At 42.5% G+C, this 121,896-nt stretch overlaps 2 protein-coding genes across 5 annotated transcripts; both read right to left on the reverse strand.

The window, feature by feature from the left end:
• Nucleotides 1–5,189: 5,189 nt before the first annotated feature.
• LOC144606354 (clathrin heavy chain 1) lies at nt 5,190–84,750 on the reverse strand. The gene is made up of 33 exons (XM_078422381.1): nt 84,615–84,750; nt 84,356–84,517; nt 58,538–58,745; nt 49,407–49,675; nt 48,497–48,658; nt 47,527–47,640; nt 43,075–43,248; nt 39,196–39,393; nt 37,774–37,974; nt 36,717–36,869; nt 35,794–35,916; nt 34,189–34,326; nt 32,838–33,002; nt 32,512–32,692; nt 31,229–31,392; nt 26,901–27,026; nt 26,550–26,692; nt 24,558–24,792; nt 23,321–23,443; nt 22,731–22,876; nt 22,419–22,602; nt 22,142–22,334; nt 21,540–21,697; nt 20,212–20,376; nt 18,733–18,840; nt 18,320–18,487; nt 18,093–18,242; nt 17,116–17,247; nt 16,229–16,339; nt 15,813–15,983; nt 14,762–14,983; nt 6,840–6,915; nt 5,190–6,139 (listed from the first exon to the last, which is right to left on the reverse strand). The coding sequence occupies exons 2-33, from the start codon at nt 84,395–84,397 to the stop codon at nt 6,018–6,020; spliced, it is 5,025 nt and encodes a 1,674-aa protein (XP_078278507.1). The 5' UTR covers nt 84,398–84,517; nt 84,615–84,750; the 3' UTR covers nt 5,190–6,017.
• Nucleotides 84,751–87,157: 2,407 nt separating this feature from the next.
• dhx40 (DEAH (Asp-Glu-Ala-His) box polypeptide 40) lies at nt 87,158–121,182 on the reverse strand. 4 transcript variants are annotated; one of them, XM_078422274.1, is made up of 18 exons: nt 120,914–121,182; nt 117,060–117,205; nt 115,810–115,929; nt 114,383–114,616; nt 113,601–113,667; nt 110,665–110,796; nt 110,294–110,393; nt 108,545–108,631; nt 107,533–107,715; nt 105,262–105,342; nt 104,589–104,746; nt 102,284–102,398; nt 100,245–100,353; nt 99,995–100,089; nt 98,576–98,645; nt 93,822–94,050; nt 92,865–92,991; nt 87,158–88,604 (listed from the first exon to the last, which is right to left on the reverse strand). In XM_078422274.1, exons 1-17 carry the CDS (start codon nt 121,089–121,091, stop codon nt 92,867–92,869), a joined length of 2,229 nt encoding a protein of 742 aa, XP_078278400.1. In that variant the 5' UTR covers nt 121,092–121,182; the 3' UTR covers nt 87,158–88,604; nt 92,865–92,866. The 4 variants fall into 4 exon arrangements, with proteins under 4 accessions (XP_078278400.1, XP_078278401.1, XP_078278399.1 ...); XM_078422275.1 differs by lacking the exon at nt 87,158–88,604 and adding an exon at nt 90,956–91,377; XM_078422273.1 differs by lacking the exon at nt 87,158–88,604 and having other exon boundaries at nt 91,438–92,991.
• Nucleotides 121,183–121,896: the final 714 nt, after the last annotated feature.

The following is a 121,896-nucleotide window of genomic DNA, read 5'->3' on the forward strand; positions in this document are numbered from 1 at the left end:
AGGTGCTGTTCCTCCAATTTCCAGTGGGCCTCACTATGGCACTGGAGGAGGCCCATGACAGAAAGGTCATACTGGGAGTGGGAGGGGGAGTTGAAGTGCTCAGCCACCGGGAGATCAGGTTGGTTAAGGCGGACCCCCGACATCAGTCTGAAGAAGGGTCTCGACCCAAAACGTCACCCATTCCTTCTCTCCTGAGATGCTGCCTGACCTGCAGAGTTACTCCAGCATTTTGTGAATAAATACCTTCGATTTGTACCAGCATCTGCAGTTATTTTCTTACACTACAATTCCACTTAGTAGTTTACAACCCAACCATACCAACATCAAATTTTTCAATTTTATGTAACACCATCATTCCCGCAACCTTCCTCTCCACTCGTGCGCGCACATTTCTCCCATTGTCTTGCCCCTTTCCATCCCTCAAGCTTCACATTTTACTTCTTTCCTTACCAAAACCATTTTGTCTCTTTCATCTCTAGCTTTTGTCATTTACTCCACCCATGTGCCCCTCATCCATTTCTTCCACAGATGCTGTCTTACGCACTGTTACTTAGAAATCAAATTTGCTGCAATACACATGTGATGCTTATGTTGCCCAACATATCAAGGATCCAACAAGAGCAAAGTCCATATTGAAACTGGTCGCGATAGTACAATTAGGCCATTTGGCCCATCAAGTCTACTCCGCCATTCAATCATGGCTGATCTATCTCGCCTAGTCCGATTCTCCTGCCTTCTCCCCATAACCTCTGACACCCGTACTAATCAAGAAGGGTTTTGCAATGCGAAAGCGTTGAAGGCCTCAATTAAAAGGTGCCTTTAGGAAGCACTCTTTTTTGTTGTAAAACAAATTACAAGAATTTTTAAGTGGAAAAGGCCAGCAAGGGCAAGTTACACACAGAATTTATAATGTAATAAATAAATGGCAGATGAATGAATCAGTACTTTGTGTCCATCTTAGTCATGCAGTGTGCAAACAGGCCCTTCGGCCCAACATACCCACGCTAACCAACATGCCCAATCTACGCTTGTCCTACCTGCCTGCATTTGCCCCGTATCCTTTGAAACCTATCCTATGTACCTGTCCAAATGGTGTTTTTTTAACATAATTCATAACTTCTAGGAGATAAGGCCATTCGGCCCATCAAGTCTACTCCGCCATTCAATCATGGCTGATCATTCTTTCCCTCTCAACCCCATTCTCCTATCTTCGCCCCATAACCCTCGACACCCTTACTAATCAAAAATCTGTCAATTTCAACCCCAAAAATATCCATAGGCGGCCTCCACAGCCGTCTATGGCATTGATTTCCACAGGTTCATCACTCTCTGACTAAAGAAATTCCTTTTCATCTCCTTTCGAAAGGTACGTCCTGAGGCTATGGCCTCTCGTACGAGTCATTCACTCTATCCAGGCCTTTCACTATTTGGTAAATTTCAATTAGGTCCCCCTCATCCTTCTAAACTCTAGTAAGTACAGGCCCAGTGCCTTCAAACACACATCCTTCCTTCGATATGGGGCCCAAAACTACTCACCTGCCTCAACTAACTCCTCCAGCAGCTCCTTCCATATACCTACTATCCTTTATATCGAGATGTTGCCCCTCGGGTGCCTATTAAATCTTTCCCCCATCACCTTAAACCTATGTTCTCTGGTTCTTGATTCCCCTACTCTGGGTAAAAGACTGCATTCACCCTATGTATTCCTCTCATGATCTGATACACCTCCAGGATCACCCCTCATCCCCCCTACGCTGCAAGGAGGAAAGTCCTAGCCTGCTTAACCACCCCCTATAGCTTAGGCCCTTGAGGCCTGGCAGCATCCTGGTAAATCTCTGCACCCTTTCCAGCTGAACATCTCTTCTGTAATGGCATAACAAAAAATGAACACAATACTCTAAATGTAGCCTCACCAGTGTCTTGTACAACTGTAACATGACCTCCTAACTTTACTCAATACTCAGACTGATGAAGACCGATGTGCTGAAAGACTTCTGTGCCACCCTATCTACTGTGACGCCACTTTCAAAGAACAATGTACCTGCACTCCGATATCCCTTTGCTCTTCAACACTTCTCAGAGCCCTACCATTCACTGTGTAGGTCCTGCCCTGGTTTGACTTCCAAAAACGCAACTTCTCCCAACTGCCCAACCAATCAATATTCTGCTGCAATACTTGACAACTATCTTCACTATCTACAATACCACCCACTTTAGTGATATCTGCAAATTGGCTAATCATGCCTCAACCAAATTATTGATACATGACAAACAGCAATGGGCCCAGCACCAAGCCACACAAAGGCCTCCAGTCTGAGAAACAAACTTCCACCATTACTCTCTGCCTCTTTCCAGAGCAACCAACCATACAGAATCTTGTCAAATGCCTTGCTGAATTCCATGCATACAGCTCTGCCCACAACCTTTTTTGGTCACATCAAAAAAACTCATTAACATTAATGAGATATGATCTCCCACGTACAAAACTGACTATCCCTAATCAGCTCTTGTCCATCTAAATGCATTCTTATCCATCAGAATACTCTAGTAATTTTCCAACTATAGATGTTGAACTCACTGGCCTATAGTTCCCATGCTTTTCCCTGCAAACTTTCTTAGAGGCACAACATTTGCCACCTTCCAACACCTCACTTGATCCCAGCTGCCTATACGTGCCCCATGCTTCCTTATTCTTGACCGGGGCCTCAATTTCTCTCATCATCCAAGCTTCCTTACACCCATCTGTCGTCCTTCACGCTAACAGGAACCTGCAATGTCCTGGACTCTTCTCAGCAGTCTTTTAAAAACATCCCTACAGCGGCATGGTGGCGCAGCAGTAGAGTTGCTGCCTTACAGCGGTTTCAGCGCCAGAGACCTGGGTTCGAACCAGACTACGGGGGCTGTCTGTATGGAGCTTGCACATTCTCCCCGTGACCGTGTGGGTTTCTCTGAGATCTTCCGTTTCCTTCCACACTCCAAAGACTCCAAAGGTTTGTAGGTTGATTGGCTTTGTATAAATGTAAATTGTCCCAAGTGTGTGTAGGATAGTGTTAATATGCGGGTATCAGTGGTCAGTGCAGAATCGGTGGGGCGAAGGGCTTGTTTCCACGCTGTATCTCTAACTAAAAGATAAATAAATCTCACTTTCCAGACTTTCCCTTTGTTTCAAACAATCTGCTCCAATCAACTTCCAAAGTTGGCCTTGCCCTAATTTAGAATTTTAACTTGTGGGCCTGCCCTGTCGCTAACCATAAATACCTTAAACCAAATAGAACAGTGGTCGCTGGTCCCAATTTGGTCATCCACAAGAATTTCATACACTTGCTCCTCCCAATTTCTTAAGACAAGATCAAGCGTTGCCCTCTCCAGTGTAAAGCCCTCTACATATTGCCTGAGGAAACACTGACGTATTTGACGTATCTGCCCCGTCTAAACCTTGTGCACTACAAGATTCCCAGTCAGTATTGGAAAAGTTAAAATCCCTTGCGACAGCAACCTTATTAGTTCTTCAGTTGCCTGCAATCTCCTGGCATATTTGCTATTCTAATTCCCATAGACTATTTGGGGTCCTGTAGAACTCTCCCAACAAGATGATTATCCCTTTCTTATTTTTCTGCTCCACCCATACAGCATCACTGGACAAATCATCAGTAATGCCATCTGTGACATCCTTAATCAATAAAGCAACACCCCCCCTCCTCCTCTACCTCTCCTGAAGCATCTGTCCCCTAGAACTTTAAGCTGTCAGTTTATTAATGTCCCTCTCTTAACCAGGTTTCTGTAATGGCTGTAACATCCCAGTTGCACATGCAATCTTCACTGAACTTACTGGGTTTTGAGAACCCAGGGTTTAGCGAGAGCAAGGAATAAAGAAAGAATGATAGTAAAAAATAATGAATCCCAGGGACCCGACAATCCACATTGCAGTTTCAGAGATGGCAGAGATGGATCTTCCAAGATCCGAAAGGTTCTGGAATTCTATCTGTGAATTGGAGAGTAAACAAATGTGACTATTCTAGAAACGGGGGGAGAAAATAGTGAACAATGACCTGTTAGCCCAATATCAATGGCAAGGAAAACACTAGAATTTCTTCAGTTGGCACTGCCCAGCCACTTCCATTACACTTTGTGGAGGTACGGAGATCCCTCTAGTTAAAACCTTCATTGGAAAGGGCAACAAAGCTATATGGTACTAGCTGCTCAAATGGAGAATATGTAGGACCTCCCAGGTATTTGCTGAGGAATTAGTCTTTTCCCGCTCCCCATTCCCATTAGCTGCTCACACTGGAGAAGTACATGTTTAGGAAGGAACTGTAGCTGTTGGTTTAAACTGAAGAGCTGGAGTAACTCAGCGGATCAGACAGCATCGCTGGAGGAAAGGAATAGGTGACGTTTCGGGTTGAGACCCATCTATTCCTTTTCTCCAGAGATGCTGAGTTACTCTGGCTTTATGTGTCTATCTTTGGAGAAGTACATGTTCTGCACTGGATGCAGACAGTTTTACATTCCAAAATTTGCAAACCCCTTCATGGGGTTAGATTGGTCAAATAGGCTGAGTATTAATAACTCTGATGTTTGATGATCAGTACAACCCTGGGCAATACAGGCTCTGCAACAGACCAGCACGAGGCATCTGCAAAGTGAGTTCATTTGAAAAACATAGCAAATGTCAGAAACCATGATCCAAGCACTTAGAACAGCCTCATTTAAAGAGCACCTATTAATACAATGTACAATTATAAAAAGAGCTTGGGAGACTAGCTTCATTTCCAGGCTCGGTCATTTTGCAGTGATCATTTGCTATGACCATCGTGCTATTTGCTGTGATTCTTAATTCATGGCTTATCACAGGTGCAGGAAACAAGTACAAGGAGGGGTACCCAAAGATCCTACTCCAGATTCTTCCCAACATAAAATGAGGGTTAATCTCCCACTGGTAATATTCAGAAAGTGTACATTTATATTGCTCACAAGGATTTGAACAGAAAGAACTTTCTAACTTGGGTTCTTAAAAAGTACTAGTTGCTAATACATTGTAATTAATAGTGACCAAATACATGGACACGTTTCTACCCTCCGCTTATGATGAATGCAGTTCCGCGTAGCTTCTGACAGGTTCTGTCTTCAACCCCCGAAGGAAGCATTTGTGTCCAGCTGCTGAAGAAATGAATAATGCACAGACAACAGTGGAGATTCAGAGTCCTGTTATTTTATTTTCAATCTGTTTTCAAATTGCACAAAAACAGGACTATTTAATTAATTCTTTATTCTGTACACTCAAAGACAGTGACCTAACACACCACAATATCCAGCAAACGCAAGACCTTAGCACAGGGTTGGAAAGACCGGTTTTGGGGAGTTTATGGTCCCACATCAGCACTGTATTAGCACAACGAGGCCATACATAACCATGGAAGGAGTGAATGATGTAGTAGAAATTTTAAAAACCTCCATGGGTTGAAACAGAGCCTGCATAGATTGGGATGAGCCCACGGTTTAAATCAATGAGTCAGGTGAACCTCTCGTAAGCCTTAGACGTAAAATTTCCAACTTTCAGGTCATGGTGTTGGTGCACTGTGATTAGTGTTTCTTTTTTGCTCATCAACATCTTACAGGTAAGCAGCCAAGTCCTGTACTCAGTTTAGGAATACAATGAGAATTACTTCCTTTAAATACAGCCCACAAGCTGCTCACACATTTGGGAGATACTACATTGAAGTATTGCCTCATTACATAGAGTGAAAATTAAATTCTTTACAACAGACTTTTGCAGGACAAGAGCTCACACCGAGAGCTTAAATGAAACAACCATTCCCATCCAAAGAGAAAAATCACAATCTAATTACTGTGGAATGTGAGAAACAAGTTAGAGCTGTGATCCAAACACTTAGAACTAGAAAAAAAAAGACTCAAGTCCTTCATGACATACAATATATAAAGAGCTTTACTTCCTCTTCCCCGCTGCGAGACGAAGGGAACCTGGCAGACATTGAGCAGATGGGTAGCTTGCGATTACCTTACATACCATACCCATAAGTGCTAGGCTGGGTATAAGGTTGGGCACCATAACTGTAGCCAAAGGCTGCCTGTGAAGGGACACTTACACTGGGTCCTGCTGTCAACATCAACTGTGACTGGCCTGCAGAAGGGAGTGGGGGAGGAGGAAAGAGAGATAAAGGAGTTACAGCACTTCTCTCAGTTCATGATTTCAAGCTAAACAATAAGAACCAGTTGGAATCATTTACTAACTTCAATATTTCCACACAAAATGTACAGATTAAAATCAAGTAGACAAGTGTTTCCACAAGTATATCAGTAAAAATTGAACCATTTTCATTTGAACAGCCTTTCCAATTTGGCAATGTAGAAAACATTTGGACTGTATGGTCAGGTCTGTCATTAGAGAAGCTACAGGAATGTTGCAAGAACATCAGAGGACAGATCAGCACCTTGAATGTCATCAACTGCAGTTTTGCACCAGTGAAGCTTATGGTTGTGTGGGCAATTTCATCACTTGCAAATTAATCACTGGGACTTTAATCAAGGTCAATAATATTTAATCAATCTGAACCAAATTCAGCAGTTGCATGCTGCTGGGGCCAGGAAGGAGAAAATACCAGACAGATCACCATTCTTTGTGATCTTGGCCTGAACTCATTCTGGGTTGACTAGCCAGCTAAATCTTTAAGAAGGGTTTGATCAGGAGTGTCAAATCTTACACTTAGTCAAACGTTTGCATTCAAGTTTAGTGTTATGTTCAATTTATTGAAAATATCAGTTTGAATCTAAAAGATAGGACAATCACTCTCAAATCATTCAGCTCACAATAATGTACAAACCGTAAACGATGGGTGTCGTCTCTGTGGCCTGCTCCTCCTCTTTCCTCAGAGATTCTGATACGTCCAACTTGTCCACCTAAAAAATCCAAACATTTGTATCATTCATCTCCCAGCAGTGACAATTCAACACAAGGAAAAGCCTCAAGAATGCTTATATTTTCAAAACGCATGACTGAGTGACCATTCAACAGATTGCATGCAAACCATTCAGTTTAATTGCCCAAATTATGAAAACCCATTTTTTTTAACTAGTATTATCTAGGACTAGTTAAATGAAGCCTTGAACACACATTGTTATTGAAGGACTGAAGGCAAACGGCAAAAGGTGCTCAGCTGATTTGTTTTGACATTTTCAACCAAGTTACTTTTGAACTGGGAACAGTCACACAGATACAAAGATTATTGTCTCTGTACACCAATCAACTACAGCTTTGAATTAAACAATGAGGATGTGCAAGCCTTGTTCAACTTTTCACACAATGCCCAAATAAATCACCAGATTAATTGTTCTTTTTACTTAACAAGTGAAGAGTTCAGTAGCAACTATTTCCAAATAACAGAGGATACAGTTAAATGGAGAGTATATATTCTTTCCAAAGCAACTTATAGAAAATACACTGAACCTATTTCAAACCCCGTTGGAAGAATTGCATATCTGGTCTTCTTAAAAAAAAACGTTGAGGCAGTGGAGAAAATTTACAAAGACCACACAGAAATGGTGAAGAATGAACAAACTGGCTAAAGTCAAAGGGTGACCTGGGAGGTCAGACTAAATTTTGTACAGAGGAGCTCAATGGGCCAATATAATTACCAAGAAATCCAACTGGGGATTTTAGAAGAAACATAGTAGCTAAAGAAAACTTAAACTAGAAGCTCGAAGAGCACAAGAGAAATGAAAGAGGGTTCAACAAGGAAAAGTGATAGTGATTTGATTGGAGTACAACTACTAGCCAAATGGCCTGTTTGTGCAATATTTCATGTAATTATCTCATCAGCAATAACCATTGAAGCAGAAGATCCTATTGAAGTCCAACACTCCAGTGGATGGGAGTGACTCAGCACTGTGGTATATACCAGTTCATTTGTATGGACTAGTTATCTTAACTACATTATCTTAGCTACATTGGTTATGAAGCAAAATCGATTTAGACTGGCTCCAATCACAAACTATATCGATGAATTGTTCAATTTTATTTAGAGTTTACATTATGCCTTCTCCAAATGTAGCAGCAGGCATCATGTCTGGACTAAAAACAAAAATGGATTGTGAAAGATCCAAGCAAAAAGCTCCCCATCTTCCTCACAGCAGCCAATCCATCTGCAGATTTTTAATATGGGCAGTTGTTGTACACCAGCTACACAATCGGAGAAGGCCCTTGGTCCAATGCAGGGAGGTCCAAGACAATGAGATCAGGCTCTGTTGCGCTCGCTAACCTGGATATAAGCACATAGAGACCACCCCAATATACTCCAATACCTGCCACCTGCTTTTGTATTGAGAATACCAAAGATTCACTGGCCCCTGGTTAAAGGTTTTTAACCTTGCAATACTCATCATGGGCTGGAATTGCAGCTATCTTTGTTATACATTTAGAAGAGAAAACTGAAGGCTGGATTCAGAGTACTGAAAGCAAATTAGGCAAGGCAATAATAATTAATGCTATACAGGCTATTAAAATACGTAAATTTGACTTTGGTGCTTACCAAGCCCAACAAAGCCGATCTGCAAAAGGAAACCGAAGGGTTTTATAGTGGTAGTTGTGTCACTGTTCACATTTCTGCCCATCAAGCCTGACACAGAACTTTACAGCCCAGTAAAACTGAGTCTATGCAGGATACATTTGGAGAATTTTTAAACTCCACGGACTTTCAGAACCACTGAAGACACATCTGGGGACAGATGTGACATTGCTACTTTTAAAGCACCAAAAGCAATTGTGAACTATAGGAAATCAGATGTTCATTGTGGGTAAAACCAGACCTAGATCATGAAGCATTTGATGAAAGTACAAGAAAGTTACAAGATCAGGGATAGTCATTTAACGGATGTGTATAGCAGGTTTTCAAATGGTGGCAAATCTTTAATTCTTTACCTTGGACTGCAGGGATGCTTTATTTTGGGGGGCATTTAAAGAAAAAATTGATAAATTAAAATCGGGGGACTGAGTGAGGTGAGGAACTGACAAGGACATGGGTTGACCGGCTATGATTACTGAACAATAGACAGCTCAAAAGGGTTAAGTAGACTACTGCACAAAATTCCCTTTTATTCAAGGATTCGTGCAGGGGAGACCTTGCCATTGGAGTGTTAAAGGAGATGGCAGTGAAGGTAATAGTATGGAGTGGTTGCTCAGGGAAGGCTGGCTGTAAAAATAAAGTGGCATGTAATAGGCTGACTATTGTAACTGAAAGGGGGGTGTGCAGGGTTTATCGTCAGAGTCCCATTCGCTTTTTAACAGCATCTTCATAAATGAGGGTCAGGAGTTAAGTACAAATTTACAGATGGTATAACATCCAATGGCAGCAAATTCCAAAGCAATCAAAAGGGTTACAGAATGGTTTGATGGTATTGGGAAGTGGGCACCAATTGAAAAATAAAGGTTTGATAGTGACAACAATTCTGCAAAGGGACCACAACTTAAAGGAAAATTAGACACTGGAACTCAATGCTGGCTCTAACAAAGTAAACCGTCAGGGTTGAACCAAAGTGGCAAGCTCATCTTGCTACTTATTTTCACTAGCAACTTGCTTGGTGCCCAGTTCTTCTGTCACCAGCAGCTGCAGGATTTTTGCACCAGACTGAGTTGAAATACAAGGAATAGGAATGTTTTCATTTAGTTTGAAGAGCTAATAGAGGCACAATGGGTCAAAAGCCCTTGAGCAATATTCGATGACCCTTCATTGTTACTGGCTGCTAAAAGACTGACCACCACATTTAGAAAACACTAATTAACACTAGCTAGTTAGTGGAAATGTAAAAATATTGAGATGTTTGTCACAATTGACACATGCTTGCAATGCTCAATGAGATTACTCCCCACTCAGAGAAGCAAAGACAGCAAAGGTTGTGAGAAGTTTCCAAATTCTGTACCACACCACAAGTATTTGATTCTTCAATGTCCGAACAAGCCACCCAGTTTATAATATAAGCCCAATAAGTTCTCACTGATGGGCTGCCTATGACTTTGTTGTGTTTCAAGAGCTCTGAACTCCAAATTCTTGTCGAGCTCTGTTGAATTCTTGTTCCTGTTGACAAGAGGCAGCTTGAGGGATGAACTTGACACTACACTGCAGCAAGGAGCCATTTACCCTCATCTGAAAAATGGTATAAACAGCTCGTCCAACTGCAATAATTAAATGGACAGTAAAAGTCTTGGACACCCGGTTGCTGACTACTGCATGCAAATTTTGCATCCATTGAATGGTCTCCCAACCCCATGCTTGTTAATAACAGGTGTTACTGTATTAGTCAGAGGTATGCAGAGAAATTAAAGTGGGCAGATCAAGAACAAGCTGTAATAAATCAAGTTAGTGGCACGGAGAAATGGGTCTGCTTTGCCAGTCTAAACAAATGGGATCTTCTATGAAAGCTGTTAGCTGAACTTGCCTACAGCAATCTACTTGCATTAATTTCTATCAAAAGCTGTTTAATGGCACACGTGGGCAGTTTGATACAAAATCAAGCAACTCCAGATTAATGAGGGACTCCAGTTCATGGAGGGGGTTCAGTGGTAAAGACAGAAGTGACTTTGCAGCTATATTCAAAATTTCACTGGCAAGGTTCTCAAGGTTAGATTAATGAGACGTACAGCACAGAAATAGGCCCTCCAGTCTAACGTCCATATCAAATACAATACCAATCTCTGGTCTTCCCATTTGCCTGCATTAGCATCATAGAGTACAAACCAAATGCCTTCTAAACATTGTAATTATATCTGCCTCCATTGCCACCTCAGGCATCTTGTTCCAGATGACCACCAAACTCTGGATAAACTTCGCTCCTCGGATCCCATTTAAATTTGTCTCCTCTCACTTGAATCTATGCCCTGTAGTTTTAGACTTTCCTGCCTGGAAAAAAGATTTGCCCAAACGCACCTCAATCTTTAAGCCTCCAAGGTCACCTCTCAGCCAATGTTCCAATGGAAACAAACCCAGCCTATTCAATCTATCCTTATAACTAAAATCTTTCATTCCAGCCAACATCATTGTTGGTCGGTCTCTTCTGTGCTCCATTGCTACCACATCTTCCTGCATTGTGACAACCAGAACTGTACACAGTTGTTCACATATAGCCTAACCACTGCCACCTGCTCAATTGGTAGCTTGATTGCTAAATTCGATCTAGAAATTTACACACACCATTATTAAAGTAGTTTTGCACAAAACACAAATTTGCTAAAACAGATGCCAAGAGGCCAGTGTGATTTTCGTAACAAACATCCCATCAGGATCAGACAAGGAAACACTAAGAAACAGTATTCAAGTTGTCTACTCCAAAACAAATATTGCTTTCTATGTAAAATGTGTTCAGTTTCTACATTGATAAACAAATTTGATACAGAAGCCAATCTAAAGAAATGTCAGCAGCTCTTCAGCCAAACATTTAACCAAGTGGCTCCTCCCTATTTGTTTGCAGTCAACTATTTTGTTAGTTTCAAAATGAAAGTGCTCAGATAATAGAAAACGGAGACTGATATGAAAGTATCTGAGTGCAGCTGTTCCTCCACATTCTCAAACATTTTCATTGACACATTGAATGTAATTGTGCAATGTTTTTCCAATCGGTCACTAAATTGCATTGGATTTTCCTAGTAGGAATAACCTACCGACCCAAAATTTGGAGCCCAAGAAAGAATGCACCATGCATAAGAAAATGTTTACTGCCACCCGAATACATCAAGTGACATGTGGTGGGGCTTATGGGATCATTCTCAATGTTTATAAACCTGTCTTGAACAAATTTAGTTATATGCCAAAATGCATCACCTTAGAAAGCTTAGGACACCTTCCATCCTTCCTGTAAAAAGGCATTAACTGGATACATTATGTCGAACAGAATACCTAGTAAATGCACAAGACTAGTTTTAAACTGATCTGCATAAAAAACTTAATTGAAAATTCTTTACATACCCCTTGTTAATAGCAGCTAGAAAACAAAATGCAAAGGCTTTTCCACAATCTTTTTATATTAAAAAAAAACATTTTTGTGTGCATGAAAAAGAGGCAATCGTACTGAGGCAAAACAAAAAGATGGACCAGAGATGGTTTGCCAAACAGGCTCTTCAAAAGCACACATGCAGCCAGACAGCAATGCTTTATGGCCAAAAAGGTGACCTTCTTGTGGACAAGAGCTGCACATGCTTGGGTTTTAGAGAAACACTGCAGTTCAGTTACCCATTTTTCACACACACAGTGGCTGGGGGGGGGGATAAGGAGAAGTGCTGATCAATGGCTGTACCTAGAATCACAGAGGATATTTGTCCCCAGGTCCATGTGAAAATTCACCTGTGGAACCACATGGCAGCGGCACAAAACTAGCATTTGGTGGGAATTTGATGCTACAATTTGAAAGTATCCTTGTAAATTGTATTTATTCGTGCCTTAAATATTTGGCCAAAGTCCATTTCAATCCATGAACTATTAGATAAACAGCACGTGGGACAGGTTCCATTATAAAATCTTCAGTGTCTTGTATCTGTTGCACAATTGACTAGTATTAGCTCAATCCTCTGAGACACGATTGTTTACATTTTAATATTCTCGCATTTAAACTTTGCTTTGGGATTTTACACCAGAATGTGAAAAAGAGTCCAGTTTCAAGACAGAGGTTTGGGAACCAGTCACCATATGGTCACCTACGATCTCCGACCAGTGACTATTAGGACACTGGGGGTCCTTCGCTGAACTACTTCAATAGCTCTGCTTGAAAAGGAGTTGCAGTGGATCTAGTGGAATTTTAAAAAGCAGTGTAAGATGGGAAGGAAACATTGCATGCAGAGTTCCTGTGTCTCCAGAACTAAGATGGAAAATGAGTCAACTTTCACCTTTTTCTTTATTTCATCAACCTGCAAGGAAATTCAGAGGGTAGCGGCTTAGAATCCAAACTCCATGTCCAGCACATAAAGCAGAAGGGGAAAAAACAAAATAGCAAAAAGGACAACTCACAATGAAAGGGAAAAAGGAAGGCAGGAAGAGAAAACAGTAAAGAGGAGCATTTAGTGTACCACAAAACATCAGAAGGACACCAACTATACAGATGGATACCAGCAGAATAAAACTGATCTGGCCAGAAGTGATTGAATAGAATATCAATACAATTGAAAATTAGAGCAAAATCTGCAATTAAATTGTCATGCCTTTACCATAGAGGATAATAGACCAGCCAGAAACTCTCTAAACTAACCATTTCCCAAACCATCAAACATCCAGTTCATACACTAAAGTAGCATGGGGTGTTAAGTACTAATTTGCTTAACTTGGAACAGAAATCTTATAGTTCAACATCCTATGTAGGGAAATGAGTGATTTAGTCCCAAGGCAGTTAATTATCTGCAAAAGGCCAATTGTATTGTGGTTCTGACCTACAAAATGCGGTGTAAAATACACCACATAGCTAAATGAACTGGTTTCCAAACCCACTTTTATCATGCCATTCATCTGCAAGCAAAATAAAACTAGCTTACAAGTATAGAAAAATATTAAGACATAGCAAGGATCAATTCTACACAGGAATGCAAGGTTGCTAGAGCAACTGCGGGAAGGATATACTGGATAAAATGCTGCGGTGGCCGACAACACTATTCTAGCAGCCCACCAGAAAATACTATTCATATTTACACTGCTCAAAGTTTAGTTGCAGTATAGTAAAATCAATGCGGAGTATCAACTCTATACCAAAGTTGAGGTGAGTTACATTTGGTAATAGCCAAACAATGCTGAGGCAGCCCACAATATCGTCCTCCCCATTGGATACACTAAAGGGTATAGGTTAGGTCCCCAGCTTGAAAGATTTGAATTTGTACCAACTGAACACAGCTGTATATTCAGAACTCGCAAGAAGTCTGGTCAAGTCAATATAAAAACAAAGTTCAAAACAAATTGAGCACACCTCAATGGCAAGCAGGAAGAACAATAGAACTTTGCAACAAACAATGGGTCCTGGTAGCTCATTCCATGAGCCAACATTACTGGGTCAGTTGTTGAATGTACCAAGTGGGTGTCCACAGTAACTATGGTCAAACAGCACTCACTGACAGCACCACTGCAACATTGGGACGAGTCTAATGATAACCAGCACAAATAGTTGAATAACAACTTTGCAGCAAAGGCAAATATAGAGGGGACAGAATTTAAATTATACAAACTTGCACTGCACTCAAAGAAACAAGTCATTGGAAGTTAGTGGGTTTTTCTAGCCAAAATAAATTAATATTATGCTAAAATTAAGCACTTCAAGTAAAGACTTCTGTAATTAACCCCTGCTTCAGGGAAAATCCTGCTTTTCCATTCGGCTCCAAGTAACTGGCAATATATATTTGGCGCATGGGCCAGTCATCTGATGGTGCCCCACATCTAGCCTGTCCAATGGAAACTGGCTGCCAGCCAAGCTTCCTAAACTTGCCTAAGTACAGGGGATGGGGAATGAAAACAGGACGAGATATTAGTGCTCAAATGTAGCACAAATCACAACGTTTTACAGGCTCAATTGACATTGCTTTTATTCAGTTGGCTGGCCGATGTCTCACAAACAAAATCTCAGCAATTTTACATCATGTCCCAGTCAATTAGGTGTGACTTACCAATTAAATCATGCCATCAGATAGTACCTATGGTGAAGCTATTTGATTAATTTAATAATGTAATGCCCAACAAAATCTGTGATCAGGCCATTCATCCTGAAGGTCAGTTTACTGATCACTTACCTTTGAGAGATACTCCCTCATCACCTGGATAAAGTAGGGCATGGAGAAATCCATGATGTTGTGCCTCCAGGACAGCTCGAGCACAACATCTGGCCTCAGCAGGTCATAACACGTAAAGAGACAGGAAGCAAAGCACTCGTTCTTTCCATCTTCCAGGAACCATTGCAGCAGCTCCTCGGCCAGTTCCGTATCCTTCGACTCCGATGCATACTGCATAGCATCCTGAAACAGAGCAAAGCCGTTCTTTGATTTGAAGAAATATGGCATATACATGACCATGCCAATGTACATGTACTGATTTCCAAAGTCATCCAACATCCAAATGGGCTTAAATACCTGCAAGTTCTGCAAATGTTTACATCCAGCAATTTGGACAATGAGTATGATCCCCATTCCTACAGAAAGCAAAGCCGATAGGCTAGTTTTCATGAATAGGATATTGCTCATGTACAGTCTTGTCAGAGCCAACTGGCTTCTAAGCACCTTTTAGACAATAGAATTGGCCTTCTCCAATACTGTTGAACATACTCCATCTTGGGTTTGCCAAATTATCCAGGCACCCATAAATTATATTCTACCATTCCATTCACTATATGCAGATCCAATTCTTGCTATCAATTGAAGAGTTTTATTGATAGATATGTAAATAGAACCCCAGTGATTCGCCAGCTGATGCATTATTGATCTCAAGTTCAAAATGATAGCTTTAGAACCAACAACTTAACAGCAAGCACAAGCAAAGCTAATTTACACTAACTTAATCCAACTTAATTCTCTCCGTATTATCACCCCAGATTCTATCACTCACCTACACACTAAACATAATTTTTAGTGGCCATTTAAACTGCTTGTCTGTGGGGTATGAGAGGAAAACCAGAGAACCCAGAGGAAACCCAGAGTCCAGGAAGAGCACACAAACTCCACAGTCAGCACCAGAGATCAAGATTGAACCCAGGTCTTCGGTGTAGAGGCAACAGCTCTACCAGCTGCATCACTATGCCACCCTTCAGAATTTACTATTTGTTCACAAATCCAACTAACAAGTTCTTACTTTGTATAGGCGGTCTTTCTTGCACAGCTCCACACTCTGCTTCCAGCGATTGTTGCCCTTGAAGAGATAAGCACCAATTCGACGGAATTCAATCAGCTCATGCTTCTCAAGCCGCTGAGCGAGGGCAATGTTATCAAAGTTGTCATATGCATCTATGGATGTGCGCAGAGCCTGAGCAAATAGAAATATTATCTGGTTATAGAAACGTTAAAAAACAGTTACCATTTCATACAAGTACTGTTGGACACTTCAAGAGTGGCTAGTTAACCCACTTGGTTTGAAAATCTGTGTCACCAATTCCATCCAACAACTTTCCAGATTATAAGAATAATCTACTTGCTTCATTCACTTAATATCTGGCTAAATAAAATTCCAAGTACTTGCTTCAAGACCTTCCATTCCCCAGTTTAACTCACCTGGTAGTCTTCCTCTTGGATGAAGAGATTGTTCAGCGATTCATTCACCGATTTGTTGTTGTTGCTTTGTACGGATCGTAGGTAGGGTTTCACTAGATTCAATTGTTTAACCTGAGGAGACAAATTTAAAAACGTTTGCACCCTCCTTTTGATTAAGTTTTACAAATTACCAGCCAATCCAGTGCAGGAGACCCTCAATTAAGCCGAATTTGACAAGGTGGGAACCACAGAGTAAATGGAATGAACTTCCAGAGGAAGCTGTACGTGGGTACAATTACAATATTAAAAAGCTATTTGAACAGGTACATGGATTAAAATGATTCAGAGGATATGGGATAAATGTAGACAAACAGGAGTAGCTTGGATAGACATGCCAACTTTAATCAGTATGGTCAAGCTGGGCTAAAGGGCCTGTTTCTTACTATATGACTGTGCATATCAAAATAAAGACCTTGTTTTTCTAAATAGAACCTCTGTGGAACGATGGTTTGGAATCATTGCAAGGAGATATTATCAGGGAACATCTATGCCAGTGTCACCTTGTCCAGCACAACACCAGGTGTTTTTCAAGGATAACAGCAGCTATCATTGTTAAATTAGCATCTGTGTCAGTACTGCAGCAGGAAACAACTAAGGTTAACTTAAAGCTAGAAAGCTCAAATAGCCAAGGCAGACCAGCAGGTCCATTCCAACTACCGACTCTGTCCATTAGCAGATATCAGCTGGACCGATAGCTAGTTTCGCTTTCAGTATTTTTCTTTTAAATTTTAGTGATCCTCGCTAGGAGTATCATTGAACAACCAACTTAAATGCAGTTTCCCCAGAAATCTCAGCTGGATTGAGACATGCTTAGAGTAGCACTAAATAAAAGAGCCTGCAGGAAGTACCTTAGTGAAGTAATTCACAGCGCGCGTGTGGTCCAGACGAGGTGACAACACCATGAGCAAGTCATTCAGTAAAAGAGGCTTAAATTCCAAGTAGAACTGTGTTGCTTTGTAATACAGCTCCACATTGGCCACCTGGAAAGACAAAGTCAAAATATAAAAATTAAAAGCAGGTTTCCAGCCAATATTCCCAACAACTACAAGATATTGGGAGGTTTATACATAAATGCACTGCAAGCTCTTTTGCTCTGTATCCCCATTACAAAGCAGTAATCAGTACTGAGTGTTGCGGGTAACAGACTTCTGCATTTTGAACGTTACCTACTCCACACCCAACCCCTGATGGATCTTAAAGTTTGATGAACTCAAAAATTGAAGAACTTTCTCAATCACAGGAAGGAAAGTAGTTTTAGTGTCACCCAGTGGATTGAAATGGTATTAAAAATGCTCCGTTCTTTACAGCACAAGACCATAGATTTTATAAAACATTGTATTCAGACAAAATTTAAGGAATTATAGTAAAGTCAGTATTTTCCTTATTTTACAAAGCTTAAAACCATTACATTGGACCATGAGGCAGCAGATATTCAGTCAGATCAAATTTCCTTGCATATTTCTTTACACCTAGGGCAGCACAGTGGCACAGCTGCTGCCTCAAGCCACTAGAGACCTGGGTTCAATCCCGACCCCAGGTGCTCTCAGTGCGACGTTTGCACGTTCTCCCTGTGACTGCATGGATCTCCTCCGGTTCCTTCCGACATCCCAAAGACATACAGGTTTGTCAGTCAATTGGTCTCTGTAAATTGCCCCAAGTGTGTAGGGAATGGGTGAGAAAGTAGGATAATATAACTAGAGAGAGAGCTATGGTCAGCATGGACTTGGGGGGCCTGTTTCCATGCTGTAGGTCTAAAAGTAGGAAAAAGAATATGCCACCTGCCCAGGATCAGAGAATGGGTAGAGAATTGTCCGTTGAAGACTACCTTTGTGATGATATCCTTGAACTGTCCCTCCTTCCATGCATCTGTTGGGTGATTCATCATTGTAATAATGGCGTTGTCATACTCTTCATACTTGTCGTACAGGAAGACTAGTTCAGCCCAAAGGTGAGCCTGCTCTGCAGCTCTCAGCACCTGTACAGGAACACATGGTTAGTAATTGTTTGGACACACAATGCTTTTTAAAAAAAATGGAGGCAATGTTAGGTTACCTTGGGAATGTTGACTCTGGACCAGAAGAGTTCCAAGTGTTCCCTCATCTTTTGCGGTTTGTATTTGGAGTACAGAATAGCTAGTTCAGTGAACATTCCCATGTGGGCACGCTCCAGACCCAGAGCTGCCTCCAACATTGTTATGAGTTCTTCAAAGTAACCACGATCCTGTAAATAGGTACGGAAGATCATACTTCATGCCAATCTGCCAATCCAAATTTTAGTCATCTCTAAATATACTTAATGTACGAAAAGCCAACTTTGTCAATTAAATGTCATCTTCTAATTTACAAACATGTCAAGTTAGGATAAAGTCTGAACTGGTCAAAAGCTAAGCAGACTTCAATTTTAAACAGTCATGACCAAAGCCTTGGGACCACCTCAGATGTATTTCTCAATGCGACGGGCAGTACCTGGTAGTAGTTGATAAGTTCTTCCAGTTCATCAGCATGCACAACAATATGGAGACCACACATCTGAGCCAAACGGAATTCCTTTCCCTCAACACATGCAAAGCACACCTGAAAACACAAGAGGGTAGAATTAGTGATGAAAAAACGTTCAGAATCAATTGTGGAATTAATTGATTTCCTATGATTTATGGACGTCGAGATCTTGCACTAATGTTATTAATGCCGCTGATGTCATTGAAGATGCATTGTTGTTGTCTTCATTACTTGAGGAGAAAACAGGAACCAGATATTACTAGGGAAAACTGTATTCGGTTGGAGCATTTAAAGGACTGGATCGAATCAAATCAATGTGAAGTAGGGAAAATCATGTTGCACAGATCTGCTAGTTTGATATGGGAAACTGCAGCTACTGAAATCTGGTGCTGAACTTAGTTAATGGGTTAAGCAGCATCTGTGAGTATGCACATGTGTGTTGGGGGGGGGGGGGGAGAGAGAGAGAGAGAAATAAATGAATTATCAATATTAGAGGTTGACAGCCTGCGTCAGGACCAAATGGAGGAAGATACTGACCATTTCCCCTCTCCACTTCGTCCTTATTCAGGATTTTGAACCACACCACTGAGGATTCCTTTTGTTCCACCCAACAATGATGCGTGACCTATTGAGTTTCTCAAGTTTTCTTTGCTGTTAGATAGAGGCTGCAACTAGCAGATTAGACTAGTTTCACACAGAGAATGGTGAATCTGTGGAATTCTCTGCCACAGAAGGTAGTTGAGGCCAGTTCATTGGCTATATTTAAGAGGGAGTTAGATGTGGCCCTTGTGGCTAAAGGGATCAGGGGGTATGGAGAGAAGGCAGGTGCGGGATACTGAGTTGGATGATCAGCCATGATCATATTGAATGGCGGTGCAGGCTCGAAGTGCCTACTCCTGCACCTATTTTCTATGTTTCTAGACGAGAAAAGTTGATGCGATCTATTTAAACTGACAACTTTATTATGTGCCATACAAGGGAGTGAAAATTGGAACATGAAATTGGGGCAATAGTGGCATAGATTCAAGCTGTGAACTGCAGCACGAATAAGTTGGTCACAAACATTTAACCCAAAAATGACCAATGATGTGCAGAAGGCCCAGGGGTAGTGTTCGGGGCAAGGAGGATCAAGTGCAATATGTCCAAGTACTTAAGGAATCTGGGTATTGGAATTCTGCAAGTTTCAATTTACCCTGCCACTGAAACTTTCCCAAAACATCCTCCAGGGACAAGTGAATTTCAATAAAAGAAAGCAAAGAATGACAAAGAACGCTTCCAACTGGACAGTAACTGGCAGAGCAGATTTTTGAAAGCATCAACTTCTGAGCATTGTTTTACTGCTAACTGCAAGATGGACAAAGATTACGACAAAACTATACGCCATTGACAGGTACAAATGTCTGAAGTCGAAGTACTTGGTAGAGTAACAGATTGCACAAAATATACCTCCTTCCAAGTACGAGTACTGTTTGCTTTGCGAGCACCATCCACTGCAGCTTGATATTCTCCAAGGTGAACCAGAGTTGACGCCAAACGACCAAAGTTGGAAACGTTATTGTACAGCAACTTGGCGGCTTCATACATTTGCTCATCGTAGCAGCGATCACCAACCTGCAAGCGAATGGTTTATAAATAAACAATCCAAGCAAGCCCCAGGCATTCAACCCCACATCGAGACTTCACCAGAATTTCACTTTGTACCAGGACCTCATGTTAGATCAGGGTTTTTGGAATATTGATGTTTTTTTGGGGTTAAAACCAGAGGCATGAAGTATTAAAGTAGGGAAAATAAAGAATCTCACTGTGACATGTCACGTATGATAATAAAGTATCATTCATTCAAGTTGTGATGCAGCTTTACAAGGTGCCGGCAAGACCACACCTGGAGTACAAGCAACCCCAACGTTGGCGTGTTCAAGGACCAGATTACTAAATTTGAGCTGTGGAATAACATTAATCTTATCCAAAAATATATGGCAGAACCAAAACAATTTGACTCGCACAGATGAACATGGTTTCACTATATCAACAAAGCAGTATCTTCATTTTCTAAGAATGCAATTCCCCTGTTACGCTGTTGTGTGTACAATTTTGGAGTTCATAAACTATCTTGGCACTGAATTCTCTAGAGATTCCTGGGATGAAGGAACTGATGCACAGAGGTTAAGCCGAAATTCAAGGATTCCTGGGGGGTTGACAGGGTGGAGGTAGAAGTAATTTCCTCCAGTAAGGAATCTGTTGAACTGGAGGGCGTCAATTCAGAATAGGGCTTCTCCCATTAAAACCAATAGGGATTTTTTCCTTGGGCCATGACTTTGGAATTCCCTAGCCCAGAGTTCAACAGAGGTGGAGTCACAGAATACATTCAAGGCAGATATTAACCACAATTTGAACTACAAGTCAGAGGTTGTGAAGAGAGAAGCTTCAAATTGGATCAGCCACAATCTTATTGAATGGCAAGATGATATTTGGCCTACGACAGCTTGTGTTCTCACCACAGCTTCTTCAGATTATGCAGTTCTGAATGTGGAAAACAAGTGCCTCACGTGATCAAAATTAGGAACTATTCCACACTGGTGGAATCCCCAGCCGTTAAATCTCCACAAATTACTTTAGTTGCTGGTTTAGTTCAGGGAAAAGCTGCCATTCTTGGTTAGAGTTTCATTCTACTCCCAAATCCTCTTAACCAAATATACAATATCTTGGTCCTGATTGGCACAACAGTATTGCCTTGTTGGAAGAGCAAGATTATCAGTTTGGAACAGAACACTTACTTGCTGGATATGAGCATTGTTAGGTCCATTAATAAACTCTTCCAGCTCTGCCAACCGGTTAGTCTTTGCTAATGCAAAAATAAGCTCAGTTTCCACATAAGACTCTCGAGCCTTCTTCCTCGCCATCTGCAGATATTTAACAAGGTCCTCCCAGTTCCCTGGTGAACAGAAATCAAGGAAATAAGCAGAGGCAAGCATGCTCACAATATTTTGCCCAAGCATGGAATGGTCAATCCATATGACTGACCATGGACCAATAGGTCGTGTTCTATCAATTCAATCCTCCAGCAATATATTCCCCTCGTATTCACATCAATTGCACTATACTAGTTGCAAACAGTGGCTAACCAAGTAATCTTACATCTATAGCATGTAGAAGAGAAAACAAGCACCCAGGGAAAATCCATACTGTTTCAGGATATGCAAGCATGACACAAACAGTATCAGAGGTCATAATGGAACCTAGCTTGCAGGAACTGAGAAACAGTTCCCCGAGGATGTGCCATTACCCTTAAAATAACATGGGTTTAAACCCAAACCTTAAAAGCTAGTTACAAAGGTTCAATGCAAAGCACTGTTAGATTAAGCATTTGAAAACTTACCACTTTTGTTGGCTGCTTCTACAACCTCCATGTACGACGATGGGTCATCTGCCTTGATGTAGGAGTCAATGGCCTCTTTAACCATTTCTTTCTGCAGCTGGGCTTTAGCAAGTTGGCTCCACACTGCAGGCTCATTGCACCGTTCAGCAAATTCATATGCGCGATCAAGATTGCCAATGTGTTCAATCAGCACCTATAGAATTACAAAAAGCTGTGACCTCCCTTGAAATGCCCAAGTTCCAACATACAGAAATATGCTCTAGTTTCACCACCCTACCTGCACTGCAGATGTGTTCACATCAAACTTCCTAAAGATAGCAAATGCCTCTTCAAAGAGCTCATTGCTGATGGCAATGTTTGCAATGTCAGGTGCATCATAGTTGTCCAGGCGGTTGATGTACTCCATCACACGGGTTCGGTCGGCTTTGATGGCAGTCAGGATCAACAGGTTCTGCAGATTCCTGGTTTCAAAATAGAAAGACCAACCTTAGAATTGGCCCTTGTGCCAAAATTGTCAAATAAAGATTTTAAGGCAACTATCGTTTCTCATTGAGTTCACAATGAGATATCACATCGATTTATTTTTTACCTGTGCTCACTAAAGACTGAATTGTCCAGGACAATTTTCTCCAACAGTTCAATTAATTCATTCGGAAGGTCCGCAGTCATGAAAGCTTTCACAGTTACAGAAACCTCCTCAGGATCCTGAGTTTCTGACAGAGCAGTCTGCACCACCTGAAAAGAGGTACCATAAGTTTTAAACCAGACAGTCACATTTTGAGAAAGTAAAAAGGCCAATTTGTGCCATATAGATGACAATGTCACCAATTATTCTATCGGATAACCTCAAACTGGGCAGCTAATACTGTGACTAGTGCTGCTATACAGCAGCAGCTCAGTTCTTAAAAAATCAAGTTCACACAAACCAATTTTTTACCCTCTGTCTGGAGTTCAAAATAGTGAAACAACTGCTAAACAAGTCACATTCATGTTTCCTGAATAAATTATGCTGTGATCTCTGAAGAGCTGGCTCCCATTATGACAAAGGGTACAGTTTCAGGATTCAAAGAAGTATGCCCCTCAAGACTAATATTTTTAAGGCTACTATGTAGAATAAACTGGCCATGTGTACCCCATATATTCCAAGAGTTCAGGTAGGAAGTTACCGCTGATCCTTACTTGGTCAATAAGTGGTCTCCTGTAAGGATTGGTTTCTTGCAGGACATTTGCCCAGAGCTCAGGATCTTTCCGGCGAACCAAGTAACGAGACAAACTTTTGAACAGCGAGTTCTCATTGCACACCTGTAATAGAGAGGGATTGGCTCAATGATACTTTAAAAGGCAAATATAAATTAAGAACTGAACTTTTGTCAAACTTGTACACTGAAGTCTCAAACATAAATCTGTTCAGAACAAAAAGTGTCAAGGCAAAAAAGTGCAAACCGTTTTCAAAGATGACTTCAGTGATTTAAACTGGTAGCTTAAATGGCTCTATTCAAGGCAAGTTGAAGCGTTAAGCCACTTCAAGCAGACAGTCAATGCATCCCAAGGATCCCACTGCCGGAGAAAACTGTTTAACACCAAGATACTAATTGTTAACTTGGTCAGTGTTATACTGCATTTATGTTCCTGGTTACTTAACCAGTTTGGCTGCCTCCACCTACAAATTATCTTAGATTTTTTTATACAGCCAATTCACTGAATAGTCCGACTATGAAGCAGTAATGTTTAGAGCAATCTGTCAAATTAAGCCACTCATTTTGTTTTTTTGTAGTTTGCAGATCATGGCACATCTTTGAATATGGTACAGTGGCACAGCGTTAGAGTTGCTGCCTTATAGCAACAGATTCTCACTACGAGTGATGTCTACGGAGTTTGTATGTTCTCCCTGTGACCGCATGGGCTTTCTCAGTTGCTCTGGTTTCCTTCCACATTCCAAAGACGTGCAGTTTTATAGATTAATAGGCTCCCATAAATTCCCCCTAGTGTGTAGGATATGAAACTAGGATAATATAGAATTAGTGAACAGGTGGCTGTTGGTCAGCGCAGACTTGGTGGGCCGAAAGACCCACTTCCATGCTGTATCTTTGAGAGCATGGAAACAGGCCCTTCAGACCACGTCAATCATCTGTTCATACTAGCTCTATATTATCCCACTTTCACATCCACTCCCGACACATTAGGGGCATCCTACAGACACCAATTAACCTACAAACCTGCACATCATTGGTTTGTGGAAGGAAACTGGAGCACCCAGATGAAACCCATGTGTCACAAGAACATGCAAACTCTACACGGACAGCACCAGAGGTCAGGATCAAACCTGGTTCTCTGGCATTGTGAGGCAGGAGCTCGATCAGCCGTGCCATTGTGCTGCCCTTTACACAAGTCTACAAATGAAGATCTCCACACTCACATTGATGAGCTCCATGTCACATTGGCCTCGCTCATAAGCCACACAAGCCAGATGAGGGTCCCGTTTCTCGCAGTATTTGCCCACAACTCGGCTATCGTAATATGGATTCTCCCGGAGGAAGCGCTCAGGATTGTTGTTGCTGTCAATGTAGATTTTTGCAAGTGCATTGTGGGTGGCAGGTTCCTCACAACCTTCATGAATTCGAGACTCCAGCCATGGCAGCAGCAACTTCAGCCTGAAAACAATGTGCAAGTTTACAATGGTGGTAACGCACTCTTCCCACTCGACTCCCACCCAAACAGCAACATAGCTCAAGATCAGGCATCTGTTTCAGTCGAAAATCCAAATTAATAAATCCTCACAAGTGAAAGGTTCCAACTCAATATGTTGTCTGACCATTCACTCCAAACATGCTGTATGACCCACAGAATTCCTCCAGCACTGTGTGTTTTGCGCAATTTATCTTAGTTTTGCAACGGTTTTGCAAACAATTAAGGGGAACAGAAAAAGATTTGAACTTTAACTGGACACCAAGCTCCAGCACAGAACTACACCCATCACATGGGTGTCTATTTTATTCGTAATCAAACTAGTTTGCTAAAGTTTTCAAGATTCAAGATAGCTTTATTTGTCATCCAATATTGGACAAAATTCAGTCACCCACAGTCCAACAATAAAAGCATTAAATAGGCATTAAAATTACACAACCCCAAAAACCCCCAAAACACAGTCCAACAATAAAAGCATTAAATAGGCATTAAAATTACACAACCCCAAAAACACACAAAAAAAAGAAACATCCATCAAAGAAACATCCATCACAGTGAGTCTCCTCCAGTCCTCTCCTCACTGTGATGGAAGGCCACAATGTCTTTCCCTTCTCCTGCCGTCTTCTCCCGCAGTCAGGTTGTTGTGGTTGCAGGCCGCGCCGGACGGTCCGCAGCGGCCGGAGCCTAAGGCGAGTCCCAGCCGCTCCCGCAGCCTCCGAAGACGGCCAGCTCCGCCGATGATAAGTCCGATCCGGGGCGGGCGAACACGCTGCTGCTGCCGCTGTTGCTGCACGTCGGGGCGGTCGTGGCTCCCGACATTGAAGCCCCCGCCCAGCAGAGAAATATCCCGCGGCATATCTTAGGCCGCGCCGGACAGTGAAATGTCCGCGACCCAAGCCCCGCGATCCGGGGCGGGCGAACCCGCTGCCGCTGCCGGAGCTCCCGATGTCGGCATCCACGCGGCCCGAGCCTAAGGCAAGTCGCAGCCGCTCCCGCAGCCTCCGTGGACGGCCGGCTCCGCTGATGGTAAGTCCGATCCGTGGGCTCTGCGAACCAGAGCCCTGGAGGCAGCCAGCTCCAGGAGTTGGGCCGATGGTAGGCCGCAGCAGGAACGGAGACACGGCCCAGAAAACAAAGGTCGGGTCTCCGTTCGGAAGGGACACCTATTTACAATTTTACAGTTCCCCCCCCTCCCCCCCACATACACACATAGTACACAAACACAAAAACACCACATCACAACTACAATTAAGACAAAAAAACAACAAAAACACAAAGACAAATGGACCGCAGGTAAGCCGCAGCTGCTATGGCAGCGCCGCCATTTGATTGTGTTTTATCCAGATATTAGAGGACAAGAGAGTTTATGCCTAGATCGAGCACCAAAACAGACATCAGATAATTGGCTGAAGGGAACTGGGGTGTCTGGAGAAGTGCTGGATTTTGACAAATCCTTCCATGGCTTGGTTGTAGTTGAAGTGCATTTTAGCATATCTGACACTAGTATGAATTATATTCCAACTACAAACTTATGAAATGTAATCGCCAATATTCATATAGTTAAACCATGTTGGCAAGATTAAAAATGAAAGTGCTGGAGGAGTTCAGCGAGCCAGGCAGCATTTCTGGAGGACATGGATAGACGACATTTTGAGCCGGGACGCTGCTTCAGATTGGCAAGATTAAATTGGCCACAGGTTATAGCATAGGATGAGCAGGATACCTGTTTCGCTTCTCTACTTCAGCAACCAGTTCATCAGTAGAGAACTGCCCACGTACAACCAGTATCAGATTCTTGATGACATCCTCAGAACAATCCACATCAAGTAGTCCTCCGACCACGACTGGCAAACGACTTGGGTTCACCTACACAAGCATAATCACGTTCTTGACACATTCCAGTCACAATAAAGTACATGCAAATACGACAAACCCTTTACACGTGGTCAGCAGAGTATGGAAAGTGCTGAGAAATTTACCTTCTCAACTTGAACCACCCCCCCACCCCCCGTAACCACAAGCCACTTGACAAAGGATTTACAGCAAAAGGCATCTTCTTGAAGAGCTCACTCACCTTCTGAACATAGATCTCAATGTACTTCTGCAGGTTGTTGCGGTACAGATACAACACCAGGTCATGCACAAAGTCAAAACGGTCACAAACTATAATCAGTGGCAGCTGGTCAGTCAATTTGGCCTCCTAGAAACAAGGCATTTAGTGAGTAGCTTCAGAGTTCAAGACCATGAACCAACTACTTTGTTCATGACATTTTAAAATACATTTTTAAAGATACGCAGAAATGCTGCCGCTTATCTCCAAGAGTGTTTAATCAAACATTGTGCAAAACATTCTAAAACTACAAAAGTGGCCATATCCTAGACACATCTATGAAAGGAACTTTAGTGCTAAAGAGATGAATGTGGAAAAAAGGGGGAAATAAGGTTTACAATACAAGCTCTGTATTTAACCCTATAGACATTCTATTTATTGGTAAACATTTCACCTCGAGATTTCTAGTCAAGGTCTTGATTAATTCAAACATATTCCAAAACATTAGCAACAAGCTTACTCAACGAGTCACACTAGCTGTGGGCAAGATAGACTGAAGGAATGAGCAGCTAGCTATGAACAGGGTTCCAAAAAAACAAGCCATTAGTCAAATTCATCTTAAATGCATCTTTGTCTAATCGTCCATCTAATCAATCTTTTAACACAAGGATGTGGTACATACTGCTTGGCTGAGAAAGGAACATGTTAAATTCAGCTTACAACAGTTAATGGCTCCCGTACCAAATCTGTAGTTTTAAATGCAAGGCTCATCCAAATTCCTCCATTTTCAAACTTAGCCCAAGAGCGTTTTAGTGACAAATCAAGTTTAGATGCATTAAGATAATAATCCCAAAGCTAATGCAGGGATCTTTAAGCTAGTAATTGCTGCAAGAATAGCACTCTGGGATCAGGAAGCAGACATTGTTACAAGATTGGATGGAGTTTTAATCTGGAATTCAGAAATTACTTCCCCTATACCTTTCAGCCATAATCTGCAGTATACCAGCTCCAAGTGCTTACCCCAATTCCCAAATGGTCTATTTCAGTCATCCATAATTGAATTTCCACCAATCCGATGGAAAAATAACTAGTCATGTCCTGAATTGTTCGTTGATATTTAAATTTCAATAGATCATATTCTGCATTGGAAGCCAGAGACAAAACTTTTAGTTCAGTAGCATCTATCGGGACACTTTATACAAGGGCAACATCATAACTGTCTAAATTTCAGATAAAGAACACGATTAACTACAACCCTATCGACAATCTGTTGGATGGTTGAGAAAGATTTCACATCCAACTGATCAGATCCTATTTCCCATGCTCCCTTTAAATGCAGGATTAACCACAAATGTCCCTACTTATCCAGTTTATGTAACCTAATTAGATAGTAATCATTCAAGTGACTTGTGTAAAGACACAAGACAATTATTAAATCAGCTGCTTCCACAACTATCATTCATTGGCCATTCCCAATTATCCTTCACGTGACTTCCTTGAAAATAGTTGAAAGTCAACCATCCTGTCAGGCTATAAACCAGAAAGCTAGAGATAGCAGGATATCATTTTGATGACATCTATTCTTCTGATGTTTGCTATTACTAGTCTTAGATGCTCAGATCAAGACACCAAAATCTCTAGATGAAAGAAAATCAATAATCCACCTATCTGAATTAGTGCAATAAACCTTAAGATTATCATGCCCCTTCAATTGCAGTTTCCCTTCTAATTCAGATAGATGGATTTCAGGTTTGTAATTCAACATGGTGCAGTGTTTGAAGGTGCACCCTGGACAACATCCAAGCTTGGATGAGGTTACAAATACAAAGACGCATTAAAACCACCAAGCCTGCTAACAGTCAAGACTATAGCTTTGCAATATTTTAAAGTCTTAATTTACACGTCCAAGTGCAAACTAAATATTTTGACAAAGCTATTGAGGTAAGTTGGATTGCCTTGTCAGTAGGTGTTCATGCAGAGCAGTTACATGTAAAGATACATTTTTGGGAAATAGGTTTGTGGATCTCAATATCCAACTGGTTAAGCCAATCTCCACATCCAAGAGCACTATTCTGCAAAAATACAGAGGATCGAGTCTGCTCAAACAGAGTGAAGGAGAAAGGGAGAGGCAACCTGCATTATAAAGTTTACCTGATACATGTCCTGCACATTCCAGAAACAAGAAACAGCACAAAAGACAATAGGTTCCATCAGGAGCTAGTCACCAAATTCATCATAAACGGCAGACCAAGTTTAACATTCTCAAATTTTAGCACTTGAACAAGCTTTTACAGTTTTGTCTGTCCTATTGCTACATGAAGCTTTAAGCACTTAATGATTCGTAGCTACGGTGAAAAGCTTTTGAGGACTTTTAGTCAACAAGGTTGACTGGGGGGTGGCAGGGAAAGGAATAGGATTTGTAAAATAAATGCTCAAAGTACACAATTAGACCAATACAGGTTTTTTTAAAGAAGTTAAATTGCAGTTACGAAGCTCCTTTCCATCCATTCTTAGCCACGGATACATCATCTCATTCTGAAAGTAGTTCAAATTTACAGTAAATCTTCAGAGATAACAAATTACTTGAATGAAGGCAGGACAGCAGATGTGCAAAGACTTTACCAAATCCTTTGATACGGTCCCTCGTGGCAGATTGGTTCAAAAAGGCTAGGGCTCCATGGAAACCAAGACATGGTCACAAACTGGCTTGGCAATAGGAGACTAGATACCTATGACTAGTGTCCCAGAGGAATTGGCACTGGGACCCTTACACAAATGACTTGGATGCGGAAAAGTGGAGCAAGATCTGCAAGTCGCAAGGTTAAGTTCCAACTTGTCAGACATTGTGTTCCTGTGCTGTATTTTTCCACGTATATAGAATGATGGTCAGACTTTAGGTGGAGTACTGCCTCAACTGTCTTCTCTGGCAGCTCGTTCCATATACTCGCCACCCTATGTGTGAGGGGGAAAAAATTGCCCGACAGGTTCCTATTAAACATTTACCCCCCCCCCCCCCTCCCCCTTACCTTAAACATGTCCTCTGGTTCTTGATTCCCCTGCTCTGGGTAAAAGACTATGCATTCACCTTCTCCATCTTCTCTGCCCTCTTTCCAGTCAAATGGCATACTTCCAATAACACGTTGCCATTTTCTATTTTACCCATTTCCAATAACACAACAAAGATGCAAAAATACTCCAAATGTGGCCGCACCAACATCATGGACAACTGTACATAACATCCCAACTTCTATACTCAATACCCTGACTGATGAAACCCAATGTACCAAAAACCTTCTTGACGACCCTATGCTGCCATTGAAGGAACTATGTACCTACTGCACTCGTGGATCACTCTGCTCTACAGCACTCCCAGAAACCCGCCATTCACTGCAGGTCCTGCCTTGGTTATACTTCCCAAAATGCAACACCTTGCACTTATCTGCATTAAACTCCTTCAACCATTCCTCAGCCAACTTGCCTAACTGATCAAGATTCTTCAATTTTAGACGACCATCTTTGCTATCGAAGATACCACCCACTTTAGTGGCATCTGCAATGACTCATTCACACGGAGCAACTTAAAGTCTTGGTTTAAGAAAGTAAATGTTATACGACACCTCAAAGTGACTTGCAACTGTTTATGTCAGGACACAAAGAATTGTAAATATTGAACTATTTTGGCAGCACAGTTCAATGACCAAGCCAATTCAAACATACATTTTTGGACGTGGGTATGGTTTACATTATCAAGTAGGACAAATATTATAAAACATTATTAAACAGTTCTATGGATCCTGCACAGGTCAGCACATTGTTGAATTACACATGGAGAACAAATTACACGAGTGCAGGTTAAATAAAGTTTGATTGTTTTCTCTATAGTTCAGGGGTGGGGGGGAAGACAAATAGTGTAGACGGTCAGAACCTTTATCCAGGGGTGGCAATATCAAATACTAAAGGGCACAGCTTTAAGGTGAGAGGGCCAAAGTTTAAAGGCGAGTTGTTTTGTAGTGTGGAGCGGGTGCCTGCCAGGGGTGGTGGTGGCCTCAGATACAATAACGGTGTTGAAGAGGCTTTTGGATAGCACATGGATATGAAGGGAATGGAAGGATCGGGTTCCTCTGAAGGAAGTTGAGTTTAATTTATCTTGATGTGTTCAGCACAAACAATGTGGGCCAAAAGGCCTGTTCTTGTGTTCCATGTGCACGAACATGAGGAGCTTCAAGAAAACAAGGTAATCTACAGGGATTTTTGTTCCCAACTGAAAGACAAAGGTTGCATGAAACATGTTTAAACTTTTAAACTGCACATTGTGGAGTTTATGGCAAAGCAAAACCATGAAAAGAGTTTACCTTGAGAAAGTTCTTCACACGCTCTGGATCATAGCAATTGCTCTCACGACAAATTCTCTCCACCTCTTTGATCTGACCAGTTTTGCAGGCAGCCTGAATATACTTGAAGTGAACTTCTGGATCTTGACTGAAGTTTACAATGGAGCCCAAAAAGTAGAACAGACCTTAAAAGAAAAGCTTTTACATGGTATTTTGTTCTTTATGGGAGCCAACACTTTTACCTATAACCCAAGCACAAAAGCCCCATTACTATTCCAAATTTCAGATTTCAAAAAAAAACTTACATGGAGATATTCATCAAAACAGAGACCACTTATTTCCAAGCAATCAAACCTTTACAAATCCAAAGAAACTATTCGCAACATTAGAACATGTGGATCTACCTACTACTTAGCTGTTACATCAGCTAAATAGAACTAAGAATGTAAATCAGCTATCTGCCTTAACTTGACTCTGGCAATTCAATGTGCTTATTAATGTCCCGAGAGGCAGATAGACTGACAGGCAAAGGTTGCATGAAGCATTAAAGAAGTTTAAGCTCACGTTTACAGAGGCAGGGAACAAGGCAGAGCTGTGCAAACAAATGTAGATTTTGATTTCTAATGAGAAAATAACGAGATGCCGCATTTCATGATTTAACAGCCAATTGCAACCAATATAGATCAAAGACAAGACTGATTGACGAACATGATAGGCAAATTATTTGAATTGTTAAGGCAAAAAAGGTACACTTACATCAAGTTAAGAAACGATAGAGCAGTTGCGGTTGCAATCAGGATCAAGTTGGAGAGCAACGTTGTGTATTCATTTAATCAAAGTGACAGGATACAGAGTGTACACCAAGTTATGGGGTCAGGTTATGCTAGTAGAAATCAAATTAGTACATGAACCCAGGAGCAAGCAAAGATTGGATGCACAGAAGCAAGCAGGAGCATTGCAAATTAACCAGAAATGCTTGGAGGCAACTGTTGCGATTAGGAAGCAGCAGGTGTTCTGCATTTGAGGATAGCAGTGAAGGAACTAATTGTTAAAGAAATAGCAGGAGACCCTTCCTCACATAGGAATGAAGGATTATGGTGACGCTTGATTGCTTAGGCTGTGATATTTATTCTTTAACTGCTAATTAGACTTGTGTCAAATGAGGAATTTACAAGAGACACCCTGATTGTGCATTGCAGTATTCAGTTAGATAAAATCTCACTTTTGACAGCTGGAACTTAATATTACTAATTCATGGCCCAAATCTCCACCCGTGTTAGTTCAAAAGAAATTTTAGCATCTACCTTCAAAGCTCTTGAAAGACTCAAATAGTTCGATCAGTTGCTGTGTGCCTAGTTGCTCATGGTATTTGGAGGCAACTTGCACACAGATCTGCAGATTTTGACGGATGTTAGCAGACAGCATGGCACGCAGGCATTCAACAGAATCCTCAACGGACAGAGAGCCGAAGTAATTGACAAGCCACTGTGGGAAGTTTATAGTAATGGCAAAGTTGTAATTTAACAGGTTTGCAACATGAAATTTAGCCATGTTGGCTTTTTAAAATACTTATATTAGCCCTCAGTTTCCAAACCCACATCCCAAAAACTAAATGGTAGAAATTACTGACCTCAGGATTGAGGAGGTGGGTGTGGACAACAGCACGCTTGATGTCATAGAGATCTGTATAATGTTCCAGAGCCCTTTGCAACAGTCCAGCCTTCTCACAAAGCTGAGCAATGTGCGCACGATCATAGTGAGTGAACATCTGATTTCCAAGAATAGCATCTGCTACCTGCAAAGCAAAGACAAGTAAATTATAAAGAGTGTACACAGGCTTGAGCATTTGGTCATGGGAAAATAAAGCTCTATGACAATGTGCCAGATTTTTACTTGTGCACTATCCCACTTCATTCTGGATGAAAGAAAGATCAGGCATTTAAATAGTCAGCAGTCGGATACGGAGACATCAACTGTACAGATGCCAACTCCTACAAGCAAAATCACAAGATTAGCAATACATCTGGGAATGAGTCAAAGCATCCATATGGTAGGTGCCAAATGAAAAAAAAGCTGGGCATAATGAACACTAGAGTCACTCCTTCATATTTAAACAGGCCATCTGAAGTGATACTGAAGCAATACCACATTCAATGCAACAACCTGGCAGATAATTGAAATGGTATTAACCCAAACAGCCACTAGAGGGTGAATGAGTCAGCCAAAGGTACTTTGCTTTGACTGTCCCTCCCATCTGAAGTGAACAGGTCAGAATTAAGTCATAGCAAAATTGCTGCATTTACATTTCCAGACGAACATGGGGAAATAGGAGAAATTATGCAAATTATTCTTGGGCATCAGTGGTTGATTTTATTAGAATGCAAGTGTTTTAAAAAAAGACTAGTTAATGCTTCTTGAAATTCATCACTGGATCTCCAACTCATTCTAATCGGCTAGTGTTTGGCCTCCTTTAATGGGATCAGAGCTCAAGGAACAGCACCTCACCTTCCACATTGTTATGCCGCAGCCCAAAGAGCTACTGGATTTAATTTCAGACCGTCATTCCACTTGTAGACATGTGGCTGCACCATAATTCAATTTCCCGTTGATGCTTACTACAGGTATAACAAGTGTCATCTGATGACTGGTCCCTACACTCACCTTGTACATTCCCTCTGATCCACCCTCACCACAACATTTGTGTTAATATTTCCTCAGTTTAGGCAGGTCCTCGACGCAAGAAAGTAACTGTAGCTCTTCTCCCCGTTGCTGCTCGACCGGCTAGGTGCTTCCTGACCACAGAGTTGTAGAGTCAGAAATACAAAAGGGGTACCCAATGAACCTGCACCAATTGAGCAAAGTAGAGTTCTAAATCCTACATCTCAGGCAGGGCTTGGTGGTGACTGGCAAACATCAGTCCTCAAGGTCTTTGCACACTATCCCAGGGGCGTGGAGCAAGCATTTCCAAGCTAAACATGTACCTGAGGAGCATGCATAAGGTTCATTTCCAGGAGGCGGGTCTGCAGGGGGCCTTCTGATGGACGGTTATTCTTGAGTGCATCAAGCAGGAACGATGTGCACTGTTGGATCAGGTTGTATTCCATGAACACGTCTACAATCTGCAACAAGACAGTTGGAAATAGTGCATTATTTTCTTTTTCCCCCAAAGCACTATAGAATAATGCACGCAGTTATTTAACCAACCTTGCAATAGAGGGTAAATCAACCAAAGGTGCATATTGGAAATGATTTTCAACAGACTAAAGAAAATCAAATCATTAAATGAAATGACAAGATCCTAATGGGGTACTTGCTGCCAGGAGATTGGGCAGATTATTTAATCTTTTCCAAATGAAGCGAATCATGCAAATTTAGAACCACGTCACCAGCCTGTGGAAGTGCTGGGCAAAGCTAAGTAATTCCCGAAAAGGGTTTGGAAGCCACCCATTATAAATTCCCAGCCCATTGATCATCCACAAAAAAATGCTTGAGTTACTAAATATTACATCTTTGCGCATAGTATATTCCAGACATTATCATGCTTTAACCAAGATTGAGAGTGGAATTCAAGTCACCATTATATTCAATTGCCACATACCATAAATACATCTCCAGCCCCAAGAACTATTGGAGTTAATAATTTCCAGAAACTAGGCAAGTTTTATTTCACCCTCGAGAACAGAACTCAAATCACTAAAATTAGTCCCGGCTAAAGTTAAACTTCACATTCCACTTTACATTCAAAAGGAATAGAACTGTGGCACTTGCCACAAGTTTACCAAAATCTTTAGTTCATATTGGGCCATGAATCAATGTCAGTACTCCATTATTCTTGAAACTGATGTTACATTAAATAAATTCCATTCCGAAAGAGCTCCATCACCTAAAGCCATTTGACAATTCAACTGCAATGGATTTTTTTTCAAAACAAATCAAGCAGGTGATAAAATCCCAGTTGCCCCAAGTTAGTGGATTGGAGTATGTTTGATAGATTGAAAGGCACAGCATAGAAATAGGCCCTTCGGCCCACCAAGTCACACTAATTCTATGTTATTCTACTTTCTCATTCTCTTCCTACACACAAGGGGCACTTTGCAGAAGCCAATTATCTAACAAATGCATGTCTTTGGGATATGGGAGGAAACCAGAGCTCCCAGAGGAAATCCACGGGGGCCATGGAGAATGTGCAAACGCCACACAGAAAGTACCAGAGGTCAAGATTGAACCCATGTCTCTGGCGCTGTGAAGCAGCAGCTCTACCAGCTGTGCCACCCAACAAGACCAATTTATCCAATTTGAATGAGTACCAGTTTCATCAAATGACTTGCATTCTGACTAGAATCAGGGATTATCCAACTAGAAACCTTCAAATAAACAGGGGGAGATTCAGTGTTCTTAATGGAATTTCATTGCACACTGGTGCCCATGACAATAAACTAACCCAAACCCAGTAACTTAAGACGATTTGAATTGCAGTCTGCAAAAGTTTTAGCACAAGACTATTTAGTGCTACAAGTTATAATGCACAAGTATTCCAAAGAAGAAAAAAAAATCAAGAGTCTCAAAGAGAAGAATCAAATTCTCACCTGAGTGATGTCGGCAAGAGGCTCTTCATCCTGAACCAACATTTGAGCAAACTGAAGTCCCTGATCAGGCCCAACCCTCATCACATTTCTCAGCAGAAAGATCCAGTCCGGTGAGTATCCAACCTTAGAATAGACAATGGAAATTTGAGCAAAATGGTTTTTTTTTAAATACATTCATGCTGCAATCAAAGTAGATTCGACATTACAATTCAATACTTAAATTCCCTCAACTGAAAAAAGGAATGGTAAAATATAGATTTACTTTGTTGATTCATGTTAACACACCAAATTTCTCATCAGCTGCAGCCAAATCCATCCAATGAATGTAGACCTGAAACTTTAATTTGTTAAACAAACAAGTTCTTGGCACAGGTGGACACCATACAGGTGGGCCCTGGTCATTGCCATGAGATGAAGTATATGAAATAGTGTTAAATGTTTTAATGCTAAATTTCAGGGTAGTGACCAAAACCTATATCTGGTACTTACAAGTTAAAATCAAAGAAATCAACAATTAAGTGGACTTGGAGACGAGTGGAGGCAAACGCATAATTTTAAGGCAGCATCAAAGGAAGCATCCCACATAAACAGAACCAAAGGAAGTGAAGGTAGACACAAAATGCTGGAGTAACTCAGCGGGACAGGAAGCATCTCTGGAGGGAAGGAACGGGTGACGCTTCGGGTCGAGACCCTTCGTCAGACCTTTCTTCTTTGTCTGCACCAAGGGAAGAGAAACAGATCCGATCTAATTCGACTCCCTCAACTGAAGACTTCAAGGAACAAAAATTGCTACGTGTCCAGAAAAATACTTACAACCTTTTCCAAAGTTGGAAGGCAGGTATAATATGCTCTAAAAGGAACTGCACAGCAAGTCCAACTACTAAACAAGCAAATCGCCACATTACATTTCAATTGAAACATACCTTCTTGGCATAGAGCACAATCTTCTGGAATTGACCCGTTTCAGCAAAGCACTGGATCACCTTATTGGGGACGTTTGCTCTCAAATAGACGCTCAGTGCCAGAGTGGGGTCCACAGACTTCACAATATCTCCAAGTTCCTCTGAGCATTCCAGCTACAGGAACAAAGAAAAGTTAAAATATAATTAGAAATTTATTATAGCAAAACAACTTTTGAAGCCTAATTTGTCAACCTGGTGCTCAGCACATTTAAAACAAGTGGAAGGAATGTTCAACACTCTGTACCTCAAGATTCCAAGTTATCCAAGCCAATAAACTAAGTTTAATCACAAGTGGACTAACTAAACCACATTGAAAAGATGCCATGTTATCGCCCTTGTAGCATTGTGAGGTATAAGTCGGGTCAGTTACTCGGCACAGCAGGAAAACAAGGCCCCAATGGATAGCTCAAGTTAACTAGGAACTGATTTGCAATTCAAGTACTGGAAAAATGTGTGGGATTGCAAAATGCTTATTAGAAAATTTAAATTCACTTAAGAATCAACTTTAATTTAGAAAATAGAAGAAATTGGAATTGACTCAAGGGCTAGGGTTTGAGGATACATTTTAAAGGAGATGTGCAGGACAAGTTTGTGTTTTTAATATTTAGACAGTGATGGATGCCTGGAATACACTGCCAGGGGTAGTGGCGGAGGCAGATACAAAATTTGTATTTAACTAAGATAGGCTCATGGATACACAGGGAATGGAGGGATTATGGATCACATGCAGGCAGAGGCGATTAGTTTAACTTGGCATGTTACACACAGAGCTTATTCCTGTGCTGTTCGAATGTTGTTTGTTCATTCCTTCCCGTAGGTTAACTAGAAGTACTCGTAAACAAAATCAGTGACCTGCATCTTGGTGCAAGCAATTAGATTCATTTTATCTGCCAAGATTCCGACTAATTTACACTGTACTCAAGGACATTACACAATGCAATCGCATCAAGATGCATGCTGTGCACAAGGACTATTGACTGAAACGGAATTAGAATGCCATCTGTTATGCAGGCATTACCTTATCCTCCTTCAGCCACTTCTCAAGCAACTGCTTACGGCCTTGCTGCAACACTGGTCGGCAAAGTTCCAAAGACTCAAATTTGTTCAGCTGCCCTTGATCAAGCAGAATCCCGAAGTACTGAAGCAGGGGTGAAGTTTGTCCTGGTTGGGCCGGTACACTCTGAAAACGCCTGATCGTGTCTGGAGTACGCAAGATACCCTGTTTCAAGAAACAAAAAGCAAAGTGACAGATCAAAGTAAACATAAATAAATACTTGAAGACTTCAGCCACTATGGAAATCTCAATCAAAATCAGTGCTGGAGGAATTCAGCGGGGTCAGGCAGTACCTATGCAGAGAATGGACAATGTTTCATGTCAAGAACCTTCAGTCTGAAGAAGGTAGTCAGTCCATTCCCTCCACAGGTGCAATCTGACCCACTGAGTTCCTCAAAATTCCAACATGACCAGTTGATTATAACTAAACTTGCTACTAAATTTTGCTCAATGGGTGATGAAGAATGCAGATAGCATAAAAACAACTAATGTTCCACAAATGTCATAGAAACATTGAAATATATTACAATAGGTGCAGGAGTAGGCCATTTGGCCCTTCGATCCAGCATCGTTATTCAATATGATCATGGCTGATCATCATGGCAGACCAATTTCCCTCCGGGGATGAATAAAGTTTTATCATATCGTATCTAAAATCAGTACCCCATTCCTGCTTTTTTCCCCCATATATCCCTTCATTCCTTTAGCCCCTAGAGCTAAATTTAACTCTCTCTTGAAAACATCCAGTGAATTGGCCTCTGCCTTCTGTGGCAGGGAATTCCACAGTCACAACTCACTGGGTACAAAAGTTTTTCCTCATCTCAGTCCTAAATGGCCTACCCCTTATTCTTAAATTGTGACCCCTGGTTCTGGATTCCCACATCGGGAACATTTTTCCTGCATCTAGCCTGTCCAATCCTTTAAGAATTTTATATGTTTCTATAAGATCCCCTCTCATCCTTCTAAATTCCAGTGAATACAAGTCAGTCGACCCATTCTTTCATCATATGTCTGTCCCGCCATCCCGGGAATTAACCTGGTGAACCTATACTCCCTCAATAGCAATAATGTCCTTCCTCAAATTAGGAGACCAAAATTGCATACAATACTCCAGGTGCAGTCTCATCAGGGCCCTGTACAACTGCAGTAGGACCTCCTTGCTTCCAACTCAAATCCTCTCGCAATGAAGGCCAACATGCCATTAGTTTTCTTCACTGTCACTATTAAATGTTTATTGTTAAATGGAATTAGATCCTTAATTTTACAGGCTAGAAAGTGACCTGTGGTACAAGATTAAAAAAGACATAAATTATTCAACTCCACACGTCACGTACCTCACTGTTACCCTCTCCCCTCCCAAAAGAGGGAAGCTAAATGGTACATTACCTTTGGAGCATTTGCAGCTATTTTTGCTGCTTCAGAATAGTTTCCCTGAGCAAAGAGAGTATTGAATTTCCGAGCGAATAGTTCCTCTGCTCCAGCCAGGTTATTGCGCACAGCCATGCGCAGGGCAAGATCTGGATTCTGCAACACATTTGTAATGTAAGGGATGATGTTCTCCTCTTCAACACAAACTGACAATACCTGCAAAAGACAAAAATATGTTGTTTAAGATTTTGTCAAGGAGAAACAGTACTGAAAATAGCAAAATCAATTATCATGAACACCACTTTTGAATACCAGGGTTGTCTTTAGGACAATCCATACAAGAGCAATGTCATACAGTCAGTTAAACATCAAAGAAGCAGGCCCTTCAGCTCAACACATCATGCCAACCTCCCAGTCTGAAGGCAGTTCTCAACCCAAAACGTCACCCATTCCTCTATCCAGTGATGCTGCCTGTCGCACTGAGTTACTCCAGCATTTCGTGTCTATCTCTGGTGCAAACCAGCATCAGTAGTTCCTTCCTACACATGCCAACTAAATAGAGTCTAATCGAGCAAGTCCCACTTGCCTGCATCTGGCTCAAACCTCTATCAAAATGCCCCTGCCCAAGTGTCTTTCACATATTTGAAATGGCACCAACCTCTACCAGTTTCCTCTGGAAACTCTCTCCATATATGCACCACCCTCTGAAAAAGCTATCCCGCAGGTCCCTTATCAATCTTTCCCCTCACCTTCAATCTATGCCCCTCATGAGTTTCTACACCAAGGTCACCCCTCATGCTCCTACATTCCAAGGAGGAAAATTCTGCCCATCCAATTTCTCCTTACAACTCAATCCCTCAGACACAGCAATATTCTCAAATCTTTATTGCACCTTTTCCAGTGACCTGCTTAGTTTTAAAAAGCATCTAAGTGAATCCATTGTTTTGCATCCAACATTTAATGAAACGAGCTTTCACTAAATGAGCTGTTCAGACATATTGAATGCAATATAAAAGCAAGACCACTTTCAATTGCCAAAGGAAGCTGACGCTCATCTCAGAGAAGACCAAATTAGATTTTTTTTCCCTTGAAATAAGTTTGCATGGGAGGCATCACATCAATCCAAATTCAAAAATAACCTAAAGGTAGGTGGCATTGGCTTTAAATTTCCATACATAGGTTGCAGGTGGTCAGCAACAAAATGTTCACCTTCATTCTGGTTGGTCCCTGAAAGCAACCAAATCAAATCTACATTTAACAGCTATCTGCTGAAATTGCATTTAGTGTTTAGCCCAATATCCAGAAACCCATCCCGCAATCTTCATTGAATAGGATAGCACAATTAGTTTCTGGGAAACAATTACCAGGGTTTCCCCTGGAAGGACTGCTGGATGGAGGCAGTACAAGGACAGATGTGACGTCTCCTGTAGTTGAAGGGAAAAGTACCTGGGGAGAGGGTGGTTCGAGTGGGAAGGGAGGAGTGAACCAAGGATTTGCAGAGGGAGCGGTTTCTGTTGGAGGCAGAATGGGGTGGAGATGGGAAGCGACTGGAGGTAGGATCACAATGGAGGTGACAGAAATGTCAGAGGTTAATTTGTGGATACAGAGGCTGGTGGGGAGAAAGGTGAAGACCAACTTCCATCCTTGTTCTGATAATCAGATAACATTTCACCCGTTCATGTGGTTTATTCTCAGATCAGAATGAACTAAGTTGACCAGTTGAAGATGATATACTCTCCATTTCATATTATCTAATCAGCCTATTCATTTGTTTGATATTGGATGGGAAGGTTGCCATAGTAATCATTTGCATAATTTTAGTTTACAAAGCAAAACTGGATTCAGAAATGCAAGCCTCATTTCAGAGCTTCCTATAGATCAAGAAAATGCAGTGTCGTTCAAGTAAAATGTAATCTACCAGCAGGCCCATTTGAGGTCCTTGCACAACAGGCAGAATTAGTTACTCTGTAAGGGCAAACATATCAAGTTTACACTAAATGCAGGATTTTAAATGTGGAAAATTTAAGTAAATTTAATCAATATTGCCAAAACCGATGGAAAGCGTGGAAATCACAAAAAAACTTCAGTCTGTAATGAACCATTAATTTTAATATAGACTCCATTTCAAAATTTGCTGATGGAGGTTAGAACCGGCTCGAATATTACAGCCACAAAGCTCAATGCTCAAACATGTCGATAGATCTCATGGTATGGAATCATGTGTCAGGATAGTGTTGTTAAGATCAACCATGATCTTGTGGAGGAGGCAAATGGCAGAGTGACCTTCATCACATTTAGACTATATTCCTGCATTTCTAAGGTGTCCTTGTGGAAATAAACTGCAGGCAACATATGATAGTGGCAACTGCAGACACCAAGCAGCAAAATACATCTGTTCTCCATTTAACACAAAAAAAGTGTATCATGAAGAACAGGTGGTCTTTAAGTGGATGGTGTAGATTAAATGCAAACTAGCAGAGTAACCTTTTTTGAAAACCTCAGGATACAGGTCATACGGTCCTGGGAATTACCACCTTGTTCCCATGTCTCCAGTACTTAAGATAAAGGTATTTTTTGTCACATTTGCAAGTTAAACAATTTTTTTTTAAGATTACCCATTTCTAGTCTAACTAGTGCTTTCATGTTCTTATCCTTAAGCATGTTCATGTGATTCAAATGCCGATATTGTTCCACCCGTGCCTCGCTTAGTTTTGCCTAAAGAGTGTACGCATCTTCATGGTTTGCTCAATTGATGTTCATGTTTATTTTGATTTAGCGATATTTGCACACTTCAAATGTAGGAAGTTTAGACAAGTTAAGCCAGGCAATAACCAGCGTTTAAAAAAAAAAATTTGCATCTGAAGAAAGGTCCCGACCCAAAATATCACCTATCCATGTTCTCTGGAGATGCTGCCTGACCCGCTGAGTATTGGAACAGTCAGTAGCAGATGTGTTAAATAGCTACAGGTTGAAGAGCTGAACAGTTTCAGCATCAAAGGGATTATAGATGTTGGGGTTAAATAGGTTCCATTCAGTATTTAGCTACAAACGGCTCTGAACTGACCAATGTCAAATCAGCAGATGAGGGACTGAGGAATGTGCCATAAAACATTTAGAAGCCAATGCCAGGCTTGAAGGAGAAGTGCAGATACAGAGGGACTCCAGGACAAAAGCCATTCATAATCTCTGCTAAATTAACAAAATTAAGAAAAACAGTAATGATCATGTGCTGCTCATACATTTTACACTTCTAAAACCCACGGGTCAGCTGGTAGGACTGGTGTCCACAGCGCCAGAGACAGAGGTTTGATTCTTGCCTCAGTGTGGAGCTTCCACTTTCTCCCTGTGATGACAAGGGTTTCCTCTGGGTGCTCCGGTTTCCTACCACATCCCAAAGACTTTCAGGTCCATAAATCAATTCACCTCTAAATTGCCCCTAGTTTGTTGGGAGGAGGATGAGAAAGTAGGATAACAAAGAACTAGTGTGAATGGGTAATTGGTGCGGCACGGTCTGTTGGCTAAAGGCCCAATTTCTATGCTGTATCTCCAAACTACAAATCCAAGAGCTCACACCGGTGATATATTTTGCACATTATTATTTCAAATTGCAGAGTCTTCAAAAATATGAATGATTTATGCCAAATATAACAAATTCTGCCAATTCAGTTGCTAAAAAACTCAATGGGCCAAGATTGTGGAGATCGTAGATTCAAAGCAAGTTGCTCAAAATTCCTCAAGGAGAATAGAAAAAACATTTCTCCAAAATAGAAATAGTCACCAGATTATCCATTTGCTCCTTAAGAAATATACTTACACAAAATTCAAGTTGGCATGTAATAACTTTGAACCCTAGTTCAAAGTATCAAAAACTTACAACTTTGTTCAACCACCACATACCTGGCCCTTTCTGTTTACTCCAATTATTCCGGCAGTAGAGTCATGTCCTGCTGTAACGAAGATGGTCTCTCCACTAATCCTGTTCATGTAGATGCAGGTACCAGTCTCCAAATCATACAAGTGGATGTATCCATATTTAGTGATCAGGAAGACAACATCATGTTTCACACTTATCTTGAAATAAAAAGAGTGTTAATTTCACTTTGCATGTGAATTAAAGATTGAATTTCATTAGCTTTGGTACCTGCTGCCTTTGGAATCCTATTATTCTTCAGTAACCCCCTACTAACATTGCTTGGATGCTGCATACAATACCTTCAAACATTGATATTGCACTATCATAGAGGTCTATGCTGATTAATATGGCCTATTGTGCACCATATTGAGCATGAAACAAGAGAGGATTGATGTTAAAATATTTGTGTACAGTTAGATCAGTATACTTGCAATGTTAAGACTATATTCTAAACTGCAATTTTTGAATTACAAGACTTTTGTGAAATGAAAGAATGGATAGTGATCAATTCAGATACAGCAAAAAGAATTGCTATAAACCAAGCCAGGCCAGGAATTTTAAAAGTTGCAACCGTGAAACTAGTCTCCACAAATCAACATCAACCCCTGATCACTGCGCAATATTTAACAGTCCAATGCATGGCGAATGAGACTTCAATCATTAACATTGTTTTAGTTTACTCCACAACCGTTAGGACACAGGGCAAAAGGGCATGTGATAACAGTATATGGTTACACACTGACACTTTAAGATGACTCAGCAGTTCTAAAGGAAAAGTGGAGGACTTAATCGAAGTGAACATCTGTGTGGAGCTACAGTAGATGGGCAAGGATCACAATGAATATTCCTCTTGTTTTACTGGGGAACATATATAGGAATGTCTTGGGGATACACTGCATTAATGTAAAGGTTGACATTAGAAGGACGGGACACCATAAAACATGTGAAAGTAGAAAGATCTCTGGGGCATGATCAGGTACATTCAATACTGGGAAGCTGAAGATATTTTGGCAGTCCTGTCCGAGATGTGCATCATCAGGCAGAAAATCGGAGGGGAGCTTATGTGGCTCTATTTATGAATGGCCAAAAACAACACCCCGATAAGCCTAACATTTGTAGTTAGAAAGTTACTGGAGAAGATTCTGAGGGGTAAGATATACATGCATCTGGAAAGACAAGGGTTGATTTGGGATAGTCAGTATGGTTTTGAGCATGGGAGATACTGTTTCATGAATGAGGAATTGAGGGTTTTGTTTAAAGTAACCAAGGAGGTTGATGATGGTGGGGCAGCAGGCAGTGCATATGAATTTCAGCAAGGCTTTTGACAATGTTCTGTATGGAACAGTGCCCAAGAAGGTTAGAGTGCATGGGACACAAGGAGAGCTAACTAATTAACACATAATTTACTTTATGTAGGAAGCAGAGGGTGTTTTCTGGACTTGAGACCTGTGACCAGTGGTGCACCTCAGGGGTCAGTGCTGGGCCCCATTGTTGTTTGTCATCTTTATCATGGATTTGAATCAGAATGCAAAAGGCACGGTTAGCAACTTTGCAGACGACATTAAAATAGGTGGCATCGTAGACAGTTGAAGTAAACAATTACAGCAGAATTAGCAGAGTAAGGGAAGTTTAATTCACTTAAATGCAAATTGCTGCATTTTGGGAACACAAGCCAGGGCAGGACCTTCACAGTAAATGGTAGTTTCCTGAAAGTAGCATCACAGGTGGACAGCGTGAAGTAGTTAGCTTTTCTGGCCTTCTGTCAGAGCATCTTGTATAGAAGTTAGGATGTTATATTGCAATTGTACAAAGCGTTGGTGAGCTGCACTTTAAGAGTATTGTGTGTTCAGTTTCGGTCACCCTCCTATAGGGAAGATTCCTTTAAGCTGGAAAGATTGCAGAAAAGATTTAGGACGCTGTTGGCTGGATTTGAGGGACTGAGTTCCTTCCATAGAGGTTGCACAGGCTAGGACTTTAGTATTTAGGTGACTGAGGGGCGATCTGAAAGAGATGTATAAAATCATGAGGTGCATAGATAGGGTAGATGCTGTATTTTTTTTTTAAAAGGTTGGGGAAATTCAGAAACTTCAGGGCATAGGTTCAAGACAAGAGAAAGATTTCATCGGAATCTGAGGGCCATTATTAAAAAAAAATACAGGGCAGTATTTATAGCTGAAAATGGTTGAGGCAGGTACAATAACAGTATTCAAAAGATATTTGAACAGGTATATGGATAGGGAAGGTTTAAGAATGTATCAAATGCAAGCAAATGGGACTAAGTTAGATGGGCAGAATTGCCATGGACAAATTGGGCTAATGGTCCAGTTTCCGAGGTTCTATGATTGTTAATCAGTATAATATGGCTGAACAGTTTACAAGAGAATGACTAGTGCTCCAGAGTGATGGATGGGCATGAATTCTGCCAATTAATACAAATTCGAGTGGAGAATAGGATGCTACTGGAACAGTGGGCTCAAAAAGTGTCTTTCTGATCCAGTCTAGAAACACCAAAATATGCTAATTCAAACCAGTGAATGCAAAATTTCAGAAAGATAAAGTGCTGAAGTAACTCAGCAGGTCAAGCCGCACCTGGCAATGGATGTGGGTCAGAACACAAAAGACAGTATGGGTATGGGAAAGCGAGTTAGAATGGTTAGCAGCCGAGAGACCCAGCAGGCCTTGGTGGGCAGAGTACATTCGATGAAAAATTCACCATGGGGCTTTTTTCACTCCGAACTTGCGGCAGTGCAAAATTCCTGGAATTCCATCAAGGAGAGACTTTTCTGGTGTTATGTAATTTACTAGGTTAGCCAAGTTTTGGATTCAGAAGGCAATTTTTAAATAAACAGTGATTTTTTTTAAATGGCGATTGTTTGGCCAGCATGCACTATCATCGTAACTGGGAGTCAGAATTATCCAAGAGGAAACAATCTGTGGTATTATGGAGAGGCCAGAGGAGTGGGATTAAATGGATTACTGGTGGACAAGCGTGACTGGTGCATAAACTTGACAGGCTAAGGGCTCTCCCTTGGTTAACTATTAAAATTTATTAACATACCACTTGATATTGAATTACTGTAAGCCAATACACAAGTGTGCAACAGCCCACAAACCTGTTAAGACTTTGCCATTAAATATTCACTGATCTGGATTGTTTACCAGTCCAAAATGTTGATACAGCACAGGAACAATTCCTGCAGCCCACAAAACTAATCTCCTTTACCTGTACATGATCTATATACCTCCGTTCTTGCAAATCCATGTGCCTATCTAAAAGCCTATTAAATGCTACTATTGTGTCTGCCTCCACCACCACCCCTGGCGTGTTCCTGACACCTACTTTTTTCCATTGCCCCACATCTCCTTTGCCTGTCACCTTAAAGCCAGAATTTGACACTCCACCTGGGAAAAAGTTCTGACCGTCTACCCTGTCTATGCCTCAATTCTGTACACTTCTATCAGGTCTCCCCTCAGCTTGCCAATCAATTGTTCTCAAAGGATCACTACTGCAACCTCAAGTAAAACAGTTTAAACATACCTCAAATTTCCTCAAACTCAACTGCAACAAATCTGAAATCATCATCATTGGTCCAAAAACGCTCACCAAATCCACCCAAAACTTCATCCTCAATATTGATGGTCTCCCAGTATCCACCTCCCCTCACATCCGGAATCTTGGAATCATCTTTGATCAAACCCTCTCCTTCGACAAACACATCAAACACATCACAAAGACAGCCTTCTTCCACCTCAAAAACATCGCCCGTCTCCGTCCATCCCTCTCCTCCACAGCTGCAGAAACCCTCATCCACGCCTTCATCACCTCCCGTCTGGACTATTGCAACAGCCTCCTCTATGGCTCACCCTCAAAAATCATCAGTAAACTTCAATACATTCAAAACTCCGCTGCCCGTCTACTCACCCACTCCCCGATCCGTGACCATATCACCCCCGTCCTTTACAAGCTCCACTGGCTCCCCATCCCCCAGAGAATCCAGTACAAAATCCTCCTCATGACCTACAAAGCCCTCCATAACCTGGCCCCATCCTACCTGACTGACCTCCTCCACAGGCACACTCCCACCTGCACGCTCCGCTCTGCTGCTGCCAACCTCCTGTCCCCCCCCCATCCGGACCAAACTCAGATCCTGGGGGGACAGGGGTTTCTCCATCGCTGCTCCCACCCTCTGGAACTCACTACCCCAAACCGTCAGACTCCTCCTCCTCACTCACCACATTCAAAACATCACTGAAGTCTCACCTGTTCAGCACTGCCTTCAACCACTGACCGTCACCTCACCTTCTGTCTCCTTTTTCTGTTCGTTTACTTATTTATCTATTTATTTTCTTCTCTATGTTCTAGTAATCCCTGTAAAGCGTCTTTGAGTGTTTGAAAAGCGCTATATAAATGTAATGCATTATTATTATTATTATACCTGCATCGCAACAGGAAAGTCATTCTGTGCTTCTGGTGGGAAAAAGACATCCACTGCCTTCTTGGCAAAAGGTTGATTCCCAGTTGGAGGGGTACCAACTTCAATGATGTGCAGCTACAAAGAAGCAAATTATATTAACAGCATACACAGGCAATAGACAATTAATCATTGTAAGTAAATAAATCCATTGAATAATAAACTAAAACATTTTGGACAACAGCATTTTTCCTGTGCATTTATACCAATTTTAGTGAGATTCCTGACAGACAGAGTCAAACATTTGATTTGCCAGTTGGACAACCCCACTCAAATAGGAGTTACTGATCTATGCAGACCAGAAAGTTTAAGCCTTCATTAATGTGCCTTTAGATGGAACTGCCAAAGGTACCAGGCAAGTTTTGAGGCAGTTCAGACAGTCAATGATAGAATCCAAAGGATTGAAAACTGGAGGAACTCAGCAAGTTAACTCGAGTCAATTACTCAGGAGGCTGGGCAAATGCCATGCCCTGATGCAGGGTCAACCCCAGGTGTCAACTATCTCTTTGCCTTCACATATGCTACCTGGCCCTCTGAATTCTTCCAGCAGTTTGGTTTGAGGTTGTCAACCAAAATTGTTAGAACCATATTTCCTCATGTACTAATGACAAGCTTGCAGCTTGTTTTAGTCTAAAAGATCAATCCTTGTAAAGTTGCAAGCAACAGAAACCTAGAGGTAAAAATGCTCAGTTGCAGGGTCAGGAGTGCCTGCACTGCCAAGAATTTAAGTATTACACCCCCAAAGAAAACAAAAACTGCCTGTACAGTTTGCCAACCATGGGGGCAGGGGGTGGGAAACAAATTAGTTTGGAGCTAATGAATTTCTTCCCAGCATCCTTAAACAAGGCTAGGTTCCTGTCAAAGCACTGAAATTAAGGCAGCAATTGCTAAGCTAGGCAAAGTTATACCGTGCTACTTCATGCAATGGACTCACCTTCCCTCCAGCCTGACCTCTTACAGCAAAGCAGAACAAAGTCGACTCCTCTGCATTGCCTTCCATTTTGAACTGTGCAAAAGCTGCTGCATGTCCTTCGATTGGCTGAGATACTTTCCTATCCAGGGAGTACAGCTGCATTGCACCCACTACACGGTTTTGCTATTTAAAAAAAGAACATGACAAATCTTCAACTTTGTTTCAACCCCCAAAACAAAAATGGGCACTAGACTGCGCATAAAGGCCTTGCTATCCTTCGGCAACATGCCTCAGAGTCAAACAAATGTAATCAACTAAAAGTCATATACACTATTGTGCAGAAGTATACAACCATTTTACAAAAAATACACTTATGCATTTCCAATTATATCATGACAGCAACTTGTTCTAACACTTTTTTCCTTATTCAGGCTCTGCCCATATAATTTAAATTTGTTTCAATCAGTACCATTCATTAAAGGGCAGCACAATGCCACAGCTGGTAGTCTCAGCACCAGAGACCTGGGTTCGATCTCAACCTCGGGTGCCTTTTATTGTGGAGCTAGAATGTTCTCCCTGTGACCACCTGGGTTACCATGGGGTCCGCGATTTCCTCCCACATCCCAAAGATGTGCAGGTTTGTTGGTTAATTGGACTCTAAAATTGACCCCGAATGTGTGAGTAGATGCAAAAGTGGGATAACATGCAACTAGTGTGAACAAGTGATTGATGGCTAGTATGGACTCAGTTGGATGTAGAGCCCATTTCCATGCTGCATCCTCCAAAGTAACAATACGAGTTTAAATGTGAATTTATACCCACATCCCCAGATACAAAGGCACTTTCAACAAACTCATGGACATTAGATTTATGGCATGTGTAGATGTTAAGCATCCTTATATACATTTAAAAAAAAGACTAATATACATACCTGAGCAGATATGCCAATAAGGAGTAACCATTTCTGCTTAGCATCAGTACGATAATTGATGATCTGGCAGCCTGCTAGACTGGAATGTCTATCGAAGACCTTCATGGGCTGAGACTCTCCCTCCATACTCCAGTGATAGACAGCAGTATCAGTCACCAGGGCAATCGTGTTCAGAGAGATCCACTTCCAGAAAGTGACATCGTCCACCATAGTGTGAGCTTTCATCTTGCTTTTCATTTCAATGTTAAATATTTGCAGTGTTTTTCCAGCTATAGGAATTTGAACAAAGTTCACCCAAAAATCAAGACCAAGATTCTGCCAAATTGCTCAATCTTTATTCTGCTCTCCACACACCCCCTTCTGATCTTTTAATGCCACAATTGATTACCTCTTGGTCAGTGGCACACAAACTAAATCTCAGCTGATGTTGGAAGTCAAATTTTAGTTTCAAATTGGTGAAGGATTAATTGAAGAGTCTTCAGGAACAGATTGTTTTTGATACAAGCTTTTTAAACAGAAGTGCACAATAAAGGCATTTGAGCAATGCAGCATATATATAGTTATTATTGTAAAAAGATTAAATTTTTACAAAATTGCATAACATGTGAATGGTGGCAGGCCCAAACCAGCCAGACATTCATCTGTATGCATTACTAGAACAAACCACAGCACTCAAGGATGGGAACATCTACAGCTAGCACTTAAAATAAAACTACACAGGTTTTTCTACTTGCAAGAAACAGATATGGACCAAGGTTACAGATTGAAAAACCCTACATTCCTGGAATCTTGAAGTATTTAAGTTATCCTGTCCAAAAACCCACCCACAATTCAAAATGAATTATAAATTTAAGGCCAAACTATTTCCAAATGTTTTCTACCCAAACACTCAGCATCACGTTTTATTCAAAATCTAAAAATGGGACATATTTTGGTCTTCACTAGTGGACTGTGACAATTGAAGATACATTGACGACATAAAGCACCACATTTACTCAATTGCGGCCAAAGGGAAATTTATCTCATTTCTGCAAACATAATGACCAGGTAGAGAGAAATACCCATTTATTTTGTTCCCATCCCAAATGTTCAGTGATACACAACACTATGCCAATCAAGATGCAAAATTTAGACTCAAAAAAGTTCTGTTCTGGTCCGGTTCATAAAGTGCAACTCATATTTGTGTACCTGTGCTTTTATAAGTCAGACCTAATAAAACATAAGTTGGCAGGCTTCAGAAAGATTATTACAAACTTATTATAATTCTGGCAGACTATAACCAGTGCAAAAAAGTTTTGTTAAAAATCTTAAAAGGTTTTGATGATTTATATCAAAAGGTTTAGTGTGCACAGTTTTCTCGATTCAGTTCTGGATCAAAGCCTCAACCTCTATTTATTATCCCTCTGCACAGGTGGAAACTCAAGCTGCAAATGACCCAGGTTGAGTTAATCCATGCAAAAGATGCTGAAAGGCATATCAAGCTACAAATTCTGACGGATGGACTGGTCACTTTGAAAATGAGGCACAAATTCAGTGCTTCCAACTTTTGCTGCTACAATAGCTAGCATGACATTTCAGAATCTTAGTTCTGAAATGCGAAGATAGTTGAGACCCAATAAAGTGGTTCAATTTTATAAACAGGACCAGTATCAGGAGTTTAGATTTAAAATAACTCACCATCTGCTTATACAAAAGAAAGCAGTAAAAATAATGCAAGTAATTGAATCAGTAAAAATCTTCATAAATGAGGCATCACAAAAGCTCAAGTGTTCTTTAGGTTAACATGTGATGTTATATACACATCATATCAACATGAAACAACGGAGGATATTAGAGGCATTAATACATTTTCTTTTTAAAGAATGGCTGTGCTATCAAAATGCAATGACAACAAACAGATGGCAGAGGAAGCTACCAAAGAAACAAAAACTTCTACTTCAATTCCAGATCCATACTCATGTTAACTGTATGCCATCTTAGAAAAAATGTTTTGTGAATTTTAACATTGGTGTGATTTAATGACACACAAAACAACCAAATTCGGGTGCTGGTTGGGTCTATAATCCAACTTAAAATGCTACACTATATTCTTGTATTTATGGATTCTGCATGCTGTATAGTTAGGTCTTAGTTATCTAAAAATCAAACTGAATGAGTGACGTTTCGGTCGATGCCCTTCTTCAGGCGCTGAATGTCACCCATTCCTCCTCTCCTGAGATGCTGCCCGACCCGCTGAGTTACTCCAGCATTTTGTGTACTGAAGGGTCTCGACCCGAAACGTCGCCCATTCCATCTCTCCCGATTCCTGCCTGACCCGCCAAGTAACTCCAGCATTTTGTGTCTACCTTCAATTTTAACCAGCATCTGCAGTTTTTTTTCCTACACATCAAACTGAATGAAAAGGACTTGTGCATAGCACAAGCCTCATAGATTGTAAAAGCAGCATTGTTCATGTTGCCTTGCACATCTCTCTAGTTCACATCCCCATGCTACTGCATTAACAGGCTGAATTAACATTTCTGCTGCAATACCAACCACATCAAAGTATGATTTGCTACTGGAGTTACACATTTTACCAGCACTACGTGTTTAATGGCAACAAGGAATTTTAAGTAAAAGTGGTTCAAACTACAATTGAGTTGAGTTAAGCGTACAGGCAATCAGAAATATTTCCCCACCATCCACTCGCATTTGAAAAGCTTGAAGTGTTTATACCAATTGATGCATCATTTCCAAAAGGCTGTGCGCTTCAACTTGTCTGGAATATCTAAGATTTTTGCTTCTCTTCTCAATCCAAGCTCAAGCTTCATTGAATTTTTGCTCGCAGGATTTATTTTCAAAGTTGCCACAGTGGCTTCAGGTTTAAGTGTCAGCAATTTGTAAATAAATTACAGCTGTAATCTTGGACAGTCCAATTTCAGTTTTTTTTTAAATGAAGTTAATATTGACAGTGATAAAAAACTATTCAGTGTTTGCAATAAAGTTGGGACACTTTCAACCAATGTTAAATCCAGCAGGATCTAGGTTCCATTAAGCTTAATGCAAATAGGTTAAAGAAACTTTCAATTATAGATTCTGTTTTTAGGGAAAGTTTGAGGAAGTCTAAAATGTTAAGAGTCAATTCCTACAGGGAAGGTTGTTTTAAACACCTGCTATATTAGAAGCGGCCAATCACATATCATGCTATATTAGAAGTGGCCTCATGTCGAGATGCAATTTTTTTTCAAATATACCATAAAAAACTGAAAACCAAAAGTGGTTACATAGTCAAATTATTCAAATAATTGTTTAGTTTGGTTCTAGCTAAAAGTCTGGTTGGCTCAATTCAAATCAAAGTTGTTTAAAAGTTAAAGAGGCAATCAAGACACGATCTGAACAACTGTAGAATAAAGCATTCAAATAAAGCATTCAACTGTAGAATAAAGCAATAAACTGAAGGGCATCATTCTAGGGGTCAAAGTTCCAAGATGCTGCATCGAAAACAGTGTGGATTTCAGGGAAGAATTATGATAAATTACATTTGAAGCTAAAGAGATTTAATTGCATAATCAACACCATTGAAAAGATACAACTTTGTTCTGTTTGATCTATTCTTTGTCGCATCACTTCAAGGCCAACCTTTAGCCTGAATTGATGGGGTATTTGGGAATGATACATTTTATTCCAGTCCTGTATCAAAGGGTTAACTGCAAGCACCAATACAATAAAAGATTGTGATTGAAAAGCATTTCAGGAATAGATTCTGATATGGCCACATAAGCAAGCCACTTGCTGTTTAAAAACAACATTTAAATGCAGCAGGGAAGATGTGATCAGCTTCTCTGGTGCACATGAACGAGCCAGAGGACCAAAATCATTGAAGACATCCTGAAGAGGATCCTGTTTACACTCTGTAAACCACTAAAACCAAACTCAATGCGTCCAAGGAAAATAGTAAACAGTTAACATCTTCAGGTCAGAACGTGGAGAGAACTGGTTTCAAATTAGAGGGGGGGGGGGGGAGAGAAAGTGGATAGGTCAAAGAATAAAAGCCAGGGTTACTGTTGAGTGTTAGACATCCAGTCAATGGTTGGCAGAGGGATGGTTAGAGAAGGATAGTAAGTGGCGGTAAATTCATTATTTCATTGTTATTATAATGCACGACACTTTCATTGACTTGTATCTTGCGATTGGTGGCAGACCAATTTCCCTCTGGGATAAATAAAGTGGTATCGCATCTTAGCATAAAGCGAAAAACAACTATATTTAAAATGGATAAAGGAGAAGTTCATTCTGACAATTACCTAAAGTTATAGAATCTGCAATCTGTCCAGATGGAAAATTATGTGATCTTTAAACTTCTTTTTGGGTTTAATAGACAATAGACAATAGACAATAGGTGCAGGAGTAGGCCATTCAGCCCTTCGAGCCAGCACCGCCATTCAATGCGATCATGGCTGATCACTCAATCAGTACCCCGTTCCTGCCTTCTCCCCATACCCCCTCACTCCGCTATCCTCAAGAGCTCTATCCAGCTCTCTCTTGAAAGCATCCAACGAACTGGCCTCCACTGCCTTCTGAGGCAGAGAATTCCACACCTTCACCACCCTCTGACTGAAAAAGTTCTTCCTCATCTCCGTTCTAAATGGCCTACCCCTTATTCTCAAACTGTGGCCCCTTGTTCTGGACTCCCCTAACATTGGGAACATGTTATCTGCCTCTAATGTGTCCAATCCCCTAATTATCTTATATGTTTCAATAAGATCCCCCCTCATCCTTCTAAATTCCAGTGTATACAAGCCCAATCGCTCCAGCCTTTCAACATACGACAGTCCCGCCATTCCGGGAATTAACCTAGTGAACCTACGCTGCACGCCCTCATTACAACACTGACATGCCAAACATATGGGTCAGATGGAGTGATGGAGAGTGACATGGGTAATTCAGAGACTTGGGTCCCGAACTTAAAAAAAGGAGACTTTGACGGTATGAGAAGGGAATTGGCTAGGATAGACCAGCAAATGGTACTTAAAGGGTTGACAATGGAGATGCAATGGCAAAGATTTCAGGGTCACATGGATGAACTGCAAAAATTGCTCATCCCTATCTGGCGAAAAAATAAAACGGGAAAGGCGGCTCAACCGTGGCGAACGAGGGAAATTAAGTATAGTGTTAAATCCAAGGAAGAGGCATATGGGGGCGTGGCTGTGTTCTGCAGCTGCGGCTCACCGGCAGTCTCTCTGTTTTTTTTTGTCATTGTCGTCGTTAAATGTACGTTTTGTTTTATTTTTAACTCTGTGTATGTGGGGGGGTGGTGGGGGGGTTGGGGGAAACCTTTTTTCAAATCTCCTCCTCAACGGAGATGCGACCTTTACCGTGTCGTATCTCCGTTCGTGCTACGGCCTAACATCGTGGAGTCGGCGGCCTCCAGCTGGGATCGACCTCAAAGACTCCGGTCGCAGGGCCTGGACTTACCATCTCGGAGGCTTCGGCCGTGGGCCCTGCAGACCGCAACATCGGGAGTTCGCAGGTCCCTGGCTGGCGACCGGCTTTTGGGAGCTCCAGCCGTAGCAGCTTCGACCGCCCCGAAGCGCAAGGTACGATCGACCCGCCCGCAGGCCCTTCATCGCCCTGCGTGGCTCGGCCGCAGCACTTTCCATCGCCCGGTGGGGGCTCAGGACTTTCATCGGCCTGCTCGGCTCGGCCCTGGGACTTTCCATCGCCCGGTGGGGGCTCAGGACTTTCATCGGCCTGCTCGGCTCGGCCCTGGGACTTTCCATCGCCCGGTGGGGGCTTCAAAAAGTTGGGAGCCTCGATCACCTCGTGGCACCACGGGAGAAGAACGAGGAGGAGATAAGACTTTGCCTTCCATCACAGTGAGGGTATGCCTAGAGCAATCACTGTGATGGCTGTTTGTGTAAAAAATTATATCTGTGTGTCTTGTGCTTTTTAATGTCTACTGCCGGACCCTGACGTGAGAGGACGCTGGCGTTGTGTATTCGCCGCTTTTCCGTCAGGATAGCTTGTCTGTTTGTTTCTATGTTAATTGTTTTTGTAAAGCGCTTTGAGCATGCGATAAGGCGCTATATAAAATAAATGAATTATTATTATTATTATTATTATAATGTGTAGGAAAGAACTGCAGATGCTGGTTTAAAGCGAAGGTAGACACAAAATGCTTGAGTAACTCAGAGGGATAGGCAGCATCTCTGGAGAGAAAGAATGAGTGACGTTTAGGGCCGAGGCCCTTCTTCAGACTGATGTCAGGGGAGTGGGCGGGACAGAGATAGAATGTAGTCAGAGACAGCAAGACTGGTGGGAGAACTGGGAAGGGGGAGGGGATGGAGAGAGAGGGAAAGCAAGGGCTATTTGAAGTCAATGTTCAAACCACTGGGGTGTAAGCTACCTAAGCTAAATACGAAGTGCTGTTCCTCCAATTTGCGCTGGGCCTCACTCTGACAATGGAGGCGGCCCAGGACAGAAAGGTCAGATTGGGAATGGGAGGGGGGAGTTAAAATGCTGACCAACCAGGACATCAGGTAGGTTAAGGGGGACTGAGCGGAGGTTTTCAGCGAAACGATTGCCGAGCCTACACTTGGTCTCGCTGATGTACAGAAGTTGACACCTGGAACAGCAGAGACAGGCGAGGTTGGAGGAGGTGCAAGTGAACCTCTGCCTCAACTGAAAAGACTGTCAATTCAAATAATTGTTTAGAATTGAAGAATTGAACTGAAAAGACTCCTTGGATGGAGTCGAGGGGGGGAGGTAAAGAGACAGGTGGTGCATCTCCTGCGGTTGCAGGGAAAAGTACCTGGGGAGGAAGTGGTTTGGGTGGGGACGAGTTGAGTAGGGAGGTGCGTAGGGAACGGTCTCTGCGGAAATCAGAAAGGGATGGAAATGGGAGGATGTGGCCAGTAGTGGGATCCTGTTGGTTGTGGCAAAAGTGTTGGAGGATTATATGCTGTATGTGACGGCTGATGGGATGGAAGGTGAGGACAAGGGGGACTCTGTCCTTGTTGCGAATGGGGGCATATAAATTGGCCAGAGGAAGCAGCAAACCAGAGGACTGGGAGAAATTTAGAATTCAATTAAGAGGACAAAGGGGTTAATTAAGAGGGGGAAAATAGAGCATGAAAGGAAGTTTACGGGGAATATAACTGAAGAGGAAAAGATTAGTGAAGACAAATGTAGGTCTCTTAGTCAGAAGCAGGTGAATTTATAATGGCAAACAAGGAAATGGCAGACGTTAAACAAGTACTTTGGTTCTGTCTTCACTAAGGAAGACATAAACAATCTCACAGAAATACGAGCGAACCAAGGATCTAGTGGGAGAGAGGAACTGAAGGGAATCCACATTAGTCAGGAAATGGTGTTAGGTAAACTGTTGGGACTGAAAGCAGATAAATCCCCAGGGCCTGATGGTCTGCATCCCAGCACTCAAGGAAATCGTGGCTGCATTGGTGATCATTTTCCAAAGTTCTCTCGACTCTGGATAGGTTCCTGTGGACTGGAGGGTAGAAAATGTAACCCCACTTGAATTTACCCCACTTTTTAAGATAGGAGGGAGAAAAAACAGGGAATTATAGACTTACATCGGTAGGGGGGAAGATGCTGGAGTCGATTATTAAAGATGTTGCAGCAGCGCATTTGGAAAGCATTGACAGGATCGGTCAAAGTCAACATGGATTTATGAAGGGGAAATCATGCTTGACTAATCCTCTGGAATTTTTTTGAGGATGTAACAAGTAGAATGGATAAGGGAGAGCCAGTGGATGTGGTGTCTCTGGACTTTCAAAAAGTATTTGACAAGGTCCCACACAAGAGATTAGTGTGCAAAATTAGAGCACATGGTATTAGGGGTAGGGTATTGACATGGATAGAGAACTGGTTGGCACACAGGAAACAAAGAGTAGGAATTAACGGGTCCTCTTCAGAATGGCAGGTAGTGACTAGTGGGATACCACAATATTTGGTGGTGGGTCCCCAGTTATTTACAATATATATCAACGATTTAGACGAGGGAATTAAATGTAACATCTCCAAGTTTGCGGATGACACAAAGCTGGGTGGCAGAGGGAGCTGCTATGAGACTGCAGGGTGACTTGGATAGGTTGAGTGAGTGGGCATATGCAGTATAATGTGGATAAATGTAAGGTTATCCACTTTGGTGGCAAGAACAGGAAGGCAGTTTATTATCTGAATGGTGTCAGATTAAGAAAAGGGGAGGTGCAATGAGACCTGGGAGTCCTTATACATCAGTCACTGAATGCAAGTATGCAGGTACAGCAGGCAGTGAAGAAAGCTAAGTGAAGAAAGTTGGCCTTCGTTGCGAGAGGATTTGTGTTTAGGAGCAAGGAAGTCCTACTATAGTTGTACAGGGCCCTGGTGAGACCACAGCTGGAATATTGTATGCAGTTTTGGTCCCCTAATATGAGGAAGGACATTCTTGCTATTGAGGAAACGCAGCGTAGCTTCGCCAGGTTAGTTCCCAGGATGGCGGGACTGACATATGATGAAAGAATGGGTCGACTGGGCTTATATTCACTGGAATTTAGAAGGATGAGAAAGGATCTTATAGAAACATATGAAATTCTTAAGGGATTGGACAGGCTAGATGCAGGAAAAATGTTCCCCATGTTGGCAGAGTCCAGAACCAGGGGTCACAGTTTCAGAATAAGGGGTAGGCCATTTAGGACTGAGATGAAAAACTTTTTCATCCAGAGTTGTGAATCTGTGGAATTCTCTGTCACAGAAGGCAGTGGAGGCCAATTCACTGGATGTTTTCAAGGGAGAGTTAAATTTAACTCTTAGGGCTAACAGAATCAAGGGATATGGGGAAAAAGCAGGAACTGATTTTGGATGATCAGCCATGATCATATTGAATGGCGGTGCTGGCTCAAAGGGCCGAATGGCCTACTCCTGCACCTATTTTCTAAGTTTCTATGATTTAAATTGGTGTTGCTGTTCTATAGATCATGTTAACAGACAGTTGATAATGCGATTGTGATTGATGGTGCAAGTCTTAACTCCAATTTTACACAAAATATTTAAACCTTCAACAATTTGGCCTCACAATCAATAAAGATCAGTCATTCGGGAAAACTAAAAATAGTTGGGATCTGTTGACCAAAAGAAATTTCAAATAATCTTACCTTTTAATGCAATAACCTTGCTGGCTGGGTTCATAATGGCACTATCGGCTGAGATTGGACGGCGAATGGGATTGGTAGGCTCATTCATGTCAATGATAACCACCTGGGCTTGCTCACCAACTTTTTCCCGAATACAGATGAACTTGTCCGATTCCATTGTAAGGGTGCTGAACCCAATATTAGCAGGATTAATGCCCAGATTTTGGAGCTGAAAACAAAAAAGTTTCAACAAGTCAACATTAAGAACATTTATGAACAAGGAGAGTAAAAAATATATTACATTGGTATTTAATATTGATTCACTAAATGGCTAGCCAAGTTCTGCTTGAAGTATCGGGGACATATACAGTGCCCTTCATAATGTTTGGGAGAAAGGCCGATTATTTATTTATTTGCCTGTGTACGCCACAATTTGAGATTTATAATAGAAAATAATCACGTGGTTAAAGTGCACATTGTCAGATTTTATTAAAGGGTATTTTTATACATTTTGGTTTCACCATGTAGAAATTACAGCCGTGTTTATGCATAATACCCACCCCCCCCCTTTTAAGGGCACCATGTTTGGGACGCATGGCTTCACATGTGTTTGTAATTGCTCAGGTGTGTTTAATTGCCTCCTTAATGCAAGTATAAGAGAGCTCTCAGCACCTAGTCTTTCCTCCAGTCTTTTCATCACGTTTGGAAACTTATTGCTGTTTATCAACATGAGGACCAAAGTTGTGCCAATGAAAGTCAAAGAAGCCATTACGAGACTGAGAAACAATAACACAACTGTTCGAGACATCAGCAAACCTTAGGCTTATCAAAACCAACTGTTTGGAACACCATTAAGAAGAAAAAGAGCACTGGTGAGCTGACTAATCGCAAAGGGACTGACAGGCCAAGGAAGACCTCCACAGCCGATGACAGAAGTATTCTCTCTATAATAAAGAAAAATCCCCAAACACCAGTGCAACAGATCAGAAACACTCTTCAGGAGTCCATGTAGATTTGACAATGACCACTGTCTGCAGAAAACTTCATGAACTGAAATACAGAGGCTACACTGCAAGATGCAAACTACTGGTTAGCCGCAAAAATAGAATGGCCAGGTTACAGTTGCCAAGAAGTACTTAAAAGAGCAACCACTGCTCTGGAAAAATGTCTTGTGGACAGATGACAAAGATTAACATATTAGAGTGATGGCAAGAGCAAAGTATGGAGGAGAGAAGGAACTGCCCAAGATCCAAAGCATACCACTTCATCTGTGAAACACGGTGGTGGGGGTGTTATGGCCTGGGCATGTTTGGCTGCTGAAGGTACTGGCTCACTTATCTTCATTGATGATACAACTGCTAATGGTAGTAGTATAATGAATTCTGAAGTGTATAGACACATCCTATCTGCTCAAGTTCAAACAAATGCCTCAAAGCTCATTGGCCGGCGGTTCATTCTGCAGCAAGACAATGATCCCAAACATACTGCTAAAAGCAATAAAGGAGCTTTTCAAAGCTAAAAAATGGTCAATTCTTGAGTGGCCAAGTCAATCACCCGATCTGAATCCAATTGAGCATGCCTTTTATATGCTGAAGAGAAAACTGAAGGGGACTAGCCCCCAAAACAAGCATAAGCTAAAGATGGCTGCAGTACAGGCTTGGCAGAGCATCACCAGAGAAGACAACCAGCAACTGGTGATGTCCATGAATCACAGACTTCAAGCAGTCATTGCCTGCAAAGGATATGCAACAAAATACTAAACATGACCACTTTCATTTACATGACATTGCTGTGGGCCAAACATTATGGTGCCCTGAAATGGGGGACTATGTATAAACATTGCTGTAATTTCTACATGGTGAAACCAAAATGTGTAAAAATGGCCTTTATTAAAATTTGACAATGTGCACTTTAACCATATACACGTGATTTATTTTCCTATTACAGATCTCAAATTGTGGAGCACAGAGACAAATAAATGATGGGCCTTTGTCCCAAACATTATGGAGGGCACTGTAAATGCCGGCGGAAGCAGGATTAAAGAATTTAGCTGGCTTTTGCCATATTTGGAGGGGTATACACTGATAAACCTGCTGGTGAGGGAAGTGCTGTGGGAAGAAATATTTTGGCTTTCACATACCATCTATCTGAGAGGAATCTCCATCCTTTTCTGCAGAGACCGTTCCCTCCGCAACTCCCTGGTCAACTCGTCCCTTCCCACCCAAACCACCCCCTCCCCAGGTACTTTCACCTGCAACCGCACCTGAAATGAATTTCCAGAATCTGCAGTTGGTATCTGAATTTTACCGCTCCACTGCAAAATGTCATAAAAGTCTGCCAACTTCAGTTTTCCCCCTCTCCCATTTGAGCTCTGCTAGACCCTCACCGCTCCCCCTCCAATTCATACTGCCCTCCAGCTTTCTCCTCCTACTACTAGTCAGTCTGAAAACTACTACCCAAAATCATCCACGTCTTCCATAGATACAGCCTGACCTGCTGAGTTACACCAGGTTTCATGTTTGAGCTAGACTAGAAAATAAATTAATGAAGTGACAAAATGTACTTTGCAAGGAGAATATGCCATTGCAATCACCACAAGGGAAATTAGTTGTGTGTTTAAAAGAATAATTCAGACGAAGCAGAGGGAACTAGGATCAAATATTATAAATGCAGGAGAAAGTGGATAGTAGAAGAAAAAGCTGTCAAAACCTAGAAGCTCCAAGTTAAACATGTCAATTTTAATCTGCACTCGAACTCAAACTGCTGTTATGTGATAAAGTGGACCTGATGTATTGATCATAATCTGCAGCTGTGGAGCACTGCTACACTACAATGGGAGGCTACAAATCTTCAGATTAGAGAGGTGGAGTAGCAGATGCTTCAAGATTTGTAACTGGAGTTTTTTGGATTTTCAAACAGAATTCTCGTTTAATTGGAGACAGTTAACAGTGACAATTTTTTAAAGTAAATATCTAATCTACAAGCCTGTAATTAGTTTTGATAAGGCTGTGATCAGCACAATTACGATTAATATTCTTCAATTGCAAATTCAAAACAAAACCCAGAACATATTAGAACAGGCGAGGCATTGGCGGCCATGGGGGCTTTGGCGGCAGCAGCAGGTGACTCGACAGCAGTGGGACCTTGGCGGCAACGGGGACCCGTTGTGGGGGGACCAGTGAGGGACGGTGGAAGAACAAAGAGGGACCCGGTGTGGGGGAGGGAGGGTCACTAGTTTTGAATCCTCTGCCCAGGGGATAAGTCTGTGTTTGTTCATTTGTTCCGGTGAGGGCGCTGTGCACACGGCAGCCAGCGTGTCTTTTTTTTTGTTTTCACTTTTAATTTCAAGTTTTTACGTACATTGTGTGTTGTGACTGTCGGCAGACCAATTTCCCTCCGGGAATGAATAAAGTTTTATTGTATCGTATAGACACAAAATGCTGGAGTAGCTCAGCGGGACAGGCAACATCTCTGGAGAGAAGGAATGGGTGACGTTTCGGGTCGAGGCCCTTCTTCAGACTGATGTCAGGGGAGCGGGCGGTACAGTGATAAAATGTAGTTGGAGACAGTAAGACTGGTGGGAGAACTGGGAAGGGGAGGGGATGGAGAGAGAGGGAACGCAAGGGCTACTTGAAGTTAGAGAAGTCAATGTTCATACCGCTGAGGTGTAATCTTCCCAAGCGAAATATGTGGTGGTGTTCCTCCAATTTGCACTCTGACAATGGAGGAGGCCCAGGACAGAAAGGTCAGATTGGGAATGGTGGGGGAGGGGGGAGGAATTAAAGCTAAGCAACCTGGAGATCAGGTAGGTTTAGGCGGACCGAGCGGAGGTGTTCAGTGAAACGATCGCCGAGCCCGAGCTTGGTTTCGCCATTGTACAGGAGTTGACATCTGGAACAGCAGATACAGTTGATGAGATTGGAGGCGGTGCAAGTGAACCTCTGCCTCACCTGAAAAGACTGTTGGGGTCCTTGGACAGAGTCGAGGGGGGAGGTAAAGGGACAGGTGTTGCATCTCCTGCGGTTGCGGAGGTAGAGTTCGGGGATAGGGTCAGTGTACATCTGGAACAGTGATTGTTCAATGTACCCAACAAAGAGGCAGGCATAGCTGGGGCCCATGCGAGTGCCCATAACAACGCCTTGGATTTGGAGGAAGTGGGAGGAGTCGAAGGAGAAGTTGTTAAGGGTTGTTTAGTTGTTAAGGCGGAGGAGAGTGTTAGTAGACAGAAATTGGCGGTCGGGGAAGAAACAGAGGGCTTTAAGACCTTCCTGGTGGGGGATGGAGGTGTGGACATTATATAGTAAAGATGAGGAAACGTAAGTCATTGATGAGGCAAAGGACGTGTGAAGTGTCTTGGACATAGGTAGGGGGGGATTGGACCAGGGGGGATAGGATGGAGTCGAGGTATGTGGAAATTAATTCAGTGGGACATGAACAAGCAGAAACAATGGGTCTGCCAGGGCAGTTCTGTTTGTGGATTGTGGGGAGAAGATAAAATCAGGCCGTGGGGAGCTGGGGAACGATAGGTATATGGATGGGAGGGGATTGGAGGGTTATGGTCTGAGAGCAGGTAGATGAGACTAGGTCAGAGAAAGTGGTCGGCGTGGACTGGTAGGGCCAAACAGGCCTGTTTACGTGCTGTAATTGTTATATGGTTATATGGTTAAGATTGGAGGCTTGAGGGCAGAAAGCCGGAAGTAATGAAATCAGAAATGGTGCGTGATGTAGCCGGAAGTAATGAAACGTGTAATGTTTGCCCATTCCTTCTCTCCAGAGATGTTACCTGTCCTGCTGAGTTACTCCAGCATTTTGTGTCTACCTTTGATTTAAACCAGCATCTGCAGTTCTTTCCTACACATATTAGAACATAGTCTATTATGGCTTAGTTCAATTTACTGAATGTTCAGTTCTACTTCACACCTCAGGGTCATGTGTGCCATAATGTCCAGGACTCTGAGCAATATTTAGTGAGCAGTACCTAATCTTGGTCATCTTCAGGCTATGTACCCTGGCTTGAAATCATAGGCTTAAAGGCAAATACCAAATTCCAAGCAGCTCTCTTGAAATAAATGCTAGCATTGAGTTTGCTTTCATTGAGGCCTTTGCATTCCTATAGAATACAAAACAATAAAACTTTATTCATCCCCGGAGCGAAATTGGTCTGCCAACAGTCATAACACACAAGGTACACAAAAAAGTTGAAATTAAAAATTAAAAGTAAAATAGAAAAAGACAAGCAACAGTTGGCTGGCTGCCACTCAAATTGGATATTCACAAGGCCAAACTAGTCTCGAATTCAAACCCATCCAAAATGATGGTGATGAGTAATGTTTTCAGTTCTGCTCCTCACAGCGATCAGGATACCAGCAGAAAGTTAAACCAACATCTCAGTAAATAATTGATCAATGACCCAGTTTAAATTGAGATCGAGCAACCTCACCCTTCAACCAGTGAAACCAAAAACCACCAGCCTTCCTGCACAGCTCAAACTGGGTTCTCTTTTCTATCGTTACCGACAAACCTCCAAAAAAAATGTGCAAATGCAAAATGTCTATTTGGCCCCTGCTCTCCGACTCAAATGCATTTGTGACCTCTTGCCTTGCCACCACTATACTGCACTTACACCACATACCCAAATTCACTTGCAGCTCAATATTAACCACATCTCAATATTAAGCCACATCTGCACATAGCATCAAAAGTGCTAGTCAAGTCAAGTCAAGTCAATTTTATTTGTATAGCACATTTAAAAACAACCCACGTTGACCAAAGTGCTGCACATCTGATTGTGATGATTTGCAAATTCCACAAGCCTGAATTTCTATTGCTTGAACCGCTGTTAAGGAGAGGTGAGCTGTATTCTCGTGACCGAACCTCCAGTCCTTTTCAGTCAAGGCTAAAAAGATTCACTTCCCTTCCAGCAGAAGGAATTTCTCATTTCAACCCTGAGAAGGTCACTGGTTCAAGGCAACCCAGCCAAAAGCAACGGACAGAAACTATCCTGTGGGAACTGCTTGAATGAGATTTTAAAAATTCCCACCAAACAGAAATACAAAATTACAATTAGAAGTCATTAATTGGTGGAAGCATTGCAGCGGCTTTTAAAAGTAGTGTTTTCTACCACACTTCCTTGCTTAGAAATAGCAAACTTTAAATAAGTATGACATTCAAACAGCTATTTCCAACGTTGGCCATAAAATACCATCCCACTGCAGATCTGTCACGCAGTCATGACTATTCAGCCACTGGTGAATACATTATGCACATCACTAGGCATACACTCTGCATACATTAAATGTGCTTTTCACTTGATTCAACCATTAGTCCCTATTAAAATGTGGGCAATGATTAGTGAAAGAGCATGATAATGTTTTAAGACACAACAACAGGTACTTGCATTCATTTCCATCAGTGTTGTACCTTGCAGATTTTCACTCAACTCCCGACAAACTGCACAAAATTATAATATTTCCCAATGTCCCAAGGACAATCTGCTTAAATAGTCAAATTTTGTAAAAGAGCAATTAGTTTTATGGAATCACTTGTGTTAAATATGAACCTTGAAGAATTAATATTGCAGACATGGCTGCAATTTTAGATCCAAACAAAGCTTTGACCAAAATTCATAATACCCAAATACAAATGCAAGATAAGGTGCAGATTTATTGCTCTATTAACAAGGCACGCAGCATGGTTAGTGTTTACTTGAACACAAGTCTTGGTCACAGGACTAACATTTCTATCAAGTGGTTATGACCAAGTAATTTGATACAGTTTCGGCTAGATCAAGTAACAGAGATACTAGACAGTATTTCAGAAATGTTTTAATACAAACAGTACCAGCGAATAGCCAAGTCAATCTTGCTAAGACATGTGGAAGGCATAATAATGATGAATCCAATATTGAATCTGAATTTAAAACATTTCATATTTAACTTATCTAATAATAGTGGCAAAGTGATTATTTTTCAAAAATGATAATTTGATGACACTAGTAATGCTTTGTTTCCTAGGTCTCGGGTACAAATTTGTACAACTAATACTGATTAAGTTGTGCCATCGGTTTCTATTATCATAAATGTATCTGCTGTGACATTCACAGTTATGACAAGCAAGCACAGAAAATATGGGATGGAGCCAGAGGCAAACCAAAGGCAATCTGGCGTTCAGGTAAAGACAAAGGCTGGAGTAACTCAGTGGGTCAGGCAGCATCTCTGGAGAACATGGATAGGTGACATTTCAGGTCAGGACCTTCTTCAGATAGATTCAGGTATTCAGTACATCTCTGCTAATAATCTTAAGTCACACATTCCAAAAGTCCCCAACAACTATAAAGGGCAATGTAAATCAGGAGGCAACAACAACAGGACCCTGAATTATATCAAGATCCAAAGTGCAAAATGGTGGATATGAACAACCTTCAATGTAAAGGACAATCAGAAACTTAACAGACTTGAAGATTCTTGCATACGAGGAACCAAAAATCTGCAGAAATTTAGATGGCAATTTTGCAAGGGATATTGATGCACTTAAATCACTAGCAAGGTCCTTACGATTGTGCAATTTATACCAGCTGACACAGGCAAAAAAGTGACATCGGTTCAAAGCAATCTGCACTAAAAACTTGGCAATATAACAGATTCCTGCCAACCAACTAATCAAATGAATATTTCATCACGTTTGGTTAATTCTTGCAATGTGTAAAAATTGTCAATGCCAGTACTAATTGCACATTTAAAAATAAAATGAAAATGAGGGCTTTAATGTGACATTTAGTAAGTGTGGATTGTTAGCCGATCTCAAGAGCACAGTTAACAGTCAATCATTTTGGGCAAGGTACTAGTACAAAAGGGATGAGACTTGCGCTGTAAAGACATCTTTTGAAATTTCATCAGAATTTTGATATTCTAACTGAAACCCAATATGAAAACCCTTAAACCCATTAATGAATGAATTCAGAATATTGGACCACACCATTGGATTACTGCTCTTGCTCAAACTGCACAGCTGAAATCCTAATAGCCTTTTCCTGGTGACCAGGTACCACAAACCACCTGCAATATTCCCTCCCCCCCCCCACCCCACCAAGACCAAATACCCCAGTCAAGTGTAAATACCACTAAAGATAATTTTAAATCATTTGTGTTTCATGCACAGATTATATCAAAAAAGATGGCAATCAATTGTACATGTTCCTCTGTCATGTCAGAATGAGGTTCTTTCATCCCCCACCCCCTCCTGCTAAATGTACAATGAAAGAACTTCTACATTGTGTACCAAGTCCGAGTCAGAGTTTGCTTAACTGCCAAGCTCATTTGACTTAAGGCACCGCCTGAAAATTGAGTTTCATCACAAACTAGGAATACTGGGAACAAATTGCATGCAATTCAGCCAAACGTAGCTGCATTATCACATTAGACATCAAGTACTGGAGCTCCTGATAACATCCTTAAGTTACAGCAAAACAATTTGTACCACAATTAGCACATACTGCAATTACACAGAGGACAGCTGCCTCTGAGCAAGGTTATGTTTAGACTGCAGATATCATGAACAAGTCAGTGTTTATTAAAAACAATTCGGCAGTATCTGTTAGTTAATGCTTTCACACTCCAGTTGATGCAATTGAGAGGAGGCCACATTTGAAAAAAGATTAATGCTATTGTTTGGGCACAAGTTGTGATGGTTGGTGGGGTCAATGTTATGTCTCTGCAGCCCAAAATCTTGGTGTATTTAGGCCCATTAGGAAAATGGGTTTTAAGGAAATGGGACTGAGCAAAATGGAGTTTATGAATGTCAAGGTAATAATTGAATACTAACATTCCATGCAATAGTTCAGGACATGGGCAAAAAGATCAGCCAGTCAAAGTCATATAGCAGAGAAACAGGCCCTTCGGACCAATAGTTCCCTAACCAAGCTTGACAACTTGCCTGTGCCTGGCCCCTCCCCCCAAATCTTTCCCATCCATGAACCTGTCCAAGCATCTTTTAAACATTGCAATTGTACCCACTTCCACCACCTCCTCTGGCAGTACATTCCGCCTTACCCACCATCCTCTGTTCCAATATCCATCCTGCTCTTAAATATACTTGAACTATCTCCGACATCTCCCTCCCGTTTCTGGACTCACCATCTCCATCACAGGAGACAGACTAGTGACTGACATCTACTATAAACCCACTGACTCGCACAGCTATCTGGACTACACTTCTTCCCACCCTGTCTCCTGCAAAAAGTCTATCCCCTACTCCCAATTCCTCCGTCTACGCCACATCTGCGCCCGGGATGAGGTGTTTCACACTAGGGCATCAGAGATGTCCTCATTCTTCAGGAAACGGGGCTTCCCCCCTTCCATTATAGATGAGGCTCTCACTAGGGCCTCTTCTACATCCCGCAGCTCCGCTCTTGCTCCCCATCCCCCCATTCATAACAAGGACAGGATCCCCTCATTCTCACCTTCCACCCCATCAGCCAACGTATCCAACAAATCATCTTCCAACATTTCCGTCACCTACAACGGGACCCCACTACTGGCCACATCTTCCCATCCCCTCCCCTTTCTGCGTACCGCAGAGACCGTTCCCTCCGTAACTCCGGCGGCACGGTAGCGCAGCGGTAGAGTTGCTGCTTTACAGCGAATGCAGCGCCGGAGACTCAGGTTCGATCCTGACTACGGGTGTTGCACTGTAAGGAGTTTGTACGTTCTCCCCGTGACCTGCGTGGGTTTTCTCCGAGATCTTCGGTTTCCTCCCACACTCCAAAGACGTACAGGTATGTAGGTTAATTGGCTGGGTAAATGTAAAAATTGTCTCTAGTGGATGTAGGATAGTGTTAATGTACGGGGATCGCTGGGCGGCACGGACTTGGTGGGCCGAAAAGGCCTGTTAATAGACAATAGACAATAGGTGCAGGAGTAGGCCATTCAGCCCTTCGAGCCAGCACCGCCATTCAATGCGATCATGGCTGATCACTCTCAATCAGTACCCCGTTCCTGCCTTCTCCCCATACCCCCTAACTCCGCTATCCTTAAGAGCTCTATCCAGCTCTCTCTTGAAAGCATCCAACGAACTGGCCTCCACTGCCTTCTGAGGCAGAGAATTCCACACCTTCACCACCCTCTGACTGAAAAAGTTCTTCCTCATCTCCGTTCTAAATGGCCTACCCCTTATTCTTAAACTGTGGCCCCTTGTTCTGGACTCCCCCAACATTGGGAACATGTTATCTGCCTCTAATGTGTCCAATCCCCTAATTATCTTATATGTTTCAATAAGATCCCCCCTCATCCTTCTAAATTCCAGTGTATACAAGCCCAATCGCTCCAGCCTTTCAACATACGACAGTCCCGCCATTCCGGGAATTAACCTAGTGAACCTACGCTGCACGCCCTCCATAGCAAGAATATCCTTCCTCAAATTTGGAGACCAAAACTGCACACAGTACTCCAGGTGCGGTCTCACCAGGGCCCGGTACAACTGTAGAAGGACCTCTTTGCTCCTATACTCAACTCCTCTTGTTACGAAGGCCAACATTCCATTGGCTTTCTTCACTGCCTGCTGTACCTGCATGCTTCCTTTCATTGACTGATGCACTAGGACACCCAGATCTCGTTGAACACCCCCTCCTCCTAACTTGACACCATTCAGATAATAATCTGCCTTTCTATTCTTGCTTCCAAAGTGAATAACCTCACACTTATCTACATTAAACTGCATCTGCCATGTATCCGCCCACTCACACAACCTGTCCAAGTCACCCTGCAGCCTTATTGCATCTTCCTCACAATTCACACTACCCCCCAACTTAGTATCATCTGCAAATTTGCTAATGGTACTTTTAATCCCTTCGTCTGTTTCCGGCTGTATATATATATATGATATGATTATGAACTCCCTGGTCCACTCATCCCTTCCTACCCAAACTACCCCATCCCCGGGCACTTTCCCCAGCAACCGCAGGAGATGCAACACCTGTCCCTTTACCCCCCCCCCCCCCCTCAACTCCATCCAAGGACCCAAACAGTCTTTCCAGGTGAGACAGAGGTTCACCTGCACCTCCTCCAACCTCATCTAAAGGTATCCGCTGCTCCAGATGTCAACTTCTTTACATCGGCGAAACTAAACACAGGCTCGGCGATTGTTTCGCTCAACAACTTCGCTCAGTCCACCTTAACCAACCTGTTCTCCCAGTGGCTGAGCACTTCAACTCCCCCTCCCACTCCCAGTCTCACCTTTCTGTCATGGGCCTCCTCCAGTGCCATAGTGAGGCCCACTGGAAATTGGAGGAACAGCACCTCATATTTCGCTTGGGCAGCTTGCAGCCCAGCGGTATGAACATTGACTTCTCCAACTTTATAGTTCCTGTCCCTCTCTCCCCTTTCCCAGTTGTCCCTCTATCTTCCTGTCTCCACCTATATCTTTCCTTTGTCCCGACCTCCTGACATCAGTCTGAAGAAGGGTCTCGACCCAAAACGTCACCCATTCATTCTCTCCTGAGATGCTGCCTGACCTGCTGAGTTACTCCAGCATTTTGTGAAATAAATACCTTCGATTTTTTACCAGCATCTGCAGTTATTTTCTTACACACCCTCTGTATCAAAGTAGATGAGGGAGAGCCTAAGATAGAGTTTGAGAATATTTAGGAACAAATAGTCTGTATCCTTCATCTTTTCTCAGACTATAAGCAAATGCAGATGGGAGTTTTTAAAATCAAGATGTACTCTATGATTGTGGATTGATGATTGTCTATTAAATGTCAGTGGCTGGGTCAGACAGTACAACCTCAATATTAAGTGTAGATTAAGTACAGGGTACTACTACAAATGATTGCAGATAACTATTTAATGGATCAAAAGACTGGAAGCTTATGCAAAGGATGTAGTAAAAAGATTTCTAACAAGCCAGAAGTTCATTAAAAGCCTTAATATTAACCAGAACAGACGATTTTGGAACTAATGGAACTATGGAATCTCTTGCACCAAGAGATGTCTTGGGTCTGAAGTATTAGATCTGGAGCACCAGCGAGTTTTCAGAGGTTAAATTTACAACTTATAGTTCTATGGGATTTGAGAGGTGGCTGATGAGACTAATGTGGTAACTAATGGCTGGATAGGAATTTTTACAAATACGCTATAGAAAGCTTCTTATCGAGGTGCATCACAGCCTGGTTTGGGAACAGTTCCATCCAAGACTGCAATATTTTGGAGTTATGGATGTAGCCCAGACCATCACACAAATCAGCCTCCCTTCCATTGACTCCATCTACATTTCACACAGCCTCGGCAAGGCCGTCAGCATAATCAAGGACCAGTCTCACTCCAAGCACTTCCTCTTCTCCCCTCCCCCACAGGCAAGTTTGAAAAAGCAAATCTCCAGGCTCAGGACCCGTTTCTTCCCTGAAGTTATCAGGTAGCTAAACAGTCCTCCCATCAGCTACAGTGGAGTCGACTTCCCATCTACCTCATTGGAGAGCTTTGAAGCATATTTTATAGGACTAACAGATTTCAATGTTATATTCTTTTACTATGTTTTTGTATCCTTTATCTGTGCATGGCTCGATTGTATTCATGAATAGTTTTTTAAAAACTAGATAGCATGCAAACAAAAGCTATTAACTGTACCTTGGTACATGCAACAATAATAAACTAAACAAAAAATTGGCAGAGGTCGGAGCAGGGGTGGGGGAGGAGAAGGAGCTGGTTTGTGAGGCGATGTTCCTCTGTCTCTTATGCAGGATCGACTACCAATGCATAGTTGTGAGATTTTAATTATCATCCCAATTGTTGCTCCCCCACTTGGAAGGCAGAATTTCACCCTTAGGGATGTTTCCAACACATGCTACTCTTCTCATCTGTCTGCTAAATATAAAGAGGATGGAAAATGTGTTCAAGTCAGGAGTCTAATGTTGAGTATGTGAATAATGCTACTTTTCCAATATAACTAGAAGCCAAGTACTGAAGATGTTTGCCCATGAGACAAGTAATTAGTTTGCTTATCCTTCCAATGAAGTGAGGATTATGGACAGCATTGGTAACATCTTTTCGGTGCATCAAAATATCTGCTAAAAGAAGTCCAGTTCTCAAGTACAGAGGGAAAACTTCTCTTGCGAAATGGACCATTAGTTTTGAGCCAGGTCAAAAGTAGTTGTTTTAACATTCTTTTAGAACGGCTGTGCTGCCACATGGAATTTAAGGTGGCAAGGTTTCGGTTCAGAACCTTTCTTCAGACTAACATTTCTCATCAGTTCTGAAGAGATAGCGCTATCCACAATTTGCTGAGGCACCACATTCGTGAGAATAGCGTTACAATATTATGAATAATCACCCCCAATTTCAGAAAGCTAAAGTAGCAGCAAAGAGCTAAGTTGCAAGTACCAAGTTCAAGAAGAACAGTTTGCCATTTTCCTAAACTTACTCCAGTCAATGGAAAAATACATACTCCATCCCAGGAAGGAAGTAAAACTGCTACATCTAGCACTAATAACTACAACAGGAAGCCAAGCCAATAATTCCAATGCAAGTGCTGTGGTCCAAAACTGTCAAGTTCTTTCAACCCAGCAAGATTCCTAGTTGGAACACAAATTAAAACAGCAAAATAACACGTGATCAGAAACCATCGCCTGGCAAGTTTGCAGTCACAGGACAGGAATTACAAACACAAAGACATATGCGCAAGGAACGTGATCCAAAGATGCCTTCTCATCCTAATTGCAGTTTAAACTGCATGAATATTTACTAGACAACCGAGCAATTGTACCGTTAACACCTGGAGCTTGTGTGCGCAATTTGTTTTGGAAACAAAAACAGGATTAGTGCAAATGAGGAATTTATGGTTGACAGGGACTCTGTGGACTGAAGGGTCCATTTTCATGCTGCGTCTCCATGGCTAACACGAAAGATGAAACTGTTTTAAAGTTACTCTATGAAATAGATAAATAGGGCAGCTCAAGACCTCACTTTTTTTTTATGCACTCCAACTCTGATGTTGTGAAAGGTGCTATGTAGAAGTCAAAGGTAGACAAATATAGTCTGTCTGCACTTTTAAAAAATAAAACTTTTTAATGGCACCCCTCCCAAATCAATGATTTTACATACAACATATTTTCCTTGCATTATCAAAAGCCTAGGGTACAGTTTCACGCACAATCTCACTTTCCCAAAAATTGTTCAGGTCAAGGCTGTGCACAGATGATCCCAATGGAAACAGACTCAAAGCAACATCAGTTGCCTTTGTTGATCTTCTCCACAACACCGTTATAGTTAGATGTCGACAATGCTGAAAAATATGGTGGCAACATGGAACCACGTAGGTAATTATATCAATGACAACTTTCAGCTACTAATCAAGCCCAACAACCACAAAACAATGCTGAACCTATACTCAAGCCATCACAATATCATTCTGTATATTTGATCAGAAAGAACAATGGGCAAGTTGTTCCACCAAATTGCTATTTGTACACTTGTACCAACTTGAATGGTAGGTCAGTCAATAGCAGTTACTGTAAACATGTTCCCTGTAAACAAAGCCAACAACTGCATGGCAATCTGAACCTCTAATCAGTGCATCAGTTGAGACATACTGAAGGCAAACTGAGAGGCAAACTGAAAACATCAAGACCAGAAAATAAATTAATAGATTACTATGACCACATGGAACTCAATTGTTACACCAACCTTGCAATAAAATATTTTTCATACTATAAAATCTTTTTATAGCTCAGTTATCAAAATGAAGATAAAACAGGTAAAACAATTACCATACAAACATTTTATACTAAAGTTCTTGTAATAGAAAAGCTCTGCCCATGGCCCCACCATTCAGCCAGAACACAGTGCACTCCTGTCATTTTAAAATGCCAGAAACTGAAAGGCACAATTACATGGATTGCTATATTTATAGTTAATTTTGTGCACAAGGTGATGTGACATTTAAAAATACTAAAATAATTTTATTCCAGATAGAAGCCTTCAGTATTACTTCTTCAATTGCTCCTTGGAAATTTGTACCAGTTCCAGACACGACACTAATATCTAAACCTTGCCAGATTTGTCAAACAGTATCCAATCAGCACTACAACATCTAGAGAGAAAATACTAGCTGGGCCTTGGGTATTCAAGCGATTCCACAACCAACCTACAAAAAGATATGGATTGATTCATCCCCAGTTTCTTGCATTAAGGTTCCATCACATTTGACGATTATGTGCAATCTCTACAGGAAAAGCAACACGTGCTCAACGCCACACAGACAAGGCTTACTGCCAACAAAAATACCACACTTCGCACTGCCCTTTGTTTAAAAAGTTATTTATTAGATCCAAAATGGTTACTTAGTTACTAGATGAGCTACACTGCAGAAGTGCAAGTTGCAACAATGTAAAACGAGCACTAAACATGTTTCCTTGTACATAACTGAATTTGAATGTTAGTTAAACTCGATAACAATGTGGTCTGGCAAAAGAGCTTACTTTGGACAGCTCAAAAATTCATAGAACCACACAGGCAATCCTGGTGCTTGGGGACAGGAGAGGGGAAACCTGTCCCCTATGAACAGTTAATCACAAAGAAAAGCTATATTCAATGACCAGACCTTCAAGCATCATTAATTCAGCCTCAGAGCCCAGGTAACTCAAAGCCAGCATTCAGCAACTTCGGCTCTGCTCCTTGATAATAAATTAGCCTCCAATATCAGAATCCAGATCTCCAACCAGCTCATGCAAATTCATGATCACAGCCCCAAACTACAAGCAATGGATTAACAGGTCATTGCCCACAAGATTGCAAAATTTGACAGTTACACAATAAACAAGGATTCTGCCAAATTTTGTTTACCACAATGAAATTTTTAATTACATTGGAAATACAAACAGGAAGTAAAGGAAATGCTCCAATCATATTTAAAACATTTTAATTAGAGTATTTAAGTGAACATTATTACAATACCCAAGGGTTTATAAATCTCAAGGATGACTTTAAACACAAGTACATTTGAAGGACAACAAACGCACCACTGCTCAAATCCACAATTCACTCTTGTTCATCGTTTCTATGAAAACTACTGTCAAGAGTTCTGTGCAGCAATGAGATGCTTCAGGTAGAACCAAGGTATGCAACTAGTGCTGGATATTTGTAATTGTGAATTGATTTTCACCCATCTTCACTAATTGTAGTCTGCTGGTCAGGAAGTTAAGGATTCAGTTGCAGAGTGGATTGCTAACTCCAAGTTCCATGAGTTTGGCGATGAGCTTGTATGGGAAATGGTATTAAAAGCAGAGCTGTTGTATAGGTATAGGAGTGTGACGTCGGTGTCCTTCTTATCAGGGTGTTCCAAGGATGAGTGTAGGGCCAGGGAAAGGGCATCAGCCGTAGACCTGTTGTGGCGGTTGGCAAAGTGCAATGGATCAAGGTTGCCTGGTCACTCCCTCTTCTCCCTTCTCCCATCAGGGAAGAGGTACAGAAGTTTGGACCGTTTCTTCCCTGCTGTTTTGAGGCAACTGAACACCGGCTAAGGTGCAGTCCTGACCTCCCATCGACCTCATTGGAGGCCTTCAAGCTATCTTTAATCAAACATTATCTTCGCTAAACGCTGTACCCTTTATCCTGTATCTGTACACTGTGGATGGCTTAATTGTGATCATGTATAGCCTTTTCTTTGACTGGATAGCAACATAAAGCTTTTCACTGTACCTTGGTACGCGTGATAATAATATAAATTAAATAGCTAACGATATTCTGTGCCAAAAGGTCTGGTGCTTTAAAGTGTGCACAGTACATCAAATCTCAATTGGTTCACAAAATACATGCAGAGATGAGCTCTTTCACGAGTCTTTGATAATATGCATACCATTCATGATTAATGCACATCCCGGTGCTCAAAATAGAGCAAGACTTGAAATTTAGAGCCAGAAGCAAGAGTCCAGTTAATCCAACACATGCAAAGTGAAGCCAAAGATATTCATTTATATGCAGGCAGCTGAAGCTCACTGATAATACATCACAAGTAAAAAAGCCACTGCAGATGTGTCCTTCATTAAGAAACTTCTTTATTCCAATTCATTGAACACCATGGGTTAGATTCCCAAGTTAACAGCTGCCAGGAAACTAGCATGAAGTCAATAAACTAATGCTACTAACAATATAAAGCACCAGTTATAAAAAAGGCTGATGAATAAAAAAGGTACAGTCAAACATCAATACTGTTCTTTCAAAAAAGTTGTCAAATTGTAGCTTTGGACTATAAAATAGCAAATTTGAAAATCAGCCACTTTTAGGTTTAAATCCATATGTCGTGGTTGAGGTAAAATTCAAAGCAAAGGCAGAATAAGGGGTGAGAAAGTAATCTGCAGTTAGATCCTCTATGCCAAATATATTACCCAAACCAATCAAGTTGATAAAGAAGCAGTTGCTTAAATTCCAGGCAGATAGCACTAAAAGCACACCCAAAACAAGATAGGGAATCTATTTAAAGTCATACACATACATGGCTTGAGTCATAATCTGCAGAGACCAAGTAGTCTTAAGGTAGAAACAACTTGGCATTTCAAAAAAGTCTACCATTTTACTACACAATAGTCTCCAACAATTTAGTATGCTGTACAGAACAATCTTCCCCATTCAGCTGAAGGCAGCGACGCAATTAAGAGTCAAAAACCAGATGAGGGTTGCATCTGGACTTAAAGACCTTAATTGTCTGAACAATAATGAAGCTTACTGCAGCACCAATTTCCAATGAAAACCAATTATTAATGCAGTCTGAAGAAGGGTCCCAACCTGAAACATCACTTGTCCAATGCCTCCACGGATGCTGCATCACCTGCCGAGTTCCTCCAGCACTTTTAAAAAAAATTATTAATGCAGTTTCATCCAGGACACAAAAAAAACTAGACTGGGAAGTATTGCCAGGGAAGTGATCAAAATTCAATTTTTATAAAAACAAGTTGAGAAGATTCAAGGAGTTCAAGCACATCAAGCCCCCAAGGAAACCAATATATATGGGTCCTTTCAGCACAGCCCCTTAGAACACTGCAGTCTTTAAAGCGGACAGGATGGGAACAGTGAACCACCCAGTGAAAAATTGAATTATTCACAAAATGCTGGAGTAACTCAGCAGGTCAGGCAGCATCTCGGGAGAGAAGGAATGGGTGACGTTTCGGGTTGAGACCCTTCTTCAGAATTAACTTGCTCTCCTCCTCCCAACTCGAATGGCCCCACATCCCAATGAGTGCTGTTCCCCAGATTCATGGGCACTAGGTTTCAGTGCCACCAAGCGTAGAAAGGCACTGATTTTTTTTTTGCATGGATGCCAGGCAGATGTTAGTACAAATGTCAGGTTGGGCCTCAGCCCAAGACAGGCTGGAAAATTGGTCAGACCAGCAGACCAGTTTAAACAGCAGCTGGAAACAGTGCATCAGTAAAGCCTGAGGCAATCTCCCAATGGAGTCCCAATAGTAAACCAAGTCAACAGGATGAAGTTATGAAACTAAACCAACAGCAAAGTGTTGAGAATTTTGGCTGATAAAGAGGCTTTTTCTAATATTTAGCTTCAAAAAAGTGGATCACCAACTGCAGTTCGATTGCTGTCAGCCACTAAAGGCAACAGTTATAAATCAGTGCAAACACCCACATATGCAAAGACATATTAGCTACAATTTAATTCTGTTATATCAATTTGCAGCAGTAACATTACATTCATCCATTATTAATTTGGTGTTGAGGTGAATTTGGAGTACAAGGATACAAGCTCCAAATGATTAACTACAATACAACTGAACAAGCTATTGGACAAAAACAGTGTTGGAGCAACTCAGCAGGTCAGGCAGCAGCTGAGGAATGTGGTTAGTATAGCAGGAGTCACAGCGTGGGTCTCACAGAACTCTTGTCAGAGCGAGGAGAACATTTCTTCAAAGTAGGCAAACTAGAGGAGCTTTTGCAGTGGAACAGTAAAATGTCAAAAGAACTACAGATGTTAGTTTTCAAAAAAGACAGCACTGGAGAAACTCAGCAGGTCAGGCAGCATCTCTGGAGAACATGTAACCTGTGGAGTTACTCCAGCACTGTCTTTTTTTGGTAAACTAGGATCTGCAGTTTCCCATGTCCTGCATTTGACAGGATGCATGTCATTTAATAGACACAAGTAATTTGACCATGCAGAAAACCATTAAATTAACCAGACTGAAGAAGGGTCTCGACCCAAAACGTCACCCATTCCTTCTCTTCTGAGATGCTGCCTGACCTGCTGAGTTACTCCAGCATTTTGTGAATAAATACCTTCGATTTGTACCAGCATCTGCAGTTATTTTCTTACATTAAATTAACCATGTACTTATTTACAGCTCAGATTTAAATAGCTTTGAATCCTCATGGGGAGGTTTTATGTTTTAAAACAATAACAATTGTATAGTGAATACGTTACTTTTATGACATTTGAACAGTTTGAGTCAAAGCCATAAGTCAATGGCTATGATTGGATCTCTTACTACATTTCCCCTGCTATTCAGCCCTTTAAGTCAATCCTGGTTCTTGGAGCAATCTATTTCCCCAACCAGTTTCCGCATACATCAAGTTCACCCATCTAGTCACCCAGCTGTAGATAATTCACAGTAGTCAATTAATATACAAACTAAAACGTCTTTGGAATATGGGGATGGGGAAGAATTCCAGTTAAAAGTTGATGGCGTTGGTCTTTTGACAGCATCCCATTTGCTCAATGGCACCAATGAGAAGAACAGTTGATGGCAAAGCCTGACCATGTCGCCAAGTCCAGGTCTATTGTTTACTGAAGATCTTTATCAAAATGCTCTGATCAAGACTGGCAACAACCTTTTCAAACAGATTTGAAGAGTACTTCAAGCAGTTTGGTTACAATTGAACTTTGCCATTTGATTTAAGTCTGTCAAACGCACAAATGGATACAAAACATCTTTAATGGCAACCCAAGAAGTTTCCAACAATACAATTCCATCAGGTCAGAATTTACAATAATGAAGTTTCACAACTATCAAATTAGGAACCAATGACTTGTGTAAGAAGCTTAATTGGGTGCAGATGTTACAAGTTTTACCAGGAGGTGGTGGATTATAAACTGGGAGGTGTGATAGCTCTCAATTCCAGCTCGGAGAGGTAGTCAATAACAATCAGGGTGGGAGAGAAGCAGCAAGACAAAACAGACAGCTTTTAAACCATCCACAACCTCGTGATAAGTCAACGTGTTTTGGTCAAAAATGTGGAAGCAGCAATCTGCTGGAGGAACTTGACAGTGAATAGAATGGTTTTTTTGGGGGCAGAAAAAGAGTAAGGGGAGGTAGGAGTTGTTGATATTTTCAGGTACAATCCTACCTATCATTACATGTTCAAAAATATGGAAGGTTGCATTTCATTTTCCAATGGAACTGAAATTTGAGAGCCGAGATACAAGAGATTGCACATGCTGAAATCTTGAACAAAACAAGTGCTGGAAGAACTCAGCAGGTCAGGCAACATCTTGACGAGAATGGATAGGCAATGCCTTGGATCAGGTCCCTTTTACACACTCAAACTTCACAAATTTGAAATCAATATGCATGTGCTCTTCCTTAGCTATAGATGGATACCAAATATTATTACAGTTAATGCATACAGTAATGGTCAATCAATGCTGTGCCAGTTACTATCCTATAAAATTCCAGTGAAAGCTTTGCACGTCCAATATCTGAGGACAATAAACAGCTGTTCAAGTTTCTTCCCAAAATGGATATTCAAATGAAATTCTTCATGACTAAAGCAAGGTGAACGTACCAGGTTGAGTCATTTTTTGGTTTGAAGACCTCCACCAATTTTACATTAGATACTGTGATGAGACTCAGAGCGAGCAAAAGAGGGAACCCCAGGTAATAACTACTCTTCTGAAGTACTTAAGAGCCTATGGTTAACAATGTTTGTTTCAAAGATTGTCCATGATGTAATGAATCAACTGGAGTCCTGCTCTGAAGCATTGTTTAGCCTCCAGTTAACATGTAAAGAACCATCTCAATGTCAGGAAATGGAGTTTGTAAAAGGCTGCTGATTCAATAAAATAAGATACTTGAAATTTGACTAGCCATTTACAATAATGCTCATGATTTAAGTACTGGAAACATACACCTCACACATCAACATTTCTGGGAAGACAATGTATTAGAATAACACTTCAATATAATGTTTCTATGCCACTGCATACATCCAATAATTCACTGCCTATTTGGAAATTACATTGGCTTGACATCTGAATCACCAGCTAATATTTACCTCTTTGCCTCCTCTACACTCACCAGGGCCCAGATTCCCTTTCATCTTAACCAATTCAGAGGTAATGATGCTCAACATAAAGAGCGAATTTAAGATGTTGGGATGTGAATAAAACATTCAATATCCAGAAATTCTAACAGCATGGCACAGAAATCCCAAATGTGCCAGTTTTGGTGTATTACACCACCCCCCCCCCCTAAAAAAAAAAACTATCACCAATTCTCAAACCAAGAAATTAAAAAAACTGCCACTTCCAGTCGTGGGCTCACAGACAACTGAGAATGACGTTTCCAACAAATTCAATGTAAATTCCTTGTTACAACTCAATTGTACCATTTAATGCCATGACCATCACCAGGGCAAATACAAAATAGATTTTGGTTGCAGGGACAAAAACAATTAGTGTTGCAAATCATTTGCCCAACATCACTAGTACAACAAGCAATTGAAAATGAACAATTCTTCCATTTTATTTAGTGGTTAGATGCCAAAAAAACCCTGCAGCTGGCATTTACTACCTGTAATATTGTAGAGCAGATTGCTATTCCATCAGTGTTTCATCATGGGATTACCTATTTTTAATTGCTGCGATTTTTAAGAATGTAACAGATTGATTTAGAGTAAAGAGTTAGAGTCCACACCATGGGAACAGGCCCCTTGGCACAACTTGCCCATGTCAACCAAGATGCCCTATCTACACCTATATTCCTACAAACCTTTTCAATCCATGTACCAGTCCAAATGACTTTTATAGATGTTCATGTGGATCTATGTGCACATTCACACAAACAAAATTAAATTAACATGGACAGAAGCTAGCTATTGGGAAAGCAAATGACATGTTCTCCTTTATTATTATACAGGGATTTATTGACATCTTACTGCAATTAGGTTCAAGGTGAGAGGGGATAAATTTAATAGGAACCCGAGAGGCAACCTTTTCCACACAGGTGGTATGTATATGGAACAAGCTGCAAAGGAAGTGGTTGACGCGGGTATAATAGCATTTAAAAGATATTTGGATAGGTACATGGATAGGAAAAGGTTTACAGGGAAATCTGTCAAACGTAAGCAAATTATCCTAGGGCATCTTGGTCAGCATGGACATGTTGAGCTAAAGGCCCCATTTCCATGTTCTATAACTAGGACGCTTATGTAAGACAACACTTGTATTGTGCAGTCCTGGTCTTGAAAACAATTATCAGAATCTAATAAGATCAAGAGTATGGCCCACAGATGTGAAAGGTTATTATCGAGAAAAGATCAGATCAACTGGGCTTGTGGTTGAAAGCAGGGAAGTGATCTCATTGAAATTTGAACATCATAGCTCAACCAGATAAATGCAGGTGCAGTGGGAACTACAGTAACTGGTCAGAAATTAGGGATGATTGAAAGGGAGAGGTTAGGGCCAGTAAGTCTCAAAGGAAGGGCAGACAGGGACAGGTGAAAGAATACGATGACACTGATGGACTGAGGTGTGCTTATTTCAATGCAGGAGTATTGCAGGGAAAGCAGATTATCTTAGAGGTTCGATCGGAGTATGGAGCTCTGTGTGGGCATTACGGAAGTGAGCCTCACGTCAGTGGTAGGGAACCAACTGAAGAGGATTTTTCAGGATAGGAATTACTCCCGTTTGGAAGAGAATGGGTTGATTAAGGACAGCCAGCATGGATTTGTAAACAGCAGGTCGTGTCTTACTAATTTGATCAAGTTTTCTGAGGTGGTGGTAAAGGTGATCAATGTGGATGTACTCTACGTGGAATTTCGTAAGACATTTGATAAAGTTCCCCAAGGTAAGCTGATCCAGAAGATTAAAATGCACGTGACTCACAGTGACGGTCATATGGCTTCCAAACTATCTTACTAATAGAAGACAAAAGAGGGTTGCAGTGAAAAGGCAATTTTCGGGCTAGAGGTCTGTGGCCAGTGGAGTTCTGCAAGGATCTGTGCTGGGACCTCTGTTGGTTAGCAAGTTTGCAAATGACACCAAAATTGCTGGGGTCGCAGGCTGTGAGGATGCCAGTCAAAGTATACAGCGGGATATAAATCAGCTGCAGAAGTGGGGGGGAGAAATGATAGATGGAGTTTAATTCAAGCAAGTGTGAGGTGCTGCACTTTGAGAGGTCAAGTGCAAGGGGAAAATATACAAATAATGGCATAACCCATAACAACATTGATGTACAAAAGGTTAGTCCATAACTCCCCGAAAGTGACAACATAAGTCGATAGAGTGGTAAAAGCGCCATATGAACTGCTTGCTTTCATAGGTCGAGACAGAGCATAGTCAGGAAGTCATTATGCAGCCTTACAGGACTTTGATTAGACCACATCTGGAGTATTGCTTGCAGACTGGTTGCCCCATTACAGGAAGGATATGGAGGCTATGGAGAGGGTGCAGAGGAGGTTTACCAGAACAATGCCTGGATTGGGGGATTATGGCAACCGGAAGTAGTTGGACGGACATGGATTGTTTTCACTGGATCGTCAGTCGTGGGGCTATCTGATAGTAGTATATAAAATTATGAGAGGCATAGATACGATAGACAGTCAGAACATTTTCCCCAAAATGGAAAAAAAAACAAATACAAGAGCATTTTGGCAAAGTTTAAAGGAGATGTGCAGTGTTGGCAAGTGTCTGAAATGCACTGCCAGAGGTCATGATTGAGGCAGATACGATAGTGGAATTTGAGAGATTTACAGATAGATGTATGGATATGCAGGGAATGGAAGAATATGGATTATGTCCAGGCAGACAAGAGATAGTCTTGACATCAGCTTGGCGCAGAGATTGTGGGCCAAAACGCCTGTTCCTGTAATGTACCGTTCTATGTAGGACATTTTACCTACCTAAAGAACCTTGAACCAGAGTCAATCTCAGAAAAAGGTAACGGGCATTTAGAACTGAGATGACATAGCCCCATTTAGAAGATGTGCAACGTAGGTTTACTAGGTTAATTCCCGGAATGGCGGGACTGTCATATGTTGAAAGACTGGAGCGACTAGGCTTGTATACACTGGAATTTAGAAGGATGAGAGGGGATCTTATCGAAACGTATAAGATTATTAAGGGGTTGGACACATTGGAGGCAGGAAACATGTTCCCAATGTTGGGGGAGTCCAGAACCAGGGGCCACAGTATAAGAATAAGGGGTAGGCCATTTAGAACAGAGATGAGGAAAAACTTTTTCAGTCAGAGTTGTGAATCTGTGGAATTCTCTGCCTCAGAGGGCAGTGGAGGCCAATTCTCTGAATACATTCAAGAGAGAGCTAGATAGAGCTCTTAAGGATAGCGGAGTCAGGGGATATGGGGAGAAAGCAGGAACAGGGTACTGATTGAGAATGATCAGCCATGATCACATTGAATGGCGTTGCTGGCTCGAAGGGCCGAATGGCCTACTCCTGCACCTATTGTCTATTGTCTAAGACAGTATGTGGATGCTCAGAACTGGTCAATAGATTTCAGGATATTACATCAATTAAGAATGCAACAAAATAGCCAAAATAGGTCAGCCAGGCATGAGTAATGAATGGCAGAACAGGTTCAAAGGGTCACATGACTAACCCATGTTTCCAATTCTAGTTTACCAGACAATTAATGGCATAACCCATGTTTCCAATTCTAGTTTACCGGACAAGTCCAAGTATTTCAAAATAAACCACCAAACTTCAGGTTATTCCTTCTCAGTTTAAAAAAGTGTAGATAAAGCCCAAACTTTACAATCTTTTTAGTCTCCAAAATAACTAAGTCATGCCATCAAATTAACACAAGATGTCAGTAGCTCAAAACCCAAGCTATAAATCCATTGATTTATAATTCAGTTGTAGCAACTCCAACTTCAGATTGATGAAAGTAATTAGAGTTGGAGAAACGTTTCAGTTTCAAGATGAAACACCTTCACGTGTCAAGCTGTTAAATATTTCAAGTGAGTGAGAAAAAAAGGACAGCAGCAGTCAGCACAACCTGAGCTCCAATTTCCAAGAGTCTTTCCTTGACCAAAGCCTCTGTTTCCTCAGTAGAACATTAGGCCAAGGAGGCGTGTGGAGGGAGGAAATAAATCCAGAGCTGAAAGTATAAACATTTCCTCCGACAAGCGACATTGTGCCCCACTGCAGTTCACGGTTGAATCAACCCGAGGGGGTTTCAAACCCGAGTCACTTGGTTCTATTTAATTACATATTATATATAAATCAGGCATAATGTCACGCACATGACGATATGTTTAAACTTTCAGCTCTGGATTTATTTCCTCCCCCACCCTTCCTTAGCCCGATGTTCCACCAAGGAACTAGAGGATTTGGCCCGGGAAGGACTCAATATACTATACGACAGATAAATTATGTATATACAGTAAAGAATCGTATTTTAAATATTGTGACGTTATATTAATTACACTACACATGCGTATTATGTATAATATAAATTATATCATGCATCATGTAAGTTAATCAACTAATCCAGAGGAAAGTGACATCAATCCGGGCGGCGGATGACACTTGTCCGGGCTGGAAGCGGTCCGTGACTCGGGGCTTCGGGCCCGGTAGCTTGAGGGCGCGGCACCGGCCGGCGGCCTGACCTTACCTGCAGGTGCTCCTGGAAGCGGATGGGCAGGATCTGCGCCATGTCGGGGCCGGGCTGGGTGTCGGGCCTCAGCGGTCGGGTCGTGTCGGTCGCCAGCGGTCGGGTTGGGTCCGTCTCGGCGGAGGCGGAAAGTGAGAGCGAGTGTGGGGGAGCTGGGGAGACCTGAATGAGGGAGGAGAAAAAAAATGACAGCCGGTTACACCATGGCTGGATCGACCGCAGCCCGCTCGTCTCCCTCACGGCCGAGCGCAGAGTTCACCTGTCCGTCAGCAGCGCGGCCTCAGCCCTCCCTCTGCCTCCTTATAAACCGTCCGGGGCAACAAGCCGCAGCACAGCAGCAGTCAACCCGCAATGGCGGCGAACCGGAAACAGCGCGGCGGAGCGCTACACCCGCCCCGCCCCGCCCTGAGGGTGAGCCGCCGCCAGCCTGGCCTCGAGGAAGGGGAAGGAGATACCCCAACCCTTCCTCTCTAACTCTGCTCCTTTGATCGCTGAAACACATTTTAAAAGAACCCACGTTCATTTAATTCTAATCCTTTTTTTAAATATTGTTTTATTTTACTTTCATTTCCTCCCGGAGGCTGGAACTTCGAGGGACTATTTTCTCCCGCGTAGGTTTCGATACAAGTTTCTTGCCACATCATTGGCATGTGATTTCGCGTCACTTCCTCCACAGCTTCCGGGTTTTTGCCCCTTTCCTGCGGTTGGTTTCATTCATTAAAAGCTGACGCTGCTGCAGTGGTGGAAGGTTGCACCGTCCTCTCTCAGCTGGGTGCTCATGCTCACCCACCGGAGATCTTTTTCTAATTCTAAAAACTAAACATAAGTTATGCGAAGTTTAATTTGCAAAGCATCTGATTTCCTGCTGTGCAAAATTTAACTTGAGGCAGAATATGCTGGAAATAACAGATAGAACAAACAGCAGTAATAAGAAACATGTTTCAGGTCAACTCTATGACCTTTATGTTAATAAGCTTTTTTTTTAAACCTTACAAACAATAACGTTACTTTTAGGTGCTGTCACTTTTTGGGGGTAAACAGTTAAAAGCATAAATGGCAATAAGTGACTTCTTTTGTAATCGTAAGTTGAAGGATAAATATTGTGCAGGATCAGGACGCTTGGGATTTCTGCCCTGCTCTTTGGAGAGTGTTATTGGATCGTTTACATCACCGACAGGAAAGACAAGGCCTTCTTTTAACATTCATTTGAAAGATGACACCTCCCTACAATACATTATAGATAAGAATCCATTCCACTGGTTATTAAACGATCCCATTTTTATCCTTCATGTAGTCCTCCATCTCTTAATTGTTATGTCAAAAACTTTAGAATATCTTAAATTTGCTATTTTTCATTGTCATTTGTATTCTGACATCAGTGACATTTTAACCTGATGGATTACTTTTATTTATCACTACCTGGGTTTTTTTTCTCAGCCATTTCCTTTCAAAGCTGAAAATAACAACCACATCCCTTAATCGTGTAAAACAAACTCAGACAGTATCTTGAGATATTTTGCACGTGTTTTGTAATGAGGTGCAGCCAGAGATATGACAGGTGACCAGAAGCTTGATTAAAATAATGCCCCAGTCATTTTTTTCCAGGAGAGTAGGGTAAAGATAACCTTCAATATTCCCATTATAGCATTGTGCAGTTTTGACTTTTATGCAGTCTCCCACATCAGCTCTACCAGTAGTGCAGCTGGCAGAGCTGCTAAGTCACAATGTCAGAGACCCTGACCTTGGGTGCTGTCTGTGTGGAGTTTACATGTATTCCCTGTGACTGTGGGCACTCTCCACATGCTCCAGTTTCCTACCACATTCCCAAAGATGTATGGGTTTGTACGTAAATTGGTCTCTGTAAAACTGCCTCGAATGTGTAGGGAATGGTTGAGAAAGTGGGATATCAGAGAACTGGTGTGAACAGGTGTTCGGTGGGCATGTTTCCATGCAGTATCTCTAAAATAAACCAATTAGATGTGGAGAGATTTAGAGAATTGATTCCAGAGCTTGACATATATAGATGAACGTATGGGTGGTAATTGGTGAAGTTAAGGGTAGATAAAAAAGCAGTGTTGATCTAAGGCAAGGTTATCAATGGATTGTGTGTCAATTAGATTGGAACAGAGTATGCATTGACAAGGAGAGAAACTTCCAGTCACATATAAATGCCCTATCATCTAAGATTTTTTTCAAACTAAAAGAGATTAGCCCTGAACTTAATATTTTTGTTTGGGGAAATTGGGCAGCACAGTGACGCAGCAGTTAAGTTGCTGCTTTACAGCACCAGAGACCCGGATTCAATCCTGACTATGGGTGGAGATTGTATGTTCTCCCTGTTACCATGTGGGTTTGTTCCGGTTTCCTCCCACATTCCAAAGACGTGCTGGTTTGTAGGTTAATTGGTTTCTGTAAATTGTCCCTAGTGTGTAAAATAGAACTACAGTACAAATGATTGTTGTTCGGTGTGGACTCGGTGGGCCAAAGGGCCGTTTTCCACAGTGTATCTCTCAACTAAATTAAGTGCCCAGATGGAAAGTAGTTCTAAAAGGATGAGTTGTGGATCAATATGTTTTACAATTGCAATTGGACACTTTACTTGGTCCCATCCAAACCACCTGATTCACCAAACGAGTTGGCAATCAACTTGCCCTAGGAGGGGCATTGCAAGCTACGAACACAGTTGACAAATATCTATAAGAAGATAACTGCAGATGCTGGTACAAATCGAAGGTATTTATTCACAAAATGCTGGAGTAACTCAGCAGGTCAGGCAGCATCTCGGGAGAGAAGGAATGGGTGACGTTTCGGGTCGAGACCCTTCTTCAGACTGATGTCAGGGGGGCGGGACAAAGGAAGGATATAGGTGGAGACAGGAAGATAGAGGGAGATCTGGGAAGGAGGAGGGGAAGGGAGGGACAGAGGAACTATCTAGAGTTGGAGAAGTCGATGTTCATACCACTGGGCTGCAAACTGCCCAGGCGAAATATGAGGTGCTGTTCCTCCAATTTCCGGTGGGCCTCACTATGGCATTGGAGGAGGCCCATGACGGAAAGGTCAGACTGGGAATGGGAGGGGGAGTTGAAGTACTCGGCCACCGGGAGATCAGTTTGGTCAATGTGGATCGAGAGCAGGTGTTCAGCGAAGCGATCGCCGAGCCTGCGCTTGGTCTCTTTGTCTCACCTGGAAAGACTGTTTGGGTCCTTGGATGGAGTTGAGAGGGGAGGTAAAGGGACAGGTGTTGCATCTCGTGCGGTTGCAGGGGAAAGTGCCCGGGGTTGGGGTGGTTTGGGTAGGAAGGGACGAGTGGACCAGGGAGTTATGGAGGGAATGGTCTCTGCGGAACGCAGAGAGGGGAGGGGATGGGAAGATATGGCCAGTGGTGGGGTCCCGTTGTAGGTGATGGAAATGTTGGTGGATGATTTGTTGGATCCGCTGGCTGGTGGGGTGGAAGGTGAGAACGAGGGGGATTCTGTCCTTGTTGCGAGTGGGGGGAGGGGGAGCAAGAGCGGAGCTGCGGGATGTAGAAGAGACCCTAGTGAGAGCCTCATCTATAATGGAGATGGGGAAGCCCCGTTTCCTGAAGAACGAGGACATCTCTGAAGCCCTGGTGTGAACCCGGGCGCAGATGCGGCGTAGACGGAGGAATTGGGAGTAGGGGATAGACTTTTCGCAGGGGACCGGGTGGGAAGAAGTGTAGTCCAGATAGCTGTGAGAGTCAGTGGCTTTATAGTAAATGTCTGTCACTAGTCTGTCTCCTGTAATGGAGATGGTGAGGTCCAGAAACGGGAGGGAGATGTCGGAGATAGTCCAGGTATATTTAAGGGCAGGATGGAAATTGGAGGTGAAGTGTATGAAGTCAGTGAGTTCTGCATGGGTACAAGAGGTAGCACCAATGTAGTCGTCAATGTAGCGGAGGTAGAGTTCGGGGATGGGGCCGGTGTACGCCGGGAACAGGGATTGTTCGACGTACCCGACAAAGAGGCAAGCGTAGCTAGGGCCCATGCGAGTGTCCATAGCTACGCCTCTGGTTTGGAGGAAGTGGGAGGAGTCAAAGGAGAAGTTGTTGAGAGTAAGAACCAGCTCTCCTGACAAATATCTCCTCACTCCACGTTATCAGCTTTGTTCCATTGGGACTGCCCAAGAGAATCACAAATACATTCCAGCAGCCGATCCCTCCTTGGTTGTGACGTCAGTCTGCTGATCCATTGTCCCAGCTTAGTGGGTTAATACCACGCTCCATCTGCCTCTGTGACACAGAAACATCCTGAGTTAGTAAATCTTAACTAAGGGCTAACAATTAGATTCCCTTGACAGAGCAGGGGAGTAGGGGTACAGAATCAGTGCTATAATTCCTATCGCTGTGCATTGAACTCACTAGAAAATATGCATGGATGTTAGATGCATTTGGATAGCCTTCTGTGACTCGCTCTCTAGAAGAACCAGTATCCATACAAAAGACACAAAGTGCTGGAATAAGTCAATGGGTCAGGTAGCATCTCTGGAGGACATGGATAGGTAACAATTTAGGACAGGCCCCACTTCAACATCCACATAAATATAATCAGAAATTTAATGAATGGGAAAGATTATTCTTTATTCACACCATTCAGACAATGTTGGCGCTACGTGTCCATGATCAGTAGCTTTTTATTCCAAGCAGATTAATATTAAATTAATTAGCACCAGCTATTAGTCCAGTAACCTAACCATTGTGCTAACGTACCTATAATATAAGGAACAGTTAAAATCTGATGTAAAAAATAGGATGTTGGAAACACTCAGGATCTGAGGAGAAATGAATCAAAAGTTTTACATTTGATTTCAGCTGGTGACCTTTCGTCAGCTTTGTCCATGTGGCAGCAGACCAGCAGAGTATTTCAGCATTTCCTAGGCTTTCTTACTGGATTGTAACAGCTACCGACAGCCATCATCAGCAGCCAGCAGTCCAGAAAAGATTATAATCAGTCAATTTCATTGATGAAGGAAGGAGAATTTTGTTTTGTAGGATCACTGTTATAATTAAAAAGAATTCTGCCAGACTAGCGTGGATTTAATTTTGTATATCGTTTGGCTTTTTTCTGAATGGGATAGTTCCAAAAGGTCAGAACAAGTCGGCCTGCACCAGATACACATAAGCTCCCTCGGCTGAGTGTAGTTACTTTGAAGCTTATCAGAGCAAATCAAAAAAAAATGCAGTTCATGGCACATGCTTGTGATCAAAAGCATACTTAGCTTGAAGTAAGTTATTCTTAAGAAAACACATCAATTAAAAAGTTAAATACTAGAAAACTATAGATTTACCATGTGCTGTCACAAACCTAAGTGTATACGGTATATGAAAGAACCATACCATTGATCTCTACTTCTTTGTTTGTCATAATTCTATTGGCTGACAGTGGACATAACTGTCAAATTCAATTGTTCAATAATTGATGGGGCCACAAATATAATGGTTTAATATGCCACATTATATTTGTAAAAACTGTACCTGGACATTTTCTTCAAAATAAATATTTTCTGCACAGAAGTGGCCCAATGTCCAAGTGTAAGGGCAAGTAAATGGCCTTCCAGTAATCACTTCCAGAAAACCTAGACAGTTGAGCTACCTTCCCAGAATACTGTGTAAAGTAACTTCAATTTAAAGGGCGGCACAGTGGGGTAGCTGGTAGAGCTGCTGCCTTACAGCGGCAGAGACTCAGGTTCAATCCTGACCTCAGGTGCTGACTGGGTGGAGTTTGTACATTCTCCCCGTGACTGCATGGGTTTCCTCCCACATCCCAAAGATGTGCGGGTTTGTAGGATAATTGGCCTCTGTAAATTACTCTCAGTGTGTAGGGAGTGGATGAGAAAGTGGGATAACATAGAACTAGTGTGAACAGGTGATCAATGGTCGGTGTGAGTTAAGTGGGCCAAAGGGCCAGTTTCCATGCTGAATCTCTAAACTAAACTTCCAGGCCATATTTGTCTCCAGCAAGCTATATTCAGCCTGGGTGAATCTTGCAGCTTAGGGGGCCTGGTAATGTGGCAGGGGTATGATTTGTAGTACATAAGTACGTATTATCAACCAAATTTTTATACCAAATCATATAAGCATGTGACTTTGTATGTAGCAACTAACAAAATACCTCGAAAGTACTTTAGGGCCATATAATTACTTTTAAAGTAAAGCCATTGTTGTTATGCATGAAGCACAGTGGCCAAATTAACCACAGTAAGCTCCAGCAAGCAACCACGTAATAATGATCATATCAAACATTTAGAAATGACATTGTCCACTACGACAGACCCTCCTGCTCCTTGTCAAAATATTATCATGGAACTCAGAGGAAATAGCGCAGGAACAGGCTCTTCAGCCCAATGTTCTTGCCGATCATTATGCCACGTTAAACTAACCTCCTCTACCTGCATATGATCTATATCCTCCATTCCTGCCTATTCAAAAGCCTCCTAAAATCCACTTTTGTATCTGCTTCTACCACCACCATTGGCAGGGCATTCCAAGCACCCACCACTCTGTGGAAAACGATTTTGCCCCTCATACCTTAAAGCTATGCCCTCTAGTCCTTGACATTTCCACCCTGGGAAAAAGAGTCTGACAGTCTACCCTATCTACACCCCTCTTCATTTTATACATTTCTATCAGGTCTAACCCCAGCCTCTAACAATCCAGACAAAACAATATCTTCTAATCTAGGCAGCACTTGTGGTCAATTTCTTCTGCACCGTCTTCAAAGTTTCATATCTTTCCTCTGGTGAGGCAACCAGATCTGCACACACAATGTTCAGAACAGAATATTTTCTACACCCAAAACCTGAAAACCTTGCAAAAGGACAGTTCAGCATTGCCACTGGAGTGTTGGCCTAGAATCTTGTGCTCGAGACTCTGAAGTGAATCTTGGACTCACCATCTCTGACTATTGTACACACTGAGCTGCAGCAGAGAAACATTTTCACAGTAATTTTTAATGAAAAGAGCAGGAGAGGTGGTATCTTTACTGAGGAATTCCAGATCCTGAGCCCTAGAAAACATATTGACAGCATTAACTTTAAATGTTTTTATTTAGAACAAAATGTGTCGAGGTTCATTTTCCTTTCTCTACCCACTCACTAATGCTTTTGTGAGCAAATACTAAACAAATCACATTGTCCAGATTTCATCGGGTTGAGGCTCAAGAAAGAGATTTCTCTCAATTTCTCTCAACCCTAATAAACTTAATCAAAGATTCATAGATGTGAATGTTGGCGGTGATCAGGGCTGGGCTACACTGATAGAATTCCCAGTCAAGGTCAGGCTTTATAGATCGAGAAGGCATCTTTCATCCAATTCCTGCACTAAACCCATATCCTTCAAATACAGCAACATGGCTGGAACGGGAAGGAGGGGTAAACAAAAAGATCAGGGGGATGTTTTATTTAAGTAAATTAGTTCAGTTGTTACATGTTGCAAATGAATTAAATGTAAGTCACAATTGGATTGAGAAATGTTGGAAGTATTAAACAAATTAAAACACTTAAAGGTCATGCATGGTATGCTCACCAATTAGCCCCAGTGTTGCTATGCCTGCTGCTTTAGTTGTGAAAGAGAACCCAATAACAAACTGTTGTTTTCATGAGTGGGGATTAGTTTGTAACACATTTTATTGAAAATGGAATATTACAAATTATATTTTAAAGCAGTTTCTTTCTTTTTCATAAGCAAGTTATTATCAGAATTTGTAAAAAAGGTTATAAAAATAAATCAGACGAAAGTGACATAAAAATATAGGAATCATTTAAAGCAACAACTATTCATACATCACCACCCTGCAATGACTGCATTTTATCCACCATTTTTGTCCCTCTTCCATGCGATCTGCTGGAAAAGTGCAATCTGAATCACCTAACTATGAATCCGATAGTGCGAAATACCCCAGCAGAGTCGATTCCAACCTGTCTAAACCCAGTATCACGGTAAGTATCCTGATGGTAGCAAGGCAGCATTTAACGGCAGATGGCAGTGGCCTTTAGGCAACATCAGATATTCTGAGCTATTTGGCTTTAAAATGATTTTTACCAGAGGAAAAGGATTTGAGAGGCAGTTCACATTTTCTCACTTGAAAGGCTATCACCGTAGGTGGTCTGTCAGCATTTTACATCATAAATTCCTCTTTCCACATTTATAATGGACTTTGCCTAAACAGCCCAGTCATGCTCCCTGTCTAGTACACTGGCAGGGTGTGCAATCACACTGCGATGAGATCTATCATGAGTTTGAACAAAGTACAAAGAGGTGGGGGGGCTGATTGGCACATGCACTGATGGGTATATCCTGTGTCAATGTCCACCACTCTCTAACCCCACCGCACTTCGTCTCAACTTTGTGTGTACAATGGCTCAGAGAGATGCCATTTGTCCCTGCAGATAATCAATATTCTCTCTAATATCTGTGGACCTTGAATACCATTCATTCCTGATATTGGGATGGGTTCCTATGCAGTATCATCATTTCCTCCCATCACTTCTGCACCTTCACTGCCCCGACCAGTTCTGCTTCTTATCCATCTTGCGCTGAAGGTATCGAGCTCGAGCATCTGATATGGATGTCTCATCATTCCTCTTTTCCATCTTCCTCAGAGCATCTTCCAGAGCTTGTTCTGCAAGGGAGAGGGAAGGTAAAATACCTCAATTTAAATCTACAAAGCAGCACCATGCTTAGACAGCAAATAACTCTTTCAGTTCGGACATGTGCACACCTTGGAAGGTCAACACTTGTAAAAAATACCAACAATAAAGATTTCAGCCCTGTGCGCTGTTGGTGTAAAGCAGCGGATTCCCAAGATTGCTTGCTGTCCTGCACGTTAGTTGCTGTCACAAGGATGAAATCTCAAGGGTCTGGTTTTCCTCCCCAACTCTGGGCAAGGAAGGAAGGTGGAGGCAATGATGGGTGGGAGGGTGTGGGAATGGGATGGCCTGGTATCATTTGTGCTTTCAAGTGCTGCATGTGCATTGGTTACATGTGAATGATCACATATAAACAGTTAAACTGTTCAGGAATCATTACAATTACAAGTACAAGCAACAGAAAGGGCACGTGAAACCAAGCACCAATAGTTAGCACAGTGGCGCAGCTGGTGGAGCTGCTGCCTCACAGCACCAGAGATCCAGGTTTGAACCTGACCTTGTGTGCGCTGCCTGGGTGGAGTTTGCATGTTCTTCCTGTGACTGCGTACTTTCCTTCCAGATGCTCATGTTTCCACCCAAAGGTGCACAGGTTCGTAGGTTAAGAAGCCTCCGTAAATTGCCCATTATGTGAAGGTAGTGGATGAGAAAAAGGAATAACATAGAACTAGTGTGAAAGGGTAATCGATGGGCAGCGTGGACTCGGTGGGCTAAAGAGCCTGTTTCCACACAGTCTCTTTCAATAAAAAACCCCCAAAGGTCACAGTCTCAAGATAGGACAGAGGATGAGGAGGCAAAGACTCACCTGACACTCTCTTGGCCTGGTGTTTGTTTTGACTCTGTCCAGCCATATCTGTGGTCACCTCATTCCTCGCTACGCTACTCAGCTGGTACACATCAACTTCATGCAACTTGGGCAGCAGATCCTTCACCCACTCGTAACGAATCGGGCACATAGTCCGCATGTAAATCTTGGATGTGGCCATAACATCATGAAAGATAATCCAATCCAGCTGGGTCTCTTGATCAAACAGCTGCCAACAAAAAAACCACAGTGAATTTTTTTCTCCAAAATCTTTATCTTTAAGTCATTTTCTGCTTCCTACCTTTGTATCATGCAAGATTTTCAGGGGTAATTGCCCTAGAACATGACTTTTCTAAACTCCTGTAGATGTCAACCCAGAGAATCCTCCAATCTGGTCTCAAGCAATCCGCTAATTTCTTTGGTATCGGTGCCTTAAATTCACTGCCCTCTCTCTCCACCACTCCATAAAACCTAACTCTTGAATTGAGTGTTAGTTGTTTTGGTTTGATAATGCTCATAAAAAAGCAGTGAAATATTTCATGGGGCACAACACAATTTGCTGTTGGGTTGCCTTATCATTCATTGGGTGAAGGGCCCACTGAGGTGATAAAATGTTAGTCTAAACACTTCAAGCTTCGCCTGAGCCAGTGAGGTGCAAGAAGCGATGAGTTGTTTTTTTAAAAGAGAGATACAGTGCGGAAACAGGCCCTTCGGCCCACCGAGTCCGCGCAGCCCAGCGATTCCTGCACATTAACACTATCCTACACACACTAGGGACAATTTTTACATTTACCCAGTCAATTAACCTACTTACCTGTACGTCTTTGGATTGTGGGAGGAAACCGAAGATCTCGGAAAAAACCCACGCAGGTCACGGGGAGAACGTACAAACTCCGTACAGACGGCGCCCGTAGTCAGGATCAAACCTGAGTCTCCGGTTGCATTCGCTGTAAGACAGCAACTCTACCGCTGCGCCACCGTACCACCGAGTTCTATCTCTGATGACAGGTAGTCCCCGGATTACATAAGATCTCCATTACCGAAAATTGTTCCTCAGCTGTGTTCTCCGTAAATCAGAAACGCCCGTTTTCTATAACTACTCTTATCATATGGCTCTTGCTATAATTCAGATACAAGGAACTGCAGATACTAGAACGTTGAACAAAACACTCAGTGCTGATGGAATTCAGTGAGTCAGCATTATCATATCATATCATCATATCATATATATACAGCCGGAAACAGGCCTTTTCGGCCCTCCAAGTCCGTGCCGCCCAGTGATCCCCGTACATTAACACTATCCTACACCCACTAGGGACAATTTTTACATTTACCCAGCCAATTAACCTACATACCTGTACGTCTTTGGAGTGTGGGAGGAAACCGAAGATCTCGGAGAAAACCCACGCAGGTCACGGGGAGAACGTACAAACTCCTTACAGTGCAGCACCCGTAGTCAGGATCGAACCTGAGTCCCCGGCGCTGCATTCGCTGTAAAGCAGCAACTCTACCGCTGCGCTACCGTGCCGCCCTGTGGGAGGGGGAGGGGGTGGGGTCAGTGTTACCTAATATTGGAGAATTCAATGTTCTGACTGTTGGTTTGTGAGGTACCGAAGCTGAATATGAAGTGCTGTTATTCTTGTTATTAGATATCAAATATTCACCCTGATACTACCTGTAATAAATTAATGGTATACTGAATGTAGCCATTATTCAATACTGTACCTTAAACATTTTGTTACTATCTTGAACAAATCTTTAAAACGTTTGATAGTAGTTGTGTAATGTTGGATTTCCATACATCAGGACATCTGTCACCTAGAGAGACCCTGTAGTCCATAGACTGGTGCAGCGACATCACGGTACTGTCTAACTTCTGTTCCCCCAATCTAGAATGTTTCTTTATAAACTGCAAACCCTTTTATTCTCCGAGGGAATTTTCCTCTTTTATTCTCACTGGAGTTTACATCCCCCCCCCACAAGCCTGCGTACGTGAGGCTCAAATGCAACTCGCTGACCAGGTATTGAGGGTTAGTAAGTGACTTCCCGGATTCCATGGTCATTGTTTTGGGGAACTTTAACACGGCTAACCTCAGTCATGAGCTCCCAAAGTACAGACTTCATGCTACCTTCCCCACCAGAGGGGAGAGAACACTTGATCACTGTTACAGTTCAATCAAGAACGCATATCGCTCCTTTTTCCCGGGTGGCTCTGGGTCTCTATGATCATTGTTTAGTTCACTTTATTCCGACCTACAGGCAGAAACTAAAATCTGCTAAGCCTGTGGTCAGAACAACGAAAAGGGGGACAAGCGAGGGCATTGAAAAACTACAGTCCTGCTTTGACTGCACTGATTGGAATGTGTTCGCGGAAGCAACCGCAAGCCTCGATGACTACACAGACACTGTGACATCTTATGTCAGATTTTGTGAGGACGGTTGCATTCCCACTAAGACCCTGATCTGGTTCAACAACGACAAGCCCTGCTTCACAGCAGAACTCAGACAGCTCCGCCAGTCAAAAGATGAGGCCTACAGGAGCGGGGATGCAGACCTTTACAGGCAGGCCAAGTACAAACTGAGAAGAGGAATCAGAGCTGCCAAGGAAAGGTACTCTGAGAAGCTGAGGAGCAAGTTCTCAGCTAAAGACTATTCTTCAGTTTGGAAGGGCTTGCAAGAAATCACCAGCTACAAGAGGAAACTTATCCTTGGGCAATCGTCAGCTGACCAACAACCTGAACGAGTTCTACTGCAGGTTCAAGAAACAAAAACATAACCCTGGGACCCCCTTCCCATCCCCAATCACCACTTCACACCAACTCACAGCCTGACTCCGTTCTGCAAAGACTGGACCCTTCTCCACCCACTCCTCCCCAATCACTTCACGCGTACTAACAGACTGACTCCAGTCTGCAAAGACTGGCCCCTTCCCCCCCCCCCCCACCCCTCTGCAATCACCACTTCACACCCCCTTACAGCCTAACTCCAGTCTGCAAAGACTGGGCCCTCGTCCATTACACACCCCCTCCTTGCTGCTCAACGTCAGTCTGGCCACTTCTCCATCTCCAACAATAGAAATTGAGGAGGTGGAGAGGCTATTCAGGAGACAGAAAATCCGGAAATCTCCAGGACTGGACAATGTTTCCCCCTCTACCCCCAAGCTCTGTGCCGAACTGGCACCAGTCTACACAGACATTGTCAACCAGACCCTGCAAACCTGTACTGTCCCTGCCTGCTTCAAAGTCTCCACTATTGTCCCTGTACCCAAAAGGCAAGGATCACTGGTCTTAATGACTACAGGCCTGTCACACTTACCTCTGTAGTCATGAAGACTGTTGAAAGATTTGTGCTGGCCCAGCTGAAAAATATCACAAATCCCCTGCTGGACCCTGTGCAGTTTGCATACTGGGCCAATAGATCGGTGGATGACGCACTCAATTTAGGCCTGCACTTCATCCTCCAGCACCTAGACCGCAAGGGGACCTATGCCAGGATTTTGTTTGTGGACATTAGCTCTGCAGTTAACACCATTGTGCCAGAGATACTACACTCCAAACTTTCTCAGTAGACTGTGCCTGAACCCCTCTGTCAGTGGATCAACTTCCTGACAGACAGGAAGCAGCATGTGAGGCTGGGAAAGCACATCTCGGACCCGCAGACCCTCAGCGTAGGAGCACCGCAAGGCTGCGTATTCTCCCCTCTCCTTTACTCTTTCTACACCAACGACTGCACCTCCACAGACTCCTCTGTCAAGCTTCTCAAGTTTGTGGATGACACAACCCTGATTGGACTGATCCAGGATAAGGAGGAAGCTGCCAACAGACAGGAAATGAAACAGCTGGCGTCCTGGTGCCATCGCAACAACCTGGAGCTCAATGCGCTTAAGACAGTGGAACTGATTGCAGACTTTAGGAGAGCTTCCCCTCCCCTCCCCCCTGTCACCATCAACAACACCACAGTCACATCTGTGGAGTCATTTAAGTTTCTTGGAACCATCATCTCCAAGGACTTTAAATGGGGGGCCACCAACGACTCCACAGTCAAAAAGGCCTAACAGAGGATGTACTTCCTGTAGCAGATGAGGAAACACAATCTGCCACAGGCAATGATGGTCCAATTCTATATTGCCATCGTAGAGTCCATCCTCACCTTCTCCATCATGGTCTGGTTTGGCTCAGCCACCAAGCGCGACATCCGGAGGCTGCAACGAATTGTTCGATCAGCTGAGAAGGTTGTTGGCTGCAACCTTCCCCCCATTGATGAACTGTACACTGCAAGGGCCAGGAAGCAAGCGGGTAAGATTATCTCTGGCCCCTCTCACCCTGGCCACAAACTCTTTGAAGCACTTCCCTCTGGCAGGCGGCTCCAGACTGTCAAAGCAGACACAGCCCGAGACATAAAAACAGATTTTTTTCCGCGAGTAGTAGCTCTACTCAATAACCAAAAGTCTGTCGTCTCTATTTACTCTGATTTATTTCACTCGCATGTTTAAACCGTAATGTTGTATTCTTTAATGTTTCAATGTTTTATGCTTTATTCTTAATTATTTACTGTATGTTCGTGTTGTTATTTGCGAGCGGAGCACCAAGGCACATTCCTTATATGTGTACATACTTGGCCAATAAACCTATTCATTCATTCATAGTGGGAGAGCCTCAGGTTTAGCGGAGAATATTAAACACCTATGCATCACCTGCTGTAAAATATGCAAGGAGAAATTAGATTACAAATAAATGCTGCAGCAAGGTACATACCACGGAGGATGGGTGAATGTGAACAACAGATCCATGACCATCCATTGTGTGAAAAGTTTTACCGACAGATCTGCAAAGAAATAAGTTACATGGTTTTAACAAAAACAATAGGAGATCCATCAACAGAGAAAATTCATGCACAGGGAGATCTGAATCAATGATCAAACTCCGAAGTTTGATTGATTGATTGATTTGATCGATGATGTTGATGAGATTGATGATTTGATTGATGATTGATAATTGATGGATGTGATTGATGATTTCATTGATGATTTGATTGATAATTTGATTGATGCTTTCTTTATCTGAGGCTTTATTAAAATGCTTTGATGTGATTGATGCTTTGATTGAGATTGATGCATTGATTTGATTGATTCTTTGATTGGTGACATTAATGCAATGATTTGATTGATGTGATTGATGATTTGATTGATGTGCATGATGATTTGAATGATGTGTTTGAGTTTGAGTGTAGTTTATTGTTACGTGTTCAGTGAAAAGCTTTTATGTGCTAACCAGTCAGCAGAAAGACAATACGTGATTATAATCAAACCATCCAGTGTACAGATACATGATAAAGGGAATGATGTGAATAGTGCAAGATAAAGCCTGTAAAGTCCGATCAAAGATAGACTGCGATGATTTAATTGATGTGCTTGATGATTTGATTGATGTGTTTGATGATTTCATTGATAATTTGATGATGGATTTGATGGGTTGCTTGATTGAAAGATACGGCATGGAAATAGGCCCTTCGGCCCACGGAGTCCATGCCGACCATTGATGATTTGATTGATCTGTTCACACCAGTTCTATGTTCTCTCACTTCTACAACCACTCACTACACACTGTGAGCAATTTACTGAGGCCAATTAACCTACAAACCCATACGCCTTTCAGATGTGGAAAGAAACGTGTGCACCTGGAAGCAATCCAAGTTGTTGCAAATGATCACTGATGATGTCTTCCACCCCAGTGTACCAACCAGCTCCCATACAGTGAACAGCAGGCAGGTCCTTCTAAAGAAGCAAATGGTTCTGCTGTCAGTTTGACTCCTGCAACCACACAAGTCAAGCATTGTTTGTATACCAAGGCTCACTTAGCACCTTGACTATTGAAATGAACAATGCCCCCAACTTGCTTCCTGTAAGTATCCTGCACAAAATAAATTAGTTGGGTGGGACCACAGTAAAAACATGATACAGTTTAGCACCAGAATTCGGATAAGCCAATAACAGTAAGAGAGTTTCCACGCCTGAACTGCCACACTCGAGCTGAAATGGGCAGTAATGGCACTGACCGGACAAAATGAAAAACTGATACAGGTGACATCTCCTTTTTTGATGGAATCAAATAAAAAAATAAAAAAGGAGAACGAACAAAGATGTCAAGCTACAGTTATGGCAGGAGATTAGTTACCTTCTGGCCACATTGGAGAAGTACCCAGTACACAAACATCTCCTCATTAGCTCAGACCTGGAGCCAGTGTACGTCTCTGTGGGAAAGTCCTTTCTCTGCAAACAACAGGGAGATAACCCTTGCGTTATGTACAAAAGGATGAGGGGGGGGGGGGGGGAGAGGGAGAGAGAGATGCAGTGGAAAAAGTGGAAGAGGAAACATGCTTTTAAAATTGAAACTCAAGCAAATCTAGATTCTTGTGCACTCAGACCTGTTTCATTTTCTTGAGTATCTCTTGGAGCTGGGTCTCCACGCTAAACGCCGTCTTTATTGCCCGCCAGTGGATCCAGTATTTTCGGCACCAAGATGATGGGGAGTCACTGAGGACGAGGACCACAAATGTGAGTGCATGGGAGAACTGTGTCAGCCGACAACAGAAGTAACAGATCCCTAGCTTCCACAGAGTAAAGGCAGCATAACAAAAGTCAACAACTGCCACAGGAATTCTACCCATTGCTCATGTTTGCGATGCCAGACATTAAATATAGAGGCAATTCAGCCATTACTTGGGTCAGGGAGTCACATATCACCCATTTTAGTGACACAAGCTTATAATCTAACCGCCCATTACCAGTGCAGAAATGAGGAGGTGCTACACTGTCAGACCTGTTATGGTCATAGAAATACACAACGGAACAGGCACTTCAGCTCATCAAGTCCATGCCAAACATCAACCAAACATTGACACTATTCCCATTTATATATTCCTTACATTAAACTCATCAACTTCTTTCCAGATCTCACCACACACCCTTACATTTGGGGCAATTTACAACGATTGATTAACCTACCAACCTACATGTCTTTTGGATGTGGAAGGACACTGGAGCACCCAGAGGAAATTTGTGCAGTCAGACAGAAACATAAAAACAAGGGTGGCACAGTGGCATATCTGGTAGAGCCGCTGAATACCAGAGATCCGAGTTCGATCTAGATCTCGGGTGCTATCTGTGTGAAGTTTACATGTTTTCCCGGTTTCCTCCCACATCCCAAAGATGTGCCGGTTTGTCGGCTAATTAGCCTTTGTAAAATTGTCCCCAATGTGTAAAGAGTGGATGAGAAAGTGGGATAATTAGAACTAGTGTGAACAAGTAATCAATGGTCAGCCTGGACTCAGTGAGCCAAAGGGCCTGTTTCCATGCTGTATTTCTGGAACAGTACAGCAAAGGAACAGGCTCTTCAGTCCAGTCTGAAGAAGGGTCTCGACCGGAAACGTCACCCATTCCTTCTATCCTGAGATGCAGCCGGTCCTATTGAGTTACTCCAGCATTTTGTGTCTCTCTTCAGTCCAACATGTCTGCACTGACGATAACCAATTTAAACTAATCCCATTTGCCCGCACATCCCTCTATTTCCTGCCTGATCGAATATCTATTTAAATGCCTCTTAAACATTCCTATCATATCTGCTTCTACCACCTCCCCTGGCAATGTGTTCTAGGCCCCTACCATTCTCAGTGTGAAAAAAAACCTGCCTTCCAAATCACTGTTAAACTTTCCCCATCTCACCTTAAACCGATGCCCTCCAGTACATGACATTTCCAATCTGGGAAAAAGAGTCTATCTACACTGCCTATGGCTCTCATAATTTAATACTTTTATACACTTTTATTAAGTCACATGGAGAACGTGCAAACAGACAACATCTGAAATCTGGTGAACCCAGGTGCCTGGTGCTCTGAGGCAACGGTTCTACCAGCTGTGCCATTGTATCTTTCAAATGAGACATTAAACTGGAGCTGCTGCATTGACAGTCAGTCTTCATAACAGTAACAAAATTTTAAAACTATTTCATTCTACGATAGTGTCACATTGTGGAAAGCTGCTTTACAAATAAGTATTGACTTTCTCTCCCCAATGAAAGGTCATAGAGTCATACAGCACAAAAATAGGCCCTTAGCCGCATCCCATCTATGCTAACCAAGATGCCCCCTCCACGTTATTCCCACTTGCCTGGCCCACATCCCTCAAAACCTCTCCCATCCATGTACCTGTCCAACACAAAACGTTGTCTGTCCATTTCCTATTTCTACACATGCCGCCTGATCTGCTGGGTCTCCAACAGATTGTTTTTTTTGTTCCAGATTCCAGCACCTCTTACTTTCAACCTTGGCAAGTCTTTGACCTCCAAGAGAGCAACACAGTTTAGAGTAGGCTCCCTAACTCTGACATTTCCCAGTCCAGAGCTTTTAAACATGCCCAAGATAACGCACATCGCTGAGTACTTCTTCCCTCCCCTGAGTGGCTATACCTTGCCTTGCATTTCTCGAAGATGCTGAGTAATGTCAAAAAGTCGTTGCTGCCTCCTGCTTCCTGAGCCAGCTCCTGGTGCCTCAGCTCAGCTTCCTTCTGCTTGTCCGGGTTCCCTGTCGGAACAAAGCTTTGGAACTCAGCAGTTGCCATTTCAACACCTCATTCCATCCCAGCATGTTTTTCTTGCACCCCTACTGCCTTCTTTTCCCCTGCCAACTATCCCATTCTTCCCCCTATGACTCTGCACACAGCCAGTGAAGACCGCACCCCAGCCCTCTTGAGATGAACCACCCACAAGCCGGCCTGGGGGTACCACAGTAACTCTCAGGCCTCCTCTTTTTGAATCTTGAGCACATCACCTCTTCCTGAAGCCTCCTCCTGTTTGCAGCCTTGTAGAGATTCCCAGTACACCCATATCGTCTTCCTTCCATCCCATCCCAGGGTAATGGACAGTTACCATTTTTACAGACAATTTAGTCCTTAAGTACACAAAACTCACCCAATATGGTAAGAGCACCTTCACAGTGTTCACAGTGTTGTAATGAATGGAATCAAAAGCACATAAGATTGATGAGAAAGAACACTTGCTAAAAGGGGGGAAGGTTTGGAAGCTAGTTCTGGGAAGGAACATGTGCACATACGTCAGACTTTTGAAATGTAATCACATAATCAGAGTCCAGCCGTATGTGGGAGTATATGTAAATTAGGCAGTTGGAACCCAGGAACGGTTAGTTTCTTCCCAGCTGTTATCAGGCAATTGACCCATCCTCTCACCAGCTAGTGCGGTCCTCTTCCCATCTACCTCATTGGAGACCAGTGGAACTATCTTTAATCAGACTTTACCCTTTATCTGTGCACTGTGCATGGCTTGGTTGTAATCATGGATAGTCTTTTCTTTGACTGGAAGGCACGCAACAAAAAACTTTTCACTACACCTCAGTACACATGACAATAATAAACTAAACTAAACTTGGAGTAGAAGTAGGCATCGGCAGGGACTGGTCATTTAGCTCAGAGCTACCTTTCTGCACTATCCCCAATCCATTGATTCTCTTAAGATCCAAAAACCTCCAGTTTTAATGTACCAGAGCCCCCAAAGGCCTCTTTCCCATAGAATTCTGAAGACCCATTACTGCCTGGGTAAAGAAAATTATTTCTCATCTCTGCCCTAAATGGCTAAATCCTTATTTTGAGACAGTGACCCATGGTTCTAGAACACCCATACCCAGGGGAAACATTAACTCCTCATCGACCCTGTCAAGCCCCAGAAGAATTTTCTCTGCAGGACCCTCCAATGTTCACTGACGGTCTCCTGCTGCCATTGTGGTGGCCATTCTTCACACAGGAATCAAGTTATGAAATCCCAAAGGGATGTTTAAACGTAGCAGTGCAGCCAAACCTTACCTGAACCTGTCCACTCCCCAACACTAGCACTTTTGTCATTAGAGACTGGGCTGATAAAGTTCCCTACTTTCTGAACCAAGGAACTGAGAATAATTGTTGCAGCTCAGCACAGTGTGTGCAGTTGATCGACTGTAATTGGAACCTTAAAGCAACTGGCCCATTCCTTCTCTCCAGAGATGCTGCCTGTCCCGCTGAGTTACTCCAGCATTTTGTGTCTACCTGGCACAAACAAAAGCCTGATTGAAATAAATAATGTATATTGAACTAATGCAATATATCAAGTTGCCGTCATACTAAACAATGGTTGGACTGTCACACAAATCCTGTGGGTCAGTATTTCAAGCCCTACTCCAAAGACTTGGCACTCTAATCTGGAGCGACAAAGAGAACACCCAAGAACAAATGAGCTGTAGAAAGTGGTGGACATTGTCCAGTCCATTACGGGTATGACCTTCCCACCATCAAAGGAAGTGCTGCCTCTAAAATGCACCTAAAATCAAAGACCCACATCACCCTGGCCATGCTCTCATTTCGCTGCTACCCTTGGGAAGGTGATGCTGGGGAACCGTGACCTCCAGGTTTAAGAACAGCATCGTCCTATCAATAATGAAGCTCTTGAACCACCCCGCGCAACCTTATCCAATCAGATAGATTTTATTTTTTAAATATTCAAGATAAAGCAGAGCTACACAAATCTGCTCTGGGCTACACTCCCTCTCAACCAAGATGACCAGAGCAGATTTAATGGCCATCTGTCACATTGCTGTGAGAACCTGCCAAGTGTAAAATGGCTGTCACCTTCACTCCTGTGACATTCACTGGGAGGTGCACTGGGAGCACATGGGAAGGGGCTGGACAAACTATTTCAAGACCCCCGCCATCCCCTGTCCCGCTCTTACCTGGGCGAATGAACACATTTTCTACAGAGAGCATCGCAGCCACTGGAAGCAAAAGGCACTCACAGCCCACCGCTGCGGCTTTTATCAGAGCCCGCGTCAAAGATGGTGGGAGGGGAAGCTCCACCATCAGCCGCCCGAGTTTGGTCACGTTACCTGCCCTATGAGAAGGAAGTAGAAAGAAATGACCCGCAAAGTCTATGCAAACCACGGCTTTATCAGCCCTCCCTGGTGGTTCAAGAACCTTTGACACCACAGTGAAGATAACAATGGTAGTCCACCTGGTTAATATTCACTGCCCAAATCACTTGGGCATTATTATATAGCTGTTCATGGGAGTTTGCTGATGGCAGTTTGCCTACTTAAGAGTCATAAAGCATGAAAGGCCCTTCGGCCCAACTCGTCCATTTCAACCAAGAAGCCCCATCTAAGCTAGGCCCATTTGCCTTTGTTTAGCTCATATCTAAAGCTTTCCTTTATGACTCTCTATCTTGGGGAGGCTTCTTGTTAAAGCAATCAAATTATCATTTTGGCAGTGCATTTTACGTCAGAGTCAGCGGCTGTGGGTTTGACTCCAACTCCTGGACACTCCCAGTGCAGTGCTAAGGAACTGCCACATTATTAGACGTTCAGCTTTCTGATAAATTGTCAAACCAACCAGATTACTGTCACTCACCTGTCAATGGCGTCATTCTGGTAAAGCTGTTTCAGCGCCTCCAAGATGTGTCTCTCCTCTGGGCTATCCACATATGGGAACCTGGGGAATAATCAAAAACAAATCTCAACTTAGTAGAGGAATATTGCACAACTTACTCTGGTGTTGGAGTCAGTGAGGGACTGGTCTGCTGATGACCAAATCGGGAAGGTTCACTTAATCTGCACAGGCTATTTACTTGAGCTTACATCTCCCTCTCTGCTGGTGGAGAGCAGTTTAGTTTAGAGATACGGCATAGAAACAGACCCTTCGGCCCATCGAGTCCACGGTCACCATCAATCACCCATTCGCATTAATTCAATGTTATCATCCCTTTGCATCCACTCCCTGCACACTAGGGGCAGTTTACAGAGGTCAACAAACCTGCATGCCTTTGGGATGTGGGAGGACATCGGAGCACCCAGATTAAATGCATGTGGTCACAGGGAGAACGTCCAAATTCCACAAAGACAGCACCCGAGGTCACGATCGAACTTGGGTCTCTGAAGCTGTGAGGCAGTGGCTCTACCAGCTGCACCTCTGTGCCTTCCTGTCTCCAGATTCATCTGTCAAATGGATACTAGTCAATTCTCTGTAGCAAGCAGAGTGCCTCAGCATAGAAGCCAAACGATTGGGTCACTTTGCCAACCTGTTGGGATAGACCTTCCTTTGTTTGGTCTGGACAATCATTCCAGCCAATGGGCAGATCAATCAGAGCAGGGCATTTACTAAGGCTTAGCAGTGGCAATATGTGTGCATTTCCCCATTTGGTGTCAGGTTTTCACCCGAGTAGTCTGAAGAGGAGTACTGATCCAAAACATTGGCCTGTCCATTCCCTCCACAGATGCTTCCTGACCTGCTGGAGTTCCTCCAACACTTTGTGTTTTTGCTCAAGATTCCAGAACCTACAGTTCCTCATGTCTCCATCTTTTCACCCATTTAATTCCACAGGTCCCTTGATGATTTTCCCAAACCATGACTCCAAATTAGCCCTTGCCCAGTAGGACACCGTTCAGGCAACCCCAAGCCGATGCGGACTGTCAAGCCTCAGAGCGTTAAGCCACAGGATTAGAAACTGTAACGAGCGACTAAGAAACTGCAGCCTCTCAAAAACTGAACTACTCTTGGAAAATGCAAGCAAGCAGATCAAGCAACGGTGATGAAGTATCTGCAGGAGAGTTGATTCAGATGGGAATATTCCCCTCCCTTGAGGAAATCGATGTATGCAGTGAAGCAGAAGACAGCTCACAAGCTCACTACACTACACCGTAACCTGCCCAAAAGGCAAAGCCATGGGTGGGAAGTGCTCACAAAGCAAAGGAAAAGCAGTTTTTGGCAGCACTGAAACTTTGCTGTTTTCTTTGAAGAGAAGGGAACTCACTTTCTACCAATGCTGTGATGTAAAAGAAGCTCAAAAAATAATGTGAGTTTGTGTCCTGGCAATGTAATAAGTGCGGCACAGTGGTGCAGCTAGTAGAGCCGCTACCGCACCATGACACAGACTGGGTTCGATCCTGACCTTCGGTTCTGTTTACGTGGAGTTTGCCTGAAAGTTGGACAACATCGAACTAGTGTGAATGGGTGATCGATGGTCGACGTGGACATGGTGGGCCAATGGACATGTTTTTAAGCTGTACCTTTCAATTAATCAAAAATGATGCTGGCACATTAGAAAATTGCAGTGAATGAAAAGCATTCACTGTCCCAAGCGCATGACCTCTACCATTACAAAGAGTAACAGTTGCAAGGCAATAGCATATCCTGCATGTTTCCCCCAAGTTGAAAACCATCCTGACTTGCAAATGCATCATTCCTTTGTCATTGTTGAGTTTATATCCTGGGAACTCTATCCTAAAAGCAGCATGAGAACAGCTTTACCAGAAGAATGATTGTGCTTCAAAGTGTGGAAGGGTACAGGTACTTCAGCTATAGTGCCATAGTTGCATTCCGAAGAAACCATGTGTTACAGAAAATCGCATTATAAAAACAATTGCGCCAATGGGGAAAAGGGGATTAGGTGCTGCAGAGTAGCAGACTCGCAATAACAAAGCCATTGTTCCCGCGGGATTTTCAATAATAAAGGTATTTATTTTGTTACTGCAGGCTAAAAATGCTAAAGGCTGTATGGTACATTGTTAATGGAATATTGGTACACAAGTATTCACCCATGCCTAGCAATCTAGGTGCAAGATAATATCCCTTATCTTTGTGGAAGGTAGTTAAAGAGCAGAGATTGTGTCTGGACCATGTTACCCAATCACGTTGTTCACACCAAGGCACTTCAGGGTGAGGATGACCGACGTGAGACTAGCTCTCTGGATCTCCGGGACCATGTGATCTGGCATGCACCTCTCCCAGAATTCTTTGCTGTAGATCCTGTAGCATTTTCCAGCAGACGTTCGTCCAGCTCTTCCAGTTCGCTGCGTGGCTTCACTTCTGCAGGAGACAACAGAAGGTGGTTTGCCTTGAACTGGAATAAAACCTTTGTGCCTCAAGACAAAAACTTCAACTGTGCTGAAGATGAGACAGTATTTTTAAATTTTCCAGACACAAAAAACTGTAGATGCTGGAATCTTGAGTAAAACACAAAGTGATGGAGGAACTTCTTCCCATTATCAGGCTTCTGAATAGTCCTTACATAAGTTAGGGTACCGTGTGATTCACCTCTACCCCATTGCGGACATTGGACTTTGTGTATGGATCTGAGGCACTACAATACTGAGAACCATATTCTGTACTCTGCATCTTCCCCTTTTGCTCTATCTATTGTACTTGAGTTTGACTTTATTGGATTCATGTATAGCATTATCCGATTTGATTTGATAGCATGCAAAAAAAAGGTTTTCATTGTACCTCGGTGCACATGACAATAATACACTTAAACCTGAACTCAGTAGGTCAGGCAGCATCTGTGGAGGGAATGAAATGGCGATATTTCGGGTTAGGACGCTTCTCAAGTTTGAAGAAGAATTGTGACCCAAAACATCTATCTTTAAATTCCACGTGTTTCATGTACAGTGAATACACACAGGGTTTGATCCATTACATAAATATTCCAACAGGATGAATGGGAAGTGGGTTGATCAATAACGGTTCAGTTTAGGATTCAATAAGAATGCACAGAAGGGATTTGGTCTTGACACTTTCCAACAGGAATTGGGTGAAGGCTTGGGATGCCCTATGATCAGATTCCTGGGATCTGACTGGAATACTGAGTCTGCAACTGGTGGGTTTATTGAGAACCAATATTGTTTTTTAAACTCACTTTGAAATGGGAACAACCTCCAGTACATCGAGTCCAACATGTGGATTGTGATTCATCTGCTTCACGAAGCCACAATCTACAACATACCTGTGATGAAAGAGGCATGGGAAGCAATCATCAGCATCCTGCAGAAGCAGCCAGCAGTCAAAAAGTACAACACACATCGCCTGATGATACACAACTTGCAATAAACAGTTATCCAATTCTGCCAAATATTTTGCATATGTGTGAGCATTAAAACTTTCATTTCCTGATTTTTGCTCTGCTCCCAGCTGTACAATCGGAAGTGAAATTCTGGGGGGTTTCCACCTGAGGTGTATTTCCAACAGAGAGAACATGCTCTTTTATCTCACTGTCCACAACTCTTGGCTTCCTCTGAGTGCTTGCTGTCAATGAAGTACCTTCGAAACATGCTCACAAATTTGCTCACAAGCAGCTTCCACAGATAGGATTAAAAAAATAACTAATATAATAAATAATAACTAAATAATCACTTAAAATTATGTTGATTGAACGATAACTATTGGTCAGGATTATGAGGACAATTTTCTCACAATGCCAAGAAACCTTATCTAAATGATGTCAGATTAGGAAAAGTGGAGGTGCAAGGAGACCTGGGTGTCCTTGTATCTCAGTCACTGAAAGTAAGCATGCAGGTACAGCAGGCAGTAAAAGAAGCAAATGGCATGTTGACCTTCATAGCGAGAGGAATTGAGTATAGGAACAAGGAGGTCCAACTGCATTTGTACAGGGCCCTGGTGAGACCACACCTCAAGTAATGTGTGCAGTTTTGGTCTCCTAATTTGAGGAAGGACATTCTTGCTATTGAAGGAGTGCAGCATAGGTTCACCAGGATGGCAGGACTGACAAGATGATGAAAGAATGGATCGACTGGGCTTATATTCACTGGAATTTAGAAGGACGAGAGGAGATCTTATAGAAACATATAAAATTCTTACGGGTAGATGCAGGAAAAACGTTCCCGATGTTGGGGGAGGTCAGAACCAGGGGTCACCATTTAAAAAAACTTTTTCATCCAGAGAGTTGTGAATCTGTGGAATCTCTGCCACAGAAGGCAGTGGAGCCCAATTCACTTGATGTTTTCAAGAGAGTTAGATTTAGCTCTTAGGGGTAACGGAATCAGGGGATATGGGGAGAAAGCAGGAACGGAGTACTGATTTTGGAAAATGTTCACAGTATTTCGGTGGATGTGAAAATAATAAACCAAGACCAAGAGTTGGTAGACAGGGACGTGGTAACATTTTTCAAATATAAAATGGCACCTCTGGCATTTCTCAGTGTTGCACTGAGGTGTCTGACACAGTGTGTCCAGGTGGACTATGTGCAAAGATACTCTCCCTACTGATGGCTGCCCTAGCAATACTTAGCAAATCAAACCCTTGTCAAACTTATGATTAGAGTTCCGATAAATTATACAACCATTTTCTGCAAAAGGTTCAGTAGGAAAGATGCCACTCCGCAAATGAAGGTGGCACCTAGAGAGGCCGTTGCCAGAGACCCTGCTCCTTATCACTTGGGAACTGTGTTGATAATAGGACAAGTCATGGCAGAGAGTTCCTACTGGGGCCAAATACGCGTCAATGCTCGGTCTGGACGTATGCCGTTTCCCTGTGACTAAAAGAAAAAATCACATGGTGGCTGGGCACCACAAATCAGTCCCTTGGGAGAGAGCTCAAGATAAGAGCCTGATTAGGGACTGGCAATAACTCCTAGCTTGCACTTTCTTACCTTATTCTGTCAATAGTCAAAGAAGTGGCTGCTATATTAGTAGCAACAATGCATTTCCTGATGTGAGGTGGTGCAGGAAGGAAAACCTTTCTTTGCTGATCTGAAGGAAAGAAAACACTGCAAGGACTAAGATAAGAGAACAATGCATATTAATTAAAAGGGCGCTCTTACAGTTGGAAAAAAGTACCATTAGTTTAATCATTGGCCTGAAAGAGGCTGTCTGTGCAGAAATGGGAAATGTTATATTTTTCTTTTGAATCATCAAGCAATGATCAGTCAGCGAACAAAATGGTTATTTTCAGAGCAAAGCTCCATCTAACACAACCCATCTGCACAGATGCTGGAGTGTGTTTTTTTGCACCCAATGTTACCTGTTGACATAGAGCCATAGAGGGGCAGGATGAGCAATCCTTCAACCGATTCATCTCTCACATCATATTGATAATCAATGGATTCTCCTTTCTGGAAAAGCAAGTCACACGCCCGCTCAATCTCAGACTGCCCTGTACAAACAAAACACCACATTAGCCTCATTGCAAGCACGTGGACTCATCAGGCCAGAGTATAGGAGGTCATTCGGCCCATTGGGCCTGTGGCAGTGATGCACAATCTCACTGTCTGCACTTTCTATTATCCTGCAAACTATTCTTCCTCCAGCAACCACCCAACAACTTTATGAATGGAATCAACCGCATTTTTCCAGGTCGAAAGTTCAAATTCCCTGCTCTTAATTGAGGACATTTCTCATCCCTTTTGATCTTTTAGAAATGGTTTTACATTTGTGGCCTTTAGTAGTTGACAGGCTTCCTAAAGGGAAGAGCTTTTCCTCATCACAATTTGTCACAGAAAGACATAATGTTTTCACTAAACATCTCTAATCCAAGAAGTTGAGCACTGAATGTTATGATGTACAAGTTATGTTAAAAACATTACTAGTACAGTATAACTGTATAACTTTTTGGTATCTGCAAACGTCTGGTAAGGCTATTGTATATATATGATATGATATGATAGAAGTATATAAAATTATGAGAGGCATTGACAGGATAGGGTAAGAACCTTTTTCTCAGAATGGAAACGTTAAAGACCAGAGGGCATAGTTTTGCAGTGAAGAGAAAAAAAATGTAAAGGGGATGTGCAGGGCATGTTCTGTTTGACACAGAGAGTGGCAGGTGCCTGGAATGTGCTGCCGGAAGTGGTGGTGAAGTAATAATTATGTAAACTGGTAAGGTTATGTAAATAATAGCCTTACCAGATGTTTGCAGATCCCCAAAAGTTATACAGTTATACTGTACTAGTTATAGACAATAGACAATAGACAATAGGTGCAGGAGTAGGCCATTCAGCCCATCGAGCCAGCACCGCCATTCAATGCGATCATGGCTGATCACTCTCAATCAGTACCCCGTTCCTGCCTTCTCCCCATACCCCCTCACTCCGCTATCCTTAAGAGCTCTATCCAGCTCTCTCTTGAAAGCATCCAACGAACTGGCCTCCACTGCCTTCTGAGGCAGAGAATTCCACACCTTCACCACCCTCTGACTGAAAAAGTTCTTCCTCATCTCCGTTCTAAATGGCCTACCCCTTATTCTTAAACTGTGGCCCCTTGTTCTGGACTCCCCCAACATTGGGAACATGTTATCTGCCTCTAATGTGTCCAATCCCCTAATTATCTTATATGTTTCAATAAGATCCCCCCTCATCCTTCTAAATTCCAGTGTATACAAGCCCAATCGCTCCAGCCTTTCAACATACGACAGTCCCGCCATTCCGGGAATTAACCTAGTGAACCTACGCTGCACGCCCTCCATAGCAAGAATATCCTTCCTCAAATTTGGAGACCAAAACTGCACACAGTACTCCAGGTGCGGTCTCACCAGGGCCCGGTACAACTGTAGAAGGACCTCTTTGCTCCTATACTCAACTCCTCTTGTTACGAAGGCCAACATTCCATTGGCTTTCTTCACTGCCTGCTGTACCTGCATGCTTCCTTTCATTGACTGATGCACTAGGACACCCAGATCTCGTTGAACTCCCCCTCCTCCTAACTTGACACCATTCGGATAATAATCTGCCTTTCTATTCTTACTTCCAAAGTGAATAACCTCACACTTATCTACATTAAACTGCATCTGCCATGTATCCGCCCACTCACACAACCTGTCCAAGTCACCCTGCAGCCTTATTGCATCTTCCTCACAATTCACACAATTCACACTACCCCCCAACTTAGTATCATCTGCAAATTTGCAAATTATGTTTTTAACAGGACCATAATTTGACATTGTATCTAAAAGATGGCAACAGCAACACTCCCACAATAGTGGCATGTAAGGGACTTTTGGAGGCAAAGCAGATAGTTTAACTTGGCACGGAGAGTGTGGGCCTAAGGGCCTGTGCCTGTGTAGTACTACTGTTCTGTGTTTTATAAAATCACTTATATGTTTTCAGATTTCAAAAAGGCATCCTAAAATGTTGCTCTCGCAGCCATAAGATTTTACAGATGTGAAAAATAAATAAATAAAAATTGGATAACACTTTGAATAATTAAATTAGAACAAGAAAAAATGAAATTAAAACAAGCATCAGAACAAATTAAAATTTTGCAGCTTGGGATAAATATCACATCCTATACTAATTTCCAATATTGCCGCGACTCAATGCGTCTCGGAGTGCAAGACCCAAATAGTTTAGAATCCAGTTTAGGAGCCAGTTGATGCCTCAAGTCACTTTACAGCCAAAATGAAGAAATTTTGAAGCATTGTAGTTTTCCAGTGGAAGAAAACGTGTGCAGAGAGCAAGATTCCATAATCAGATGTAGAACATTGAACAGTACAGCAATGTTCGTTCCTATCTAAAAGCCTCTTAAATGCCACTATCGTTAACTTCACCACCACCCCTTTCCAGGCTCCCACTACTCTATATAAAAAAAATGTCCCACACATCTCCATTAAACTTTCCCCCTCTCACCTCATAGCTATGCCCTCTCGTGTTGAACATTTCTGCCCAAAAAAGGTTCTGTCCACCATATCTATGTCATATATTAATAAGTGACTTTAGTTAAAGAATTAATATTGCCCAGGTCTCTTCAACCTTGAACCTGCTAAAAATTCTGTCATGATACACGCAACTCAGCATCAAAGTGTTCAGAGGTGACCAGAACAAATATACATGAATTTGCAGTATGGGGCTACTTAACATAAAATGGCATTAAAAACTGGCAACTAAACATTCTGTCCACTTTGCCTTCAATATGTGGGAAAGAACAGCAGTGCCAGCCCCTTAATCAGCAGTGCCAGCCCCTTACCGGTCAAAAACACCAGGATGTCTCCCTCTGACTCATTCATGTGTACGTCCAAAGTGACACTAACAACCTGGGAGAGAGGAATAAGATATTACCTCAAACAAGCCAGTGCAGATCGGAAAGAATGATCTTGTATTTACCAAATGTTCAGCAGTAGGTGGCCACTCCCTACAATAAAGTCGAGCAATGAAGACAACCACTTACTGACGTAAATGGTCGGCTTCTCAGAGGACAAATGTCAGCAATAAAAAGGACTTGTTTCCCCCACGCCCCCACAGGGTTATTCTCATTCCACGGAGATTTGTTGAGACATAGTCAGACACATAATTTATACCAACCCAAAGGAGACATTAGGGCCAGTAATTGTAAGGCTGATCAGAGGTTTATTTTAAGAATCACCTGAGCCGAAAAAGGTTAGTAGATTGAGGAGAATTCCAGAGGTTGCAATTTGCCATAGATCGCAAACAACAAAGATGCAGCATTGGTAGTGGAGGATCAACTAGAGTTGGAGGGATAGAAGAATTTTCAATCATCTTCCAAGGGTTGGCATGAGACTTTTTTTAATGCAACCATAACGCTCAGATTGATTTAGAAAGTACCTCTCCTTTGATCTCCCACTAGAATACTAGTCTGGGTCAGCTACTCAAGCTGTGGAATGAATAGACACAAGAGTGCTACATGCTCAATCATGGCTCGCCCTTCTCTGACACAACAGCCCTGCTCAAATTGGGAACCTGCAGTTTAATGGGGCTTTGCTGTGCATCAGGGAGGGTAATTAACAACACCTCTTTAACTAATCCCATGCCAAGTTTATCCTTCGGTCCAATCAGGTCGCAGAATAGTTCCTTGACTGGATAAGTCCTGCCCGACACGTGGAAGACGGGGCAGCCATGGAGGAATTCTGAGAGTTTCTCTGTCTCCAGCGTGGCTGACATCACCACCACCTTCAAGGGAACCTCGCGCACAGGTGGCGTCGTGCTCTGTGCCGGCAGGGATTTGAGCAAGCCGAAGAGAATATCCTGTGGGGAGAAGGGACTTCATTAGAGGGAGAACCACACAAAACCCTGGCAGACACATTTGGACAGATGTATGGATAGGACATCTATCCATGTCCCAAATGCAGTCAAATGGGACCAGTCCAGAATGACAACTTGGTCAGTACCGACATTTACACAACATTTAAAACTACATTTAAAAGACATTTGGACACATGGAAAGTAAAGTTTTAGATAAATATGGGCCAGATGTGAGCAGGTGGGACTAGCGTAGATGGGACATCTTAGTTGGCATGGACAAGTTGGGCTGAAAGGCATGTTTCCGTGCTGTATGACTCTATGGCTGTAGCTTCCATACAGAGAGGAAGTTTGTATCACTGCTTGTGATCCAAAACTGGAGTTGATGACCTGGGAGGAACAGTTTCCCACTCATGAAGGATGCCTTACTGATATTGACTTCAATGGTAAGGTGTCTTTGAAAAGATGTAATGGGAAGAATTGTGCAGATAAAGAAGCACGAATGATATTCATTAGGGGCGACTGTTTCTCATGGTAGGAGGGTCAATTAAACAAAACAACCCAAATTTATGAGTTGCCACTGCTTCTGAGGGGTGTCAGAGGGAAATTAGAGGGGCTTTATACCAGTCTTAATCTGGGACTCCTGTTACTTAGCAAAAGATAGAGATGAGAGGTCATTTTTTAAAAACAAGCTACTGAGATTTGAAATGTATAGTCTGGAACCATACTCTGTGGCGGCTTTAAGAGAGTGTTGGCTAAAAACTCAAGGTGTAAAGTTGTTCGGCAGGGCAAGCAACTGTCTAATTTGATAGCTGTCCCAGAGACGCCAGCACAGGTACGATGAGCCAAATGGCTTTCTGCTGTGCAGTTTTATTCTAGAGGATGGCATTGTGGCACAGCTGGTAGAGCTGCAACCTCATACAGCCAGAGACCTGGGTTTGATCCTGATCTCGGGTGGTGTCTGTCTGCAATTTGCACATTCTCTCTGTGACAGTGTGTTTCCTCCAGATTTGTTTTGGTATAGCAAGTGGATAAGAAAGTAGGATAACATAAAATTAGTGTAAATGGGTGATCGATGGTTGGTGTGGACTCAGTAGGCCAAAGGGCCCATTTCCAGATAAATAAACAGGAAATTGAGCAGAGAAATAGCATTAACAAGGTCAGTCAGAATTCACAAGAATGCCAAAGTATTACTTAACAGTGCTGAGGCTTCTCTCATGGGCCTCATCCAGAACAACAACGCTGTACCGATTGAGACCTGGGTCATGCAGAATTTCTCGCAGCAAGCAGCCATCTGTCATGTACTTTATTGTAGTGTCCTGAGGAAAATGGAACCATTGTTATATTAAATTTATGGCTCAGGAGTCCTTTCAAGCCACCTGATGCATATTCCATGAAATCTGCTCCCACTCCACCAAGATATCCTTGTCTGAAGAAGGGTCTCGACCCGAAAAGTCACCCATTCCTTCTATCCCGAGACTCTGCCTGTCCCGCTGAGTTACTCCAACATTTTGTGTTTATCCTTCTCTTTGTTTTCCCTTCACAGGCTTATCTAATTTGGCAAGGATATCTGTTGTGACTTATTTCATAAGGACTAGGGAAAACATTTAGTCCCATAAAAGGGTTGGAGTAACTCAGTGGGTCAGGCAGCATCTGCGGAGGACATGATATGCAATGTTTCAGGTCGGGACCCTTCTTCATTTAGCCCCTTGATTCTCCAGGAGTTAAATATCAATTTTGTGGCATCACGAGTGGGGGGAGAAAGAAAAACATGTTTACTTCAGATTTTTTAACCTTAAGTAATAATATTTAGGGTAGATAAATTCAGAAGTTTATATGAGTCAGTTGCATAATTATGCCATTCAGCCCATCGAGTCTGCTCTGCCATTTGATCATGGTTGGTTTATTTTTCTCTCTCAACCCCATTCTCCTGCCATCTCCCCATAACCTACGACACCCTTACGAATCAAGAACGTATCAATCTGAACTTTAAAGATAGTCGATGACTTGGCCTCCACTGCCATCTGTGGCAATGAATTCCACAGATTCCACCCTCTGGCTAAAGAAATTCCACCTCCTCATCTGCATTCTAAAGATACGTCCTTTTATTCTGAAACCGTGTGCTCTGGTCCTAGACTCTCCTGCTACTGGAAACTATCTCTCTGCATCACATTTTGTCTGCTCCGGTAAGTGGGCAGAGTCGGAGAGATGCAGCCAAAATGACACGGAGAAAAACATAGTCAAAATGTCACAGGCAGGCAGGCAGACTTGCACATCAAGATAGACAAAGCAAGCGTTATAAATAATCAATCAGCTTTCAAGGCCAGGGCTGCACAGTCTTCAACCCAGGTCCAATTTCAGCCACCTTGTGACTGACTGCATCGGGCCTCCAATGTAAACATCCTTCACGTTGAACCACTGACACCATGACCGACTGGTGACCTCTCACCTCAGAGGTGCAGTCGTCGAAGCGCACCTGGTAACCCACTGTCCGCCCTGGGTTACAGCCCATCTCCTCGGCCACTCTCAGGGCCACCGAAATGGCAGCCACTCGCCGGGGCTGCGTCACCCCAATCACCCCACAGCGTCCTAGTCCTGCAAGAGGAAAGGGAAACTTAAAGCCCGCTCTTGACCTCTCCCCAGTCCAACAAACATTTAACCCCAATATATATAAATAACTTGAGCCTAAATGTAGATGGGTTGGTAAGTGTGTAGGAAGGAACGTCCAAAGACGTACAGGTATGTAGGTTAATTGGCTGGGTAAATGTAAAAATTGTCCCTAGTGGGTGTAGGATAGTGTTAATGTGCGGGGATCACTGGGCGGCACGGACTTGGAAGGCCGAAAAGGCCTGTTTCCGGCTGTATATATATGATATGATATGATATGATATGCTGGTTTAAACTGAAGATAGACACAAAAAGCTGGGTCTCGACCAGAAACGTCACCTATTCCTTATCTCCAAAGATGCTGTCTGACCCACTGAATTACTCCAGCTTTTTGTGCCCATCTTGGGTTGGTAAGTTTGCTGACAACACTAAAATTGGAGGAGTTGCAGACAGCGAGGAAGGCTGTCAGAAGATACAGAATATAGATCAGCTGCAGAAATGGGTGGAGAAACGGCAGATTCCAAGCAAGTGTAAGGTGTTGGATCTTGAGACATTAAATGTATGGAGAGAGTATACTGCTGGTGGCAAGACCCTTAACAGTACTGATGTGCAAAGGGATCTTGGAGTCCAAGTTAATCGCTCACTGAAGGTGGCAGGTTCATTGCTCACTGAAGGTGGTAGCATGAGTAGATAGGGCAGTAAAGCAGACGTTTAATACGCTTGCCTTCATTGTTAGAGGCATTGAGTATAAGAGTCAGGAAGTCATGATGCAACTCTAAGAGGCTGTGGTTAGGCCGCATTTGGAGTGCTCTGTGCAGTTCTTGTCTCCCCCCATTACAGGAAGGATGTGGAGGCTTTGGAGGATGTAGAGATTTCCCAGAATACTGCCTGAATTAGAGGGCTCCCGCTAACGTCAGATAAATTTGGATTGTTTTCTCTCTAATCTATAGAAATTGTTCCATAATCTATTGAATACTATTGACTTCACCCTTGCCCGATATGTCTCAGACCTAACTACCTCTGCAGCTTTCTGCTGAATAGTTTTCTGCTCAACATTATCCAAGATCGTGTAATGGTGTACAGGTATACCTCGCTTAATGCTGCCCTGCATAACGCTGCTTTGTTATAGAACTCTTTCAAATTGGAATCTTATTTCTCCACTCACGCCTTGGCTTAAATGAATGTCGAGCATGTAACAGGTAGCAGGGAGGTGCTTTTCAATGTGCTGCCGCGACAGAGACACAGTTGTCAGACGGAGCCGCTGTGTATCAGGGGCCGTGGCGACTGTGGCTGTGGGATGGCAGGCTCCTTCAGCTGGGTGAGGGCAGGTGATTTTCCCCGTGCAAGGGGCTGGATTTGCCCGCTCCTGAAGCTGGCGGAGTATTCTACCGGGTAAGTACGGGTGACTTTCCTGGACGATTTGCACACACAGGAGTGCAAGGAACAACATTTCCCAGCTCCTTGGGGTCTCCAGGCACCTACTGCCAGGTACAAGCAGCTCATTTACCCATTAAGGTTCAGGAGGGTATCGGTTCATGCTTCAGTGGGTTAATATTTTGCTGTTCGCCCGGTTAGATATATTGCTGGGCATATATTTAATGGGCATAGAGTCCGAAGAAGGGTCTCAACCCGAAATGTCACTCATCCCTTCTGTCTAGAGCTGCTGCCTGTCCCACTGAGTTACTCCAGCATTTTGTGTCTACCTATTGCTGGGCATAGGTGGGTTATGGTTTAGGAGTTCTCCAGTTAGGATTGGGTGATTCTTGTGTAGAATATAAGGTGCTGGAGTAACTCAGTGGGTCAGTTACATCGCTGGAGAGGGTTGTTGGATTTACACAGGGGAAATCAAAGATCTAGTTGGGAAATCCATTGGTTTTATATCTCTTTTTATACTGGGGTCATGAATGGAAGTTAAAAATAACTTATCAGGATCGCATCTCCATTTATGCCATGTGAAAATGGCCACGTAGAAAGCGTTCATTTAGCACTCCTTTTTTGTAGGAATGTATCTAAAGCACTAATTGAGGTAATACATGCTATGGATTAATACATGCACTAATACATGCTATGGATTGGAATGGCCACAGGGGATTCCTGCACATTCTGCATACTCCTTGGATGCGATCAGCTCTCAGTATCCTGGATGATCCCGAGTATTCAGACTGTTAGTCCCCAAGCATTTCTAGGAAGTTATTTTTGTCTTCTTTCATTAAGGCGTTATTAAAAGTAAGACTTTCATTAAAAGTATTTATTTAATTACTCTTTAATTTCTTTATTGCCCCATTTTTAATCTAATTAATCTGTCTTGACTTTTTTTTCAAATAAATATTTGAACAAATGTTTACAGTCTGCATTTGCTTTCCTTGCAATTTGCTGATGGTCTATTTTTACTGATCCCAACCCTCATGGTTGCTTCTTCTACTTTGGATCTAATACTATCCATAGTCAAGCGATATGGGGAAAAAGCAGAAACAGGGAACTGATTTTGGATGATCAGCCATGATCATATTGAATGGCTGTGCTGAATCGAAGGGCCAAATGGCCTACTCCTGCACCTATTTTCTATGATTTATTGCACAGTGTTTGGATCACTTATCCTTTTGTATTTTTGCACCAGAAAAGAAATACCTAATTTCTTTTCTAATATCAGTAACTACCAATCTATCATCTTGCCTTACAACAAAGCTGCTCACTTTTTCTTGGCAAGCTCATCGTAAGTACTCCCCTAACATTGGGATATAGGATCCTAGATTGGTCTCAAGCCCTAATGACCTTCAACAAGCACAACTTCTCAGAGAGATGTATAAAATCATGAAGGAAATAGATACGATAAATGCAGTCTTTTATCGTGGGTAGGAAACATCAAGAACCAGGAGGACAGGTTTAGGGTGAGAGGGGCAAGATTTAACAGGAACCTGAGCAGCAATTTCCCATTGAGGGTGGTGCTGATATGGAATGATCTGCCACAATAGGTAGTTAAGGTAGGTATAATAACAGCTTTTTAAAAATCCATAAATTGAAGTAAAGTGCCATTCACCTCCACACCACTGTCAACATTGGACTCTGTCTCTGGAACAATGCCCTATGCAGATTATATTCGGCAGTCTACATTGCTCTCTTCCCTCTACCTATTGAGTTTGATATGTGTATTTAGATATAGTATTATATGATTTGACTGAATAGCATGCAAAACAAAGCTTTTTGCTGTAACTCAGTACATGTGACAATAATAGACATAAACAGGTACATGGATTGGAAATGTTTAGAGGGAAATGGGCCAAACGATGGCAAATGGGAGCAGCTTCTTTGGTGGGGGGTGGACGAGTTGGGCCAAATGATGTCTTTGCTTGTTATATGACTCCTAAGTGAAATCTCATCAGTACCCTGCTTGTGGTATCTTGCTGTACTCTATTGGCCTAAGGCTGGGACGTCTGTGGCCACACGGCAGATGCAGGAAGCTGAAGCCAAATCAAAGCATTGGAGGAGCTGTCCCGCTGAGTTACTCCAGTATTTTGTGTCTATCTTCTGTGGAAACAGTTCCATCCTACACACTGGAGGAGCTCAGCATGTGTGGGAGCAGAGGGGTGGTCGGGACCCCACGGGCATGGTCTCCCGGGGGGGGGGGTGGTCGGGGCCCTGAGGGCGGCGATGGCGGGGGGGGGGGGCTCCCAGAGGACTGGTCGGGGACGGCCTCACCTGCGCGGTGCAGATACTGCGGGAGCTGAGTGCTTTTCCCGCTGCCCGTCTCTCCGCTCACGATGAGGAACGGGTGGTCCTTGACTGCCTGGACCAGCTGCTCCCTGTGCCGCCAGATGGGCAGCGACTCAGGCCGTGACCCGGTTGGTCCCTCTGCTCCCCTGCGCTCTCGGGGCATCCTCCCCCGGCTTAGGCCGGGCCCCGTCTCCTGTTCTCCAGCCTACGGGTCGCCGAGAGCCGAAGTCGGTTCCCCAGGCCCGCTGCGTCAAGCCGCGGGACGTCAGCACGCCGCGCCCGGTGACGTAAACGCGTCGTGATCCGTGGCGCCACCCAGAGCCGCGGGAGTTTCCCTGGGGAACGGGGAACGCTGCGCTGCGGATTCTGCTCCCCTGCGCCCTCTCCTGCCTTGCGGCGGAACAGCAGTCTCAGCCATCACTGTAGAAACCAACTCCTGGCATTGATAGACACAAAATGCTGGAGTCACTCAACGGGATAGAAGGAATGTGTGACGGTTCGGGTCGAGACCCTACTAAAGGAGCACAGAAACAAGCCATCCTGTGCAACACATACATTGTGACCATCTCCGCTAAAAAGGGTCTCGACCCAAAACGTCACCCATTCCTTCTCTCCAGAGATGCTGCCTGTCCCGCTGAGTTACTGCAGTATTTTGTGTCGACGCTGAATTGAGTATTGAGTCTAAAGAAAGGTCCTGACCCAAACCCTCACTTATCTATGTTCTGACCTATGGTAGGGTACTGACATGGATAGAAAATTGGTTGACAGACAGAAAGCAAAGAGTGGGGATAAATGGGTCCCTTTCGGAATGGCAGGCAGTGACCAGTGGGGTACCGCAAGGTTCGGTGCTGGGACCCCAGCTATTTACGATATACATTAATGACTTAGATGAAGGGATTAAAAGTACCATTAGCAAATTTGCAGATGATACTAAGTTGGGGGGTAGTGTGAATTGTGAGGAAGATGCA

Source organism: Rhinoraja longicauda, chromosome 26 (genome assembly GCF_053455715.1).
Source record: "Rhinoraja longicauda isolate Sanriku21f chromosome 26, sRhiLon1.1, whole genome shotgun sequence".
Lineage (NCBI taxonomy): Eukaryota > Metazoa > Chordata > Chondrichthyes > Rajiformes > Arhynchobatidae > Rhinoraja > Rhinoraja longicauda.

Excerpts from the sequence above, each read along its gene's own strand:
- LOC144606354 (XM_078422381.1), bottom strand. The coding sequence starts at position 84,397 with ATGGCGCAGATCCTGCCCATCCGCTTCCAGGAGCACCTGCAG. Across the intron at positions 33,003-34,188 it reads ACCTTATGCATGCTCCTCAG|GTAGCAGATGCTATTCTTGG; the intron begins GTACATGTTTAG and ends TTTGCTTTGCAG. Across the intron at positions 18,243-18,319 it reads CCAGAGTCAACATTCCCAAG|GTGCTGAGAGCTGCAGAGCA; the intron begins GTAACCTAACAT and ends GTTCCTGTACAG.
- dhx40 (XM_078422274.1), bottom strand. The coding sequence starts at position 121,091 with ATGCCCCGAGAGCGCAGGGGAGCAGAGGGACCAACCGGGTCACGGCCT. Across the intron at positions 110,394-110,664 it reads CTATGGCTCTATGTCAACAG|ATCAGCAAAGAAAGGTTTTC; the intron begins GTAACATTGGGT and ends TCTTTCCTTCAG. Across the intron at positions 108,632-110,293 it reads TTGACTATTGACAGAATAAG|GTATGTTGTAGATTGTGGCT; the intron begins GTAAGAAAGTGC and ends CTTTCATCACAG.